This window comes from Leptosomus discolor, chromosome 18 (genome assembly GCF_034619465.1).
Source record: "Leptosomus discolor isolate bLepDis1 chromosome 18, bLepDis1.hap2, whole genome shotgun sequence".
In the NCBI taxonomy this organism is placed as follows: Eukaryota; Metazoa; Chordata; class Aves; order Leptosomiformes; family Leptosomidae; genus Leptosomus; species Leptosomus discolor.
Genome location: NC_141408.1, coordinates 4,788,652 through 4,930,149, shown reverse-complemented (window position 1 = coordinate 4,930,149; position 141,498 = coordinate 4,788,652). Strand labels below are relative to the sequence as shown.

Below are 141,498 nucleotides of genomic sequence, written 5' to 3'. Positions count from 1 at the left end.
AAACAAACTTCAGAGTCCCTTCATGCTTCAGCACAGGCAGGGATGGGGAGATGGGGACTTCACTGCTGGCTCAGAATCTGCAGCAGGGCATTTTGCTACTCTGTGCCATGTTTCTCTACCACTGGGTAAACACCAGCATAATAAAAATAAATCACTGAAAGGAAAGCACGACCTAATTTCAGTGCCAATTCAAGTCAGCATCATATTTTATTCTGTCATACTGACGTAAAAAAATTTAAACCATGACAACAAAATATGACAATGCTCGGTTTTATTTCTTCACACACCTTCCTTTGCTTATGCTGCATCTGAAATAACCATGGCTATTTTATAGACACAGTTTCCCTCCTTTAGAAGGGGATAACAAAAACTGTGCCACTGCATGGGAATGATTTCCAAAGTCTGATGCAGAAATATTCTGGGTTTGAGGTTTGTTCAGTTTTGTTTTTTTTTTTTTTTAAATGGAGTTTCTTTGGGATTTTTTTTTCAGGAATAGCAGTAAGTATCAGTTTAAGGTGCCAGACTCAGAGTCACATGCAATGAAGTCATTTTTCCCACTGGTAGATACAGCAAGAGCTACTGCACAATAACATAAGAGCAAGAAATTAAATCCAACTATGAGGAAAGTGAGTTAGTCTTGTCCTGCTTAGCATCACAGTTCAACAGAGACAAACACAGCACACAGGGTCCTCTCAGCAGAGCGGGGGGAATGCTCTGAGAGACGGCAGTACTGGAGAAAGACTTTGTGCATCGATGCACTCACAGACTTCGGTGTTTCTCTGTCAGTATGAGCCACAGAGACAACAGCTTTCACACAGGACGGGAAGGATGGCCACATGGAGCAGACAGGATTAGAGTAGGACTCAGGAAGACCAAGTCCAATTCCTTTCTCTGATCTGGACTTCTGCAGTGATCTTGAACAGTTTCTCTTCTTTATTCAGCAACTTACCTAATTTGGTTGTTTTAGAAAATTGACCAGTGAAATAAAGCCCCAGCCTTGCTGGGGTCCCACATCACCAGTACTATCAGTCAAGTTGCTCCCCCAGGCAAGCAAGACCTGAAATTCTACCATAAATACCATGAGAACAGCAATAAAAACAAACAAACAAAAAACCCCAAAATCCAACAGACAGAGGTTGTTGGCTGTCTAACTCAGCAACAGAGGAACAGGAAAATAAATAAATAAATAAATAAAATCTTTCTCACCCCATGGCAGCAACTTCCTTGGTTGTTCTTGTGCTCAGATCCCTCAGGAGAAGGAGAGGGAAAGCGGGTCACAAGATACTTATGAAAAATAGTTATCTCTATAAATAAGTCTATACCAGTGTCTTAAGGCAGGTTAGCAACAACTCACATTCAAGTCTAGCTACCTGTACCTGGGCTTTCCCAGAGCTCTGCAAATCCATATATAACCCTTGCCATGCATTCTATATGCTCCACAAAGTGGTAGCAACACCACGTATCTGGAGGATGGAACTTGCTTTATATATATTACCTCTTGTCCTCACCAGAATTATGACACCTCCCAAATTTATTCATTTTGATAAATAAAAACAGCAACCTCCATCAGGAGGTGGAATCCATGCCCTTACCCATTCTAACCATCCAGTCACACAAGGGAAGTAGAACTGGCATGCATACCCTCACATAGCCGCATCCTTTGACACCAGAAAATCCCCCTTCCACATCGTTTCTTCTGCCAGAGCAAAAGCACAAGTGGAGAGAAAGAGGAAACGCACTAGGAACTGCCGCTTGCTGGAGTAAATTACAGCAGCCTCCAAGCTAGAGGCAGCAGGAAGCCAAGCCGAAGAGGAGCACATACCAAGCCTTGGCCGCAGGAGATAATCCTGCCCATGCTTATACCAACAGCATCTCCTGAAACACACAAGTTTTCCCCTAATTGAAGGCAGGCCCCACACATGAGCGCTCCTGAAATGAGACTGGTTCCAGCACAGCTTCTCTTACATGCTTGTGATAGCTGGTGCTAATGTTTAACTTGTGGCTTGTCTCAGAGGTGCACCTTTGAAGTCCTGTACTCTCAGTGATTTCTGGCAGGCACAGTGACACCTTTCCGTGAGAACACAGCTGTTTGATGCAGACTCTCTCCTTCCTAGCCCTGGCAGCCTATAACAGCAGGCAGGTAATTTCTTAAAATGACAAATCCCAGACCCAAGTTTAAGAACAGGCAGCTGCACTGTGCTTAAAGCACCACCTCTCCTGCAACGAAGGGGCAGGACTGACCCGTGCTGACTAAAGGTGCTCTCTTGGAGCACCGCTGGGTAGAGGAACACTGCCTACAGGCAGCAGGACAGAGGCTAAGGCCAACAAGCCTGGCCAGGCACCCCATATAGATCTCTGTCCACACACTGACCAATTCTCAAATTGCAAGTCACCCCCAAGGAAACACTTCTAGCCCACAGTAATGGATGGGCTGGTGAAACTTGACATCCATTCCAGCAGGATGAGTTTCTGAGACAAGGTCTGCAGGCCTACAAGACTGATGCTCAGCAAAGCGGCAAATAACAGTCGGTGCTGACACAGTGCTTTGTCTCCCAGCGCTTCCCAAACGCTGCTGCCGCCCGCCTAGACACCCTGGAGAGAACGCGTGCCTTTGCCTCCATCCCTGGATGCTTCTCCAAACAGATCATTTGCTGGTTTGTACCAGGAGATGTGAGGGGCTGAGACCTGCTCGATCTGCCCTGCCATTCACACCCTGAGCAGGACGCGAATGCCAGCAGCCCGACCCAGCTGGGCCTTCGTCAGAGGCACATCTCCTTGCTACAGACAAAAAACCCATCAAATCCTGCAGCTCCTAGCTAACATCGATATCTGGATCATTAAAGAACAAAAATCCAGAGAGGTGATCGAGTCCAGCAAGCAGTCCAGCTGCCCAGAGACAAAAGAAAATTCTCCTCCCGTTTCAAAACCGAAACTCGGTTGGCACCGAGCAGTGGATGCTGACACCCACTCTTATCTCCATCTTCCCAGCATCAGGCCCCTGCTCCTCCAGCGGCTCCCAGAGCCATTTGCTGTGACCCAGCGGGGGTGTTTACCCCCAAACCAACACCCGGCTGCGGAGGTGCCGGTCCGGCCCGCAGCCCTGCGGGTGGGCGTGCAGGTGGGCGCGCAGCAGCCAAGCGGACCCCACCGCCGCACGCTCCCTCCCCGCCACCCCGTGTGTGCCCCGGTCCTGCCCAGCCTTCGGGGCTGCAAAAGCAGCGGGGACCAGCACGGCAGCGGCCGGAGCACCCTCCCACCTCGCCCCAAACGCAGCCCACAAGGAGGACGGTGCCCCCCCCCCAAAAAAGGACAATGCTTCGCCGCGGCCAAGCCTCCTACGAGGAGACCGAGCGGCGCATCGCGGCGCTGACAGCGCCACAGACCCCGCTCCCTCCGGGCTCTGCCCGCAGCAGCTTCATTCATCCCCTCCTTTGTTGGCGGCGCGGCGCGGGCTCGCCCAGCCGCCCCCCCCCCCCCCCCCCGCCGCACCCCTTACCCTCTCGCAGCGCGGCGGGACCCTCCGTGCCGCCGCGGGCTGCAGCCCCTGGCAGGCGGCCGCCCTGCCACTCCCTGCGCGGCGGCGGCGGCGGAGCCCAGCCGGGAAGGAGGGAGCGCGGCGGCCGGCCCGGATTGGCGGGGGCGGATGTCGGGGCCGGCAGCGCGGCTGCCTCCGTCCGTCCGTCCGTCCCTCCCTCAGCCCTCCCGCCCTCCTCCCGGCCGCCGCCGCCGCCGCCGCCCGCGGGGGCACGGCCGGGCCCTGCGGCCCGCGCGAACAAAGGGGCCGGCCCGGGGCCGCCCCGCCGAAATCCTTCTGGTTGCCGGGCCTCGGCACCGCCGGAAGCTGGGTGGGAGGGTGGAAAGGCAGCGCAGAGGCTTCTCCTGGCTGCTGCCCCTTAGCACTCATTCCTTAAAAGAAAAAAAAAAAAAAAAAAAAAAAAAAAGGAAAAGAAATAACCGTGAAGTTCACCTTTTGCTCGGCTTAGGTGCGGCCTCCCTTCCTCGCGGCTGTGGGTCTGGTCTCTGGGAAGGAGGAGCTCTCTAATCACACCTGAATTTACATGGTAGCGGATTTGATTGATACGAGAAGGGCAGGAGGAGTTGGCGGTGCTTCCTAGGAAAAAAAAAAAAAAAAAGGAGAACGCCCTAATTACCAGGGGTTTTCTGGGGAATGCAGCAAAGAGAAAGCACCTGCAGCCTTGGAAACTCGTTCATTCAAAGCCAGGAAGGGCGGGCTGGGCTGATAGTCATCACTTGTCCCTCATCGCCTCTCTGCTAATGACTCCCGGAGCTGTACCTGGGCTGGCATTAGATGGAGATGTAACGGTGCAGGGGCATATCTAGTGCCTACGCCCTGAAATTGCATCCTTAATTCAGACAGGAGTGGAAGGGCTTGGTAGAAGGGCCACAGCTCTATGCAATGTACTTTAGTATCTCCAGAGCCACCCCACATTACCCGAGGGGCAGCACGTGAGATTTTGCACATCAGACCCTGCGGTGGAAGGCCCCGGGGACGTGCAGTGACAGACGACGGTCCCACCTGGCAACAGCCCCGAAACTTGTTCCTGTGACTCTGCTCCGTGCCCCCTGTGTGCATCTCACAGCAGAGATGCAAGTGAAGGAGGTGGAGGCAGCAAAGCAGAGAAGAACAAAGGTAGGGTCAACCGAACGTCATCCAGAGCATGAGATGGGACAGCCACGGCCTCGGCAAGACAATCCAGCCCCACGAGGCAGCCGCAGGCACCCTCGTTTTGCACCTTGCAGAGGGGAAGCCAAAGCGAAGTGAAATGGCTGGTCCAAGTCAAAAATAGAAGCTGAAGCACCTGACTCCAACGCCTCTGCTTCAACTGCTAGTTTGCTCTCTTTCCCTGATATTTTCCCTACACCCAAGCTCAAGTCATTGCTTTGCGGTTCTGGATACAAGATTTTGTGTCTCCTCTCTAATCTGTAGTTGCCTAGGGAGACGGTATGTCACCAGGAGAAGGGCTAGATGAGAAGGTGCCTATTGAATCAGGCTCTGGCCCCCAACAGGAGGTCTCACTTCTCCGTCCAGCTTCAGCCCCGGCTTGTCAGCTCTGCCGGTTTGTATCCTCAGGTCTGAGCTTCTTTCCTTACCAAAATGGGAGCGATGGTGGTGACCTCCCTTTGCGAGCTCCAGAGAGAGTAACAAGAAGTGCTACATATAGCCATGCATTTTTTTTTAAAGGAGGAGGAGTGTAAATTTAAAGCAGTTTTGAAAAAAAAAAAAAAGTCTTCTTTAATGTTTTCAGGTGCTTCAGGGTAGGATTTCAAATCAGGTATTGCTCAGAAGTGAAACCTTCTCATTTTTGATCAACTGCACAATTTTATGCTCTATCTTATATATGCTAATTTGTTCTCATTACAAAAACTTCCGTGTAAATGTTTCATTTCCAGCCCTGTGACCACATTAGAACAAAGAAGGTCAGCAAGCCTGGGGTTATATTTTGCCTGTGGCAGACGCCGCGGCTCAATGCCGGTTCCCATCTTCAGTCTCGCGTTGTGGCAGGATGGGGGCCCAGCACTGCCACACGACGTTGCAAGCTGGCACGTTTCTCATTGCTTCCCCATTTCAGCGGCAGGAGTCTTGAATTTTACAAGCGCTTTTGTTTACTTCTCTAGAACTCAGTTGTACCAGGGGCTCTGTACGCAAACAGTCATATATTGTAATGATTATTTTATGTTCCAGCAGGAACTCGAGGCATTCTGCGATCCCGGGCCATTGTGCCAGGCGCTGCACGCCCCCTGAAGAAGAGGCAGACCTGCACACCACGGAGTCAGGTTTTCCTCGTGCTCATGCGTTCTGCAACACTGATGCAAAACTAAGAGGAGAATCAAGCCCGTTGGATCTTCAATAAGATGAAGCTAGAAAAATTTCACAGCTCTCAAGTCATTTCCTTGAATCACTTTGACAAATCTGCCTCTCTGACTAAACTTTCTCTGGGGAATTTCCAGGGAGAGAAGGGAAGATCACCCAGGGCCAGAGCATTTGTGGTGATGTGGCTGAAGTACCCGTAGACTTGAATTTGTGTCTTTGCCGTCAAGTGCTCTCCCACGAAGCTATCCCTCAGCTTCTGTTGTACCTGTGCCTGCTTTTCACAAACAGAGCTTCAGGATAAAAATAAATGTTGAAAACCCATCATTCCGCAGAGTGGCACTACTATTTCTCCAATGACCATTTATTTACTCATGGGGGCTGTGTGCAGGCAATGAACCCTGCACTGATGATCCCAGGCACGGAGGAGCACAGGAAACACTTCAGTTTCAGCCTATGAATATATGAGGGCTTGTTAATTTTGCAGAGGTGAGCAGAGCCATGACTTTCAACTAAACCATTACATGTAGAAAGCTGGTATGCAATCTTTGACAGTTCTGGGCTATCACATTTGCCTGATAAACCTCCTGCTATACACTACTCTCCTATTTTACGGAGATATATATATATTTTGTTCTGAAAAGTGGCTTCTCACAGATAGTCAAAACTGTCTCCACTTGACTGATCCATTATTCTGATTTGGTAAGTATTTGCCTTAGCTGTTGGGATCACTGAAAAGCTTCACAGCTGTTTTATTTCAAATTATCCCGACAAACTGAAGCGTTACACAGACAAAGTAATGTAGAAACCAAGGAAAACCTCACACATGCATCTAGACAAACAAAAAGAGCAAACATTTTGTGTTTGGCTGTTGTCTACGTTGTTTGAATATGGACAGCAGAAGAAATGGCCAAAGCGTTCAAGTATCTTTCCGTTTTATTACCCAGCACAGGAGATGAAGCACCTCTCCACAAAGAGCTGATGAGACCCTTGATTTGTCACGTACCAATAGGTTACGCTCCCTAAAGCCCAAATCCTGCACTTGTTCCCCAAAGGCAGCCACACGTGAAGGCTGCCCAGAGCGTATATAGGCCACATGAAGGGGTGACATCAGCATGCCAGAAGCCAACAAAAGCTTCGGAGTTGAATCCTTTCAGCCTCTTCCCTACCACATGCCTAGAAATCCCCGCCAAATGTGTCCCTTTGCCCTGCCAATGTACTGTGGGAACTGGGTGGTGGCTGAAACAACTGTATTTGAAAATATTGTGCAACTTTATTATTGTCAACTTGCAGTTATGTGATTTCCACCATCTCAAAGATGCAGCTGCAACAAGAGTGTAAGTTCTTACTATTCATTCAAGCCGACACTATAAATAGCCTGCTGCATTTGGTGGGAGAGCATAGAATTCCAGCGCTGGTGGGAGAAACAAGATTAAAGACGTGATTTACAGAAAAGCTGGTTTTTTCCTTTGATTACAGACCTGCTGAAAGAACTTCCCATCTTGAGGATCACTGACAGCTTTAGGCCTTACCCATTGTAGGCCAAGACTAAAGTTTAGAAACTTTTTGCAAACAGCTTTTAAACTGTTAAGATCTTGCACAGTTGTAACCATTCAGACAAGTGGCACCATGTTTTCAGGCATTTCTCACCCATCCAGGGTCACTGCAAAGCCTCTAATATCAAGCAGATTTTGTTGTATCATCTCCTTAGGTGAACGAAACCTCTCGATTATCTTGAGACATCTATATCTGAGCCGACTGCCTAGACTTCCTATATAATGACTGCAGAGAAACAGGCACTGGGGTGCAATTCCTCTCGTCCTATGGCAGACATCTAAAATGGATTAATGCTCTCTAACAACATTTGCTTCCACCCATGAATTATAGGGGTAGTCAAGAATTAGCCCAAATGAGATGTTTAAAGTTAAGTGATATGAATTCCACTCATCTTCCTTCCAGAAGTGCTCAGCACAGCTGATGATGCCTGTTTGGGTGCATGTAGATCAGACACATGCGCTAGGCCCGTTCCTGTCCGAGGGCCTGCCTTTGTCCTGTTTCACTGAAAGAAATTAGACTGTTGGCCAGGATTCAACATAGGCGAGATCTGGCTCCAGGACCCTTCAGGGGAGCGCACGTGGCGTGTACAGTGTGACAGAAAGTGCTCTGAAAGAAGGCTTTCTACCAGGCTGACTGCTGTGCATTCCTACACACTTGTTAACATGAAAGAAAGTGTGGGTGGAAATATGTTGAAGGATCATGGCAGTTCTCATTAATTATGAAGATCAAGAGGAGCTCTTACTGCTTTTTTAGTGTATTTCCTATACTGAAATTAGTGCATTAACTGTTACTTAAATTTCAACCATCAGTATAATTTAATCATTAGCACAGTCTGGTTCCTGTTGTTCTACTCTTTTAAAGTAAACTACCTTGCTGCAATAGCAATGATTCTGAGGAATGTGGGACAGCACTCCACACAAATGCAAAACTGTAAAATGGACCATGCTGCAAGATCGAAGCAACAGTGTAATTTTCATCACAAAGACTGTTTCCTACCCACGAGCCCAAAGGCAAGTGGATTTTCAGAGAAATTTAGCATCCATTAAGTGGAGGCTGCCTGAAATTCTGTCCTCTGATGCCATGTTTGTCCAAATGACCTAGACAAGATCCCACTGGCGGTAGAGAACTTGGGGTTGCTCTTTTTTTTAAAAAAAGTCAGCGGATTATCGCAAATCTTTCAGCTGAAGATGAAGCTTCACTTTACAGATGAAGTAAATGAGTCACAGAGAGAGAAAACAACGTACCTGTGATCATCCTGCTGAAACAGAAATATGTTAGTCAACATCTACATTTCAGTGTTGAACATCCACAGCTAAGCATGACCAAAAGAAAGTAATACAGGAGGATCAGAGAGACTCAAGGGAGATTTGGCACTAATGAGTATAACATCTTATTCATGGGCCAGCGGGGCGGGGGGAACACCACAGCAAAAAACCCAGAGGTTAAGTAGTGGATAAGCCGTTCTAAGCAGCCCTTCCATCCCAGCACAGTACCCCATATTTATTTTCATTTTCTTTGTTATTGCCCTAAAGCTTGTTGCTTGTCTGAATTGAGACTAAAGATCAGGCTGTCCTTTGCTTAGTCCATTTTTCAAAGATTTGGGCAACTGACAGTTGCACTTAGCCAGGCTTCCGCAAATAAGGGGACTCTTATGCCTACTGACCTCAAAGGTGAGCAAACATCACCTATATTTTGTAGACTCAGGAATTGAAATTGGGAGGGATTTGTTCATCTTCCCAAGGCCCATTCTAAGGCAGCAGCACAGCTGGTGCAGAACCTGGGTGGTCAGACTCTGGGCATTATCATGTTGTACTTCACTCAGTTGATGCATTTCTTTTTGTACACATTCGAGTCGGAGCAGAAAGCCAGCCTTAGAGCTCCCAGCACAGTGTCCTATGCTCTGTTCATTAGGTGAAGCTGCAGCTTATTTCATAAAGCCTCTGGTAATTCTCTGTATACCTCCGTGTATCCTCAGGAAAATGCAGGTACACAAAGATCACTCACAACGGGGCAACTCTGCGTTTTTCCAGCACCAGTCATTTGCAAATCATCCAAGCTTGGGCTCTGTGCGTTGCAAATCAAAAGTCCTTCTGCCTCGCTTATTTTTCATCGTACGTCAAAAAATTATTCCTCTATTCTACTGCTGCTCCAAGTACATGTCACCAGACCCTCCTCATTGTTGCCAGGGGTGTGAAGATTGGTTGTTTTCTCTGACCTGGCCGAACAGGGTCAGTAACAAATTGGAGCTAGCCTGTATTTACCAAAAAAAGCAGTCTATTTCCCTGTTGTTTGGGCCTTGACACAAATACTATTTCAGACCAAATAGAAGCACACCAAATGTTTTCTGCCAAAGCTACAGAACGGGCAGGACCTGTGAGAGGCAAGAGAGTCCTGTTTCCTTTGTATGAACTGGAGTGTGTTAGATCAAAGATGAGGGATGGGAGCCAGATGAAAAAGCTTCCTATCTGTGCCTAGAACTTGAAAAAAAAGATTTTAGTACCTACAACCAAAGGTGTGTTTATTGGGGAAGGGGAAGGAAACAAGCTCCATGTTTGAGACTCAGAGAAAAGCCAGACTATTAAAATTTCAGCAGGCAATGCGTGGAGGTGGTTTGGACACCTGGCCTGACTGTGGGCACTGACCACTGAAACATCCAGTCCTGCCACTTTGGTTTCTTAGCCTTTAATTCTCCAGAAAAGCAAGGCTATCCCCAAAAATGTAATTTAACATAGGGCATGCTTTCCCAGAAGATCCCAAAGCACACAAGAAACAATCTTTGTAACAATTTGCAGATGAGAAAATCGAAGCATGAAGACATTTACATGACTTACAGTCCCATGGAGGATCACCTACAGACCACTAATTTCCAGTCATTAAAGTAGCCGATCAGCTAGTTGTTCCCAGCCAGCTTTGCACCCTGGGTGAGATGTAAGCCCATGTTAATGAGCGCTGCTAGAGCTGTGCTGGCTCCACACCGAGGTGTGCAAGAGTAGCAATTTACTTGTGTAAGGCAAAGCAGCACAGAAAAGGCAGGAGGCCATCGGCAGTGCAGCTAGCTGCCCTCTACTTCCTGCAAACATGTGTATGTTCTTAATTAAGGAAAAGTTTCAACCACAGACCCTGACTGACCTAACTGAAATACCGCAGTAATGAGCACAGCATAAATACATAGCTCAAAGCCCACAGCACATCTTGTTTCAGTGTTGACGCAGGGGAATGGGCTGCTATCCTGTCTCCAGGAGAGCGCTGGATGGGAATTAAACTGAATTTTGTTCTCTTTCCACAGAAATGCTCATTTGCAACAGAAGCATGCTATTCTGGTACAGAGGAACTATCTACCATATGTTAGGATTCCAGTTTTCCCACCATAGCATGTTTCCACCATCAACCCATTCAACCATCCACTGCTCCCAGCCATCATTTTTCAGTATGGCATTAAAAGGTTTAAAGAATGGGTGTGACATCTTTATAAAAAAGGAGATTATTTCTTTACGCAGAAATAATATATCTTGTGACAGCAGAGATGCCCCAAATGACCTCACTCACCAACTGGATATTGCTGCAGTGATTGCCAGGCAGAAAGGGCAGTCATGACCCCCGAAAAATCCCAACCTTACTAACATGGATATAGAAAGGTTGAGAAAGCCTCATCCTTTCCCAGGTGTTTGTTTTCATTTTAGAATATTTATGACAGAAAATCCTTTATAATGTGGATTTTGTCTGTCAAATGCCATGATAGAACCCAGATCCAGGAACTTGCACACACTTCTTCAGTTTCCTGCCAATTTAGTTTTATTAACTGCACTACATAAATTGTATTAGATGTTCCAATAAGGAAGAATCACCATGAGAATGCTGCCAGTGTGCCTTTCTAGAGAGCACTGTACAGGGACACATGACAGTTGGACTCTAATGTAATTTCTGGTTTTACTGCTGGTGTAAAACCAAAATTCCCTCCATCTCAACAATTGTTTTCACTAACAGTGAAAGAGGAACAACAATACAAACCTGATCTGTAAAGTGCTTTGAGTTGGCCAGACTAAATGTGGAAGGTACATGTTGAAATAGCTTATGCTGCCTGCTCTCAGTCCTAAATATTCCCAGACAAGCTCAGTAAATGCTGCAGATGCTCAGGCCTTCTCAGCCCTGGCAGCACTGACAACTAGCCCCCATCTTCAGCGTGCACTACAGCCTCTAACTCGACAGTCCTCACGCTTACTTCGTTTCATAACGAAAGGCATGCAGACACACACGAACCCTGTTTAGAACGAGGGGACGTGGTAATGGTGCCCACTATTCCTGACAAGACGGCACTGCGTGCCTCTCTGCAAACGCCGGGGCTCAGTGACAGCAGCGCGTGTTGCAGCCCTACCTCCAGACCACGCGAATGCACTGCATGTGCCTCGGGTCTGGCTGGTGGGAAATGCCAGCTTCTTAGCTGTGAAGATATGAAAGAAAGAAAGGAGGTAAATTGTGTGTTCTTTTACCCTCTTTAGAAGGAAAAATACAATTAGTTTATTAACCTGTGGAACTCAGTGCCAGAATATATTAAAGGTAATTAAGATAATTATATTGCAGCGGTAGCTATGTTAACTCTAATTAGAATTTTAAAAAGTGTTAGACAACCCTTAACTCTTGATGAAAACTAAACTTCTCTAAACAGATTCTACAATTGTTTCATACTACATTTAAGGTTTGCCTCTCTTTTCTTTGAGCCTGTGATAACAGTCAGGTTCTCAGAGGGGATGTCTGCTTGAACAGGTTCTGAGCAGGTAATTTGCCTGTACCTTTCATTTTATATTCTCTGCAATACATCTGAGAATGCTTGTGGCAAAAGATCAGAAATAGCAAATGACTATCTGAGATATTTAGAAAGGAAATAAGGAATAATAGAGTCTTTTTTTGGTGAAAACCACACCCATCTAGCATGCAAATTGTACGTATAGCTAAAGAAAACAGACGAAGATATTTGCAAACTGGCCTTAAAATGTCATGGAAACAGCTGACCTCCTGACAGACTGAAAATTCATGTCCTTGTGGTATACAGGCAAGTATGGCAGAGAAACCCACCCACTCGCATCCAGACCTGTGTGTCACATCAAAAGTTACCATATTTAAGCGGACTATAAATACTGACCAAAAAACCTAACAAATTATCAAATCTCACTGCGTATTTTTTTGCAAGTGGATTTGTTTTAAGAGCTTATTAATACTTTGTGACATCAAGGCTGTAAAACAAAGCCATGAGCATATTCCAATTCCAGAGAAAATTGCCTTGAGAATGACATACTGCAGTGACCTTCAGGTCCCAATAGTCAAGTAGCTGAAGTCTGACAATTTCCCTACTTACAACCCCCAGCTCATGCAGATCCCCCCTTCACAGCGCTGACATGACTGATCTGGGGAAGACCTGCATGAGATCTGGGGAAGATCTGCATGAGGCCCTATCCTGCAGTTGTTTCCATAGAAAATAAAGAGGATATTTGATGTTAACCCCCATAAACAGCACTTCAAACTTGCAGGCAGTTTCACTCTCCCTATCCCCACATTGCAAAACCCCATAGCACTATATTTAAAGATCAGTTTGTGTGCCTGGTAGATGTAGAAGTACATAAGCAGGCCAATCTAGGCAGCAGATGAAAAGAGACCAGAACCTCATTAGATTCATTCCATCATTGCTGCCTTGAGACTGTATTGTATTGAGAGGTGTGGAGTGCATAAAAACTATTGTAAGCCTGTAGCACAGCAGCAGACAGAAGGGTGAAATACCACCCCCATACCGGTGTAGGCTTGAAGGAGGCGGGTGTCATTCCCAACACAAAACAAGACCCGTCCCACAACAAACAGTTTTGGCATTTGTTTTCATGGGAACCGTGCCTGCAGACGGCCAAAGCCATGGGCTTAGCTAGGATGTGCTGCCACCCAGCTCTGCTGGAAGCCTGTCTGTGACCTCTGCAACAGAAGATTATTTGCAATCTTTTTCCACCTCCACAACCCTCTGGCCTACAGCAGGCTGTATGACTGTATCAATGAGAAAGATGTTTTTGTCACCCATTGCAATGACATCTCAGGCAAGCAGCTGGTGCTGGGAAGCACATCATGCTCCCAGTCTGCTGATTTCGATCACAGAGGCCCCAGTTTAGCCCATGTCCTAAGTGCAGGTTTAACTTCAGGTGTAGGAGCAACCCCCATGAGATCAGTTACATTAGATGCATCGTGAAAGTCAGCTCCACACCATGTGTGCACTGTTGTACGGTGGCTTGCAGGTGCACAGCCCCTTATCAGGATCAGGCCTTTCCCTGCATTATGCTGTTTGGAAAGGCAGCAGAACACGGGTGCGATGGGATGCCATTAGAGACAGCACTAAGCTTTTCGTTTGTAAAGCCTTCATTCCTTCAAGAAAGATCTACTTTGCTGCAGCTTTTGATTTCCAATTATGTTCCTGTCTTTTACCCTGTTTTCCAGCTGCACAGGGAAGCCAAATGCCTGGCTCAGGGTTACACGGACTGATGTACTGGGGAAATAAAGACTATTTCTGGCAGATGAGAGGGCTTTTCAATCATTCATTTCCATAAATTTCCAGTCCTAATAAACCAATTTATAACCTACACTCCTGCCAGATGAGGTGCGTCTAGTTCATCTGTACTGCTTTTGCTCAGCGTGCATGTGTATGCACACCACACTCTGTAGCACCTTTATCATGAGGTTGTTGTCAATAACTAATAATATTTCCATTCTGAGATGAGATTTAGTAAGCACAGTAGTATATACTACAATGCACGGAAACAAGGGATGTTCATAAAGGGCATTTTGCTGTATTGTGGTTGTACTGTGTCAAACCTTCACATCCACTAGTAGTTAAGCCTAGAAAAGCAGCTGACTGATAAAGGTAATCGAACCCGTTCGTATAGCTGCTATACATTCACTTTACAACAAAGACTGTGTGCACAGCTCTGTCTTTCTCTATTCCACGCCCACACATCTCCTAAGCCCAAGTAACTCAGTGCAGGTGGCATTTGTATTACTGTATCATCTGTCTCCAGGGGCTGAACTCCTGAAAGGCAGAGAAAGCCAACAGCTCAAGCCCAGCTCACATTCACCCTAATGACAGTACGTAAGATTTCCTGGCCTTTCAGCACCTTTATCACCTGAGGTCAGCACGCATTTCGGGAGGTTGTTAACTAGGAAGTCACTAATCAGACAAAGAGGGTTGTCCGTGAAGAACAGTACAGTCACAGAGGACTTATACGGTGCACTCAATGTATATAGCCCTGTCTGCTTGGAAGCCAACTTACCTGATCAAGAATCCTCCTATAGTGCAGCCCTAAACAGTACCTGACATTAATGACAACTGAAATACTGAACAAATAACTTGAACAATTGCTTTTGTTTCATTTTAGCACCCAGAGAAATGGGTGAAATAACCAAATAATCACCAAATAATCATTGTAGAGGTTGGGGAATCTATGTTGCATGTTTAGGGGTTAAAAGTAGTGGTTTTCAACATCTAAGACCTTTTTCTGAGCTACTGGTCAATTTGTATTTAACCAAGTAAACCTATATAGTGTCATGCACAAATGTCCTGCATGTATAAACATGTAAATACTCGCATATAGACATGTTTATTAACATGCATAAAACCTTCACAAAGGTAATCGTGTCAGTAACTAAAGGAAGGAGTCAGTTGTACTCAATATAGTGGACAATGGCCACATTCTAGGCCAAAACTCTCTCTTTCTGGGCAACACATTTCAAACTTTCCTGTTTCAGTTTCATCACCTGTATATTGGCAGTATCCTTTTTCCAGCAAGCGTGCTGCCTGGATGAATGAAGCTTTTAGCCATTCAGTTAAAGATTCTATGAAAATATTACTAGCAAGCATACATGCAGCCCTGGAAAGCTAAATGCCAGAGCAGACTTGGAAACTATTACAGAAATATACCTAGCAAAGTAGCCTGTTCTCAGCTGATACCAGTACTGAATTCAGGAACTATATTAAGAGAATGACAAAGAGATGGAAGCAGTAACAGTGTAGGAATCGGTCTCTGTTCTCAGCTCTGGTACCAGTTTAATAGTCAAAAGCAATACCTGCATGAAAAGCTTCACTTGGCAGCCTGGAAATCTCCAGGACAAATGTTGTTTAGGGAGAGAATTGTTCCCAAAGCCTGGGAAGAACATACTAAATACTTTTTTGGGTAAGACAATGCATTGCTATTTACTTATATGGGTAAGAAAGTGGCATCCAACACCCTTTCACCTCACCCATTAAGTTCTGTCTTCGAAGTATGGGAGCACAAGTACAGTCATCAAGAGGGTAAATGCTATTATTTAATATTATTATTTGCATAACATGTCTATTCAATCTGAACAAGATGCCAAGACAAGAGAAACTGCAGGAAGAGCAGAACAACAAAGCTAATGCAAAATAACCTTGATAACCTGTAGAAACAGATGCAAAAACCAGAACATGATTCAGCTAAGACAAGTGATTGTACAACTCTACATTCATCTGCACAAATAAAAAAAAAATAAATGAGGGGAACACCAGGGAAATATCGGCTGGTTACAACAGACTGAAAACTGAACATTAGCCAGTGATGCACTCTGAACAGAAGATAAATCATGGATAATTTCAGTTCGAACTGAAACATTGCAATTCCTCAGTTACAAACTGCTTGAAACAAGGTATTACAACGTGAACTGTTCCTCAGTATCGGCTCCAGCCCGCACAGTTCACGTTGGAAACAATCACTAGGCTAAACCCTGGAGCTGTTCCCTCTCTTCTCTCTGCCTGCAAGGGCGGAGGCATCAGCAACCACAGCAATAAAAAGCAGTGGCCACACCAGCTGGCAGTGGTTTCCTCCCTTCATGGATCCAGGAGAACAGGTCGTATTTTATTCATGAAAAACGAGGCCTCTGGAGGTCTAAGCAAAAAAATAGGAAGTAAATATTTCTTGGGGGCACTCGGTCGCAAACTGGCAAGTGTCCAGGACATCAAGAAGGAGAGGCGGGGGTGAAGGGTGGAAGCATGAAAGCTCCCTTCCTGCGAAAGTAGGAAGGAGGATCACAGAGGGCAAACTGCCCCGAATGTCCTGTGTGGTGACCCAGTGCAGCCGGGCACAAACTCGGCTGCTGTCCCGCAGCAGGGGTCCTGCAGGGGGTCACTGCATCGCAGAGGGAAGGCGCGCTGCGCAGTCGGTGTGGATGCACACCAGGGTGGGATCCCTCCCAGGTTTGGTTTGGAGAGGCTGATACTTACCCCAGCCATTTGCACAAGCTGTTGCTTGGAGTTCCCCAGGTAATCTCCCTCCCCACTTTGCCACACACCTCTCATGTCCTAAAACCACGTCACCCTAAAGGCTGTTTTGCAGGTGCCTTCAGCATAGGAGCACACCTGAACCCAGAATAAGCACCTTCCTGGTGAAAGAGGTCTTGTCTTCCCACATAGCCAGACAATCTCTTCCATTTCCTTGTGCCCCCAATAATGAAGACCACCCTTAATATCAGCAGAGAAAACAATCTTCTGCAATCCTTCACTTCCCTGAGACTGATGTGGAGCTGCAGATGTCATTTGTCAGCCACTAACTGGGGACACAGAAGTGTCCTGTAAGCTCTAATTGTGTGCAGAGGAGCAACCATCGGTCCCCTCACAGCCCAAACCTAACACACAGCACCGGCTGTTCCTAATTTCATAAGCCTTCCCATCAGGGCTGACTGTTTCTGAACGCTAATTATTTGCACAGGACACTACAAAAGGACTTTTCTGAGAAGCCTGGTCTCAGATTCTCGAAATATGCAGGGGAAGAAGCTACCTATTACTTTCTGGCAGATTCCTAAAAGAGGATACATGCAGGGGAAGCTTTATTTCTTGAAAATTACAAAAGAAATACAGCATTTTATATGAACATCCAACCTTCATTGTTTTAATTACCGTCTAATGAATATTAGCCCTCAGAATAGCTTCCCTGCAGGGCTGAGCAAATGAGAAACAAGTCATAGCAGGGCAGTCAGAATGAAAGGAAAGGAAAAAACCAAGACAATAAACCACCCCGCACATCAGAAGAGGAGAAAAACGTGCCCTAGGATGCAGCAACCAACATTCATTTAATAATGTCAACATTTTACATGCAAAGCTTTCCTGGGTGGCAGTAAAACATATGGATTAATATCGGCATGTGGTGGGATTAGATAAAACATAAATTAATATTTAAGGTGCTCTTTATGGTATTGGGGGGGTGAGGGGAGGAAGAAATAATTCTCCATCAGTGCTAGCATGACCTAAGATTACTGTTGTAGAAAGAAGTTTTTAAAACAACAAAACCCCCTAAAGACCACCCCTAAATGAAATCCTGGTTTTACTCAGGTCCGTGGGAGTTTTCTCCTGCACTGCCACAGGACTAGGACTACACTCATTTCTCACTAGTTAGCTCAGTTTGAAAACCCCACTCAAATGCATCCAGCTGCCTCCAGCAGGCACATGTGCAAAGCCCACTGGAAGCTGAAGTTCAGGCAGGAAAACTCGGAGTTGGTATCAGACACTTCAACCTTCAGAGCCAGGACACTCCTCTGCTCTTCAGTTACTGACGGTTTCTCCCCTACTCATGTATGTACCCCAATCCCCGCCTCAACAAAATGTAGCCAAAAATATCTACAACAGAGGTTACCAAATCAAATCAAACCCTAAACACTCAAAAAACTCTCAGAATAGTAAAATAGTTTAAGTGCTCTAACCAGAAGCCAATTTAAACAGACATTTTTTAAATTCAAAGTTTTTTAAAAGCTTTACTAAAAACCAAGCTATTAAGAAGACAAAGAGTTAAATAAAAGGTGAGGAAAATCCTCACATCACAAATGTTTATGCTAGGTGTACCATACCACAGCATGTCTGGCCTCTGTAAGGCTGAAAACAATCATAGTGGCCTTACAGTTATCCAGAGGGAGCCCAAAAGCATTTTACAAATCTGACACTGAACCTGCAAACATATAAGCATATCTTTAAATATCTGGATATATCCTAAAGACATGCTGTCAATTTACCAAACAAAAATATAAGAAATAATCCACATGTAAGAAGGGGTTTCAGGCTTCTCCGAGCTAATTTTGACAGAAACTTTTTATCCTGTGACTGGCAGTGTGAAAGCTATACAAGCAACCAAGGAAGCTGATTAAGCACAGCTTCTATGCAACCGAAGTGCTCTTAGGTGCTTTGGATGCAGGAAACAAAGGAGACTGATACAAGGACTTTCCCTTCCTGCTATGGATAAAGCTGCTTTGAGGAAGTGCAGGGAAAAATCTGCAAAAGAAGGGATATCTAAGCTAATGTTTAACCTCAGTTGATTAACTCTGTTACTTTAGCACATCATTAAAGCAAGTTTTACTGGATGCTAGACGAGGTAGCCAAACTGTCTTATTTTGTTTAAATTGTCCTATTCTTACACAGTGCTTAGATGCAGCATCAATGAAGCGACAGGTTACTCTGCTGCTTAAATGGAGCTCTCCCGACACCGGAACTTACTGCCCTTTTCCGTGGCGTTTGCGTGTCAGGGGCTGACCACCTTGCAATGGGTCAGGTAAAAAACAAGCAACCTGCCTGCAGGGAAATGAGGTATTTTCAAGGAAGTTACTAAACACCAGGAGATACTCCAACATGACTGTGTTCAGACCCGCAGGTGAGTCCTGCTTATTTGGTAAGGTGCGCTCTGATAGGATTTGTTTACTTGAAGGGAGCAAAACTCAGATGACTAATGCAGGAAAGAGAAACTTTTTCTCTCCTCACCCCCATTTCCCAGACTTCTGTGATAACTTCAGTGCTGTAGCACTGGAAACAATGAACAACAAATGCCTTTAATTGGAGGATATACTGAACCTAATTAACGCAAGGGAAGTTTAGGGAGGCAGCCCTAAATTTAGGGAGTTAGCCCAGGTGTAATGGAGCCTGGATTGCAGGGTTAATATCCAAGGATTTCCCTCCACAGACGTGTCCTGTCACATCTCATTTGAAAGATGCTGCCCGGAGCTCTAGAGCAAACCTGGTGCCACGCTGGACTGCAGCCAGCCCTGACTGTGCAGCACCAGCCAGCGCAGCACGAGCGTTTCACTAGACTTTAACCCCCTAAAACAGAACACACCTTCACCTGGTACTGCAGGACTGTTTCCTCTCATGCTCTCCCAGACTAGGGAATAGTTCACGAGTCATTTTCTCTTGGGACAATTAAAGCCCAAGTGCATATTTTGGTATTATGCTCTACACTCAATATAATATACCAAGTCATCATTTAAATCTCAAATTGGTATGCAGCCACTAAACAAATCTTAAGAGTACGAGTCCTATTTTTCACTGCGTATCTAGGCAGAAGCACACCAAACATTTGGAATAAAATTCACTTGTACATAGAGAAGTATGAAGATTACAACTGCATTTTTATTTTTGTCAGATTTTTCCTCTCTTCCTCTATTATGAGCACTCTACAGTCAAGTCAGACTCAACCCTTACCTTAACCTTTTGCTAAATTCCTCCTTCATGCTTTAGGAACTTCCTGGTTTGGAATACTGCAGCTCTTCCTTCTGATATTTCTAAATCCATGCTCTGCAGGCTTGAATCCAGAGTGCTACAGCCTGGTAAGTCCCGGGCTCCTGTTAAACAACAACATTATTGCATTTTTATTTTTACATACAGAAAATGAGTGCAAATGAATGTTATTTTAAGGTTCATTTTGTTGCACTCAGCCAAACAAGGTCTCTGATCAAGTTTTGCCCAGCATTTAAGTGACTAGATGCAGCTGAAATGGATTGCATCATGTCATGCAGTACCAATTAGGGGCAGTCAGCGGAGCATATTACCAGGCTGCTGATGTAAGGCATGAACACAGGAAGGTACCAGTGCCAGATACACTAAACAGAAGTATCGTGCTGTATCACAGCCGTGCTGTGTCTGACCAAAAGTCAAGCAACACTGTAACTACTAAAAAAAAATAAAATCTGCTTTGTATCAACTTCATTGCAAATTTCCTCTGAAGTTTTTGACAAACACCAATCAAGGCAGTCCACATCCCCGTTATTATGGGGGGGCCATGGAGACCAAGTGCTACATCTGAAAACACAAACTAGGTGGCATGCTGGCAAAAGAATGGGTGAACTCAGACTGCCTGCCTCCATTTCAAACTACTGATGGTACCATTCGTCAGAGCTTCGCTGACACTGCCCTCAAATCACTCTGGTTTTGCACCAGCTCGGGGCCTTGAAGCAGAAGGCTCACAGAGCCATCAGGTCCTTTCTTCCTCATCAAGATCCTTCCCCTTATGCAAGGGAATCCCAGCAAGGCACTCTGTGCTGCAGGATGCTCTTTGCAACATCTACACTTGGCAACAGAAGTTACGCACACGATCACTTTCTCAGCTTCCTCAGTGAAAAGGGGGAGTCCGTGTCCTCCCCAGAGGCAGGTGCTTGTGCAAACAGAACCCTGCTACAGTCACTAACCCTGACTCGAGCTCCTGACATGGGGGAGAAAAGGTACTGCTCCATGCCAGCCCCAAGCTGCAGGTGCAAGCAGCCAAGCGCTCACGGGGTGACTGCCGCGAGGGGAAAAGCATGGCACAAAGGATTGTTCCCCTCTCCTACACTTCCAGCTTTGTCCATAGTGTTAGTAGCCAACAGCTGGATTTCGGCATCCAGGAAAACGTATGCTTAAAGAATTTACCTTTTCTTTGCAGACAAAAGAGGAATTCTAGAAGAAAGTCTTTTCTCTCGGCTGTCACGGGTGACCCTGTGTGGCTTTTAACTCAGGTGTCCATACTCCCTCTGCTGACGACAGCTGTAACCACACGCCTGGTCTTGCACTGGACACTCGTCGTTAGTCTCCAGCATCCAAAGAGCAGGAGAGTAGGACTAGCACGTCACTCCTGAACTGAATCCTTTTCTCATAACCTGGTGTAAAATACTGGATAAGTTATAATTTGTTCCTCAACACATGCATAAAGTTCACAATAAAGCTTCTCTGGCTTAAAATTGCAGTGAACTAAATCCATTCTTTTAAGTATTTTCAGGTGCTTATAGAAAACAATTGTGACTATGTACAACATAAGGGCCTTCTGGTAGCAATAAGCTGAAATTGATTTTTCCAGGTACTCCGTCACCATGGTGTGTGACTTGCCTCACTTCTAACAGTGACTTCCTAACTGCAGATTAAGACAGCATGCCACAGATAATTTCGTGTGACAGAATTAAAAACACATTCAGAGCACTCGCGTACCAGGGCGGACAGATGTGATGCTGCATTTATTTACCCAGACTGTTCTGAGGAGCTGTCATTGCTCTGCAGCTCCCAGAGATGCTAACGAGAGGGGAAGGATGAGCCAGTGGATGGGGAAATAAACTAGGAGATGGCAGTGTGCTGGTGGAGGGTGAACGTGTGACCTCAGCCGTTGTACTCAGGAAGAAATTTTGAACGGCACACATAACACTAGCTCAGATCAGCACAACTGCACCTCCCAGGGACAGTCTATGGATCAATACATGAAGAATGGAGGGTGCTATGCTGCTACAAGAACAAATGAATACCCTGTGTGTCCTCACAACGTCATCCCTGGTTTTGTTCTTGGAGCTCAGGCACAGCAGCTCTACAGGAATCAGGGCCCCTGTCAGTCTGGGTGCAGACATGTCAAGCGCATGAAACCCTCTAAACACAGCGATGCCCTATTTCACAAAGCCCCAGTCCAGCCTCCCTTCTCACCACCCCCTCGTTACTTTCACTCCCGGTACTTGTACCAGCTTCACTTTATGCTTTCAGCCCCAGCGAACACAAGACAAAACGGTTGGAAGCATCAGAATTCACGCCACTGTCTCCAGTCTAACTGTGCGACAGGGAGCGTGAGCAGGGACCAGCCTCCGAGGGGACTGCAGGCTCCGCATTGCCCTGGCAGCACAGACCATCTGTGCCGTGTGACCTACTTGTGGCTGCTGAGCAGCGGCACGCTGCAATAGGAGGTGACAGCTTTATCCCAGACCGCGGGGCTGGTGGGGACGGGGAATGGACAGCCAAGGGAACTTTGCACTTCTCTTAACACTGTAATTTAAGCTCTCAGCCCCTGGCCTTTCAGACCTGCTGGATAACATATATTAGTGTTAGCCCTAACAATAACAGTAAGCTGAACTCACAGATTTAACCCAAAAGCAAAATGACCTTGAATACAAAACCGTTCTCTCCTCCCTCCCAAAACCACTGTATATAAGAATTTTTTCATTACTTATCTGGACTGGGTATGCAGTGCAGACACACTTTCCACTAATGATCAGCTAAAGTTAGTTTCCTCTCTTATGCTTTGTTTCTGTCACCTTCTGGATCTCACACCTTACATCCCCCATCATAATTTCATCACTGTAGCTCTTTGCTGTCTTCAACTACTGCCTCACTTGTAATGTCTTCACTAATTTCAACTTCTTGTTCAAACTCAAAACAAGCTATCCTCAGTTTCACCAACCACAGCATGCAAAACAGCAATTCTTTTGCTGCAACTTCTGCATTTACCCAAGCCTCTGACAAAACCTGTTGCATTGGCCTACAGTTTCCCTGCAGGGGCAAGAGCACAAACCCTTGACTGGAGCGGATCTGAGAAGACCCTGCATGTGGTCTCTAAAAGACCTGTTCCCTACATCAAGCACCTGCAGCTGGGACTTCCTTTCTCCTGGGATGACCACAAGATCGCTATTTATTTCTCTGATGGGGATCTCCATGACTAGTAGTAGATGTCATTTGAATACACTCAAGAGGAACATTCCCCTTGCTAACTAAATCATTACCAAAATGCCTTTATCTGTACTCTACACTGAGTATAAATACTAGTAAGCTTTTTCTGTAGATCTCTTGGGGTGGGAGGGAAACAGGTCAGAAAGAATAACCTTAGATTCAGGGTTATTCTCCTTTCAGGATAACAGAGTACATCTGCATGCGTGTGTGTCTGGGCACTGTTGATGACACATGAAAAGAGTTCTGCCATTTCAGCACTGAATTTGGAATTAATTTTAACCTGGATATATCCTGTGATCTCCACAGACAGATTACAACAAAACCAGTTCACATTTTGGGACAGATGGGTTTTAAAACTCGTTTAGGCTCAGGTCTGCCTATCCACCTGCTACACAGGCCTATCAATATTGTTGTGTCCTCAATAAACCCTTGTTCTGTGTTTGGTAAACTACAGAACCGCTGTGGATAAGTGAGGAGTTACTGCCTACACAGGGGCTGCAGCACTTCAGAAGACAGTGATCCAGAGAAACACACATTGCAATTGGCTCGCAGAAACATATCACAAAATCTGTCATCAGGCTCTCTGCAACAATTCCTATGAACAGCCTTTCTTAGTGTCCTTTGGGTGCTTATCAGCAGCAATCCTGCACATACAACGAGAGAATTAATGCTGGCCAGGAAAGTTATATCTTATCTAGGGGCTGGTACTTCCTACGAGCATAACAACTGTTTAATTCGGCAAGAAACCAAAGCATGTCCTGTGTGCTGTACTGACAGACCAGCAGTGCTGTATGCAGCTGCAGTATTTCACTGTCTCGTGTTGGGTTCTGCTGAGTACTGCAGAAAGTGAAATCCAAAGACAAGAGTAACAGAGTGAGTTTGGGGTATTACAGGAGCAATGTATTGCTCCAGCATGTGTGACACAAACAATCTGAATACTGAAAAAAATGCCAACTGTCTCACCCTCATATGCCACATAATTGTGTGGTTACTTAATTTTCCACTTTAACTCCTTAACCCCTTAAGGGGAGGCAAAGTTAATCCACAGTTAATTCAGACAGCCGTGTAAAGGCTGCAGACCACTTAGAATTTCACCCTTAAGTAACACCTATCCTAAAATCCCCAGGAACCATGTACAGCTATTAATAAATGAATATGCAAAACAAGATTAAAGCAATAGCCACCCTACATAAAAACCCAGATATGAGACTGCACTTTGCATAATGGAAACTTCACCCTCCAGTTTTAGAGTCTTGTAAGAAACTCAGCAAACTCCATTGCTGCCAGGCCACAGGCAGAAGCCGTTCCACAGGCTGAAGGCAATGCTCTCACCTGCGAACATTCACGTGCCAACCTCAAAACACCAAGTAACAGGCACCGACAGTAACATTGGAATAGAAATGTTGAGGCAAGTGACAGGAAGTTACTCCCTTAGAAGAGCATCACTGCTCACACAGGACTTCAAATAGGGACAGTTACGATCAGCTCCAAGTTCCTGCCTCACACCAGTCTTAAATTAGGCACACTTCCCAAGGAGCTGGAGCCCAGACTGAAGGACAGATCCTCAGCTCACTCAGCTAACACAAATGTGCCGATACCTACAGTCTAACGGCAGCACCACAACACATCCCCAGTATAACACAACTACTTACGGTATTTTGTAACACATCTTATATTGTTTTCATTTTATAGGGGGAAATAAAGATAGCTAGAAGAAGAAACAAAGGTTTAGACTCCTGAAATACAAGCACATTACTGTTTTTATTAATTATCTTAACACTTAACCAATTAGCAGTGCAGGAAAAGCAGCCAGACTCCAGAACAGCGGAGCACAAGCCCACCCAGCCGCGCTGTGAGCAGCCCCCACGCCCAACCTCCATCCCGCCCTCAGCAAAGCCCAGCCCTGCCGCCCCCAGGGCCCGGCCTGCCGCCTCCCCACCTCCCCTCAGCGGCCTCCCAGAGCTGCCGACGGCGCCACGGCCGGCTGAAGAGCGCCTCCGCCGCCCTCCCCTGGGGAGAGGCCGCCCCGGGCGGGCCGGGAGCGCGGCGGAGGACCCACCCCGCCGGCCTTCGCCGTCCCGCCCCACGAGGCGGGCCCGGGAGCGCGGCCCTCCCCTCACGAAGGCTGCGGGGAGACAGGACCTGGGCAGGGCCAGCCGCCGCCGGGATGGAGATGGAGGTGGAGGCCGCGGGGGACGAGAAGGCTGGGCCCGCGGCAGGCGAGAAGCGGGGCTCCGCCGACCCCGCGGGGGCCGCTCCGGCCAGCAGCGGCCATTACGAGCTGCCCTGGTGAGCGACAGAGGCGGCCCGGCCTGCGCGGGGGGGACGGCTGCGGGCCAGGCAGCCCGCGCCGCCATTGAGCGCCTGCGCGAAGGAGCCGGGGCGGGAGGAAGGGCAGGGCGCCATTGGTGCAGAGCGCGGCGGGGGGCGGGGCTTGCCGTGGCATAGCCTATGGAGCGAGGGGAGGGCGGGGCGCGTCCTTGGCGGGCAGGCGGGGACTCGCGGGCTTGTGTTTGCACGGCGCTGTCGCGGAGGGGGCCGCGTAGGGCGGCCTCGGCCCGGCTTGGGGCCTCCCCCAGTGCCCGCCAGGCTGCAGGAGCTGGGTCTGACTGGGAAGTGGGGGTCCTGGCAGCGGTGAGGGCCCTGCCTGCACCCAGTAACCTGCCCAGGCAGAGCTGGGGCCTGGGCAGCGCCGGGCGGAAGGCAGGAGGTCTGTGCGGAGGGCAGCCAGCCCTGCCGTGTGTTACCGCGGGAGAGCGCACAGGGCGGCTTCTCCTCTTAGCCCTGTCACATCAGCCCGAGGGGTCAAGCTCGTGTCCGAGTTGAGCATTTTTTTCCTTCCTTTTCCTTTTTTATACTAGTGGAAATAAAAGAGCTTTTCAGGAATTAGTGTTGTGGGATGCTGTGCTTAGCAGTGAGGGGGACCCTGCGGCGTTGGCACTAAAGACACATCAAGTCGTCTTTGTCCCGTGCTGTCTTAACGTAATCCTCCTTTTCTGTCGGTGTAAAGCACTATTAAAGTTTTATTAGGTGTGCTGAAGTGTGTGGGGTTTTACTTTTACAGGGTGGAAAAATACAGACCCATGAAACTATGCGAAATAGTTGGAAATGAAGATACAGTGAGTAGGCTGGAGGTGTGTAACTGTCCCTTCGTCTTTTAGGGGTTAGCTCAAAAGCCCGTTCTGCATAGATCTGGAGACCAGTAAAAGCACTTTTGTATTTCAACATCCATACTTGAGCATGGGGAAAAAAGCCTTCTGATACACTGAAGAAATTACTTATTTTAGGAATGTTTGAATGGTGTTTGAAGGAAATAATGCCTTCTTAAATTGGGATGTTGTTTAAATTGGCCCTGTTTTGATACCACTTAGAAAATTTCTGGCTGTTACAATAATGTTCTTTCAGTGAATAAATATAATTTATACAACAACAGAAAGAAGAAAATTTTTCTGGAAGAAAAGTGTTTTCCTTCACAAATTAGTTTGTGAACACAGTATTTGTTAACAGAAGGCTTATACTAGCAAACATATAAGAGATGTAAAGAGAAGGCAAGAGCACTAAAGACCTGTGGGATTAAGTGCTTTTAAGTTTTTCCATATTATTCTAGGGAGTGACTTCTAATGGTTCAATTAAAAAAAAAAAACAAAAAAAACCCCAACACATGAAAGCAGCAAGGTTCAAAACATTAAAGCAGGAGGGAAGAACAAAAATTGTAGGTCTGTTTCTCATTATTAGAATAGAATTGGAAACTATTTGTTCCTGCTATTTTGTTATATAATTTTTAAAATTTTTATTCTTTCTTAGGTCTTTGCAAAAGAAGGAAACGTACCAAATATTATAATTGCTGTAAGTATTGTTGTGTTGTACCGTATTTCACTGTGTTGGTCGTGGCTTCTGAAATCTAACCAAGGTAGCCTCCCAGTATAGATTTGCATTGTGCCTGAGTGTACTGGTGAGAGAGATGTTGATTGTTTGTTACAGAGCGGTGTTCCTGGCAGAATACACCAATAGTGAACAGCTTTCTGTTAAAAACTGACCTGGCCCTCAGGTTCCCATTGCAGCATGTCTTGTGCTTCTCCCTGCAGTGTTTCGCTCTGTTGGAGGCCGGATCCTGAACTCAGGCAACCTCTAGCCTGATGTTCTCTCTGCAGTTCCTCTGTTGCAGCTGTTTTTCTTGACTGGGGAGTGTTGTAGAGAGTACAGCTTAGAAAATGACATTAAACTCACCAGCAGTTGTTGCATTTTGCATTTTTAGGGTCCCCCAGGAACAGGTAAAACCACCAGTATCCTCTGCTTGGCTCGTGCTCTTCTTGGTCCTGCGTTGAAGGATGCTGTTTTGGAGCTGAATGCCTCAAATGACAGGTGAAAATGAATAAACGTTATGGAACTTTTAATGAAGCAGCAAGTATCCATTTTTATTTTTACTTCAACTCAGGCCAGCTTGCTAGGCTTAATACTATATAGTAAGGCCTCTAGTACTTATTTTAATGCAGTTTTTCCAACTGGGCAAATTTTGATGTCCACCTATCAACATGGATATTACTACTTGGTGTTTTATAAACTTGATTGAGACTTCCGTGTACAAAAATATAAACAGGTGGAGTGCAGAATGGTAACTGATTTCCTGAATTTACTTTAAAGAGTTAAACTTCCTGCATTCGTGAAGATCCTCCTAAGAATGAAAAGCAAACAAGTTGTTTATAATGGAACTCTTCAGTGCTTAAGAAAAAAAGTGAAGTGATTGAAATTAGTGCTGTAAGGGCAGTTGGGGGTTAAATGTAGGCTAAGGGTGTTAGGTATGTAGAGGACACTGACTCTACTCCAAGGATCAGGCACTAAGGGCTGATTGTATTTCCCAAGTTCTGTATCAGACCCATCCTGAAGTATTCTGAGGACATTTCCTAGAGGGTTGTTTATGCGTATGATACATTTTACCTGCCTTTGTTAATATCAGTTATAGAAGAGGTATAGAATCACAAAACAGAACAAAAAAGTAAAATCCTTTGTTTTTAAAAGTAAGTGTTTGTTGGGACTGTCTAGGAAAGCACCTGTATTGTGCTAAAATGATGCGGCCTGTCCAGCTGTTTTTCTTAAATTCTTCTGAGCTGTAGCTGGGTCTGTGGGTGTAGCTGTGTGAAGTGCTGGCGAAGCAGCAAGGCAGTACTAAACGCTTGTGCCCTTGTTCATTTATTACCCCTACCTTTTGCCAAACATAAGTAATCTGGGGCAGTACTGTCAGGTTACTGATAGATAGATAGATATATACTGATGCTGTTAAATTGTTTTTCAAAGCCTCCCCAAATTAGGAGTATTGTTGTTTAAATCTGAACGAGTTAGGCAGTCTGGCTTACAATGTGGTTTCACAACAGTCACACTGGCACAGCTGAAGGGGCAGGGACAAACAGCGGGAGAACAGGGAGCTCAGGAGCGCTGTGGCTGCTGAATAAATTCTGTTACGTAATTTCACCCAACTGATCACGAGTCACTTGAATTATTGTTCCAGAGGCATTGATGTTGTGAGAAACAAAATCAAAATGTTTGCCCAGCAAAAGGTCACGCTTCCAAAAGGTCGGCATAAAATAATCATCCTTGATGAAGCAGACAGGTACGTTGGTTCTTTTCATGACCTCAGCTATGTCAAATGTGTTGCATCTTTCCTGTCTGCGGAGCTGCTGTCTTGGATGGTCTTAGATGTTTCTATCAGGCTATCAAAACTAATTTGTTAGGAAATAAATATGCATTAAACAGTGTTCTTATGAGATTACTCATATCAAGCAGGTCCCATTGCTTCAAAGGAGGTATTGAATATCGGGGTGAAACACTTTGTGATTTCACTGGATATGAAATAGCATCTTCCAGTTTACTGGGTCTTTCCCCTGGAAAAGAATCTGGCTTACGTAGACAGCCTGTCTGGATGAAAATGGGACATTCTCCTCCATTTGCATATAAGCAGTAGTATTCTTAGCAGTATTCCTCGGAGTATTAATGAGTTGGTTTTGTGTGTTAGTTTTATGGAGGTCTCAGTACTATCTGCATTGTGGGGCGATTTGTTCACGTGACTAGAAAAAGCTGCTTAGTTTATCAAGCCCGAATATCAAGTAATTTACAAAGCACTGTTTAGTATCAGTAAATTCTGAAGCTTGTATAAAAATAGTTATTAGGCTGCACCTATAAGTCAGTGCAGGGCAAAATCTGTCCTAACTCTTTTCTCCCCAGCATGACAGATGGAGCACAGCAAGCATTGAGAAGAACAATGGAAATTTATTCCAAAACAACGCGCTTCGCACTTGCGTGCAATGCCTCAGACAAAATCATAGGTAAAGTGCGGCTGGTCCCTGGGAAGTTTTGTCCTGTATTCTCCATGCTGTTGGCTAACTTCTAAGGCAGTTTTCAGAAATACCTTGGACCCACTCAATACTAGAAACCATTGTACTTCTGAAAAATCAAACCACCTGTACGTCCAGCTAAGGAAAGAAGAGTATATTTGTGTAGCAGGTGAACCCTCTGTTTTTGATGGACAGTGCTACACATGACTGCGGGAGCAGAGTTCTCATACTTGGAGCTTAATCTCCATCCAACTCTGCTACAATTTAAAGTATTTGATGTGTTGTTACCTGGATGTTGAACCAGGTTTGGTGTCCTTTCTGAAACATAATCTTTAAGTTTGCCTGTAGGCTAACACATTGTAGACCTTTAGACTTTTCTTGTTTAGCCATTAAAATAGCATGATCAACATATACATTCAGAAAACCTGGAGAACAGAAGAGGCTGAGCTTCATGTATAGTTGCACATACCTGTGAAAACTCAATAGCACCACTGGGTGCAAGAGAGGGACTATAACAATTTTATATGCTTAAGGAGATGTTGGAGCTGACAAACAGAATATGGCATCTCCTTTTTCTTTAAAAGCAGGCCAATGAAGAGTTGGAAACTGAGGTAGCTTCTTCGAAGATGAAACAAATAGTATTTTTTTTGAGAAAAGAGGGAAATGCTAATTATGCATCTCTGTCCTCAGAACCTATTCAATCCCGGTGCGCAGTGCTGCGTTACACCAAGCTGACAGATTCACAGATCCTTGCAAGGCTACTGAAAATTGTTGAGAAAGAGGATGTACCGTATACCGATGATGGACTAGAAGCCATTATCTTCACAGCGCAAGGAGATATGAGACAGGTAAAAGGAGAAAGGCAATGAAACAAAGGCTTCTGTTTAAAGCAAAAAATCCTTTTAATTGTGGCTCTCAAGGATTTCTCTTTGGAGAGGTGAAGCAAAGGGAATGTGACCTGGGGCACCAGAGTAACTTAACTATTTGCTTTTGTGAGGTTTTAAGGTGGATCTGCTCCTTAAAAGTGAATTGGTGGGAACTGGATACCGGGTTTGTGGCAGGAAGTCTGCATCCATTTGCAGTTTACTCTGTTGCTTAATCGAAAACTGCTTATTTGGTATCATTTCCTGAAAAGCATATTTCATCCTGAGGAGGGGAGTGAGAAGTAGAGCATTCCAGAAAATAAATGAAGCCTTATTTTTTCTTTCACAGGCATTAAACAACTTACAGTCCACATATTCTGGATTTGGCTTTATAAACAGTGAAAATGTCTTTAAGGTTAGTAACAGCTAAACCAGTGACGCCCGAAGTTTAGCACTGCAGCTGGGCGAGCCCTTCGGTCGGACAGCGAAGCCTTTGAAGGTGCTTTGCCGGTTTGCAGACAGCACTACGCACCTGAGCAGTTACAGCAGGAGGCCGTGAAGAAGCGCGCGTGCCTTTTGAAAGGGCAAGGGCGAGCGCGCTGGCAGTCCCTCCTGGCGCTCTCAAAGCACACAAATCACGTAACTGCTGGGAAGTTTCACGGTGAAAACTTCTGATTCTATGACTTGGGTGTTCTCCTTTCATGCTATTGAATCGGCTGTGGCAGGACAGCTGAAAAGTCACATTACTTAGAATTAAATCTGTATTACAGAATGTGTCTGATTCAGTACTTCAGCTGTATAGAACCTTGGTGGAAATACCAGGGGTTTAATGCAGAGTCTTTTTCTGAAGTGAAATATTCCTCTTTGATACAGGTATGTGACGAGCCTCACCCTCTGCTTGTGAAAGAAATGATACAACACTGCGTAAATGCAAATATTGATGAAGCGTACAAGGTTGGTTTCCATGTGTGGTGCCTGTGTAGACAGACACTTTTTCTCTACAGAATTTTTGTTTGTTTTGAAGAATTCACAGTGTGTGTTGTTTTTTAAGATAAGGGTGATAATGTGCAGATGAGTTGATGAATTAAACCCTTTTTATGCAGGGGTCTGTTCAGATGAATAAACCAACAAGCAAAAAAGCAAGTTGTATTGAAATTACTTGCTAAACAATTGAGGTTTAATCATCTGATAAATAGTACGTGCAGTTCCAGTAGTTACATACAGCTGTTTCAAAAGTGAATATACTTGACTCACCTGGTAAGTTCTGCAGATAAATGAAGGATTGTTCTTGCCTGCCCAGATTCTTGCCCACCTGTGGCGACTTGGATACTCTCCAGAGGATGTGATTGGCAACATCTTCCGTGTGTGTAAAACCTTTCAGATGCCAGAATATCTGAAACTGGAATTTATCAAGGTTAGTTCTAACCTATAGCTCCTGGTGGGGTCTTCTGGGCCTTTTTAAGAAGAGGATGTGCTCCTTAATACAGGGGCAGCCTCAGGTTTTTCTGTTTGAGATTTGCTATATATTAGCACAAAAAGAGTATTTCTTAACTCATGACTGCTTGCTTTCCCACTCTGCATCATCAGTTTGTCAGTACGAATGGTCACTTCAGTTTAACATCTACTACCCACGGAAGTGCCAAAAGTCACTTGAGTGATCAGCTAGAGTTATTAACAGACTGAATGCTGCATGAAATTATTATTCACATCAAAGCCTCAAATAACTCCCTGAGAAAAGCACGTACTTGATTCTAGTCCGAGTGGTAGTAAAACATTAAATTATATTAACAGCCAGTTAATGGTTGTTACCATTATGTGACCATTACACAAACGGTAAACTGGTGTAATGGAATCACTCTTCAGATTTAAAACCTGTCCTAAAATATACACACCTTGCTCCTTACACAAAGGAAGTGGGGAAAGCCAGGCTTTGATTTAAAAAAATGAAGGAAAAAAGGCATCCTAGTTGGTCTACGTGAGAAAATACGCTTGCTTTCAGTTGGAGTGGCTGAAGTTGGTCTCTTAGCAGTAAGGGCTGTGTTCTGTTTAGTCACACTGTACATAGACTGAGGGAGAAAACAGAAGGTTTTACAATGTCTTTGTCACCAGGAAATCGGGTACACTCATATGAAGATAGCAGAAGGTGTGAACTCCCTTCTACAAATGGCTGGACTGCTGGCCAGGCTGTGTCATAAGACCGTGGTCCCTGCAGCAAGCTAGGTGCTTCGCTGCTCTGCAGCCTGCCTGGCTGCAAGGTCAGCAGCTCCGGGCGCGCCCTGGATGCTGCACGCAAAGAGCCTGTTCCCATGGTTTTGCTAAATCACAGGAAAATAACAAGGTTCTATTGTAAAAATGTTTTGTACTTTTTTATTTAGACCAATAAAGCTTTAAAATTTACTTTGACCCAAGAACTCTTACATGTGGGGGACTGTGACAGTCCAGAGCAACAGGGTCTGTCCAGTGCACTCACGAAACTGCATGTGGCAGTGGTACTGAGATCTAGTGGCAGGAGAAACAAAAACTCAATCCTGTTGGTAGTGGTTACACTTCAAGCCTGGCCCTGAGCGGTGGTCTTAAGACCACCAAGGAAGAACTTTTGCACAAAATAAGGCATTTAGTGAAGTTATAATTGAGGCGTGCTGAGCAGGTGCCACGCCTGGGTGCTGTTTATTTGCTGTGGGTAAGGAAGGTATTTTCACCAAACACATACAGGAGAAATATTATATATTTCTTAATGGTGCCAGCTATTTATTTTGGATGTTCCTTTTGTAATCTTTACAAAGTTTACCAAATTCTGCAATGCTCTGCATTTGAGTTTCCTCTTCTGTTCTTGCTTGTCCAGGTTAGGTAATGTCATTTTACTACATTTTCAGCGTAGCAAAAAGCTACAGCCTCATGCTTTCCTGTTCGTTCAGTTTTGGAAACCACCTTGCCAGTGTGGATGAGCGATAAAGTGTGAAATGCAGAGCGAAGGCAAATATAAATTGAATTTGACTACCTCCCTATCAGATGTGAGATACGTGCAGAGCTATTTTGCTATAATTAAGTATGTTCTGATTACAGCAGTCAAACAAAACATGGTAGAGGTGCAAGTTACTGCTGCCTGCACTGCACCCTGCCCAGTCTGTTGATGGTTTCCACCCCAAGTATTCAGCTGCCCACACCACAGCTGTCTCAGTGCCAAATTGAGCTTCGCAGGGTAAGTTGGCTTCAGTTACACCCTCCCTTTCTCTGACTCGGGCACGGCAGCAATGAGTTTCAGCGGCAAATGCTGGTAGCATCATAAATTGCCGTGTCGAGACTTTCTGCAGAGCCTGAAGACAACGCTTCTTAATTCAAAGGGCAGGAGAGCAAGTTAATTGACAGCTGAAGCACAGACACGTTTGAGCTTGCTCCCAAATGGAATAAAGCAAACAGCTCTTAGAATAGCGGATGGAATACTCAATTTATTGAACTTACCTTTTCATTTCTAGCCAGTGAATTCTCACTACTAGCACAAACACTGTTAAATATACGACTAATAATTTAGTATTAAGGGGCTTAAGCTGCTGCGTTCTGTACAGACACAGCATCACAGTTTTTGACCCCAAAAACTTAAATAAGGCACATTTAAAGAGCACACCACAGCCAGCCTGCTCTGTCTTTGCTTTCTAGTCAAATATGTTCGTTGTTGAATGGGGAAGGAAGAGGTGTAACTGCAGAAGTTTCATAAAACAGCAGACATTGTATTTGGAGGACTCATAAGCTGGTCCTTACCCCCCTGGATGCACCTACCTGCGTGTCGTTGGGTTTGCTGCATTGGTGCCAGCCGAAGGGTGAGAAACGCGGAGGGTTGTGGTTCCTGTTCCTACCTGGTTTAAGTGGTTTTCTGCTCAACTATGTGCAGTAGCTGCTTTTCCCAGCTCCAGTTTGGAGCTGGCTCTTCTGGGCTACTCCTTTACAGCGCTGGGGGGGGACATAATCGTACTCACTGTTCCTGAGAAGAGGAATAGCATCAGTCCAGAGGCCACCAACGCAGCCCGTTCTACCAAGGGTGGTTGCTCACCCTCCCTGAGGGCAGAGCCGACTGCTTTCCGTCAGCCCGCTAAGGCTCCCCGGCTCCGTTCGAGAGCCACACCAGCGGTGCCAAAACTGCTTTTCTAATGCATCTTAAATTGAAAACAGGAAGCGAATTGCTCACTTGGCTGCTACCTAATGTGAGAAGAGAGATGCACGGACCCAGGGGAGATGTCATTTCTCCTTGCGTTATGTTCAGTCAACACAGGATCTGGCAGCTTTGGTTGAGCACCAGCAATCCTTGCACACCTAAAAACAAGTCCTGAAAGGACAGTGCGTCAGTGAACACACTCACACATACGTACTCACCTACTGCAAAGAAAAACCGTGAGGTGTTTCAGAACAAGGCTGTAATAACATCGATGAAAGTTCCTGTAACAGTCCCTGGATATCCTCCAGCGTAATGAGATCACTGGCTGAAAAGTATTCCAAGAGCTTTACAAACCCAAGAACAGATTTACCCCTCGCTACAGCTGGCTGTTCTGGAGAGCTGCAAGGGGGGGGATTTGCTCAGACTCCCCGTAAGATGAGGGAAGATGCTCCGTATCCAGCTCCTGCCCTGCCTGCTTTGGCTCCGCAACTTTCAAACTCAGATTTTGGCAGCAGAGGAACCTTATACCAGGAAAGTGTAACTGGTCTAATCTGCCTCCCTACTTAGCAAGGAGAGCAGTAAATCTTGTATTTTAACGTTTTGGCCTGTAACAGATAGAACCTCCTGGGAGCTCTCTAGCTGGATCTGTTACTGTGTGCCAAGGATCCCTTACCGCTGCTAATCTTCTCCTAATCACTTAATGGCTCCCTCGGTTATGGGATGAATCACCAGTAGGTGCAGCATCACCGCACATCACTGAAAACAGAGTTCGCTCTTCCCTTCCAGCAAAAGATCCAGTCTGCAGTGCTTCACGGAAAGCGGGAGCTCTGCAGGCGCTGAGTGAGTCACTGAGGGTGACAGTGGCACGGCCCTGCAAGAGCCCGGCACCTCAGTAACGAAGCATCTCCTTGTTTCCTTGCCTGTCTGTCAGCCCGTGCAGAGCCAGCCCAGGCTGTGTCCGTCACCGTGTCTGCTCCAAGCCCACTGGGATGCTGGTGTCCCCCACCTGTGCAAACTTTTTGCAGAACATTTAATCATGAGGAACCCAGAGAGTCTGAGTAGAAACTGGGCTGGGAGCAGAAAGCAAGTGTAGCTCCCTGGATGTGCACATCCCTGAAGTGCACTAGATCTTCTTTGTTGTAAAAGCCCTGCGGAAGCAGGAACAAATGCATTTGTAGGAGCTACAAGTAAATCATCTCCTAAGCCAAACCCCAAACCACCCACTGTTTCAGCTCCATGAACAGTGGCCACCCATGGTCTCAGCGATTCTGCTAAAAATACAGCCAAGTCATTTGCAGCAGGAAGCACCTGACATCCCCTTCTCCCGCTCCAGGGCTCGCTCACCCTGAGCTCCACTTCTCTGCTCACTCTTACCCATCCCAGAGCTATGACTGTGATCTGCGTCCCTTCTTAAAGCACAGTTTTCTGAACCAAATTTGAGGAATTTAAGGAGCTCTATTTTCTCCCCAGCAGATCCCACACACCATTCTGTGTCACATCATGTGCTCCCATTGGAGTCTGCCTCGCCCAACCATTGTCTGCACCACAGCAAACCTTAATAAACCACCGCATTTTCTTTGGATGCTTTTCAATTTTAATAAATAAGTGGTACAACCGTGCCAAATCTGTGTATCGGGGCTCAAGAGACAGAGGTTACATTTCAGGGCTGAGGTTCCCTATGGCAATGCCGAAAGGCTGGTGCGGTTTCTGAGGCTGGCAGCTGTGGATCAGACCTTCTCAGTCGTTGCAGCGTGTTTGTATCGTTATAAAACGGATACCGAAACACGAGGAAAACTGCCACAGGCAGATACGGTGACTTACAAGCTGTGGATAAGGCCGGGATTTAATCCTCTTTAGTCTTTAGCTGTTGCGAACAGGTTGGTATCTCATTTCGTTCCAGAGAACTGCTGCTGTTGTAAAAGCAACCTCTGCCTTGCCAGTTCCTTTCTTGTAGGAAACCACTTCTGAGGGAGAGCAGAGGAACTAAATCAGAACGTAATTCCTGCGTCTTAATACCATCGTGCATGAGTCACCCTGGCAAATTAAGTAGCTGGCTGCATTAGGGCTCAGCCGTTTACAGGTTTGTTTCATGCTTGACAGAAGAAAACATTGCACAGACTGGCCGTCCTCCCTGGAGTAGACATGCAGGGAAATGAGTCGGGATAACGAGCTCTGGGCTTGCCCGTGGTCGCGGCCCGACAGAGCTTTCTCCAGCTGCAGGTCTGCAGGTGGATTTCCATGGGACTTCAAGCAGAGCATTTCTTCCTTTTGGCCACACCCTTTCTACGTGATCTTGGGCACAATTTGGAGAAGAGATTTCACTGAGGGATTGAAGTCTCCCCTCTCCCTGGGTGCACGCTTGCTGGGTGTGCTTTTACAGCTCAGCAAAGGACTTTTTCAGACTTTACACAGAATGCTGGAAAGAAGAGGAGAGAAAATAGTGAGTCCACTGACTTTTAATCCCTGCTTTCAACTTCTTAACTCTACTACCTGTTACACTACAAAATGTCCACGTCGGAGCAGAAGCCCCAGCTGTGCTCCCGGACAATGATCCCTGCACAGAGCAGAGGGCAGAGAGGTGCCAGGAGCCCATTTCTGAGTTCACCCTCCCTTGGTGGAGAACTTCTGCTGGCATTTGTCGGTCGGACATGGGGATTTTACAGCGTTACTCTGCTAGCAAAGGCTGTAACAAAGGCATCACTATAATGGCAAAAGGTGCATTGGCAATTTCAATTTACTTACAGACCTGCCAAAAGCTATTTACACATACAGCCACGACAGTGTTTTGCTAGGGCTTACAACTGGAGGTTTTCCCAGAAAATCTGTACCACCAGTGTTTCACAGGACAGCCATTCCTCCCTCTTCTACCTTCCCAGCATCATTTATCACTTTGGGAGGGACTTTATGGTAGCCCCTGTGCTGCTGATTGCTCTCCACCAAATCAGGTGCAGTCACTACAGCAGCTTTGCTAAACATTTTGGGCACCTATCGGCCCTGACTGTTCCTCTCACATCTCTGAACAAGGTGGGCACTCTCCCCATCACAAACAGCATACAGAGCAGTCTGGTGTGCCCAGTGCCATGGAGCCACTATCAGAGCAAAAAGCTGGGCCATGCTGTGACTAATGCAGAAATGTAATCCCGTCCTCCTTGAAATTTCTCTGTGGAAGAGGAATAAATGCAGAATTGCTTATGCAAGTTACCCTTATAGCACTTTTCCTTTTTTTCGAGGATAATCTGCCTTCCTTCCTCCGGATGCTTAGCTAACACAATGCCTGGCTATTCCATGAACACCTTTTGAAAAGGAGAAGTTTCTCTGCAACTCCATCTGAAACAGTCCATTTTTATCATATTCTCTTGGTTTGCTGCAGCTCAAGCAAAGAGGGATGCCTGGCAGCGAGGTACAGCCACGGCAGTTTTCTCAGGCTGGGGCTGCATCCTGGCAGAGGCTGGTGTTGGACCGTGGGGAGCAGCGGGTGTCCACGGGCAGGGGAAGAGGTGTCCGGCAGCCTGAGCTGCATTTGCTGCTGGCCCGACCACGTGCATGTGTTCTTGGGAAGCGACTTGCGTGCCACGGGTGTCACACACCAATTCCTTGACCAAAAAGCACGACTTGCCTTTGGTGGAGCTTCCCCTCCAGCACGGTCTTTGTCAGAGCCAACGCTGCCGGGATGGGCTGCTGACGCTCAGCGCAAACACTGTAATGTGGAGAACGGGGTGACTGTGCTTTGCCTGGCGGGGACAAGTCTTAAATACTTTGCACGGCTTCAGGAAGATGCCGTTTGGGGTCTCTGCCCACCACCAGTACCCACAGTTTGGGGAATATAAAACCCTGTAACTGGAGCTGCCAGAATGTGGCATAAGGACGATCCCACTGGGCCTCTGCAGGTGCTCAGAGAGTAAAAACCCGACAAAGAGTGCGATACTGGTCCCAGTCCCTCTCCCATGTGGAGTCCTAGTCCAGTCTGGAGCAGGGTGACCAGCTCTACATGCTCTAACCAGCATGTAGAGACACCACAGATCTATATGTTAGCACAGTGGTGGTTTGTTTTCCTCATTCCCTTTCCTAGCAATCCACATACACTCATCTGCTGAGAAGGGGCTCCACAAGGCCTCTGAGAGCCCCTTCTGAGACACAACGGCTAATGCAGAACCTGCCCCTGTGTCTGGTATATCTGGGGCCGCTTTTCTTCCAAACGCTGCCGTGCACGGACTGACACTGTGTTACAGCACCGCTCCCTCAGCGCCGTGCAATCTTCCCCCAGCTCTCCTGCAGACGGTTTCTACTTTAACTGCCTGGGGTAATTCTTTACCATCAGCATGAGGTTGCTGCTGATAACAGGGCAGGATATGCGGTCGCAGCAGAGCAGGCACGGCTCAGCTGAGCCCAGGGAATCCCTCATGCTGCTCAGCCTCCAAGCAGCCCAGACCACAGGGGTTTTGGGGGTTCCTGTCTGCAGCACGTAGCAGCGCTGCCCAAAGCTGCTCTGAAGTGGTTTTAAGTTCCTGTTGGAGGAGGGCAGCGCTGGGACACGGACTTTGACAAATTTGTTTCCACAAGCTGCAACAGTCAGCTTGGCATCAGCCAGAGACGTGGCACGGCACGGAGCAGGCTGCTCCTGCTCCCTGCGCGGGCTGCTGGGCACTGGCTGGCCCTGCTGGCAAGGGGCAACGCTCTGGCCAAGCTCTCTTTGGCATAAACACCATCCTCCACCCCTAAATAAACATATCAACCATTTGCTCTCTTTTTACCTTTGCTTTGACGGCGGGGCAGGGCCTGACGCAGGGGCCGTGTTGATGTAGTCTGGTTCATCATCCAGGCTGTCTGCCTGCAGAGCTGTGGGTGAGGGAGGGAAGCGCTGATCAGAAAGCGGGTTGATCTAAAACCACACCCCCCCCATGGACACGCTGTGTGTCCTGCCAGCGTTTAGCCCTTGGCGCCAACACATTTTTTGCGCCTGGGCTGAGAAACCTCAGGCCACCGTGTCACGGTCTCCTTGAAGGAGCTTCAAAATAGTCACAGCAACTTTGCAAATGCTCTGCCAGCAGTGAGCATGGACAGCTTTTCAGAGCCAAGAGAGACAGATTTAATCTAGGGAGTGCGCGAACAGGATAACAAGAATCAGTTTGCTTAGGCAGCTTCCACACCAGAGACAGAAATAAGCTCTTAAATACATACGTGTGCATTCACCACTATCTCCCAGGCCAGACTACGCCCTACACTTCACAGGAAGCCACACGGTAGATTAAACTGCTGCTTAAAGGTTAGCTTAAGAAACACCCACCCCCAGTTACTGCAGGAGAGTCACAGGCTGACCCCCTGGATGCGTGTGCTGTACATTTCTTTGTCGGAGGGGATTACAAGGCTGAGCTTGCACCAGGACAACTTCAAGGCATGAGGATATAAGACATGAAAAGCAACATCCTTCTGGTCAGGGCTGAGGTACAGCCACCTACATGGTGGCCTTTCCAGTGCTAGAAACACCATGTCCCATCACAGCAGCGTTCAGTTACAAGTGTGTGTGGCAATTTGCACATTGCCTTAGACGTTTATCATGGACAATCGGGGAAAAAAATAACTCAAGAAAGGGCCAATGACCGCATTGCCCTGAGCGTGGTCTATACTGGTCCAGTGTGACGGGCACCCTGCCCACGAGCCCCATCCCTAAATAGTAAGTGATTGCTGAGAACGTACCTTCCACTTGCTGGAGTTTCCATATGTCTATCGCTGTGCTGTTCTCATAGTCTACAGCATCATCTGTGACTAAGAAGAGTTTGGACAGGATGATGCTGAACAGCCAAGTGGACTAAAAATGGACCTTTGTGAAACCCCCCTCCTACTGCCGCACCCTGACCGCCCCATGCACATGGCTGAGTTTCCAGCCGGGCGGCTGCCGTCCTGCTGCAGGTCTGCTGATGCTGCCTCATCGCTTTTCCAGCCTTGACCACATGCCTGGACATCTGCAGGCACAGATGGGGATCAGACTGGTCCCCGCTGCTCCTGCCTCCTCTAATTGCCTCATACAAAGCCAGGCAGGAGCAGGGCAGGCTCTAGCAGTGCAGAAAGCACGTTGCTTTGAAGGAAACCAAATTGACTTCCTATTTTGATTGCAACATCCCAAGACAGAAGCTGGAAGCCCTTAAGCAGACACTGTGGTCCAATGCCATACTCCAGCAGCTCACTGGCTGCAGCCTTCTTGGGCTGGATGTGATGAGAAACCTGAGCTGGGGGCTATAACCATGATCAATCTCGGCTGTAACAACACTGAAAGACCTAGAGAAGCAATGCAGAACCCAGCTCCTGAATTGCTGCAGAGATCTAATCAAAGGGGTCAGCTTGGAGGTGAACTCTTGGCTGGTATCACCACGTTCATTTTCCTCCAGAAAAGGGCAACACTCCAGGTCTGCTCTGCGCCTGCAGCAGCTCCTGCACCCCGGCTCTGCCACCATGGAGCCGATAGGAAGAGCTGAGCCTGGGAACGAGGCGGCTTTGCCTCGGCTGAGCAGGTCACTGTCCCTCTCTGTGCTTCCAGCATGCACGAACCATGACAGCAACACGCCTACCTAGATCGGAGCTGAGGGACACTCCAGCGATGAAGTTTTCGTAGGAATGGGAATCCTCCTCTTTCTCTGGCAGAGAGAAAAAAGAGGGTGAAAAGGGGCTTAAGGAAGCGTAGGGGACCTGGGAAGATCCCTCAGCACCACACGAGAGGGCTGTTTGCCACAACAAAACGTACATTAGCTAAAAAGGCATTAGTCGTTGTGACAGCCTGGGTGCTGACTCAGGGACGGGGCATCCCCAGTGCAGTGGAACTGGGCGATCGCTGCCCCATGGGAGCACCATCACCAACACCACGCGGTGCTGGCTGAGCCTCTCCGGCCACGGCACCACCCACGGAGCCACCTGAGGGCGAGTGGCCAAATCTGGTCCTGAGGCACCACGACGCTTCTTACAGACAGGAATACAACCCAGTAAGCGTCAGTACCAGCCCCACAGCAGCCCCTCAGGTGAACAGGGGGAGGGCTGGCTCCGGCGAGGGGTGAACCCCCCAGGCGCCCAGCCCGGGGTAGCAGTCGGGAGGGGGTTTTCCTTCCCAGTGAGCATTAAGCTTGTGACTGCGATGTCTGCTTGGGCTTACTCTCAGTTTCTGAGAAGGAACTGAGTCCCAGTCCAAGCACAACATCTATCTGAGCCCAGTACACAAATCTTTAGCGTCTAGAACCAAAATCTGCTTAAAATAATTAAAAAAACCCCCAACCTCTTTGTTCTGTTGCTGGTTACTTCAGCTCTCTGGATAAGCCCGTGAGCAGCTGAACCACGTGAGTCCCTATGTTGCTAACCTCAAAACCTGCATCCACCGATGCTGAAAACCCCTGCCACCCAACAGTTGGTGTGGTCACGGCTAGAAAAGTTTGCAGGTGGTGTAAGCACCACTGCTGCCCACGCCGCGACCCTCCGTGCTTCTCCAGAGCCGAAGGGGCAAAGCACCAAGCCCAGCAGGTCGACTGCTCCCAGCCAGGACAGGCAGCCCCCGCACCAGGGAGGGCTCTGCTGCCCAAAACCACGCCGGGCAGGAGGGGAAGGCGTTAGCCAAGTGTGCTGCTCAGGGCAGCTCTGCAACACCTACACACCAACTACTTGGTAGTCCTCAGCCACAAAAAAAGCATTAAAACTAAAAAGAGATACAAAACATTCATGTTAATACATCCAGGTTTCTCTTTCACACACACCCCCCCCTTTTTTGTTTTTAACAAGGTAAATTTTGGGGGGAAACAAGATTTCCCCCCCCCTCGGTCTCTTTAAATAAAAAACGGGATTCATGTTTCGAAATTCATTTTACATAAAAACAGATTGATGTCTGAGTCGGCACAGAAAAACGCTGAGTACCCAGGAAGGTGAAAACGTTTCACAGATGCAATAGTTGCCTTGAAAATACGTGTTTGAATGGAGTGGTGTATTTCATTCCACCTTCATTCACTAGCCTATAAACCAAGCACACCAAATATTTGAAGGTGTCCCTTTGGCAAAAAGCTTACGGCCAAGGACATGCCCTTTCCCACGCATTGGGGGGGGGCTGCAACCTGCGCTCACCCAAACCAGACCAGGCTACGAGGAGGAAAACGGCCTCGTTACCCCAAATGCTCCTGCAGCAATGGATAATTCGCTGCTGCCCAGAGATGAGACAGTGTAAGAACAAAACGGTTTGTGCAATTGGAGCCATGGCTGCGTTTGGGCTGTCAAGCCCAGCCCCACGGCTCTGATAATCCCTTAAGGAACGGGTCTGCTGGACCGAACCTTGCTTCAGGCTGCATGGCAATAACGCACAGACCTGGGCAAGAAAAGCCTCACTGGCTCCCTGGAGCCATGGGACACCCGGGCTGGCGGCTGGAGAAGAAACCCTTCTTGCTCATGAGGAGACCTTACCGTTGGGTGGTGTGAAGAACCTGGCACAGTTGTAGTAATCCAGAGAGATGGGCTCCCTGCAAGAAAAGCAGCCGCCGTTAGCTCCTCCTGCCCGAGGCAGCCCGTGGGCTTCCCAGCCTGAGCTACAAGAGAGCCAGGACTGCACTGGGACCAGTATGGCTCCGCTCGATTGTGCTGGCAGGCAGCAGCCATCTACTTACACGTAGGTGGAGTCCCCTTGCAGGCAGTCCTCTGCAAGCACAAAGGGTTTGCCGTCAGCACACCGTACCCTTACGTGAACTCAAACCGCCATCCCAAAGCCCAGGCGCACAAACTCCCCACGCACAGCTACAGCAGATGTCCCCAGCAGCCAGAGAGCCCTGGCACAGCTCCGAAACCCATCCACCAGCAAAGCCGGCAGGCTGGAGCAGGGGGAGGCAGCCTTGATCCATCCCAGGCCCTGAGAAAACCAGGGCTCACCACTTCTCATGGACGGATCCTGCCAGCTGGCAGGGAGATCGGGAGTATCCTCCCTGGTTTGGGAAAGGAGAGCACAGCCCCACACACCAGTAATCCTCTTAGGGCAAGCGCCAGCTCACGCTGCCGCAGGAGGGAGCGGGGGGCTCAAGAGCATCCTGTCCCCCTCCACTCTGACCGTTAATCAGATCAGCGCCCGTCTTCTAAAGCGATCAGTAAATCAACCAAGCCGGAGCTCCGCCGGCTGCAGCGCCAGCTGCCTGCACGCTCCCCGCCACCTCTCACCCCCAGGAACCTCTCACCGCCTCGGCAGCCTTCACCCCCCAAACCCCTGGCCGTGTAGCTGCAGTGTTACCTGTCAGGAAATTCTGATACCTCAGCTCGGCCCTGCTCCCTGGGGAAAGGCAGAGGGACACGTTAGGCTGGGGCTCAGGCTGAGCCGTGCGAGCCGTTAGATGACGGAGCCGCTGGGCGTTTTGGCACCAGCAGCTCTGCCCCTGCTCAGCTCTTTGCTCGGGGACAGGGGACATGGCTGCAAGGTTGGACACCCCAGGGCAGAGGTGGTGGGGTAAACAGGGGTGATAATTTGTCCAGGACTGGTCAGCTGCAGCAGGACAAGCACTGGATTTTAAACCCAGATCCAGGGCAGTTGTTATTTCAGAGTCATTGTACAGACCAGACACAAGTGTGGGCAGGTGCTAATAAACAGGAGTGAATTTTATCACCACCCAGCTTGTTTCCAGGATAAACCCCCACCCCCGTGACCTGCCCAGGGTTCAGCAGCAAGTAACCAGCCCCTCAGAGGCTCCGTCTTCCCAAAACCGGTGAGAGCTCCCAGCCAGCACCTACACAAATGAGCCGAGATTTGCAACATCCCCATTTATGAATTTTGCGGTAGGTGCTTCCCCTGTGGCTGCATGGCTGGGGAGAGCATTGAACCAGTGGCCATCCCAGGGGAGATGCTTACTGTATCCAGCATGGCAGGAGGTGCTGAGCGCCTTGGTGGTTTTCCTGAAAGAGAGAAAAGGGAGATAAAATCCCAGGTCCGAGCAAACGATACCAGAGGTTACAAACCACAGCAATGACTAAGCCAGAAGGACCATCCATGAAACGTCCCTGCGGGGTTATAACAGGACACACAGCGAGCTGTCCTGGGTTACAGTGTAAAATGTGCCAAAAGGAAAAAAAAATATTCTATTACCATCTTCAGGAGCTGTTGAGACCAGGTGGGGCGGCGCTCCCTGCCTCCCCCCTCTGGACTATCTCCTGTTACTGGGCACAACAACGCCTTATCGCCTGACCCATTGATAACTCGCTCCTGGGCTATCTCCTGTTCATGGCCCAGCAAGGAACTGCCTCACGACTCCCCATTCCATTGTGAGATGCTCCGCCCGGGGAGGGGGGGGAAGGAGCCAAGCAGTCCATGCCAAATAAAAACGGAGATTTTGAACACCCTAGCAGCCTTTCTTCCACTGGATTCCCAGAGAAGCTTTTCCCCCCACTGGAGTTCCAGAGGACAAGAGCTACCTACCGACCACTGGACCTTCGGAGGAAGACCAGACTCTTTTACCTGATCGCTGCTTCAACAGAACTACATCCATCGCTTCAGGAGGACTGCAGCCAGCATCTTATCGGACTGCTACTGCCGCCCTAACAGGGTGGCAGGTTGTATTCCTGACTCTGCCAGTGTAAACCAGTGGGTTGTTTGTTTTTCCCTGCCTTGTGTTATATATATATATATATATTAGTAAAGAACTGTTATTCCTATTCCCCATATCTTTGCCTGAAGGCCCGTTAATTTCAAAATTATAATAGTTTGGAGGGAAGGGGGTTGCACTCTCCATTTCAAGGGAGGCTCCTGCCTTCCTCCACAGACACCTGTCTTTTCAAACCAAGACACGAGCAATAGGAGATGAAAGAGTGGTTAGACATTGGAACAGGCTGCCCAGGGAGGTGGTGGAGTCACCATCCCTGGAGGTGTTCAAAAGACATGTTTAGGGTCATGGTTTAGTGGTGGGCTTGGTAGTGTTAGGATAGTGGTTGGACCTGGTGATCTTAAAGGTCTTTTCCAACCAAAATGATTCTATGAAGAGTTGGGGGTCAAATGCTCAGAGGGGAATAACTACGCCTGAGTATTGCAGCAGAGTTATTGTGGCTGTATAGTTCCTGGGGGCTTTGGTGATGGGGAGAAGGGGATTTCTTGTGTCAAACTGCTTATATGCAAAGAATGGCCATTTTTTTTCACAATGTACCTATTATGGACAGCGACAGCTCATTTCCCTGGGTTCGGTTTAAATGGTTGCCAGCAGAATGCAGTCAGACTGAAGAAAATCCAGAAAAAGTCTAAACCCACTAGTGACCATCAATAAATTAAGTATAGCCCAAGCCACATTTATAGGGTACAGAACCCAGTCTCAGATCTTGAATAGTTGCATGTGTGGGGTGAACTTCATCCAACCTTGGCTCTCCAGCTGGGGTTTGGGTTGGTTTTTTACCTACCTTGCTATCGAAAAGTTTTCAGGTTCCTTAATCTGTTCCAGTCTTCGGGCTGTAGCTAGCACCAACAACAAAACAGGGTGTTAATTATTATTGCAGGAGCAGATATTTCAATGAGCACAGAGCGTCCCCCAGAGAGGATTCCCCAGTACTGGTGAGCATTTGTCTAATGCATCCCCAAATAGCTTACAAATTGGTCTGTGAAAATTCATAAATGGCCCAAATGGGAAACAAATAGAGGAAAAGCTGGTGTCTGTGCAGACCACAGAGCTAGCAAACACACACCGGAGGAAGCTACCATCCCAACTGCTGCCTTATTGCCTGTTGCCCCCCAAACCCTCTTGATTCAGGGGCCTTTCCCACACCCAGCACCCCTCCCTTCACGCTGCGAGATGCATCGGTAGGTCGTGAGCTTTGGCCGGGCTGGGCTGAAGCAAAGGCTCGTAGATGGGGCTTGGGCCCAGCAAGGTCCCAGGGAAAGAGGCCCCACATAGCCTGTCTGCGGGCAGTGACATTTAATACAGACCCTGTCAGCAGCTCGTTTCAGGATAAAAATCAAAAGGTCAGCGCCTAACCCAGCTTGCCGCAGGAAGCAGTAAGGGGGTGATGACAAATGAGTCACTCCTATCGATTTGGGTTCACCCACACTGCTGTTTCCACAGGGCGAACAGAGAGGTTTGAAGAGCCCAAGCCAACGAGCTGTTGCATTTCAGTGATGCTGCTTTAGTGATTTATTGTCCACACAAGGGGAGATTTTTTTCCTAGAGCTCAGAATTCACATCCCTAGAAGCATCTAAAGTGGCTTTGACAATCTCAGTCTCGTAGCATTTCACCGCCTGGCTTCAAGGTGACCCTTTTATTTTTACTTTCCCTCCATTCTGTGCACACAGGACCCCCCACCCTGCGATGCAGGAGCCCCGCGTGACGTTCATACTCACCGGAATGGGATCGAATCACCTCAAACCTCTGCTGTCTTTCGAGCCTGGAAAAAAACGAGGTACAACCTCAGCTGAATTTGGGGTCTGTGACAAGCAAAATGGATGCAAGAGACCTCCCTGTTTGGTGAGCAGAGGGAAGAGAGCACAGTGTCCGTGCTGGGCTTGGTGAAATGCCGAGGTGCATTGCTCGGGCATTGTGCAGGACCCGTGTGAGCTGGGAGCAGCTTCCCAGGCTCATCTTTATCCTTTAAAGTCAAGATGTGCTGAGGGACCACTGACAGAGCAGCCAACATCAGCTGAGGGAAGGACCCAGGGATGTGGAAAACATTTAGGATAATTCCTACTCTGATACTTTATGCACCAGTTAAGGCCAGAAGAGCATTTTCACCCACAAAAAATGGGTGTTCACGCATGAAATGGCTTCAAACCCCACTGCTTCACCCCCACTGCTGTCCCCACCTCTCCCAACATCCCTTAACGTCAGTCCCCAAAAAATAACATACGTGATCAGCAATAAAAATAACATACATGCCCAGAAACCTCTTTACTTTTTAGTCAACAGGAGAGCTGCCTTTCAGAGCACAAGAGGATTCAACGGCTCTTGTACTGCTGCTGCATACAGGCACTTACTAACTCTGATTTTGGGACCCTAACAGTGTCCCTTTCCCCCCCACTTTCATTTGGGTAACCACCCCATTCCAAGCCGGTATTCACGGCACAGGGCTGGCGGGGAGAGGAGGTGTTAAAGGACTCATTGCAAAGTCTGCAAATGCACAGAGTTAAACTGCTTCGCTTGCAAAAAGCCCTAACTGACCCAAAGCAGATCTCTAGAAAGAGCACGCAACACACGAGCCTGAAGTCAAACCACTTAATCCAGGTATAAATTTCTAGAAGCCGGGACGATTCAGTACGAGCCAGTGGGGGATGAAGCCTGCGCTGGCTTTTCCATCGGTCTGCGAGGGACCACGCCAAAGCCTTTCCCCCTGTCCCGGGCAAGAGGGGCAGAAGCAAACACCCTGACCCCGCAGAGGCCTTCACAGAGACCCTTTGCACCACATTTTCTCCTATATCAAAGGTTACAAGCCAGCTTTTTTTTTTTTTTTATATCATTTAGCTGTGGTTTTTCTGTTGCTGAAGGAAATAAGGGGGTGTGCATGTGTGTACAATCGCATTTCCTTCGCTGCTTGTGCTGCAGGTCCGTGGTTGCTCTGGCACAGGGACCCACCAGCACCAGCCAAGGGCAGGGTCTTGTTTATGAAGTTACCAACCTCTCTACCTCAACTCGGGGCGTGATGGGACAGGATAAGGACTTGCTCTTCCAATTCTCCGAGACCTCTTTCCAACTAGTTAATGACTCGCAGGCATCACAGTCAGAGCTTCAGCTTCATTTTGGATTATTCTTTGTAAAGGCATTACCCCTCCAGCAGCTCCCTGGGCTGGGGCTCGCTGCCCCACTTGCCCCGGTCTGGGATTACTTTGTACAACTCCAGATTTCAGCTGTGAGGAACGGGGTGGGTCTGGCTCTGGCCAGGGTCTCACCTCGGGTGAGCTGTCTGGGGGAGAAGCGCAATTGTGAAAGGCAACTTACTGGCTCCTCCGCTCGCTCGGCTGCTTCTCTCTCTTGGTAGCTGGAAAGGGAGGAAAAAAAAAAGTCTCTTAGCAAAGGATGATTTGGGAATTAAAGATCAGAAAGACCAATAAAACACGTTTACAAAACTCCAACCAGGAGCACGAGAGGACAGCAGAGGTAGCGAGCAGCAGTTGCGATAGGGTTTTGGTTTATTTTTTTTTTAAACAGTGTCTAAAGTGAAGTATTTGCCTCAGACACTGCAAAGCAAGCCAGCCATCCCTGTCCCCAAAACCCCAAACTGCAGCCTCCCTTGCCCGGTAAAACCCACCCAGCTCTCAGAGGTGGGCTCAAACCCTCACTGGGGTGGATGCTCGCCCTGCTCTCTTTGTATCTAATGTATATATGAGTTTATCCCCCAGACTCACCTTCCACACCTGCCCTCCTCCTGCCTGTCTGCCCCAGAGGCCCCACAGGATTTGTGCATTTGGATGGTGCGGGGTGTCCCAAAGCCACCCACCGTGGTGCCCACAGAGAGGGGTCTGCAGCCCATGGCATCGTACCCCCCCAGGGAAGGGGTGCTGCAGGGTCAGGGGGTCCTTCCCCCCCACCAGTTGCTCCCTGGCCACCAGCAGAGACCCATCCCAGCTCAAGCTCCCCAAGCCGGCAGATGGCTGAGCAGAACCAAACCCACATGGAGGAGACACCCCAAGAGGAAAGGTTCTGCCCAGTGTGACCGCCCAGCCCGGGCAGGCCCCCAAAGCGGGCGGGCAGGCCCCCAAAGCGGGCGGGCAGGCCCCCAAAGCGGGCGGGCAGGCCCCCAAAGCGGGCGGGCAGGACCTTACCGGAGAGCTGGCACTTGACGCAGAGGCTGACGGCGGCCCCGAGCAGCATCAACGCGGCGGCCGCCCACAGCAGCTCCAGCTGCGCCATGGCCCGGCCGCATCCAGCCTGAAAGACAGCGGCAAGGGGAGCCCCGTCAGCACCGGGGGGCACACGGGGCCGCTCGGGAAGCTTCCACCCCCTGCAGAGCCACGGGCTCTCTGCCTTCACCGCCCCAGAGCGCCGGGCGTTCGCTGAGGATGCAGAAGAGACTTTGGGGGCACGCGGGGCGGTGGGGCAATGCGCTCTGCTCGCACCGCTCCGGTCCGAGGGGCTGCCCACGCGCTTTCCACCTCAGGAAGACCTGAGAACACCTCGGTGCCCACCCCAGAGCCCAACCTCCTTTTCACTGCAGGGAAAGAGAAGAGGTTCAGGGGGTTCCCCTGTGCCCAACGCACGGGACTCTGGCACAAAGAGGAAAAACCCGCTTGGACTTACTCATTCCCAACCCCATAACCCACACTTCCATCATCAAGCGTTGGCAGCAGATACTCTTTTTTAATACCCAGGAGAAAGGACAGAAAGGAAGGCACATGGAAACATTCAAAGTTGCCAAGATCTCTGTATGAGGCACTCCAGCTATTTCCCCGCAGCGCAGAATTACTTTAAATGTTAAATTCCCCACAGTTTTTTTTCTGCATTGAGCTGGCTCAGACACTGGCTCTTCCCCTCCTTTCCATGACAGGCTCTTCCTCAAACAGCAGCTAACATTTTGTAATAATCAGCATGATTTGGCTTCAATTTCTTCCTTTAAAACACAAAACATCCTATAAATATTACAGAAAACAGACTGCTGGGTCTGGGACAGATCATTTAGCCCATTCCCATTCCCTGGGGCCAGATTTTCTTTACTTACAGATTATTTCAATTTATTTTTTGTTTTTAATAAACTTCTTTGGCCCCTAGGGATGGAGACGCTTTAACTTGCCAAAGGCCAGTACGTCATTGCTCTGGCTGGTAGGAAGCTTTGATGCTGCCCAACATGAACCGCCCTTATTACAATTGAAGCCTGTATTGTATTGGTATAGCCACTGTGGATGAGGGACTATATGCATGCAGAAATAATTAACAAATTAAAAAATGAAAAACAATTAAACATTGGTAACAGACGATGGAAAACAGCAGCTTGATTCTGCCCTGCTCAGCACCTTCTGCCTCCACTTGTGTAAAATGGAATAAATAACATTTCCCTGCCCAAACTGCAAGCCACACTGACACCCCGTTCACACGGGAGAGAACCCGAAGGTCTCCTCGCAGCAGCTGAGCCTCAGGGTGCCGAGCAAGCACCCTCCTGCCCTGCCAGCCGCGTGGCGCTGCAGCCGAGGGTGCCGGTGGGAGGTTTGTGGTCCAGTCTGGCACTGGAGCCCCAGCCCTATGCCAGTGTCCGAATTACCAGGGCACGGTGTGAATGACTGTGGGGCAGGGGAAGGTGAGGAAAGACATAGCCCCTCGAGCACGGCGCGGCTCTGTCCCAGCCAGGAGCGGTCGCCGACGGGCAGGACGGGCTGCCCGGGGTTTGGTGCCAGCATCCCCTCAGCGTGCCCAGACACGACCCGGCTGCCCCAAAGCGACCCTACGCCCAGCAGGATGACAGCTTGGCTTTGAGACCATCCCCGCTGCCTGCGAGCGAGCTGGGTTTATTTCTACTCCCCTCGAGTCTGCCTGGGCTCACAGGGACGTGGCAGCTCCCAGCACTCGCTCCATCGTGGCTTTGCTCTTTATAGACCCCTTGGGGGCCCTTTCCCTACAAAGTGACTCGCAGCACTTTCTGAAGAAGCTTGGGATGAGTCATTTTAGATGCCCAGACCCCCACGGACCCACCCCAGAGGTGCAGGACCAGCACCCCCAGCTGCAGCTGGGACATCAGGGATGGAGCCTGGTCAAAACCATGTGGTTTCTCACATCGTTTTTCCTTGGCTCAACACCCCCATGGAAATCATGAGCTGTGGATCATCTCTAAAGCATCTGCAAGAGGCAGCTAAGGGAAGCTGGCCAAATGCTGGTGACCAAAATTCATTATACACAGGGCTGTAACATTGCTGGTTAGGTTGGGGGGGTGGTTATTTTTTTTCTTTTTCTTTCCCCCCTCTTTTTTTTTTTTTTTTTTTTTTTTTTAAAGGCCAGGCAGAGCTGGAGGCGCCTGACAACACTGACCTAGTTTGTACCTTTGTAGGGCAGGCTGCTCTCTCTGTTCTACAGCTGGTTTTATTTCTGCAGCGGGGCAGCACCACAGCAAACCCAGGCTGCCTCCAAGCCCCTCGCTCAACGGGGACACCAAAGGTGGTTATTTGCGGGGGCTGCCGAGCAGGGCACCGCACGTCCCATCCCATCCCCCACAGCAAAAGCTCCCACGGGCACCAACTCACAAGCCCGACACCAGCCCAGAGGTCATTATTTGTGTTCACCAAACACCCAAGTCCATGGAAATCCTTTCGGTATAAAGCCTCCTCTCGTAAGGAGCTGATGGAAGGAGGTGATGAACAGATTTATGACAAGCAGAAGGCTGGAGGCACTTACTCACGGCTGGCAGGATATAAATAAAATATTTGGAAGGCTGAATGTGCTCTCCCTGCTCTCTGCCTTGGGGAGATGGGAGAGGAGAATAAACAGCCTCGAGCCACCGAGGGCTGTGATGAGGCCTGAGTGTGTCAGAAGGACGTACGGAGTTACCGCCTTGCTGCTCAGCCTTGCTTTCAAGATGATAAAAACTCAAACACAGGCAGAAAACAGGTTCCTATCTAGTTTTGGGAGTGAAATTCAGACAGTGCCTAATGCCCTGTTCTGTTTATACCATTATCTGCTCTCCTCTTGCATGTTTTTTCCCCTTTTTGCGCTGGCAGAAGTTTCTCCTCGCATGAGGAAGCCAGCGCGGCCACGGTATGTGCCTCCGGCAGCGAGCACTGCCCCAGCACCCCAAACCCCAGGAGCAGCCGCTCCGAATAAGCGATTCCAGGGAGAGCAACGCACTGGCGGCTGGATAAAGTCGTGATCCCTGCAGCACAGCCCCTCTCTTGCGAGGGGGAAGCACGCCTTCCCCAACAGGGGCTGCTCTCCTCATGGCTTCAGGTATTTTTAGCCATCGGAGACAAACTACTTTTTTTTTTTTTTTTTTTTTTTTTAAATGGGGAGAATTAACAAACTTGCAAGAAGATCATGCACTCTGTACGTGCCAGGTCTTGTCAGCCCAGCTGCTGGTACAGGTTTCTAGTCCTAAATCAAGGATTAAACCAGGTAACAGGGCTCACTATAAACAGCCAAGGGAAGGAGAGGTTGTTTCATCAGGGCAGACTGAAGGGTCTCTTGCTTTTAAGTCTAATAAAGTGGAGAGTGAGAGTACATGGACGTTCATGCTGTCCAAGAGAGAAACACTGAAGTGAGAAAAGCTGTTTAAATTTACATAATACAACACTGGCTTATAAAATGAGTGGGTACGAGGTGGATACACACAAGCTAGAAATAAAATTCCTGATAGATGAAAAGTCTGGAAGAGCTTCCCAGCAGCAGCAGAAGAGGCAAATAGCTCACTTAAAACCCCTTTAAGAGTACTTAAAACATACTTAAACTTTTTACTGAAAAAGCAGGAGACCGAGGAATGCATCGATGTAGCATTGGAAAAACCAGCTGGTTTGCTGTAAGACCATTTCTGATGAAGATATTTTAGCCCTTTGCAGCCATCAAGCCCACCCCCCAAGTTCACATTGCAAGATGAAGACCAAAATTGCAGGTTTGTGTCATGTATTCAACCTATTTGGAAAAGAAAAGCCCAAAAGGCAAATATAAAAGTAATCTTTTCTCCCCTCCAGAAAGTTTTGTGGTCTGCCCCAGTTTGCAATAAATTAAGGCTAATTCAGACTGATTGGTTGAGTCACCAGCATGAAATACAAAGCGGAGAGTTTATTTAAAACCTCGCCATATGAAATTTAGCGCACAGACTTGTTGAACAGATGCAATATTCAGCTTGACTCAATGTCTCTAACATTTCTAAGAAAAGAAACGTTACTTTCTGTTCGTCTCTGGCACAGATTGCCACAGAAAGTCCCATCAATTTAGAAAAGTCTCAGACCAAGGAAGCTCCTGTAGTTGGAACCACTTTAATGACAGCATTGAGCCTGCAGAAAAGCTCCTTTCCAGAGGTCTGCACATCCTTTTTCCCACCAGATTTTATGTCAGTGCCAGTTTTCTTAGGAAAGCTGCTGCCATACAGATAAAGTCTGGGTTTGTACAGCTATTCAAGCAGACCACGCTTTATTTTATACCAGGGGAGCAGCAGATGCATTTTGGTAGAACATAGGACAAGAGGGAAAACTGGAATTGATAAATCAACTTTCGCATAGATTATCACTTTGTAAAATGCTTTAAAAAAACCTCAGGTGGAAAATACAGCGCAAAATCCTAATCACAACAAGCACACTAGCATAAGGAGGTAATTCACAGAAATATCTTGTATTTGTCCTTAACTTCCCCTGTCAGGCAGCATCAAAGCCATGCAGCATCCTTCACCGCTGCTGCAGAGCCCAGCGGGACGCCACATTAGGAACTGCAGATACAGGCAACCCGTGTGTACGTAACTAAGTACCCCTCTGTACTCCAGAGCAATGAAAAAGAGCCAATATCACACAAGATTACCCCCAAATTATCCCAATTTGCTGCCTCACGACCCATAATACACTGAACATTGAGCACAAGAGAAGGCTGATGCAAAGACAAAGCTCTTCCCATCGATGATTAGCAATTTCAAGCACTTGTATGCAGTAAAATAAATGCGTTCATGTACATGATGCCAGTCAGCCCCCAAAATGATGGCAAACACAGAAAGGGTAGTTCAAGTCAGCTATTTCATAGGGTTGGGCTTTGGAAAGGGAAACAGCGTGGGCTGCAGTGGTCCCAGAAGCTACAGGCAGGAGTCAGAAGCAGAACCAGAAACAGACTTGGGATGGAGGCAGCTAATCTCAGCCCGAATCTTCCAGAATAGTTTAATAGAGGTGAGCGCAGAAATAACGTAATTAAAAAAATAGCCCTGCTGCCATCAGCAGATGGATGTAAAGAACAGTGCCATGAAACGGGCAACCCAGACAGGCTCCCACCTTGTGTCCAGAGGGGTACAGGTGCTGCCGAGAAGAGATGTTTGGTAACTTTCCTGCCTTGGAGCTTGCCAGGCAACAGCCACGAGCAGCAGCGAGGAGTAACAGGGATGACCTTGAACCCTTTTTAAAAGGGTCGCCGAGGTCTAGCCTAAGATCTCCAGTTCACCGAAATCGGTGGGACACCCCTCCTGCCCCAACGCCTTCACACGAACCCCACACACCCCCAGGCGCCCTCCTCTCCCACCTTACCCGCAGCCTCAGCCGCTCTCCCCCGGCTGTCCCATCTCCTCCCGCACCTCACGGCCGCAGGCGCCGGTGCTGGAGCCGGTTCCTCCTGGGCTCGTCAGCCAGTTTCTGGTTTCCTGTCACCATCTGAATCACTAACCCCAACATCCGCCGCTCGGCCGGCCGGCCCCTCACCGGCTCGTGAGAGGGACCCGCGGGTGGTGCTCGCAGGAGCATTTCGGTTTATCCGCCGTGGGGAGAGGAAGAGGCTCGGATGGCGAGGAACCACGCACGCCGCCGAGGTCCCTTCCCAAGAAGCCCTTGAGTTTCAGATGGGGCTGGTGCCTTCAAAAAGTTCAAGTTTCCTTTTAGCAAAGAGCCTGCGCAGGATTTAACTCCGCACACTGCAAACGGCAGATACGGCCTGGAAAAACTCGCAGTAGCGAAAGAAAACAGCTAGTCCTCGCTTAGTTTTTACAGAAAAGATGGTATCAAGTCTCAAAGGCAGCCTGAGGTCACCATTGCTAACAGCCAAACCCGGAGCTCCTGTCCAGAGCTGTAAGAATAAAACTCTCTTATGCTTCAGTGTTGGCAGTTTGCAGACATCAGACCCCATTTCACTTTTCACTGTACTCTTAAAAAATCCCAACAAATTAGCTCATGAACATTTTTTTGTGCTTGAAGAGACTAAGGGGGGGTGTATGAATAATGGGGAATTTATCTACTGGCTTAGAGCCCCGTTACAGCACATGAAATAGGTATCCTGCTCCAGGAATAGGAAAGTCCACACGTGCACGTAACAGCCCTGGAGAGCTGTAGCTACTGGAGTGTGACAGCCAGCCGAGCAAATGCTTTACAACCGCGAACAACAACTCACGCTGCCTCTCACTAAGGCTCTATAATACCCCTTCTATGTACAGGCATGTAAATTATCTAGTAAAGGGAAATTTTATTATATTTAAATTAGGGGACTCTCAAGCTGCCACGACCAGTCATCTACATCCATCTCTCGCTATGATAGAAGGTGACTCTTCTATCCTAAAAATGATAAAGTAGCCAAACGTTTACAGCTTTTGCAACTCTAGGATGGGAAGGTTGCTATCAAGCTTTCAGAGGAAATGTCGCTTTGATAAGGCAGTTAACCACTGTATGTGCAAACACATTCAGACTTTCTCTCTTCCGATTCTAACCTGAGGTACAAAAATAATTGCTTTGATACACTTTCCAGAGCCGTTCCCACACAAAAGCCAAGTGCAGAAGCCTGTCTTCAATTCAGTACGTATAATCTGAGCCAAAGATCAGAAAAGCAAGACCCAGCTTTGAATTGCTCACATGGCTTCTGGCTGGCCTCTGTGTAAGGGATACTAGAGAACGCAAAACGCCTTTCTGACCGCTGAAACAGTCGCGACAAAATTGGCATTTCTGGCAAAGGTCTTCGCTATGAAGTAGTTTATTAGGGGCTTTCTAACAGGTTTTTTTATGTCTTTAAATATAAGCTGGTAACACAAGTTTTCCAGAAGTGCTCTTTACAGCAGAACCAATGCTCTGAATATGCTGGAGACAATTACAGTTTGTCTTTCATATCACAAATCTATCTCGTCAGGAACAGTCACTGCTAAAAAGGTACCATGTATTTGCTTACAGGTTCCCTGATGGGTCCCAGAGCTCCAGAGATGACTCACTGCCGCGGTACGGACGTTACCGCAGTTGGCAGGGGCTGCAGCAAAGGTACCTCCTGTTAGTACCCTCATGGTCTGAGCACAGGACTGCTCAGCCTCTCTGGAGCAGGCAGAAGCTGCTGCTGTGCCCGAGGGGCAAAGCAGCAGGGTCACCCCCAGGGCGTTACAACGGGCCTTGGGTAGAGTGATGCCCTTCAAAGACATCACTCCTCTTGAGAGGCCAACCACCTTGGTGCCCAACTTTAATTAGAAGGCAATCACTGCAGTAACACACACTGCTGTGTAGATACTATCTCCCGCCTTCGTATTTCTCATGAGAAGGGCTCGATGTTGGGGTTATGGATGAGAGTCCTCAGTCCCAGCACCTACCGTGAGTTCTGTTCTTCACGAGGCCAGACTGAGCCCCTTCTCTGACACCCCCCCCCCCCAGACTCCAAAACCAGCTTGGGATACCAGGCCCTGCCCTGTGTCTGTCCTCTCCCTCCTGCAACCCCTGTGCCTCACCTAGACCTGCTGCTAGAAACAATTTCTGGTCTGACAAAAGGTCAAAGACACAGAAGCATCGTGCTTTTATCTGCTGCAATCAATCACATAAAATGCCACATTACAATCTCACATTTCCATGTCCTTTTCAAAGGTTCCCCATTTCAGCTTGGTTTTGCTTTCCCCCATAACAAACACACAATGCCTACGTGTGTGGCAGCCCTGCTCCCCCCCCCACACCTCAGGTCCTTCGGTCAGTGTTACCAACAAACCAAACCCTCTTTTTCTTCTTTTGATACCTTGCTACCCAGCTGCAGAGAGCTCTTCAGGCCCAGCGAGGCTGGAGAACCCATCTTCCACCCTGCCCAGCTTACCTGCTGGGGCTGGGAGAGCAAACGCCCCGGGGGCCAGTCTACATCCTTTCAGACAAAGGTGGGGTCTGCTCGAAGAGCAGCTGGTTTTGCTTGAACCAGGTGTTATGACTGACGCTGATCAGAAATGAGCAGCGAAACAAGGATTAGAAATCGATGCATCACCTGAGCCTGACCTTTCTGCAGAAGCACACGCAATGCTGAAAGTTTTGAGCGCAGCTCCAACAAGCGCTCTCTCCCAAAGCTCATCACCTTTGCGAGCCAAGCGTTGCCCGCCTTGCAGGAGACCTGCGTTCAAACCCCCCTTGCTTTGGGACCAGAACAAACACCCGTCTCATCCCAACCACTATTTGTTTTGCTGAATTTCCACGGCAGCTTTGATGAAAGGCATGTCTTGGAGGAAATTTTCTGAGAGGCCGAAGCAGTGCACGCACAGTCTTGTGTAGAGCAAGACACGGCTTTCCTCTTTGCTGTAGCTGCCCGATTATTTCCCCAGCTAAAGGGGAAGTGCCACCTCCTCCCCTGCCCCAGCTGCACGCCCCACTGCAAATCCGACCTCCCTGAGCTGAAACCGAAAGCAGCTCCGTTAGAGCTGAAGGTACCTGCTGCTACCACCCAGTGGAAAGACAGCTCACAGCCAGCGAGCGCTTCACGAAGGTTTGGCCAAGGAAAGGTTGCAAAAACTAATCCCGTACGTCCCTATGGCACTATAAAGCTGCTTGCCCATTCTTATCCTGCTTAGTTCATCCTCGCAGACACCGTAAGTCTTAAATTTGGACACAAAAACCTAGAAGGTTTGAATGCTTTTATTTGATTTTTTTTTTATACAGCAATACAAATTATACAGATTCATTACAGTACAGATTTTGCAGGGGTTTATAGAGGTACTCAGTGATTTTTTGGTTTATTTAAAAGAAAGAGGCAGATCTTGGGAGCACAGTGACATGAACAAAATGATCTCACAGTAGGAAGCAAATCCCTACCATGGGGAACACTAACCTGTCTGAAACCTACTGGGCAGGAAGGTGGTGGCAGCGTTCCTGGCAGTAACATACCCAAAACGTCAACCCTGGGATCCTCTAGAGCTTTACACGACAGTTTGTGAGCTTACAGGTAAGCAGGTTGATCCTGTAACAGTGCTGAGAGCGCTTAAAGCCCTTGGATGCACTTTGCTGGCAAAGGGGGTGGAAATGAGGGAAGCCAACGTTAACATTAACCTCCCGCTGGGCAGGCGACGTCGTGTAACAGCGTCGTGGCAGATATGGAAAAGGAAACTATAAAATGCTTCGGATTTAGTCACCCAAACAGCTACAGTAAAATGTGGAACATGAGCTTAGACCTAGTAACAGCGACACCGTACGCACACCGTGACAGCGCCTGCGCAACCAGAACCCGAGCCCCTGTTCCTTGGGCCCGTCTAAGCTTCGGGTTGAAGTGAGCAGGCGCGGGGGGAGCCAGCGAAGCTCCTGTGCAAGCTGCACACCTACAGCTGTGGTAGTACGTTCCTCCAGTTCGTCCAGAAAACACACTGTCATCAAGATACTGCTACTACTAATGTGCACCAGGCTTGAGAGCCAAGTGTCTGGCACTGAAGGATTAAATCCTTTCAGAAAGCGGGGTCAAAGAACATGATGATACCATTTTAAAAGCTTCTAAATCAGTTTGGTTTGATACTGCTATAGTGAGTGGTACCACAAGTAACAGAATAAATTGCAGATTATATAGAGAAAACATATGCACCCAGTAAAAGACGGCCCTCTGCCACTTCAGATGTACTGGATTCCTTCAAATCCTGCAGTGGGCTAAGTGGCATTTGAGAGGAGGGATTCAGCTACCAGATTAGAAAATTCTGGTCTCAGCTGGAAATCAAATTCCTCTTCAGCCACAGAAATTCCCCTTTCCGTAAAAACAAGACAAGCATCACCTACAAAATTTCATCCCAAGAATCCAGTCCAGAGTAGTGCCCTTGAGAACCACAAGGGTGACCGATCCTACGCTGGAACAGCCCCATTCCTTCAGAGCCTTTGCTCTTATCTGGTAGGGAAACACAGAGACCACCAGGATGTAAAACAGAAACTTCACACCAATTTAAGACGCTCGCAGTTAAGAGCTTATTGCCCGTGTTCTTGCTGAAAGCCAGGGTGAACAACCACGAGACGTACTTCTACCCACGGAGAAGGAACAAGGTTGGCGGAGAAAACCAGTGATCTGTGCCTGATCTGCTGCACTGGTTGGAGCAAACGTGGCACACGCAGCCTTTGTCCAAAACACACTGCAGGTGAGCAGGGGGATTCCTGGCCAACAGGCACTCCGAATGAAGCAGGCAGCGGGACAAGGGCTGCTCTGCAAGGTGCTACACGCGAGCGCTCTGACATAAGGGGTCGCACATGCACTTCCGAGTTTGCTGGCTTTATTACTGAATCTTTTCTACAAAAAGGAAGGGCTGCAATATCACAGGACTTGCTCTAAAATTCTCACAAATTTACTACCTTTTCTGAAGACAAGTCGGCAGCTAGCGCTACGGGTAACAAATGCTCCTTACGATATGCTACGTGCTAAAGTCAGGACTGAAACAGTAATAGAATTCATATGACAAGTATCGGCATCACCCAAAACTGCCCTGGGACGGCGAGTCTTGGCCACAATCGCTCTCTGTCACAACTAGCTCGGGGACACCCAGCAGAGCTTCAGCGATTCACGGTCAGCACTGGAGACTTTCAGTAGTGCCAGCGCAGCTCAGCGGTGGGCTAACATCTTGTTGCTACTCCAAGCAAGCCACCCTCGAGGGCATAAATTCAACCTGCCTCTACCACCAGCCCACCATTTGAGTATGGGAACACTCCTCCACCTCTTCCTTCAGCCCTCAGAAACACACGAGCACAAGCACAAGGAGCCCCTCGGATGCTGTTACTGACTTGCCCAGCCCAGCGAGTTGGCAACACATCCGTGCCAGCGCTGGGCTGCTGCCGTGACAGGACTGGGATCAGCTCTCCCAGGACCGCTCCTGGGTTTGGTGGCTCCGTGGGGTTTATCTGCTGGTGATTAACAGCACGTGAGATGTGTGCTGCTTACTCCTGCCTGTCCCACTGCTCCTCCACAGACCACACCAGCCTTCCCCACCTGCAACCCGAGTGGAGAAACACAACAAAGCGCTTTCTACAGTAGCAAAGCAAATTCAGTTTCAGTTCCAAACACTGGCTGCTGCATTCCTGTCTTCAGTTCTGCTTATTTTTTTTTTTTTAAGTTCAAGCTTGAAGGAAGCTTTGCACAGCTACTAGAAATAACTTGGTGAGAATATGAACAGCCACAAAGGGAATCATCCATTTGTTACCACCGCTGGTAAGCTCCTCAGTCTAGGCTTTGCCATGCTAGGCTGAGCTTTAAGCTGCAGGTAAAATCAAGCATTACAGCTTAAACCTTGACTGCTTTTTGCTGGTGGGCCGGGGAAAAAATAACCTTGCTTCCTCCTATGAAACTGAAATGCCACATCCATCTATTAAATGTAGTTTTGTCAACTGTTGACACAAGCTAAGTTTGACACGCGTCTGTACAGGAAAATGTTCATCAATTACATTTTTGAAGTGGGGGAAGAAAAAGGGTTGGAGGAGTCTGACCCCAAGCCGTACAGGAAGCATAACGCAGAATGCTCCAAAGAAACCTGGCAACGCATTAATCCCTGCACACAAAAACTACTAAAAATAAAAAAAAAAAGATATGAACTGATCCTGGGATCAGGCTGCATTCACTAGCAGGAAACCCTTGACCAAATAAGTCTCTGCAGAGGGAGGACTACGATGAGCCCTTTTCCACCTCTCTGCCTTCCCCGCAGAGCAGCGGTACTTTCCCCCGTGCAGAGCGGTGGAAGGACTGCCTCCACTGTCAGGGGCTCCGAAAGACCGGCTAGAGCAAGCCTTGGGCAGCCGCTGGAGGCGGCTGGCTGCACCCAGCCAGCCCTGCTCCCCCCCCCCCACCTCAGGCAGGGCAGCAGGTGCTTCAGCCAGCGGCTCCAGAGCAGGATCTGGATTCTCAGCTGAAGGTTTTGTACGAGCAGGCCTGGAGAGCGGACCAAGCAGCCGGAAGGCAGGAGCACTCTCCATCCTTTCAAGCTCTGGAAAGCAGCAACACCAGCACAAAGGTCAGAGCTCATTTCCTCAATAAACCCACGGCTCTCCCTTCAACCTTACCCCACGGTACACGTACACTTCACAGACACAGGGCAACAGCCTCATTAACACCACGTCTAGTGGGAAACAGGGCAGCTGGGAAAGCCGGGAGAAAGCGGGCAAGACAGCAGCAAGCAGCTCTATTGACCCGTCCTACCACAAAGGCCCCACACCAAACTACACAGGCTGCCCTGTGCCGGTCAGGGGATGCCGGTCAGGGGGCAGCAGCCACCAGCTGGTGGGAAGCAGCAGGATGAGCTGTAGGCCCCGCGAGCCACCACGTGCTGCCTGGTGGCCCCAGCAACACCCCTGAAGTGCTGCTGAAGCCCTGGGACAAAGAACTTGGGCTCGCTTCCACTCGCGCACAATTTTTACCTCCTGTCCTGCACGTTCCAGCACTTGTTCAGATTAGATTCCTCCCCTTCATCTTTTCACACCCCCCGCTTACTGGCACAAGAATGGGTCTAGTACTGCTTCCCCGTAAAATTTAAGGAAGCAAATTTCCAAATTAAACACAATGTTTGAAAACTGAGGGGAGGGAAACATGCTGTAGCAGACTCAAATAAAGACCAATGTTAAATATTACTTAATGTTTTCTTTTATTTAAAAGATCATTCACAAAATACCATATCCATAAATTTATTTTGTTATGAAGCAGAATGTGTTAAGTGTTTGAATTCTTTTCTTTTCCTTTTTTTTTTTTCATTTTTACATTTAAAAGTCAACTGTTTTGACTAGAGGTGAGATTTTATATGGGAATTTGTTCTTAAAAATCTTTTCCACATTGAAGATGTAAATAGGTCAATTATTGGTTTGGAATACAACCACACAAATGCATGTCTGTCTTAAATTAAGTATTAGTGTTAGACAAATGGTTCTTATCTCAGAAGCAGATTAAGTGACAGGCAGCAGAAGGAAGGAAAGAGTAGTTCTGTAAATTGCTGGGACTCTGACATTAGAAGTAACTTTGGGGAAGAAATTCACTACTAGCAGGGATGCTGGCAGTGAAGCAGCCATGCTTCCACACTCCTCTGGCAAGTACTCTGGGGTGCTGGCTGGCTGATCCGAGGGGCCCGAGTTCCTCAGGCACTGGACACAGCCAGACTTCACGCTGCAGATCCAGGTTTTGTTTTCAAACATCAATGATCTCTTTCCTTTTGCTCCAGCTTCCCCTCCCTCCTCCCACACAACACTGGCAAGAAGCACTTCAAGTAGAGAGAGATGCAGCAATTAGAGATCCTTTTTACCCAGACTTCTACACGAAGAGAATCTACAGCGGAACGATTTCTAATCTGCCCATTTTCAGGGTATTCTGAAAGCTGAGGTCTTAAAACTGTACACCACCGGGCAAAGAAATACAGGGGATCATGGCGATTACATACTGCATGGCAAAGTATACACTCCTTAAACAAAAATAAAAAAGTCAATTTTATTTGTAGAAATTTCGCTTAAAAATTTAGCAAACATGTAAAACCCAAAAAAGTAAGCAGAAAGAGCCAGTGAGCAGTTGTGCTCAAACAGGCACATTTTTGCAGCACTAACCTTGAGCTCAGAGCCGTAGCATCACACCATTTTGAAATCAACAGACAGCCACCAGCGAGAGTCTGCTGGCAGATGCTTTATCCACACAGATTCCACCATCTCTTCACCAGGCTTCTTGGCAGCCCGTTTTATTTGCATCTATTAAATTCATACTTCCTGGTAACCTGTGTGAGGGCAGCTGTCCCCCTTAGTTTCGCAAGGGGCCCTGCTGCATACAGGAACTCTATCACCAATTGTCAGAAATGGTATTTCACTACTTGGTTAGAACTGCAAATTCACTGCTCAACTCATCTGGACTCTCCAGTTTTCCTCTTCAGAGCCACAGCAATACAGAACGAGACATGCAGGTCAGAAGAGGAGCACTGAGGAAGTAAAACGAAACAATACAGGGAAATAACTAAGTCTAACCTGTGCTTCTAAAGGAAAACAAACCCAGAAAAGAAGAAGTGAAGCAGCACCTTTGTCCAGAGACCTCCACCCTCGTGGAAGCAGCTACACTGCCTTATCCACTGGCAACTGTGCTGCTTGGAAGGAAACAGAAGAGGGAAACTCAGCACGAAGCAGGCACTAGATACAGCAAAGCCAAGAACGTACTAAAAACCACTTGTTAACAGCTGACATGCATTCACAAGCTCTGTATTTTCGGTTTCAAAGAGGACAAATACCAGATGGCAGGAATGGTAAACTGCAGGGTTGACATTCCAGCAGAGCTAGTCACTCTGTACTGTCTTGCTTTTTTCCCGCCTCCCCATTCCCTCTCAACCCCAAACTCAGTCGTGCTCTTTTACTACTTCCTCTCGGGGCTTGGCTCCACCGAAGATAGCAGAGTTTGGGTTGGCTACTTGATTGAGGGGAGTAGCAACTGTTCGAGGTTTGAGCTGAAGCCGGGGTCGCTGTGCTCTTTCCTCTGAAAGAAAAAACATCAAGGTTTTAAGATCTGTCTGTCAAGGGTCGTGGCTTTAACCTGACAAAGAAAGCACGAGTCTCCTTCATGAAGGAAGGCTGAATTACAGAAGACAAAGAGTTTACCTTCTGTTGGCTCTCTGAAGTCCATGGAAGATCCACGAAGGGGAGGCCCATCTCTGAAGCGACCAGTGCCACCACTTCCCATTGAGGCACCTGGTGGTCGCCGGTCTCCAGGGCGGGTTCCTCTACCCCGGCCTCCCAAGAAGTCATCATCTTTGAATCCTGAAGACGGAAGACAGTGAATTTAAAGAGCTCATTTTGCAATGCTTTTAATCTAGATTTTTATCTGGATGGCTGGAAACCCTTGCAAGTCACTGCTGTCAGTCCAAGATGATGCACTGAAAGCCTTTGTCTGAGGACAGATTGCTTCACAGATCTCTAACATGTTCTAGAAGAGTCACGCAGATTCCATCTGAAACAAGGATCCTATGCCAAGTTCAGAAACTGCTTTATCCACCTAGAGGCTTATTGGACTGTTGGAAAGCGGGTCATCAAGTGAGCTTAAAATATGAGCTTCAGCTGCAACTTCAGATTGTTAACACCATCAGCTGAATTCAGAGACAACACCAGAAGTACTCAGAGTACTTCTGCAGCCAGATCACACTGGCTCCAGCCTTAGCATGAAATCTGCAGGAGCAGAGCAAACGGGAAAACAGCTAGGGAGTAGTGAAATATACAGTCCTTGTAAAACAGAGGCTTTGAAAAACAGAAGCAAAACCCCAAGGCTTTTAGTTTTACTATAAACTGACCAGGCATTTACTAGACTAATTGAAGAGCTGGGAAAAAACCCCAAACAATTCAGACTAAGTATGAAACTGGCTGCATTTCTTCAGTTTATGTATCAAAAAAATCAAGAACTGCCTGTCACTGACCAGAGCTCCAGACTGAACCAATGACTATCCTAGAGTATGTCACCAAGCCCCCAGCATCTGCATTCAATGGAGAGGATACTTCAGGCTAACTGCACACCTAAGGGGAATATCCTCCATTTTTCAGAGCTGCCTGGAAGAGAAAGTTGTTTTGACCCCATCTGAGATTTTCCTTTGCACTTCAGTATTTGGCAGAGTTGCAGAACTGCCCCTTACTTACTTCCGTGCCAAACAACCATCTTTAAAGGCTTGATCCAGAGCAGGGCTGTACAGCCTGAGAAGGAAAGCTCCTGTAGCAACTAAGACTTAAACGCTAAACTTTTGGCTCACAGATCGCTCATCCAGCACAAGCTGAAACGCATCCACACTTGCAGAAGCTGCCAAAGGAGGGGTAAAGCAGCAGCACCAGAACGCTTAGCTACGCTTAGGCAGGTTGAGCACAGCGCTGTAGCAAGCTTCCTCTCCAGCACCATGCTTCAGTTCCACGCTGGTGGCAAGGGCACACTTTGTAATCGCTCCTTCTGCTTTGTCCATGCCACTCACAGAGACCAGACGTTGCAAAGTTGCACTTGCCAACAACTCCCCATCAGAAAATGGACCAAACCCATGGTTTCAGAGGACAAAAGCGATTGTGTTAATGTCACCCTGGATTCCAATAGCTAGAAACTGACTGGAAGTCAAGAGCAAACCCGGTGGCTCCATCACTACCTTCCACTCAGCAAGCTCAGTCATCTGCTGCAACTTGTATTACTGTAACAGGTCTAAAGGTTTAGGAACTTTTTGCATTTTAGAAGTGCTTTGGAACACGAACATCTTTGGAGAAGTCAGTTGCTTCAGGGATACCCATATAATGTCAGATCTCCTTAAGAAGGTGAAAGCCTCTGCTCTGAAAGAATACAGTATCAGCTTTTCCACATGATCTGTCTGTTTCTGCTACTATTCAGAAATGTACTTGGCCGCATGTTTGAGAAATGATTAAAACCTGGACACCGTAGGCTACATTTGAACAAGTATTCTGTCATTTAGGATTGCCTCATAAAATTTACAATCAAGACTCTTTCTTCTGTCATAAGGCAACAGAAGAGTCCCCCTGAAGAACCTCACTGCAGCTGTAGGATGTCCAAAGTTGGCAGATGGTAGACTCGGTCAAAACAGTAATGGGGACAAGTGTAGCTGATATGAAAATGAGAACAGTTCCGTGCCTTTTAGGCTGCCTATCTGTATAAGTGTTAATACTGATACCAGAATTGAAGTCATCTCTGGGATCCCATCCACCTCCTCTGGATTCTCGGGAACCTCCTCCCATTCCTAGGAAAAAAGCCACAATTGTGTTCAGGTCTGAAGCTGTGGGAAAGACTGATCAAGGGGATACCAAATCAAAGTTTCAGCCCTTCAACATCCAAAGTCATGCTGCTGGAAAATCCTTTTGTTTCGGTACTACCAAGTTCCATTGCACAGGAACAAGGTCAGTTTAAGTTAACCAAGAATAAGGGGTCAGAAAAGTTTCTCCAATACACATTCAATGGAAACCTTCAGTGAGTCTAGTTCCATTAAGCTTCAACCACAGCCAAGCCTGCTTTTACACTGGAACAGGAGATAGTACAAAGTACATACTTGTCCATTTGTGCTTGCTTACTTCTCTTACATCATTATAAAATAGTAGCAGATCAGACTGTTGGGCTTATGATTGTCCTCTGCAAGACACTGCACAGCACTTGGGGTATTGGTCTCACTTCCTGGGCTAGGAGTGACAACACATTCAGCTTCTGGACACAAAGCACATCTATATTCCAGACGCTTCAGGAGCAGCAGCAGCTAGGTTAAAAATGGGTATATACGCATCAAACTACTTCTTATACCATTTTCATGTTTACTTGCACGGCTTGTCTCAGCATTAGTTAGCACCAGAAGTCATAACCACAACCATTATATTTAAGAAGCTATTTAGAAAAATGGAAGTCACCTCTGTCATCAGGCCCGCAACCTTTTCTGAAGCCAAAGCCACCTTTATCCTGTTTTCTGCCTTCTGCTATGTCCACTCGGAGTGATCGGTCACCCAAAAGCTGTTAAATAAAAGGGAGAATCTCTTCAGAGTGTATCATGAGGGCTGCCAAGGAGTTTAAGACTTGTGCTTAGCTTTTTATTTCACAAGTTAATTACAAGTATACTTACTGCACCATCATATGTAAGAGCTTCCTTGAGTGACTCCACCTCATCGAACTCCACGTAACAAAATCCTGTAAGAAGAACCTCACAAGTTAATACCAGCACTTTAAAAAGGCCTTTGTAAGCAGCTACTCTTCCTGCATAGCTCTAATAGCCTCCCTTCTCTTTCAAACATGAATATATGATGTAAGTACAAGATGACCACACCTCGGGAACCAAACCTCATTAATGAGCACATTTACCTATGCCTGTTAACGATGGGGACAAATCCTGAAACAGAACTCTGTATGGGCACTACACAAATGCCAAGAGCCTGATTAGTTCCCTTTACACAGGATTCCCATTACAGAGCAGATTTGATCTATGCCTTTAGACAGTTACTTAGCTGAATATTGACAACCAGTTACCAGTACTTTTAAGCAAGCAGCAGAAGGATCTGCTTGGCCAGCAGTCTGATTTTGTGTCATCACATCATCTAGTGAATTTATTCCTTGTTTAAGACCCTCTTATCAGAGTTAAGCCTCCCCCCCCCCCCAAGAAGTAACTTACTTACAAATACATTTCCTTTTCACTGGCCAATTCAATGGAAATCAGATCTGCATCCTCCAAAACAACCATCTGAATGGCTTATCTAACTGCTTTTTCTCCCCATCTACTAAAAAAAGATGGAGCTGAAGCAATGGGAGTCTTCTGAACTAAAGAAAGATTGTGCAAGTACTCAACACTTAAGATCATAGTCAGATACTTCAGCTTTGTTAGAATTCATACAAGACCAACAAGGTTTGAGAAAGTCCTTTTATGGCAGGGCAAATACTGACTCTTGTCACTCGGGTCAGTCCGTATCTTAAGATGATGGCAGTAACAGTGAATCTCATTCAAACGAGATGTTTATTTGTTAGTGGATGAGAAACCTGCATAAGCCGACATGAAGAATGCACAGAGATCAACAAGCTAACTGCGCTTCAGAGGAGACAAATTCCCTACCTCATTTTCTCCTCCCAGTCAGCCTTCTACAACTAAAAAACTCTGAACACGCACCTTTAAATTTGTCTGTTTCCTTGTCTCTGACTAGTCGTACACTCCTTACACTGAGATCCTTGAAGATGGCATCTATGTCTCCTTGAACAGTGTTGAAGGGTAGATTGCCCACATACGCTGTGAAAGGGGGTTCTGTCGGCAGCTCTTTCTGTTTGCGGGAACCAAGGCCACCACCACGAGACCTGTGGGAAAAAACAGCACAGCATCTCCGGAACCTGTCCCCCAGTAACACAGCACGTAGCGCTGCTCAGGTGCTCTCTGACTTTTTGGAAGTGGATTTTTTCCACAACTTCCGTTAGTTTTTCTATCCCTTTGCCTGCACCTGGCCCCTGCCAACCCCCCCCCTTGGCCAATTCCTTTCTAGATTACCTGACACAGTACTTCAGCAGGAAAACAAACCAACAACCTGTTTAAACACATTACAGGCAAACTCAGTAACAAAGCGATGAAGGAACTTCTCATCCTGCAATCCGTTACAGAAAGCAATGTAAGGTTATCTCTACTGTCCCCTACTCAAAAACGTTGCTGCTTAAAAAACACACCCTAGAACAGATTTTAAGATTAATTTGTAGCAGCATGGCACAGGCTCGTCAGCTTATCCTGAAATTAAGATGGATCCAATGCTTTTAAATAAATAGTATACTATCAACATTCACTCCACAGTGATCTAAATTATTTCAGCAGCGTTTAGCCTAATAGAAACAGCTTCCCCTCACTCTGAAGTTACTGCTGTAACTGTGAGGTATCTGGACTGGAATGCTTTGACTTGAACACATAATAAAAAACTTGGTTGAGCAAGGTGTGCTAAGGCAGAGAAACCAATTTCAGTGCTATTTGGATGTTTACTTCTTCCTTTGTGTCTCACAAATTACAGACTGAGGTAAACTAAGCTGTCTTTTCCTATCTTTTCCCTCAGCTTCACTTAAGGCTATTGGCATTGGTTGCTGAAAAACTAAATTCTTTACTGTATTAAAGTAACACGTCTGTGTGTTAGTCTCTTGTAGAGCCTAACCTTCTAAAGCTAACTTTGATCTCCTCTACAGGGAGAAGATTTGTACTGTGGGCACCAGGCAGCCCTAAGTCACAGCTCCTGGACTTCTGGACTACAGGATGCCACTGTCACTGGTTCCAGTGCCGTTTGCTCCACCTAAGAAGTCTCTGGCTTTTACCTGAGGTGCCTACCTACTACCCTGCCCACCTTCTCTTCAACACCTTACCTTCACTGGGCTCGGTTCAAAAGAACCCTTTCCCAGAGGCTCACTGTGCACTCAAAAGCACAGTGCAACGCAAACTGTACCAAACCAGGGTTTGCAAGCACGACACGGACTAATCAGATTCCTGCAGAGTCTTACCTAAAATACAGAAGGTCAAATAATTTTATTATTTCCTTTTATTCTGGCTGGTTGCATGCAGCCAGAAAATCCATTAGGTGAGCAACGTACTTGTCTGCCTTTTTTTTTCCATTCCAGAATAAATATTTTATCACTAATGAATCAGGTAATGCAGAAATTTTAAATAAGATTCCTTAACTCTTTCTAGGTAAGCCTGTCATCTGTGCCTTTTTATGGTAGCTCCATGCAGGAGTCATTTGTCATCAGCGTGCCGCTAGATGTACTTGATTCACAACCTACACATCTTTAATTAGTGTCCACCCAGGTTTGTATTTTAGCATTTTTGACAATATCCCTCACATGCCTTTGTCTCATTAACAAGTCAGAGTCAAAAACACACTGGAGAACTAAAGCTGCTATAGTTGGGTGCTGGGTATGTACAGCGGAATTGACTTTAGTCATAAGACTTAAGTTTTAAGGAGGAAGTCCAAGAAAGCAGAGTTGCTTTTCTAAAGAAGTTCATAATATGTAGAATCAGTTCCATGCCTTTGTCCTTAATTCTTATCTATGACATTATAAACAGCTATTAAAATAACACAATTTAATTTGCATCCCCCCCCCCCAATCTTAACTTTCACATTCTATAGGAACATCAGAATTGCTTGGGCTGAGTTTAAAAGGAGCATTCCCTCCTTCTGCACATTCTCACCATGTTCCCTGGACTACCAGTCACCTGATTCAGTGAGCTGATCCACCTAAAAACTCGTCCTGAAGTCAAATTCTCAGCCAGATCAACAAGGTGATCTGGACAGCTGCAAAGAGCCCTCGTGCCAACACGGGAAAGAGAACAAAAGCAAGGGCTCAAACTACAGCTTTCAACAGCAACCTCCATCAGATCGATTTGAGCTGCTTCTGAAACCACACCCTCAAGTTTGCAATCCCCAAAAGAATTTTTTGTGCTACGGACAAATCTTGCTTCTACCATAGCACAGCAGGACTTCACGTGTGGAAATCCATGCCCTACTGTGCAACCCCTACTGATACTGAATCAGAAAAATGAAGTATCCTTTTTTGAATTTGATCCACTACGGCCTCAAATATGTAACTATGTATTTGGTATTTTAGTCTCCATTTGAAGAACAGGAATGGCCAATAACTAGGTTCCAAACTCAGTTTCCTACAAAATCCAGGTATAGCAACAGGAAAAGAAACTGTTTCTACACTTCCTCACATTTTTTCAACACTGAAGTAATAATAATAAAGAAAAGACAAGGCTGACTTCAGTAGCCAAACAATGAGATTGAAAGAAGATGCTTTCATTTGTAACAAAATAGAATAAAAGTCAACTATAATTAAAAACATATCTGAACTAAGTGAACTGGGTCACACCAGTCTTAGATGAATATCTGCATTTCCCACTCAGTGTAGCTTTTGCTCAGACACAATTAGGTAATAATTATGTCACCTTAATGTGGGAATTGGAAACAACCATCCATCTGATTTCTCTTCCAGAAAACCAAAGCAGAATGCTAAAGAGGAAAGCTGGGTTCTAGCTAACGTAGATGCAAACATCCCTGTAAATAGACTCATTTTTTGGAGGACTAAGTTAATTGTAAGGCCATATTGGTGTGAAAGAATTAAGTTAAACTATCATTTTGAACCTACTCTTTTTGAAAGTTTAGTTATTCTTTCCAGAAAACAAGACCTGTCCAAAGTTCAAAACAAGGAATATTCTGAAAGCTAGTGTCTCAGTGTAACAGCCTCTCACCAAGGACCAAACCAACTGCTCAGTATTTCTCCTTTGCACAGCACAGAGACCACGGCCTAACCGGATCCCAACGTTAGTGCTGTACTGGAGGCAGCACGAGGCTCAGTGGGATGCAAGTCTTGCTGAGGGTCTTACAGGACCACACCTCTAAATGCACACCCGGTTTGTTCAAGCAACCCAGTACCTCTCCACAGTCAGCACTGGACATCTTCCACAAAACACCCAAGCCTAAAAATTAGGAGACATTTATTAACGCTGAATGGGTCAGACACAGGGCCCAAAATGCCAGGAGGAGACAGACAAGCTGCCTGTTGTCACTCACTGGCACAGCACTGCAGCAGATGAATCTTAACCTGGAGTACGGTGCCCAGCATGAGCCCAGCGCTAAAAGCCACACCTAAACAAACACCCTGCCAGCAGGTCAGCAGCAATACTCTGTCTCCTTCAACTCTGAGAAGTTCTACAGATGTTCAGTTTTAACGAGGCCTCAGCATGCATAATTACAGGTTCTGGCTCCAAAACACTTACCCAAAAGCTTTTACAGTAGGCCTTCTGTTGTTAATGTCAGCAGCACGTTCTTCATCTGGAATAAAGTGACTTTTCCATATCATAGTATTATGCTTCTTAATTGATGCACTGCCAGACATCTCGGGTGTAGCAAAACCCCCTGTCTCACCACACCACAGTCATGTTCTGCTGCTCTTCCACCACAGTTTTGAAGAGTATGAGAAAGAGGTAGATATCTCACACGTTGGAACTAGCTGGGGACTATTGTTTTCTCTGTCACACTTAAATCCTATGCCCAGCCTCCATACAGACCAAAGGTTACGCAAAATGCAGCTTCCACAACAACTATTATAACTCAACTGAGTTTACACTATTCTTACAGTCCTAGAGCACCTAAAGAATGAGCAGGAGTCACTTTAAGTTAACAGGGGATTCTTTAATCAGAATCTTCAAGAAGAGTCATGTTTTCACTCCTCTACACATATTACAGGCCTTTATGCAAAGCACGGAGACCTGTTAAGGTCTGAAATTGCAAATTAGCTGTTAGTAACTTACTAGTAATAAATCAGATGCAAGTACAAGTGGCACTCTGGTATTAATAGCATCTGAGGCTTGAAACTGCAGCTAATTCAGAGTAAGAACATTTTCTCGTCTGCAAAGGCATCAGCGGGATGTTCACCAAAACAAGTATCCATATCTTGCCTGAGAGAAAGTTTAAGTACTTTGTTAAAGAAATCAGAATATGAAAGTAACATTTTAACTCGCACTTCATTACTTCATAAAATGGGCCTCCATTGACTAGTACACAGCACAGTAACATCTGAATTCATTACCAGTGTCAGGTGCCACTTCAGGCTGCTGTCAGGCTGATTTGTTACAGAATTTCAAAAAAGTAACAGAATTGCAAGTGGCTACATCATCCCTTTGCTCTGGGACATCTCTTCTTTAGACACAAAGGATACCTATGCACGAAAATGAGCTTACAAAGCTGAAGGGTCAGAGTGTTTCCAAAGACAAGAAAACTTACTCCGGTTGTAACAACCTTAGCAGTAGCTCCTCCCTGCTGCCTAAACAGTCTGAAACGAAACTGATTCATTCCTCTAAGAATAGGAAAGGACAAAACCACTGTTGATCAGGAAACTTATCTTGGAAGATTAGATTACAATATAGCACACTTGGTAAGATTTGTTCACAAAGTCAGTTTATTTCATAGTTCTACACCTACTGTTCTATTTTAGTGCACACAGAAACTTATATGGCACCAACCTTCGAAAAAACCCAATTGTTAATTGCATCTTCCTAACCTGATTTAGGACAAACCTCGTAACTGCTGGTTACTGTTTCTGTAGTTCCTTTCCTATACGCACTCTCCAGCAAAGAAACGGAGACCAGACAAGCCCCGTCCCCGAGGATCAGAGATTTGGAGCCAGCACCCGAAGCCCCGGGTAACGCAGGACGGCGGCTCGCAGCCCTCCCCGACCGGCGGCACCACAAAGCCCTCCCATTTCCTCCCCGCTGCAGGCACCACCACGCTGCCCGCTCCCGGGGACGCCGCAGTAGCTTCCCCCGCCGCCAGGCACCTCGCCGTGTGGAGCTCGTCCCGCCACAACAGGAACCTTCTGCCCCTCCAAAGACCTTCACGGGAAGCTCCCTCCTTCCAGCTCCCGGTCTGTCCCCGCAGGAGCTCCTCACGGCCTACCTTGGCTCTGGCCCAGCACCTCCCTAAATCCCCCCCCTCCACTTGCCTCCGGGCCGGCGGGAACACAGCGACACCCTCCGCCGCCCGTCCCTTCCCGGCGCTCCCAAGCCGCCAGGCCCTAAACCTTGCGGCACTCACCTCGCAGAGCTAGGGGACGGCCGCTCCCCCCTCCCGGGACACCGCAGCCTCCTCCTCGCCTCACAAAGCGGGCCCGCCAAGGCCGGAGGAAAATGCGCCCCGCCGGGCTCCCCCCCCATCCCCGCAGAAGGGAAGGCGGCGGGGCAAGACGGGCCCGAAATGTTCCTAGAGGCCGCGTCCTCCCGTCCCTCTCTCCACCCGCCCCCCCGCCGTGCCCGCCCGCCATCTCCACAGCCAAAGGGGCAGGCTAGGCCCTGCCCGGCCGCGCCCCCTCCTCGCCCGGCCGGGGGGGAGCGCGGAGCGCCGCTCCCTCCTCCCCTTCCCGCTCCGGGGGGAGCCCTCGGCGCTCCCCAGCGGCCCCGGCCCTAGCGCCGCCCGCAGCACCGCGCTCACCCCCGGCCGCCGCCGAAGCTGCTGTAGGCCCGATCGTCGTAAGGATCAAAATCCGCCATCGCCACCTCAGCCTCCTCCCCGTGCGAGCGTGACAGGACCGCGCCCGCAGGACCCCGCGCCGCTTATATACGGGGGAGCCCGAGCCAGGGCTGCCCCTCGCGGTGCCTGTCTCCAGGTCCCCGCCCCGCCGGGGCCGTCCGCGCTACTGCCTGTCGGGAAGTCCCGCTGCCTGGGCGCTGCCCAGCCGGTGAGGTTACCGTGGCGCGGCCCGGCCCGGCCCGGCCTGGCCTGCGGTGCCTCGGCCGGGGGCTCACGGGATAAAACCTCCGGAACGGGCTGTGGGGGTCAGGGCTGGGCGTTTATTGGTGACACGAGCCCGGCCGGCGGCTCCGCGGCGGGCTTTGGCCGGCCCGGCGCGCCAGTCGCTGGCCTCGTATGTCGGCGAATCGTCCGACTGTCGCCGCGGATGAGATCAGGGGCAGGGACGGCCGGTGCTCGGGGTGTTACACTTGCTCGCTGCGCTCCTGCGACCAGCATGGGGTGAGGGAGTCGGGGAGGAAGACGGCAACCGTGCGCGATTTCTGCGTGGCAGCCGGAGAGCAGTGCTGGGTTTTACTGGGAAGAAAGATAACGGGCCGCACCCGGGAGTTTCTCGGTGTCTTTGAAAGCGTGCCCTTTGCGTGAGCTGACTTGTTTCCTTTTCCCAGGCCGCTATTTCAGGTTTTATAATAAAACTGCAAGACACGCATATTCTCCCACGACACCCAACGGTGCCGGTACCTCAAGTGCCCGCTTGTCCCCGCACGGCCGGGCCGCCGCGCTGCGCCGCGCCGCGCTGCGTGCCCCGCTCCCCCCGCGGGGGGCCAGCCCTCTCCCCCCACTTCCCCGCGGGGAGAGCACTCAAGCCCCCCCTCCAAAGCCGCTAACCGCGGCACCGGGGGGGGGGGGGGGGCAAGGGAGGCTCTTGGCGGAGAGAGGGAGGGGAGGGACGAACGGGGCCTGCGGGGGTGCCGGGCTGCGAGACGGGGAGGGGAACATGGCGCTGAGGGGCGGCCCCGAGGGGAGCGCGGGGCGCTGAGGGGCTGAGGGAGCCGCAGCTCGGCGGGGCTGACAGGCCCGGCCCCGCTCGGGCCCCGCCGCCCCGGAAGAGGTGGAGCGGGCGGAGGACGGCGGCGGCCCCACGTGCAGCAGCGGCGGCATGGCGGAGCCGGAGGGGCAGGGGCAGGGCGGCGGGGTGGTCGCCGACCCCCGCGGGGTGCTGCGGCAGGGTCGCGCCTTCCTCGATTTCTTCTGGGACATCGCCAAGCCGGAGCAGGAGGTGCGGCTGGCGGCCACCGAGAACCTCCTGCGGCACCTGCGGGAGGGCAGGAAGGTGAGGCGGGGGCCGGGGCCGGGGCCGGGGCCGGGGCCGGGCCGGGCCGGGCCGGGCCGGGCGGAGGGGCTGCGGGTGCGGGCAGGCACCAGGTCGGCGCGGCTCTTCCCTCCGCTCTCGCTTGGGAATGCGCCTGTCGGGGCAGAGGCCGGGCGGGCCGCGGGGGGCCCGGCAGCCCCGCTGGGCTCGGAGGAGCGCGGGCACCGCCGGAGCTGGGTCTCTCTTTCAGGACGATGAGCTGAAGTACACCCTCAGGCGCCTGGTGGAAGGACTGGGAGCCACCCGTGAGGAAGCCCGCCCAGGCTTTAGCTTGGCCCTGGCGCAGGTCAGTGTTTGCGGGCGCGGAGCAGAGCGCTCTGCGGCCCCTCGCCAGCCCCAACCCGCTCCTGGGGTCCGGCCTTGCTGGCTGTGAGGAGGCTGGAGGGGCTCCCCTCTGGCGCCTTCTGCATGCGGATGACAGGGAAGGCTCTTGCAGCGAGCACAGAAAAACTGTGAGGTTTTAAGTGGAGCTAGGCTGGTTTAGAAGCACCTATAAAAGTGTAAGCTCTACCAATATCCTGCTCATGCTACAGAATATGCTTCAAGAACCATCCGTAATTTGCAGACTTTGACCAGGTTTTCAAATATGCTGCACTTAGAATTATTGTGATTTCTTAAAATTGACTTGCCCCTGGTGTTGGGCTGCTTATGTGGGAGACATTAGGAAAAAGTTCTTCACTGAGAGGGTGGTCGGTTGCCACAGGAAAGTGGTCATGGCACCGAGCCTGTCAGAGCTCGAGGAGCATCTGGATGATGCTCTTAATCATATGGTTTATTTTTAGGTTGTCCTGTGAGGAGCAGGGAGTTGGACTTGATGATCCTTATCGATCCCTTCTAATTCGAGATATTCTGTGATCTGAAAAGGCAACCCCACACACTTCAGAGGTTTTTTTGTCTGTGCTGTTTGAGTCTGTAACACAGCAAAGAGTTCCAGCAATTGGGATCACCAGTGGGATCTGACCTTATCTCACCTAACAAGTCGATGATGCAGAAGGGCCTGTGTTCTTCTCAGTTAGATCGGGGCTTGCCAGTGCTGAAAAGTTTCGCTGCTTGTGTTACAGGGTCATGTGGCTGCAGCAAAATGTTCTCATTATTAATCGTGCTATGTCATGTACAGGGGAAAAAAAAAAGAGGAATATCAGCAGGTATATTTATGTCTACACTAGTTCCTATTCTGACACATCTTTTAGTGATCTAGTTTTGCCTATTCTGGCCTAATAAAGCAGCAAATCTGCTGCTATGCTGAACAACTGTTCAGCTCTAATTTGTTTGAACCCGATAAAACTTCATAAAATGGAAGAATGGCAGACTGAGCTGTTGCATCCATCTCGTCAGGTTTTGCAGGCTTTTGAGGAAATTCCAACATGCAGTGTCCTGGAACAGATAAAAGAAAAACACAATCTGGAAAAAGTGAAAAAGGTGAGTCGGCTCATAGCAGCATTGGGCTTGGTGCGTGGATGCTGTAGTTCTGGGGTTCTTGCTAAAGCAAATTACTCTAATGAAATGATGGAAATGTTTATAAAAGCTGGAAGTTGGTGACGTCATCATCTGGCCCTGTTTTAGCTGAGATTTGGTAAGATCATCTAAGACAGGTTTTAAACATCGTGCAGGGGGGTGCTTTTTGGTGTGTTATCTTCATATGGCAGGGTGTTCAAGGCTAGATCTTCCAGCCATCCTGCTCCGCTGCTCAGAGCTGTAGTTGAACTTGGAATCTAACCGCTCAAGTGGATTTTTAACACCCCCCTTTTTTTTTTCACTTTTCAGAAACTTGTGAGAAATGCTGCTTTTGGAAACTTTTTTGGAGTTATGGCTCTGTTTCAATCTGGCCGGCTTGTTAAGGTGACATTACTGTTGTTACGTTGCTTGTCAGTACTGGTTCTAGGGCTGGCTGAAGTGGAAAGAGGATCTAGAGAGAAAGGCTGGGTCGTTGGCTAGTCAGTGAGATGGGACTTGAAGCATCAAGTTCAGTTGGTTTCTTTTGCATTATCGATGGACTTTTTGTGCCTTTTGAATGTCTGTTCCTGACTGGAATGTAGGAGCTCTGTCAGATAGTACAGGAGGTCCCTACCTCTCCTGGAAGGAAGGGATCTGTTATCAGACACAACCAGAAAAAAAAACATTTTGGGGAAAACTGGGTAGCCTACCAGGAAGCAATTGTGTACGTTTCTTATTCCAAGTAGGTGTAAGAGTCTCAAGAGCAGATTATTACCTGAGCCTTCAGCTTAATCTTTGATATATGTCCTCTGTTTTTGGCTTGTCTTTCCTTTCTAGGACCGGAAAGCTCTGCTGGAGAGCATCCAGCTTCTCCAGCAGCTGGCAAATCACCAAGCACACCTCAGAGATCTTCCTCGCAAAACTCTTATTGACATCATGTCTGAGGTACAGCCACGGCATGTGGTGGGTGGGAGGAGGGAGGACTTTGCTTCGGGGACTGCTTTTCCCTTACTTTGTTGATAGTCGAAAGGGGAGCGTGGAAGAGTTAGTTTAAGCTGTGGGAGCTGTTTCCTGTATTGTCTGTGGGCAGATGCTTTTATTCTGGGAAGGGTGCTCTGGCTAGGCTTAGTCTGGTTTCATCATCAACAAACCCCTAGTCTGTTTTTTCCCAGTTGACTTGGTTGGGTGGTACATTAGATCCTCTGTTGTTTTGAACAGAAGTATCCTGAAAACTGGACAGCAAACTTCCCTTTTTATGCACCAAGCCTGGGCCTAAGGTTGAGTTTTGGGCTGTTGGGAGTGAAAGGATGTAGGGACATGGAGTAAAGGAACTCTGAGTATGTAGTAAAATAAGAGATTTTGTTCATTTTCTTATTTTATGTGAATATTGTAGATGTGAAGGCCAACAGTGTTACATCAAAATTAAATGTTTTGGATGGAAGTGTTCTTTAGTCTTGATGTTAGGTTTAAATGTATTTTGAATCCAGTCTTTAAAAAATACGAATGAAAACGTTTTTTGTGCATTTCTTATTTTATTGATGAAGATGTCGGATCCAGTTTTCTCTAAAACGGTTGAACACAGTTGTTCACCAGTAAATCTTACTGAAACAAGTAACTTATTTTTGGGAAATGAAATTAAAAGCTAAGAGTGTATCCTCCTCCCTGGGCTGCACGGCTGTACAGACAGGAGCAGTCAGACAGCAAGAGAACAATTGCAGCTGGAGTCAGTTGACCAGAATTGCTATCTGATGACAACATATTGTCCTGCTCCACATGGTTAAGCACCTGGGGACTGGATGGCAGTACTGGATGCATCCATTATTTATTTTTGGTTGTGTCACCATAAAGACTATTTCTAAAGTTTCCAGAACACTGCAAGCTTTTAGTAAAATGCCCTACAGTGCAGATAGTTCAATATACTGCACAGCAAGTTAGTAAAATGCCCTCAGCTGTTTCTCATATGATCTCACCCTCATTCCTGTCTAGGTTCCTGAAACCGTATTTGAGGAGGTCCTGTTTGGCATCTTGCAAAGTGACCTTGCTTCAGCTTTCACATGTCCAGAGAACCTGCACCTTTTGCTTGTGGGCATACAGAAATTCCCTGGTGTTCTGAAGCCTAAAAATCTGAAGAAGCTGTTTGGCTCACCTACTGTTGTAAATGAGGAAAATATTCCCAGGCAAGTTCTCAAATAAGGAGCGTTAAACACAGTGTTTTTGGTCTCTTGGTTAGCAGTGAGAGAAATGTGGCTTTCCTTCTGATATTTGCCACTGCAGGTGCTGCTGAGGTTTGAGTGCTAACCGTTATGCAGGTTCTTAAATTATAGCTCTGTCATTTCTTCCAAGAGACAGCCTGCGGTGCTCAGGAAATGTGTCCTTCAGCAGGATGAATTTGGCCTTCAGCCATCCCATCCAGGCTGGATCTCTCACATTATATTCTTTCTTCCTCTAGACTTGTAGAGCTTCTGCAAAGTGCTGCCAAGTCTGAGAAGAAGGACAAGAAATTGCCCGGTGTAGTGTTTGATTTGCTACAAGTTTCTCTGAAGGAAGATGCCTTTGAACTGTTCTGGAAGGAAGGTGTGGAGAATGGGCTGTTGAAGGAGAAATCGGGACCTGTGAGGTTTGTTTTAACATACCTTATTTGTTGTTTTCCATAATAGCCTTCTGTTTCTTGCCCCAGTCTTTCTGCTGCCCTGTGGTAGGGTGGAGCATACGGTTTCTCCTGAACGATGTGAGAACGCTTGCTTTTGGTTACTTAGGTATTCCTGAGAAACTTTATAGGGAGCCTAAATCCAGGGGTTAGTGAAATTTCTCTTAGAATGGTGACGTACAACAAATTTGAGGTTAAACTTAGCTAGGACAGCACATAAAGGTGATGTACCTTGTTAGATTTAAGACACCTTTATGCCCATACCTTGCTCCTACAAGACTTGTCAGAGGAGCTGTACTGTCCCTTTCTCTCTAAGTGGTTGGGAGGGAGAGTCGTTTGGGTTTGCTTGCGTGGTTTAAGGACAGCTCCTGTGTAGACAAACCCCAGTTCTGAACTTTGTGTCTAATACTGCTGGACTTGTGCTTTGTGGGATGGACTGAATTAAAATGCCTGGATATGCTCGGATTCTGGCATGGTCTGTGTTTTTAAGCAGGATGTGGCTATGGCTGACATCATAACAGTAGCTACTTCAGCCTCTTTTCCAAGTCTGATACTAGATCTTTGTAGGACTATTTAAGTTGTCTGTTGAGACTCATGCTGTATAAAAATGATGCAAAATTGGGAATACAGATCTGTGAGCATTTTGGGGGAGCATAATTTAATTTGGACCATAGCAAGGCAGTCAGTGGCCAGGTTTAAATCTTTCTTAGGTCAAGAGTTTAAAAGTTGTAGAGGTGCACCTACAAAAAAAATTTGTAACGAATTACATGAGTGAAAGGAAACCATTTTCCAAGCTTGAGCGTTTCAAGTCTTGTTTTACTTCTTGGATAAGTCTGAAAATACCCTTTCTGTCCTCAGGAGTGTTGTTTTAGCCTGCTTTCCTGCAGAAATGGGGCGAGTACTGTCTATCTAATAACTCCTGAGCCCGTTGAGCAATTTTGATCAGATTTGACAGTAACTTGTCAAAACTAAGTAAATTTGTGTAGTCCAAAACTAAGTAAGTTTTTATGAGGCCTATGGAAATAAAATACCTGGGGAGAAGAGCTCCAGAAAGTGGACTGAGGAAGGAGCGGTTGGTGAGGACTCCTCTATTTCTAGGCAGTGGAGGACCTGCTGTGGGGAGAGATCTTAGCAGCTGTGCTAGTCAGCTTTGGGCAAGTAGGGTTTTTGAACACAGGATGCATAAATTTTTGCCCTCTGCCTTCCTGCGTGCTCCATGTAGCCTGCCCCACCACTTCTCTGTCTCACCCTTGTGTGCGGCTTCACTGCCACGCTTCTACCTGAGGGAATCTTCTTTGTTTCCAGTTACATGTGCTACCGTTTGCTGGGCAGTGCTCTCCCCTTGTTGTCTCTGGATCAGCTACAGATGGTTCTCAAAGGGAAGGTGATGCAGCACTATGGACAACACGTGGTAACGACTCAGGTAGGTCTTCTGAAAGTGCTTGTGCTCGGGGCTAAACACCCTGTCCTGAGCAGAAGTCCTCTCCACCCCCTTTCTAGTTTCATGTCATCCTGTGTAAAAAAAGTTTATGTAATTTTGGACCTTGGCTCTTACTAAAAGCAAGGTTATTGTATGACCACTGGTTGTAGTGGGCTGAGTATAGACTGTGTTTACTCGTCATTGCCGGTTTGTTTGTTTTTCATTCAGACTTCAAGGGGTTTGAAATTGTTAAGCACTGACCCACTTGCTTGCACTGATGTCGCTGCGAAAGCTCTTAACGATGGGTGAAGCAGAGGAAGGGCAGCCATCAGCATATTGACGATGTCATATGTCATCCTTTAACAGTCCTTTTGATTTTGCATGTCCAGAAGCTCCTTTTTGTCTGTCATTTTGCTGGGTGTTGCATGAACATTTGAAGGCAAAGACAAAAAGAGGCAACTCATGCTTTTGTTTATGTTAGTACTTGTTTCAGTAAGCACATCTGAGGTTTAAGCACAAATTTTGTTTGGGAATTGGATTTTGGAACTCCTCTTCCTCCTTCCCTCTTGGCAAGCCAGCAAACAGCACAGCCCTGCAATAAAGGCAGGAAGAATAAAAGGGGAATACTGATAAAAACAGGCTTTGGCTTTGGCTTTTTGTGGTAACATTATCCTAAGCCTCCTTAGGATCATTGTCCTCGCTTGGGAGAAGTAGGACTTTGCAGTCTTTCTGTTACTGGTATCAAAGCAGCAATAGATGTGTGGGTTTGCTCTGAAAATAGTGCTTACCATGGTGCCTCCCTGCATGGAGCAACTTCCTCCAGGTTTCATCCACTGACTTAGTTGTTTTCTGGTTTCTTGCTTCTTATGCTTGTTGCGCAGCGAATTGGGCTGTGTTCTTCCACGTGCATCAAAAAATTTGTTAATTTAAGTCCTGTCTGAGACATACAAATCCACTGAAGACAGTGATTGACTAAATGGAACAAGGAGCCCCTGATATTGTTGATGATGAGGAAGTAGAGAAGATCTTAGTTTGAATTTGTTGTTGTTTCTGTAGGTTTGGTTTGTTTTGTTCCTTGACATGGGTTGTTTGTTTTGGAAAGCAAATACTGTTGATCTTGTACCTTCTTACGGATTCTGCTTGTTGTTGGAGATGGAACTAGATGAAGCTTGAGTCTCATATTTACTGACAGTTATCTTCCTGAATCCACTTTTTTTTCAACAGGGGTGCAAATGTACTTGATTTGCTTTTGTTGAGAGGTGATTGATGAAACCCCTGTTTTGAGATATTAGCCTGTTTACCGCAGTCTCTCCTGGAGTTTTTCTCCCAGAAGTACTGTTGCACGAGTATCGAGTTCTCCAACAGTGGAAGCGGCAGCTTGCTAAGATGTATTTTGTGTGAGATTTCTTGCAGGGGTATTTATGTTATAATTGGATGGATTTGTAGTTAGTTAGGAATTTATAGCCCCTTTATTTAAAAGAACAGTGTTCCCTAGATTTTCATTACTGCTTCTGCTCCCCCAGGTCGCTGTATTGATCTGACACTGTAGCAAACAAGTCGTTTTATTGATTTATGAAAGTTGCATTGCATTTTTGGAACGAAGTCACAGCTTGCCCTCTTCGAGGTTTCTCCCATTATGCTTTTGGATTTTTTTCCAGGACAAATAAGTGGGATTGAACACTGTGGGCTGTGAAAGAGCATAAGTAAATGGGATGTGTCGTGAGATGGGACATGTCCTGGTGGTCTGCATGCTGCTGCACAGTGTTTCAAGGCCAGCAGCCTGCCAGCTCTATGTCTTGTGGATCAGTGGCAGGACTGAAGATCGAACTTAGCACAAAACAGCAACACCTCAGGATATGTTTTTTAGGTTGAACATGTCAACTCCCCCTCCTTTCAGAATGCCTCAACACTTCTGAGACACTAGGGAGAGAAGGTGGGGTTTGTTGTAGCCGCTGTAGGTCAGCAGGGTCCAGGGATGCTAGAAGAGAGTAGAATCGACATGGGGGAATTTCCAAATGGAGGGAAGGTCTAAGGCAGATGATGTGAGAAACACCCTGGACTTTCACCCAAAATAAGAGCTGATCAGCCAAGGAGCTTAGCTGCACTGGCCAGCCTGTGGTCCGGCCTGCTGAAGCCTGACTGTTTGGGAAGATGCATATTAAAGGGCTGAAGTTGGTACATGACAGGATTCTGTGATTGCTTATAGTGGTTGCTCCTACGTGAGGAAGAACATGAGGTGAAATTGGTGACCTGCTGTATGCCTTATGACAAATGTCAGGCACGTGACTTTAATGTACTTGCTGCAGTCGAATCCGTACAGCGATTTGTACTTACAGAGACGCTCAGGCTCAGTGTGAGGTTCCTAACCTGCTTGTTTGACTGTGTTTTTCAGCTTCCAGACCGATTTAAGTTTGCTCCAGAGATGGAAGGATATATAGATGAATTTCTGAACAGCTGTGATGACCTGGAGAGGCAGCTGGCAGTGATGATTGGCTTCTCTACCCTCACCAACCAAGGCTACCCAGTGTTGTCCAGCTCTTCCAGGGTAGTCAGACACCTGCAGCCAATGGCATTGCAAAAATACGTTGACTGGCTCAAAGACATGTTTCTCAGGCCAGACTTTGACTGTTGTTTGGACTTCTCAAGTAACCGGCAGAAACAAAATCGGGAAAATGTAAACATGTGAGTGTATAGATGGTGCACCTTCCTCTTTCTGTTTTGTAGAGTAGCTACCTGTGTGAAGTCCAGTTTCGACAGCCAACGTTTGCTGGTTCCCTTGCTGTGAGTTGACAGTTGTTGCCTGTCCTGTTCCTCTGTCCCAGAAGGTTTAGCCTCAGCATCTGGCTCTTTTGCTGGGGCACAATTCAATTCTGCAGATAGGAGCAAACATGGTGAGAACCAGCCAGCCTGACCGAAGCAGACTGATTCACCAAAGAAGCCTCTTCTCTTGCTTTTCTAGCCCTGGAAACTGCTTTGGCAAAAATGTCCAGTGGCTTCCTTTTTCACTGCAGACTCTCAGGTCTTTGTAGGATTTGTGCATCCCTTTTATCTGACTGTTAAACTGGCCTGAGTGCTCTCATCTCCTTGGCCCACAGCAAAGCACCCACTTCCGTGTCTCAAGAGCAGCCTGTAAATACTTATATCCTTGACAGGCATGTGTAGCAATTTCCAGCTAGGAGAACTTCCCAAGAGAAAGCTCTATCCTTGACGCTGCTGCTCGCTGAGTACCCACAACTTGGTGCTGTGGGTACTGGGTTGCTTGTGGGGGCCTCTTAGGAAGAAGATGTAAGCTATTAAAACAGTATGTCTATGTGTTATTTGTGCACCTATGACCTCACTCTACTGACTACTGGAATTCATGAAGTGCTTTTTGCTAAACTGCAGTACCTCAGTGGGGTGAGAGACTGTCTTTTGCATAGTAAAAAGCAAACTTGGGAAGCTTAATATCTCTTCTTAGGTACCTGTTGCTTTCTTGCTATATAATTTTGCCATCTTTAGTGTAAAGCCTCTAAATATCTGGAAATCACCTCTTGCTGCAGTGGATTGTGTGGTTTATGTTTATTTTGGGGTAGTGTTCAAACTACTGATTGTGTCCACTTCCTTGTTGAAAGAGCACAGCATAAGATTGCTCGATTAAGAAAATGGATCATCCACCGACTGGTTAACATCATTGAAAGTCCAGTGAAAAAAGAAGAGAGCCTTGTGATGGACGTTTCCAGGTGAGAACGATTTAAAGCCTTAATGCCACACATGCTTGGAATACTTCTGTTTAGCTCTATAGCAATATTCCAGCTAAGCTGTCCCCGTGACACGAGGTAGATTCAATAGTGGAAATATTCCATAACATAGATTGTTGAGGAGACTAGGGTCTGTTTTCAAAATACTTTCTGGAAACTTGGTCGGGCTCTTCTCATTGGTAGTTCAGGCACTTAAAATCATCCTAGTCCCATTTGTTTTTAGTAAATTTTAGGTTCCTGGTTACCTACGCTGCTTGAAGATATTACTTGTGATCTTTTTGCATCAGATCTTAATAAGTATTTATCTGTCAGTTTAAAAGTATTGGAGAATATGACCCAAATCTGACAATCTGAGTATTGTATTGTGTGGCCTCAAGTGTTGGCACTTCACTTTTTGTGAAGTCCTGAGCATCCTTCTCTCTTCTTTACCCTGTGTACCTTGAGGAGGGGGTCTTACTGTAAATAATGACTTTTTTCAGTGCTTGAATAAAAACGTGGTGCTATTTGCACGCATGGGCTGGTTTTGCTCTGTTACGACCAAGCTAGCTCTTAATTTTCTTCTTTTTTCTGTCTGTTCTAGGTTTTGCTTCTTCCACGCTTTCTTTGAGACTAAGAAAAAGACTTCCCAAATACGTGAGGCAAACATCCTTCCATCAGAGCCCCTAGATGAACAGGCTCATTCAGTGGCAGAAAACTACTTATTTGGGTAAGGATTTTGCTTGCATGCTTTAAGCTTGGAAATTTTTTTTTTTTTTTTTTTTTCTTGAGGATAATCTCAGCCTACAAGTGGCAGAGCAAGAGGTTTGGGATGGTGAGCTGCTATTGGGGCATTTGTTTGACTCCAGGACCAGCGAATGCTTTTTTTTCGAGGAAATCCTAGATGAGTTTCCCAAAGATCCTTTAGTTTTATCCAATAAAAACATAATTTTGCATGGCAAACCTGCTGAATACGGGTGTGATGATCAGGCAGATGTAGAGTTGAGCTGACTGCTTTTTATCATAAGATTTCTGTTGCCTCTGATGCAAGCTAGAAGTGGAAGGACCCCAGAGAGATGTGGGGTTGTGTGGGTTGCTGTTGGCTTTCAGTCCGCTCTGCATGAGAGCCTCTGATGGCTCCGCAGTCCTCCCCGTACTAAGGGAGGTGGAGTTAATCACAGTAGATGCTGTGTGATCACCAAAGCGGATGCTCCAACGTTGGAGGGAAAGCAGAGGACGTAGTGGGACACAGAATGGGAAACAGCTGAGAATAATAGTCAGTGTCCTTGGGGGTACCAGGTGTGCTTGGGGACACCAAGACAATGAGCTTTACATTACTGGGCTTGGGTACATGCATGGGTTGGAACTCAGGCCCTGTGAATCGGGGTTGCAGTGAATGACCGGAGCTCTGGGATGGGAGTGCTCTAACGGCGGGCGTTGTTTTGGACAGTGTGAGCAGGACATCTGGTTCCTCTGACAGTAACACGCTGGCTGCTTTTCTTTGCAGGTTACTTCATACTTTAAATACCTTGACTGTTTTGGGGGATACCGCAAAAGCTGCGGCCTTGAGGGAGAAGCACATCCATGGTGTGACTGCAGATGGGAAGCTGTGGATCTTTCTCCTTGTTGAGTATGCCAACAAGCTGCTCTCCAGTGAGCATGTCAAAGCTGTGAAGCCTTTTACCAAGGGACAGAGGGATGCCTGGGAGAGGTGAGATGCTTGGGAAGCTGGGTGCTGGGTTGGTGAGATGAGGAAGGTGGAAAAGCCCTAGTCTTAGCCTCTCTTTGGGCCTTATTCTCTCATCCTTCTGCTGTTATTCTGGCTGCTGTAGCAGAGCCATTTCACAGGCAGTGGCAGTTCTGTTTCTTCCCTTTGAGTATCCTGCACCTGTGGCTGGGTGTCAGGATGATGCCTTTCTGTTTCTTATCACCCCATTCCTTTCTTCCTGTTCCTTCTATGTGTTAACTATGTGTAGGTGGCCATGGACTTTTCTATTTTTGCTCATAGTCCCCCTCCCAAATGTGATTATAGCTCTGCTAATCTTATAATGCCTGTACTAACTTCTCAGTGACTCTTCTCTGGTGCTCTTTTCTGAGCTTGGTTTTCCATAAAGGTCTGTGCCTTATCTGTAGTATTAGGAATCTAGCCTGTGCCCAAGTGCAGAGTTTTTTATAAGCCACACACAGTGAAATACTATCGTTGGGTTAAGATTGTTTACTGTATGTATATACAATTTTAGTAAATTAAATGTTAAGTACAGAAGTATAGATTTGGTCCTGTTTTAAGTCTGAGCACGAGAGAGGATTTGCTATTGTAATCGTGAAAGACTCAAAAAGGCTTGTTTCTTCAGAACACTTCAGTCTGTGAAGAATCTGCAGAAGAAGGAAAATAAATCAGACAGTGCCAAAGTCGTTGCTTTCCAGCAACTTCTGCTTTTAATGGCCATTCATATTTTCAAGGTAAGACCTCTGAAGCATATTTGAGTGGTGTGAAACGGGCTGATAGCTGGGATTTCTGAACTCTGAGCTAGAGAGTTTCTTTGTGTTCAGAGATCCGATATTTCACAGCATCTGGCTTCTAAAAATGGGCAATTGGCAGCTAATAGACTGTGATTCCTGCACTGACTGTAGACATCAACTTGCAGGGGCAAAGCTTGGCCTGAGCATTGGTTTTGCCCTTGATTTGCTACTAAGTGGAGTAATTTTTACTTAGTTTGATGGTTTCTTCTGCAAAGGTAGTAGCTGATTTTAGTATCTATACCTATTTAGAGAGGTCCTTAAATTCAGGGTATATTCCTTCTGTGGCTTTTGGTAGTGGGGAGTTCAGAGAGGGTGTTTACTGTCTGCTTGTGATCAAACAGAATCAGTCTGAAACAATGGATGTTCTGAGTGACCTTCTGAACTGCACAGAGAGGGCATTCAGCAAAGAACCAAAGAAGAAAAAGACTGGTAAGTCCTTCCTACAGAGTGGGATTGTTAATGGTCTGTCAAAAGTGAAGCGTTCACTTCTGCATTAGTGAAGTACTCTGACTGCATCAGTTCTGGCTTGATGCACTTATCCCCGGGAGAATCCCCTCTCCTTCATCCTTTTTCCTTGTCTTTCTAACTCTGTCTCTTGCTCCAGCTCTCTTATCTGCATCATCAGTGGGCTGCGTTCCTGTGTGCCTCTTAAAGGATGAGTGGGCTTCAGAGCTGGCTGTTGTTCAGGCGAGCAGTGTCCAAGGGTGCTCACTGGTTTTGAGTCCTTGCTCTTTGTAGGCCAAGAGCTTGACTGAAGTGGTGGTATCTGCCTGGCCAAAGCTGTGGGCTCTCCTAACAGCCAGCAGGCCTGAAACTTGGGCCTTTTGGAGCTCAAGCTCTGGGTAAACTAAATGTTTCCTCTGTGTAGATACAGCCTGTATGCTGATTTAGGCTAGTCCTCGTTTAAGGCTTGTGGAGCTAGGTTGAGACTTCACCAGGAAAGAGCCTGGCTTGGTCTTTTGTCTTCTTCTCTAACTATGCACTTGTTGTTCTCCTTAAATCTCTGTGTAAATTTGAGGGTACTGTGAAAATGGAAGCTGTAATTCTATGGTGGCTTGGTTGTACGCAGATCAGGATTCCCAAGCTTTTGGACTAATGGACCAGTTTCAAATGTCAGCAGTTCTCATGGGCTGCTGTGACTCCTGATTTCATTGGAAACACTATAAAATGTATATACTTTTGCTGACTAGCTTCTGATTGCTTTAATGTGGCCGAGTAGGTGTTGCATGATTTGCAGAACTGCTGATCTAAGTAATGACTCAATGAATAGTAGGTTTGGTTACCTGGTAAGGCTTTGCAGTGGCCTAAAGACAATTTCAAGCGTGTTTTTCCCTATGGTTAGTAGCCTTCCAATACAGCTACAATCTTGAGCTTCATACTTTATTATTTCAGGTCTGTGTTGCTGAATGACTGCTTCTAATAGTCAGCTAGAAGGACTATCTTTTTTCCTTGGTGAATTTTTCTGTACTCTGTTACTGATGTGCCAGTGCACTGTTTTTGCCCCTTCCTGTCATTGGTTGTTTGTTCCTGTGCAGACAACGCAGAGCCAGGATGGGTTGAGGTGATGGTGGAAATCCTTCTCTCCCTCCTTGCCCAGCCCAGCCTACTCATACGTCGGATTTCCAAGAGCGTGTTTGTACGGATATGCCCTAACCTGACCAAAAGGGGCTTGCAGCTGATCCTGGATGTAAGTGAGGCCTGTTTGCCTGTCTTGTCCCTAACAGATACACAAGCATGTCTCTGTTTTGGGATTAAATAAAATCCTCCTTGATTTAGAAACTGTCTGACAATAATGCATGCTACTGAATTTTAAATGAAGCTTATAGGGAGCTGTTTTTTGGGGGGTTTTGTTTGTTTGATTTTTTTTTTTTTTAGTGGGAGCCTGAGATCTGCTAACTTTGAGCTGTATTCTTTGGTAGTTTTAGGCTGGAGAAATTCCTGGGTCAGTTTATATAGCTGGTAATTTATTTTTTTTTTGAGTATAAATGGTAAGAACGTCTTTTTTCTCGAAAGGCTAAGTGTAGATGTGCTAAAAATAAATGACACTGAAAATCTGAATTGGTTGTACCACTGAGTAAGGTTGCGTCTTCTGAGAGAGTAATACGTGGATTGCAAAGATGAGCTGTCAGGTACTTTATGTGGTGAAGCTAATACTTCATTTGTAACACATCAGAATGTGTGATGTCACCAACCTTTTCAGTTTTCTCCACCTTTTTTTTCCTTATAGAAAGCGTATTAACAAACAAGATATTGTAAGCCAGAAAGTTGAATGCCCTTGCTTACTGTTTCATTGTTCAACTGGCTTACTGTGCTGAAATTCCTGTCTGTTGTACAAAAGAAATGCATCAAAACAAAACGCTGAAAACCCACAAGTCCCTCTTTTTTGCAGGTTCTTGACCCATACCAAGAGCAAAATGAAGAAAGTGCTGTTGTTGTGATGGAAGAATCAGACAAAAAGATCAAATCTGCACAGGACACGGTAACTGATGTGCCATTGCCAGTGACAAATACTCTTCAGACATTCACTTATATTTAAAAATAATGTTGCTTCTGATCTGTGGTAATAGATGTAATTGCATTTCTCTGTCTTGAGTAAAATGGCTGTTGACAAATCTATTAAGATTTATTTTAAAATTGAAACAATGGCTTGTTGGAAGTGCATGTTTATTAGTGTCCTGGCCTTGAAGGAAAATGCCGCTGTAGGTGTGGCTGTTTGAGTAGATGAGTTCCTGAGAACAAATGACCACATCCTGAAATTAGCACAGGCCTCTTTTTTGCAGCCATAGACTCAACTGTCACTGTGATGCACAGCCATCTGAATTCAAGAGATTCAACTGCAGAGATTCAAGTCACAAAGCAGTACAAGCATTAGCAGAAAGGAGAGTCAGATGGGGGATGTGACTTCAGATGTTCCTTGGAAGCTTCTTTTTGATACTCATTTAGTATGACAGAGCAGCCTGTATTATGTTCAGCTTTTAGCTCTTGTGAAGACCTGGTATCTTGTTAACTGAGGTGTCTGTACTTGAATCTGAGGACTGGAAGCAAGGCAGTGGGATGGGGGGAGGCTTGATTTTTATTTCTGAACAGCAATACACCTGAGAATTGAGTAGGGCTTGAAGAACGGTGGGGTCAGGAGGTGAACTTTTCTTCCTCAGGATGAGGAAGGAAGCGAGGACTCCTCGAATGAAGGCGACACTGAGGAAGAGAATGACAGTGGAGATGAGGAAGAGAATGAAGAAGTTGATGATGATTTTCGCAGTCAGCTGATGAACGTTCTCCAAGCAGGGAATGCCTTGGTATGTTTTCACTGCCTACCTTGATACAGATACCAGAAGGTTTGGGGTGGTGAAAGATTATCTAATGGCCACATCCTATCTGAGCCCATGCAGTGATAACCCTGGCAGTCATCTTTGTGTGGCATGAGAAGCAGGAGCTCAGGATCTTCAAGCTGTGGGAATAAGTAACGCGTTCATTTATTTATTGTTAGTGTGCCTTGAGTGCTTTTGCTTGTCCAGTCTAGCCTGATACAGCTTGTGTTCCTGCCTGTAATAAACGAGGCTGACGTGAACTCAAGTGTTGAGATGCTGTTACATGGTGCCTGTATTGGCTGGTCTGTGTGGAGGAGTGGAATCCCTGTAGGCTGCTCTGGAGACTCCTTGTAGCAGCCCTGTAGGGTGGTTTAACGATTCCTGTAAAGGCTACAGACGCAGTAACGTGTTAACGTCTTTACTGAAGGACGAACAGCACAGAGGGAGTCAGTGTCAAAACCTCAGCCTCTTTCCTCTCGTGATCCTCTCGCTCTACGTGTTAGTTCTATGCAGCCAGGATTGCCTGATAGGAAACGCAAGCTAGATTTCTCATTGATCTGAGCACCTGTTTTCCCTCCCCATGTTAGTCTGGTTCTAGAGGAAGCTACATCCCTACTGTGACTGTGAGTCTGCTCTTGGCTGTGGTTCTCTCCCCGCTGTCTATTTGAAACACGTGAAATGACATGTTGTTTTTGTGTCCTAAAAACAAAAGGGAGGAGATGAGAGTGATGAAGAGCTGGATGATGAGGCTATGATGGCTCTTGACAAGAACATCTCAGCCCTTTTTGCGGAGCAGCAAAAACGGATCCAGGCAAAGAAGGATGAGAAAGACAGGATGCGGAAAGAGAAGATCCTACGGAGGGATTTCAAGATTAAGGTGGGAGATGAGTGTTTAGTGTGAAGATCTTTGGCTTACTAGCACATTAGTTGTAGCCTACTGCATGCCATGAGCTACTTGCCACTGAACAGCTTGGACATTCGTGTGTGTCATAAGCTCCTGGAGGCTGGGACTGGATTGTTCTGACTTTGTACAGCACCTGGCACAGCAAGATCCTGGTCAGTGGTTGGGGGCTTCACATGCCTGCTTCAAAACAAAGAACAGGGCTGAGCTATCAAAAAGTGAACTGTGGTTTCCGTTTGCTGATTTAAAAAGATTCAGTTTATTAGATCCTTCCACACGCCTACCCAAAGGTCGCTGCCTGTCAGTTTTTGTAAAGTGGACAAGCTTGATGTGCCGTGGTGTAACATGCATAAAATCCCTCTGGTAATTTTGCTATGTAAGCTTTTTTTTTTTTTGGCTTGTTATGCTAATAAAATCAGGAGGATTACAGCTAACGCCCCCTGGTTATTCGTGACTGTAATACTGACTTCAGGCCACCTGGTGTCAGCATGGACTGTCCAGGGTATGCGAGCATCCAGGGACAGCTCCAGCTGCTTACATATAGGAATGTCTGCTGTCAGATTAGCCAAGATGAAAGCTGAATGGTGTAGTGAGCCATTGGCTTTACTGTGTTTTCACTCTAATGCTGTGCTGTAAGAGGCTGATTTTATGTTAATGAAGTCTGAAGGTCAGGGGGGTCTTGCAGGGGTGAGAGCTATCAGTCAATGGTGCTGACAGAGATATGTGCCAAGTTATAGTGACTGCAGGTCTGGCCAGGTGGCAGTGATTCTCATAACTGCTGTTTCTAAATGGTGTCACTGCACAAAATAGGCCAAAGTCAACAGACAGCCTTTAATCTTCAGTTTCAAATTTTTAATTTTCAGTTTCTCATGCCCTAGCAGTACAAATTATAGCAGAAGGTGTATAGATCTCAGCTGCAAATCGTTTTCTTCAGCCTCTTCCAGCTGCTATGTAGCCCAATCCAGTCTGAAGGAGCTGCTCTGGGTAAATCTATCATGTTTTCCTGTCTACATTAGTTCTCACATCAGTAACTGTGTTTGCAGGTGCTGGATCTGGTGGAAGCGTTCCTGACGAAGCAATCAGAGAACCCCTTGGTGTTTGACGTCATTGAGCCCCTGCTTCGGGTGATTGAACAATGCATGAGCTCAGACTCTGACAAGCAGGAGGTTGACTTCCTTCAGAAAACAGCCAATATCTTCCAGTAAGTGTCCTTAGTCCTTCAGATAATAGGCAATGGCTTTTGATGCTCACCAGTGGTGTTGGCTGAATCCCAGAAGTTGGTCTTTCTAAGGTTGAAGACCATGGCTATGCCTATAGATTATGTAGAATAGGTTACCAGCACCACACATGCATGCAATGCTTAGTCATAACCTGTAGGAAAGGGCTTAGGATCTGGGTTTTCTAGTCTAAGGTGCTTTGTGTTCAAATGTGTCTGCAGGTGGAAACCTTAAGAACAAACATTGGTATTGCAGGCGCAGTGCCATGTCACTGAATATCTCCACAGGCCTCTGACCTCCGGGTCAGACCATGCAACAGCTCCCTGGGATTACAGAGTTGCTGCTGTGGCTGGAGTGAAACTCCCAACAAGTTACTATTGAGACAGGCAGACTGCAAATTCTCTCTGTTCGTGGCCAGAAGTGAGGCATGATAGAAGCTAGATACAGGCATAATGCATGGTGTGTGTCATGATGTGTCCTCTGTGCTCCTTGACATCCTCAGCGCTGCTCTAAAGCATTTTCAGCCCTGCTCTCTGTCCCTTGTTGTTCTGCAGTGACAGGGTTTGAGGCAGTCAGCCCCCCTTGTGGGAGCTCTGGAGGAAAGTTGACTCTGATGCCTAAATAGGTGCTCAAAGGCAGAGCGGTAAGTCTCCTCATCCTTTTTGCCACAGCAGTGACTGCCTCTTTTGCTGCCCACCGCTAGCACCATTTTTGTGGTGTGTCACCCTGAGCCCAGGGATAAGGGTTCGCAGCAATCTGTTTCCCAGAGCTCTTTCTGTAGGTAATGGCTTTGGGTTTGTTTTTAATGCTCTTTCAGGAACTCTTTGTGCCGAACCAAGCAGTACTGCAAGAGAGCGGATGCCCTGCGAGAAGATTTGCACGCTTTTGTGGAGAGGCTTGTGAAGAAAGCCTGCAGGCACACTGACTCTTCAGTGGCACTCTATTATTTCAGGTGAATGTTAAAAAGGAGTGTCTCTACACGGTGCTGTGGGCTGGTCTGTAAGCAGGCTTAATCATAGAGCATTAGGTTGGAATAGACCTGAGATCACCAAGTCCGACCGTTGACCGAACACCACCGTGTCCACCAAACCGTGTCCCGAAGTGCCACATCTGCACGTTTTTTGAACACCTCCAGGGACGGTGACTCCACCACATCCCTGGGCAGCCTGTTCCAATACTTGACTACACTTTCAGTAAAGAAATTTTTCCTCATGTCCAGTCTAAATGGCAGAGAAGCGAGAGACTCGATGAAGGCTGGGTGCTAGTGTCTGTGTCTTACAGGAGAACTAGTCAGTCATCCTGGCAGTTTGAAACATTTTAAAACAGATGGCCATGGTTTTGGTGATCGTTCTCTATGGGCTTGGTGATACAGAAATGGTTTGGTACAGCTTTGCTGATAGTGGTGGGAAGCGCTTCCTTGAGGCTTCATTGGGGAGTAATGAACTGTGTGTGATTCAGTGTGGGGATGAGCGCAATTTATAGTCAATCTGCAGTGATCGTTCTGTAAGTACCGTGGTTTACTGTCTCTGTGATAGCACAATGAGGACAGTAATGATTATGAGTCCTGACTGTACTTACCACTAATCACTCCTTTGCTACCGCATACAGGTGAATTAGGATAAGCCATATGTATATTTGTTAGGAAACACGAGCAATCTTGCTGTTCCCTGGTGTAAATGGGAGTGCCATTTACCAGTAGGCTCTCTTGTGACTTGCAGGTAGTTTCAGGAGGACTGTCATACTCCGTCTGGTGTTTCTCAGCACAGCTGTGTATGCAGGAGCTGCCGTGTTCTGTGATCAACCCAGTGCCGTCAGGCAGTGTTGGCTCTGCAGCACGCTTGGTTGTGGCTGTGCAGGAACCACGGTGCTTCCTGGCAACACAGGGCCGGCTGTGTGTGCCGCGCGGCTCCCTGGCAGCTTCCTGGCAGTGGCAGTCCTGAGTGGAGCCGTGCCTGCTTAAAACAAGGTTTCTCAAAAGCAGCAGGCTGGCTGCAGCGCTGGCTGAGCTGTGTACGCTTGGAAATCCTGGGCAAATGCAGAAGTCCTCGAGCAGTGCTAGCCAAAAGCGTGAGCTTGAGGAAACTAGGCTGATAGTGGGGATGTCTGACTGCAGTGACAGATAAGGAAACGATGCTGCCTCCTAGGATTTGTTTGCCTTTAGATCTGGCAAGAGTGGGTTCGACTTGAAAGAGGGGACCCTCTTGGGCTCTTTAACCTCCCTTGGTACAGAATAAGCTGCGTCACTTGGCCTCTGCCCTCAGGTGGCTTTGCAGTGGCACTGTGACACTGTGGTAACTGCTGTGTTCTCTCCCCTTTTCTGTTTTTAGTGCCTCATTATACCTGCTCAAAGTGTTGAAAGGAAACACGCCCGAGAAGTCACCAACCCCTCCTACCCCTCTGCCAGAGAAGCAGAGCAGCACCATCCCGCAGGCTTGTCAGGTAAGACAGCAGGCTGCTCTCGAGGCAGTTTTTTTGCCAGTAAAGTTGCATTACCCCATTTTGCTGAGTGGGCCTTGCTTACTCAGTCTCACTGTTCCTGCTGCCTGCAGATCCCTGTCTACACGATTTGTTTTCCATAAAGCTGTCACATTCCCCATCCCCTTCTGGCCCTCACCCTCCTGCCTCTGCAGCGCCTGCTTGCCCGTAGCCACCAGGGGCTGCTGATGTACAGTGGATCCAGGTTAATTGCCAAGGAAGCCCGATGTATATTTATCCTGCTCTCCTGGCTGATTTGCTATTTTTTCCATTAATCTCTTGGCAATCCCTCTTGACTTCTTTTCTGGGAGGGTGCTGAGGAGCAGGGGGCAGAGGATAGTGATGGATGAGAGTGAACTACTATCTCTCTGAGATTTGGACTGAGTTATCTCAGGGTGAAGAGAGTGTGGAGCAGCCCTGATTTCAGTGGCAGTTGTTTGCAGGGAGACCTCATCTGGTCGTGCTGTGGCTGTCTTATTACTTTGGAAGCTTTACTGTCTGGTTCCCTTTCACCTACTGTCTCTGCTGAATTTCACAAGTTTCTGAATTTGGTGGCCCTATATATTGGGCAGCCCAGTCCAGTCACCTCCCCTAGAAACCTGGCAAGTAGTGTTTCACCAGCTAGCCTGTTACTTGCCTCTGAGCCTCTCAAATTGTGTGCTGGGATCAGTGCCTTAATCCTGTTGACATTTTGTGGTGGAGGAAAATAAACAGGGCTACCTCATGACAAGGGAGGGCCTGGAAATTACAAACACTGAGATATTATTAGTGGCTGAAAAGATAGCCAATATTTCTAAGGCTTAGTGAGAGACCATGAGTATTAATCTAAGCGGCTCTTGTTCTGTGCTGGGCCTTTCTGGAAAGAAAAACAGAAATCTATGGGAAATATAAACAATGTACTTGACGTTGAAGCTAGAGTGAGACATGCTTCACAGCATCCTTGTGCTTCCTTGTCCTTCATGGGGAAGGCTGTTATTCCTGCAGGAAAAGAGCTGTGGTCTTAATCGGCCAAGGACACAGCCAGTGGCTAAAGTGAGTTGCTGGTTTGAGGGAAGTGACACAGTTCACTTTCTGTGATGCTGCTGGTGCTGACATCGTGTTGAGGCCAGGAAGGTTTCGCAGTGGGGAACCAGAGACAAGGGTGTGGTGTGTTTCCAGTGAGCAATGCTTTGTGGGCATAATCTGGAGCTTTTCAGTAAGCAGCAAAGTAGAACTAGAGCAGACCCTATGATGGCCAGATTTATGGAAAAGCCCGTTACTATGGAAGAATTTTTTTACAGTAAACATCTGCATGGGAGGAGGGATCCACTTGTTCCCCGCAGATGTGTGTATCAAGTGAGGGTTGAGTGTAGGCGCTTGACTAGGGAATTGGGGTCATGTATTTCAAGGTCCATCTCGCCTCTTCCACTCTAGCCTGTGTTCAGCTGCAGTAGCACTGGGAGTTTGACCTGCGAACAGAACACAACATTAGCATGGCTTTAACTTGCTATGAGGCCGTGGAAAAATTGCTCGGGCAGAGGTTTGCAAAAGGCCCATCCACTATTGTGAATATCACAGCTTTGACCACCTGGGCCTTAATTTTTCTTTCTTCCCAGAGAGCTGTGCTTCCCTGGCAATATGAGAATGATCAGGAATGTTGGGATGTGATGCTTCCCACTTTGCTCTTCATTCACCCTTGTGTTGTTAGTTTAGATCCGTATGGCCTGTGCAGGTCTCAGCTGGTTGCTGCATGTCTGGGTTTCTTGTTCCCCGCAGAGGGGCATATTACAGCATTTACACAGTTCTGGGGTTGCTGGGTATCTGAGCAGAGCTAGGGCTTGTCTGTCGGGTGCCTAGAAATCCTGGACATAACTGCTAAGTGTATGAAAGTCTAGATATTTACATACACTAATATCTACAGATTCAGATAGCTCTACAGCTGAGAACACCACGTGCACAGCGCAGCTGCTGCAGGATGGTCTTTGAGTGCTTTGTGAACCTCATGTGTGTTGGACATGCCCACCACAAACCTACAAGTACAGCCCCCACACTACACCACAGCACGTGCAGCATATGTAGTCTTACTAGGAACCTGTGCTGCCCTTCACTGACCTGGGCATATGGCTATTGGTGCTTGGGAGAGCGTGTTTGGGGACCACTTTGTTGTTTCTTCATGGTTCTGTGTTGTATCTCCTAGGCTTGTATCATATAAGCTACCCAAGAATATGTAGTTGTTGGAAAAAATCAGTGTGCAGTGGTAGTAGAAATTAATTACTTAGTTGCTAGTGATTCATCCTCGTGTTTCACTAGAAATTTTTTTGTTCTGCTTTTTCCTTTCAGCTTTTGAGCAGAGGTTGTTTGGATCTGGAGAGGGTGACTGTGATATATCAGCAAGCACTGACACAGTTCTTGACTAAACGGAACAGTGCCCTTACAAGCTCCATGTTCCATGACCTCTTCAGACGCTTCCCGGTAAGTGTTGCTGACTATTGTGTGGTATGTTGTCTTCTGGTGGCTCCAAAGTACAGCTGTAATTCTGGGGAAAGTAGGGAGAGAAACTTCTCTGCTTTATTGCAGGCTTTTAAAACTGCTGTAAAGTTTCCTAGGATCTTCACCTGCTCAGACTCTTAATGCTGCATGTTTTGATGCCGTAGAAGGTCAGGGTCTCATTTGTGGTTTGGATTGGGATACTGTATGGAGAATGAAGATGAACAGAAGGCTGCTCTTTGAAGCATAGCCTAAGAAGCTCTAATTTTTCTACCGGTATTAAAGACAACACGGATGAGCAAGGTTTAAACAGCTAATGTAGCTGCTGTCCAGCTTTGCACTCGCTGCATGCTCAGTTTATCAGTTTTCTTCCAAGAAGGCTGTAGAGCATAGACTCTAATTGGAATCTGATCTGCAAGCTGGATGTTTAAACAGTGACAGTGTCTGAAATGTTTGAGGTATTTCCTGCAAACTTGACCTATGCCTGGAGCTGGTCTCCACTATGAGAACAGAAGAAACAGGCCTTGGGTCTGAATGTCATACAGTTCTTCGGGGATTTTTAGGTCAGTGAGGTAGAGACAGATGGCAGAAGCCCTTTCTCAAGGGCTTCAAGCTTTTAGAATTGATGTCTGACTGGAGGGTGGGAGGAGACACAGGCTTGTGTAACTAGGGGAGGATGCTTTCAGACTCTGAGGGAATCCATCCAAGAAAGAGTTCTTTTGCATACCAGGTTTCTTAGGACACCAGCCCACAATGCCACCTACATACGTTAGTGAAATAGGGGGAAGAGAAGGGTTGTGTGCTGCCCACAGGGATGGCAAGCTTAAGATCCCATCTGCAGGTTTCTAGAGCCTGTGGATTCCACGTGACTGTTCCTTGCAGAAATGTCTTTTAAAATCTTTAAGCTCATCCCTTTTATAAAACAAAGGTAATGATATACACAGATACCGGCCTGTTTAAAGCTGGGCTTTGCCCACTTGCTAGAGCTATCAGTTCTTTTAATCGTCATCTTAACCCCCAAAAGAAGCCATTTCAGGTGGTGTGGTCTGCACAATACATCAGTGAACTGTGCAGCAAACTGCTGCCATGCTTTGTTAGGGCCAGACCTTCCAGTGCCTGATGGACAACATTAGCAGTGTGCCAGTAAAGTATTTGCAATCCAGATGCTTTGTCATTTCTTGTGTCTGGATACTTTGTGCCTCTCAATTTGGAAATATTTTGCCTATAATAGAAATTGGCGGATTAGGCCAGAACAGAGGTTCATCAAGCTTTACTGACAGTGAACACTCCTCTAGAAAGGTTGTTTTGATCAAGACTTGTCACAGAGGACAACTTTAAGATGACCAGAAACAACTGTGGAGACAGGTTCCTTTAGCGTGTGCATTCAGATCTTTCCCCAAGCTCTGACATTCTCCAGTCTAACTTGGCTTGTTCTCCTTTGCCTCTGAGACTGTTCCTCTGCCTGAAGTGAACTGCCTATGTAAAATATCAGACAGCTGCAGACTTAAATCGAGAACCAGGCAGAACACAAGAGGTGAAATTTTTGCCCGATTTTTCCAATTTAAGAGTTTTGCTGCTGATTGTCTTGTGATCAAGATTTCACTCAGGGCTGGTGTGAGCAAAGCTGTTAATTTTCAAGTAAGCTGTTGCTGATTTGTGGCACTTTTCTTTCTTGTGGCATTTTCTTCTCAAGAAGCTGTGTAAAATACATACTGTTTTGCTTGAAATCCAAACCTGTCTGTCAGCAAACCGCTAATAAGAGACTGTGTCTTTCTTTGTTACAGATCATGTGTAAGCCATTAGTAGATACTCTTGTCAAGTCTATCACAGTGGGAGCCAGGCAACATCAGCAGGTAAGAAGTAAAGCAAACAAGCAAAGCTTTATTAAACAGTCAATTGAAGAAGTCACTTAGTCACGGCAGCTCAGATGATGCTTAATATGCTTATTGCTGCCTTTAGGGCTGCCCAATTTTGAGAAGTGGGCTTCCTGGGGGGAGAGCTTTTGCAAATACTGCCTTGCTGCTTCAGGTGTGTGACTGAAGTTGTGGAAGTAGCGTATATATTCACAGTTACGGGGGTATTTTGGTAGCAAAAAAAAAAAAACCTGTTTAAAAACTGCCTGCAGCTTTCAGAGTTGAGGCCTGATTGTGGTAGGGGTTGCCTTTGGTCACTTACGCCTTGATTACCTTCTTATTGGTAAGATGTTCCTTGGTATTAATGCAATGTGGAGTAATCCTTGCCACCTAATGCTACCTTGAGGTTAGCTTCTTGAGTCTGTCTGCGCCTTGCCAGCTGTCCTGCATTTTCTAGGCCATGTGCTTCAGTGTCTAGTTTAAAACCACCTGTACTATAGATCTGATTTTTGATGGTTGATTGCTTGTGCCTGACTAACACAAAATTAGTGGAGCCTTATCAATAAAACATTGCAGGGTGAGTGCACAGCTCACTCTTGCATGAGCAGGGAACGAGGCCTGTCTGGATTTTCACTGCAGCGGGGCTGCCTTCCACGCAGTTAATAAACAAAACCCCTTTAGGCCAGTAGCACTGTGTCTCAAACTTTCCCACCCCCTAGCTGTAACATGCATCTGTGCCCTGCAGAAGTGCACTCTAGATTGACCTTTCTGTTTCATAAATAGCTGGTTTATTGTTTCTGATCATTGGAGGGAATGTGAAGGGTTAGGCAGGTGTTTGCAGTGAGGCTGCTTTACATTGTCACTGTGAATTGCATTTCAGGCTCTTTTACCCAACAGGAATGGCTCTGATATAAAGAACAAAAAAAAGAGAGTGAATCAAACTATTAGTAATTTCAGTGGATAGAAATAAGGATGTGTTACACAAATAACAAACAAATTAATTGTAAGGCACATACTTGATGCTATCCTCAAGAGACCAGAACAGCATCCCAAGCAGAGAGCTTCATTATGTGGGTGTCTTTGCTTCCCCACAGGCAATAGCATTGTCTTTCTTTCAGGGCTTCCACAGTTATCTGCTCAAGCTTTGTTTCTAGAGCCTGCTTATCTGTGGGTAGGAGGAGTAGGGGAGGATGTGCAGTACTCTGTGTATGGGAGACTGGGTAGAGAATGTGGTTATACTACTGTTTAAACAAAGGCAACATGGAGAGTAAGCTGTGTGAAGCCTGTGGAGTTTGGAGTTGCAGCCATACCTTTTTTTGCACACTGCTTCCTTTCCAGGATTTCTGGCTTCCCCTCACCAAATGTCCAATTTGCCAGGTTTTCAATCAGATTTTCCCACTGATTCTCAATGCAAATGTGCTTTATTTTTTAGGGGGTAGGCGTCAAGCCAGGTGGGTGTATGTGGCAAAGTGATGTCGTGAGTATAGCAGGGGGATGACTTCTCTGGCGTCTGTGCAGCTCCTGGCACCCTCTGGGGGAGTGAGGTGGAGGGCTTCTACCAAAAGGGCTGTCCTAACTCAGAGTCCTGAAGACACCAAAGGTCTCCTGGTACTCTGACTTCATCCAGCCCTGATGGTTGAGAGCTAAATGGGGTGGTCTCCCATTTTCAGCCCCTGAACATTGCCTTCTAATCACTAAACTAGCTTAGTCCAAGAGACATGAGACTTAATTCTCCTTCTGACACTCCTGTTACTAATGCTGATCCTTCTGGCTATGCCTGTTGTGTCTGTGTGAACAGCTAATCCCACTGTGCTTTTGACTTCTTGGCTCTGCATGTCCCTTTGGCAGGGAGTCCTCAAGGCTGTGCTGGGTGGGGAGAGCTGTGCTCTGCAGGGGAAGGTGGAGGCTTGCAGCTCTGGCTAGGTGTCTCGTGTTGGCCTGAAATGAACCCTGGGGCTCTGGCCCAGCAGGGGTGCTGGCCACTATCCCAGCTGGCCTGGGGGAGGCCTTTTCCTAGGGGTAGGAGAAGCAGATGTGCCTTCAGGTTGGACTTTTAGGTAGTTTTGAACAAAAGGAAAAGTGGTTCATGAGAAGGATTCAAGGGAAGGGTCTTCCTCCTCACCTCAAATACTTGGAAATTTGTGAGAGCAGCATGGAGGTAGGGGGTCTGTTCCATCTCTCCTCTCAGCCAGACTGGTCCCTGAGGCTTTTAAGGCAAGATCTTGGGGCCACTGGTGTACATGCCCAGCTCTTACTCGAGGGGTCTGTGTTCTTGCTGGGGCCTGTAGTGAAAAGTCAAACTTGATCGCTGAGCGATGGCCCTGGACTAGCCTGGTTGAAGTGATCTGCAGCAGGTTCCCCTGTGTGCTCAGTAAGCCACACGGTGTACAGCAAGGCCTGGACCTGCCCGGGCTGTTGTCAAAAAACAGCAAACCCGAACTGTGTGTGAAATGTTGTTCCTGTGCCGCCTTCTGTAGGCTGCTGCAGGTCTGTCGAACTCCATTTCTGGGCAGTTGTGACTGAGACAGGAGCCTCTAGGAAATGCAGGAGCCATTCGAATGCTGCTCAGCTGGCATTGGCTTGGAGAGGAGCAGTCTGGCCACTCCAACCTCAGCCATTTGTCTTGACCCTGGGGACCTTGCTGTCTGTCTGGTGCCCAAGTGTTCATGCAGTTATGTCGCAAAATGGACAGGAGGATGATTTGGCTGAAAACTTACCTTCCCCTTGCACGCATACTTTATTTCTTTCCCCTTTTGCTGTGTTAAAATTAACTTTGATCAATTTGCTGGCCTTATTCAGGGCACAGGGATGGTCTCTTCAGGGACAGGAGGGGCTGGGTGAAAGCTGTGATTTATTTCATCAAACGGCAGTGTCTGTTAACATGAAATTATGGCTTCTGTGAAGTGAGTGTGAGGATATTGGAAAACAGCGGTTGTCTGTGTGGACTGTTGGCTGTAGCTGATGACTTGGGCAACTGGGTCTTGCACTGCTGCAGCCTTTCTATGCATCCTGTCTGCCTCAGCTGCTCACCTCTAAGACTCAGTGTCAAACCCTCAGCAGCAGTGTTGTGTCTGTAAAGACAGAGGTGTTTGTAGCTCTCGGATGGGTGTTACGTGCCTTTCTGGGAGATGCGTTTCTTTGGCCTGTGTGAATGCTGTAGGGAAGAGTCTTTTGGAGATATCCAAAGGCAGCTGTATCAGAGGGTGCATCTTGATGCAAAGCTTAGGAGAAAAAAAAGGAAGCTTTAGAACAAAAACTTCATCTGGCACGACTGACATCAAGTCAGCCGTTTTCCTCTGACACTGTTCCCGCGTGCCCAAAGCAGCAGTAAGGTTGTTCACCTCTATATTGAAGTAATTTGTGAGATAAAATGAACAGCACTTTGGGAGATGACAGCTCAAGGCACTTTTAAACCTGGCTTGCAGTCCTTGGGTTGGTAGGTTTTCCTAGCAGTAGGCTCAACCTGTATGACAAGTTTTAAACTGGAAAGGTGAATTTGCAATAGTCTTATAGAGACTGAACGTGAAACTGGAGCTTGTGCATGTGGCCAAGTTCTGTTCCTCTGATCTTACTCCTGGTCTGCAGGTGCCTGCAGGAGACAGTAATACAGAAGTTTCTCTGGAAAAGGAAAGGGCTGGAGAGATTGGTGTCATTTGTGAGCAGGGGAACAAAGGGCAAGGGGTGCTTGGCCAGGGAAGGGGGGTTGTCATCCCACCCTGAGTTCACTTAGTACCTGTTTAAGCCTATACATCAGAGAGATACAAGGTGGAAGATCTGTGTGACAGTGGATCTGCAAAATCACCTTGTTTCAGGCAGTTCATGCGTCTGAGCCGGACTTCTCACCTTTTGTGAGACCACACTGACTGCAGGACACTATGAATCACATTCTGCCAGTTCAAATGCACTTGAGTCCAGCAGCTGGTGCTTTGAATGCTCAGTGTGACCTGTTGGCTGGCCTATTTTTCAAACTGCTTTTCTTGGAGTGTGGAGCTAAAGAAGACTGCTATCCCAAAGGTGCTTGTGTGCAAGTTAAAAATGCTTCAGGCTTTAAAGAAATGAGCACAATATGTCTTTCATTTATTGAACTGAGCAATCTGGTGGGTTTTGCTGTGGTTTGTTTGTTTTTTGTTTTTTTTTTATTTCACTACAGTAGCAGTTGGGATCTTTTTCCTAAACTCATATTGATCCTTGCTTTCCCATATGTATAAGTTAAACCAACATATAACTTAAAGCTGCACTGACTTCTTAGAATATGGCCTGCCTCATGCCCATGATGTGTTCTTGCACTGTTGGCTACTGTAGAAAGAAATGAATAGAAACTGTATGAAATCACTAGATTGTAAGCAGCTACTGTGAAGCTTTCCAAGAGGACCTTTAGTGTGTGAGAAGTGCTACAAGGTAAAGTAAAAAAGAAAGAAGTTGGTAAAGAATGAAATTTTTGGGTAGTCTAATCCAGATTGTTGGATGCAGTTCTGAGGACTGAGGTCCTGAAAATCAGTACGAGTATGACCTTGTGCTTGCCGTGATGGCCAGTAGAAACATCTTCAGTGGTAGGGAAATGGGACCAGTGCACACATCACAATCTTTTTCTACATATAGGCACATTTGGTGGCTTTCTGTTGCTGACAGAATGCTTACACCTCAGTAAAGTGTAGGTAACACTTCTAGAATCCAGTACCTACACACATACCTGCATACATACATGTGCTCTGAGTAGCTTAGGTACAAATGACAGTTAGGGATACAGTCCTCAATGATGGGACTGGTATGGCAAAATGACGAGTCATCAAAACCAGAGCTTGTGTTACGCCTTTGAGTTGACCTAGTGCTAATGAATTGTGTTAAGCTCCTGGCACAGATGATCCCATTGGCAGTGCAAAGCCTTGCAGGTAGCCAAGCAGAATGTGTGCGGTGCTAACAGGTGGGGGATGCTCGTGCTGTTTTGTTGACTGAGGATGTTGCTGTCAGTCTGATGTCTTCACAAGCACTAAACGCATTCTCTCAAATTCTGTTTAGAAAAAAAATGTGTACGAGCTTGTTCTCACTTCCTCCTTTCTTCCTGCAATTTGATCTTACCAGTGCAATTGCTTTCCAGGAGACCTTGACCTTCAAATTACTTCCTTGTGCCTTGTTTCAGTGGGTGCAGTGTTGTTTTTTCAATATGCACAAAAGGCTTGGTTATTTGGCTCGTACTGATGGAGCGTAAACCAGGGATCAAGATGTGTTTAATTCAATGATTGTTGCATGACTCAGCTACATACTAGAACCCTCCCGAGCCTTAGGTGAGGAATGTCTTCCTGGTTTATTTTTAGCAGCATCAGTATGACGAGCATAGCTACAGTAACATCTAGTTCTGTAATTGTGCATTTTGGGTTGTCCTTCTGATGCTGTTACAGCACAAACCCCTCGGTGGCGCATTGTTAATTGTGGTGAGGTTCTTACTGCAGTGCCCCTCCGTCCCGTTCTCATCCATGCTACCAGAGGACTGGACGAGTCCTACCCTAAAAACTTACTCTGTTAGTCTGAAGATCAGGGGAAGAAGGAAAATGTGTGGCTGGTTGCATTGCGGTACCCAGGCTTACTGCTGATGCAGGCTTCTGCAGGCAAGTGCGTGTTCCAAGTGCCACCTCTGAACGGGAAACAGGCTGAAGCAGAGCCTCTCTGGAAGGCTGGACTGGAACAACCATGCTTTTCCCTGAGAAATCCAGCTTGTTGACCAGTGGTATTGGAACCAGTTTGAAAAGGAAGATTAGTAAATAAACATCCACTGCTACAAGGAATAGTGTTGTCCCCATCTTGCTTGTATTGCCAGCCACTTAGACCACTTCCAGTCTGTAACTTTTTCCTAGGGTTTATGCAAATGATTTGATACCTGTCCCTTGTTCTTTTCCTTTGGGAAAGGCAGTAGGAGTGCCCATTTCAACATAATTACTGAGAGCCTTTGCAACTATTTTTGCACTGTAGTCACACATCAATTTGAATAAATTCCTGTCTTCTTATTTACACTTAAAGTTATATTGATTGGGAATGTTGCAGTAGCTGGGACCATAATGATGCTACGTTCGTCCATCACGTGGGTTTATTTTCTGTGGGTTGGCTAGAACTCTGCAAAGCTGATGTAAGTGCAGAGCTCTAATGAAACTAGTAAAAGTCATTTTACTTAGTGTGGAGATGAGAATGGGCACTGAGACAGAGTTCAAAATGTCATCTTATGTCATAATGGATTAATTAATACTTCAAAATGTGTTTTTATAAGGCAGTCTGTGACAAGGAACCCTTAAAGATCTATCTAATAGCAAGTGTATTTTAGGTAAGTTGCTAATTAATCTTGGTGCTTTGGCAGTCTCCCCAAAGGGATCAAACATATGTAGACATAATTTTACAGAACTGAAGCAGTTCTGTGCCCGAGCTGCCATCACCAGAAGAGTGAAATACGATCCCAAAGTCCGGCCAAAGAGGTCTTGGCTGGTTGACAGTTATCCTTCCGAGCGGTTTGTGTTCTCTGCAAATATCTAAGTTAAAAAGTAATTAAACTTAATACAGCAAAACTGGTGAAAGCATCAGAAGCCAGCACCCCTCTGTGTGTGTATGTGGGAGTATTCCTCCTCGTGCTGAGATGGATGAATGGATCGCTACGTTAACGCACCGTGCCTTGCCTGCATTCTCACAGATAGTTTCCAGCAGGTGGTATAGGAAGAGCTTGTTATGGAATATTTTGCATAAGCTGTTACTAATAATGAAGCAAAATAAACCTCCCCAGATAAGTAGCAGCACCAGTTCAGCTCTACCTCCTTTGCATCAGCAATGAGAACCGGGCTGCTGGTGCTGGCTGAGCGTGACTGAAAGGTACCGTTCCTTCAAAGCATCTCGGTCCCGTCGGCAGAGGTAGGACATGCTGTGCCTGTGTCCTCCGCAGAGGTGTCACTGGGGGGAGGGCTTGTCCCAGGGTCCGGTTGAGGTGAGCAGATTCAGAGGGCGAGTTACCCACAGGCGGGGATAGCTTCTGGTGTGATGCGGTGTTACAGCGGCTGTTGCCTGCACGCTTCTTCCTTTTTGTCTTCCTCTCTTCAGTATGCACCCTCTCTTCAACAAAGAGAAATCGGTTGCAGCTGCAAAATGTGTGTCAAACTGACACGGTTTGGCTCCAGTCGGTGTCCTGCTCCTGTTCCTGTTTTTGTTTTGTGTAAGGAGATGGTCAAGGAGAGCCTCTGTTTTGCAAGGTAAAGCTGAACTGTGGGTGGGCTCTTGCACGTTTTTGAGTGTCTGATCATGAGCCAGCAGAGCCCTGGGACATCTACTCTAGCTCTAGGTATGTAAGCTGTCCCTCTGAAGTCAAAGGGGAAACAGTTGAATGCCAAAGTGCTTTGCTGGGTCAGGGCCAGGGTGCTCTACATTTTTGTTAGAGATTTTTAATTCCTGGACCTTTAGGATGGTTGTGGATGTGGATTATTGCATCCCAGCCTTTCATTTTTGAGAGTGTCTCTTGCATTGAGAGAGCTCAAAGAAACTACCTTCCTTTGGCAAGTTGGAGGACATTGACAGCATCTATTAATAGTCTCTGATGTTCTTTGGAAAGGTGTCTGATGCCACAGTAAAACGTAGCGCGCTCTGATGAACTGCTTTACAAGCCATGTTTCTGTCTCCCTTTCCTCTCACTTACGCGAGATGGCTGAAAATTTAAAAAAGATCTGTTCAAATTTTTCAGGTCCTCCTGACTGCGTTTAAGCTGAGTGCTTGAAATCCTGTGGCATGAATTTTTACTTGTGTTTGCATTGAGAACTTTGTGTGCTCATGGTGTATTTCAGTTGAACAAGGGACCCCTGTAGCTGAGTCTACGGGGTCTCTGGAGCATCATGCATGTCGTTAACTGTTGATGTTTGTTTATTTTTTCCCTCATACCAGGTTTTTTGTTGTATTTCTTGGTGCCTTTTAATGGCCCCTGTGTCTTCTGCAAAAAGTGCCTAGCAGATAGATGCCTGCATTGCCCACATACAAATCCATAACGACACCGGGCATTAATTGACTGGCACAGAGGGGCTGCCCTGTTTGTGGTTGCAATCTTTATGTTCCACCATACTCAGTGCAGCACAAACAGAACATGAAAAAGCTCCTACTTGCATCTTTAGTCACATTCTGGAGCTATAGACTATGTTTATTCTGCGCACTATTGTTCAGCTGATTGTGTTGATGATCCTCAGTAGTGGAGGAAACAATCTAGTCTGTTGCTGGGAAGAAAGAAGAAAATTAAAAGGTCACATATGCTTTAGTTGTTCCTGTAGACACAGCTGCTGGCAGAGCTACCCAGGGATGGGGCTGATCAGTAGCACTAACAGCCCTGTGTATCGGGTGGGCTTGCTGAGTTAGATATAAACCATATTGCAGTGATTTTCCAGCACTGACTAATTTGCTAGCCTACTAAATTAAATTTGCCATCTGACACATGGGGAGTTGATAGTTTTTAAAAAGAGGGTGAACCAAGTGTGTTCTGCTCAGCCTGACAAACATAGCCCCTGCGACAATTTCATGAGTAGATATTTGTGTAGAGCAAATAGGAAAAGTTTCCTTGGAGGCAGGGTCATTGCCATGCATTTAATAGCATAACAAAACCAGGAGGGGAAGAAATGTCTGTGGTTGTGATGAAATTGGTGACTATCTGAGTCATATGGGCTCAAGTTATATTAATGCTACAAAATTGACAAAACCATCAGGATAGAATCCTGTTTTCTTGAAGTTCTGGGTAATGATTTCTGCTGTGTTTACAGTGGGCTATTGGATCTTGGTTTGGAAACACTAGGAAGTGTGTTGGGAGGGTGTTTTGCTGGCAAGTGAAGAAAGATTAGGGCTTCTGCAGCACACAATGGAGTGCCAGCCTGGGCTCTATTCACTGACCAGGATGTTCTAAGAGTGCGTGTTGGAAGTGGTAGGTCCCTTTTTGTTGTTTGGGTTGCGGGAGGGATGGAGTTTGGCTGCTTCTGTTGCTGCTTTCCCTTGGCATGTATTAAAATGCCTCTGCAAAAGTTAAAGCACAAGAAAGGAGTTTGGATTTTTCTACAGGATTTCTCAGCAACCTCCTAGCAGAACAGGGTCTCAGGCCACGTCCCTCTCCCCAAGGGCGATGTACAGTCTGTCATGTCTTGGTGCTTCTCCCAGTGGCATTCTGCAAAATTAAAAGGTCTGCTGGCGAGCGTCCGAATTGATGAATCTTCAAAGTTCAACCCAGTACAATTTCCAAGGCTTTTTTTTTGTCTAGCAATGCTGTTTATTTCAGTGTTCCAAGCTAACAATTTTACTGACGTGCGAGTACTTTTTTTTTTAATACTGCTTAAAAGCCAGGCTTCAATAGTTGACGTTTGAGTGAATTGGAATTCTAATTTCTCATTATCTGCTGATAAGTGTTCTCAAAAGATGAAAACCTTTGTCCTTGCAACATCAAGACTGGTCTAGTGAATCTGGGGCAGCAGCTAAGAGGCACACAGTGCCTAGGCAACATGGGGGTTTTTTTTGGATGCGTACTGCTCTTAAATCTCCTAAATTATTAAATTTGACTTCAGCAAATTCTCTTTAAATAGGCTGCATTATGCAGTAGCTGCCTTCTGAATAGCCTAAAGAAAATCCTATTGCATGTCTTTCCTGAATTGAGGAAAATTGGCTTTGTTGTTCAGAGGAGACATCTGGCTTAGAAAGTGTTGGGAGGAGCAGCCAGGTGAGGGAACTGAGGGGACAGTTTTGGTCTTAACCAAGGTGTGCAAGTAACTTGAGGTGTCAGTGGACCTTCTTGACGTTTGATAATACAATGTGTTATGTGTGTAAAATAAAAATGGACAAAATGAAAGCTTTGGGGATAGGTTGGTTTTGGTTTTTTTTTCTGAGAGGAAAGCCATGGTCGAGAGAAAGGATGGTGCTCCAGGTGATTTCACAAGAGGTTTCTTGATATTTGGTAATGTTTCTTTGAGCTTCATCTGCTGGGATGTTCTGTGAAAATCTTTGCTTTGATTTCTTAACAAATGAGCATTTCTTGCTCTGGTGTTTAGAGTGAGGAGCTTGTGAAATAAACAGGGCCATATTAAGAAAGCAAATTGTCTTAGATTTTTTTTTCTTTTAAATTGTGACTTTGTTCTTAACTTTGAAGAGAAGCGTATTTGGGAGTGGAGAGGGAAATGGACATATTTACTGATGATGATGATGATGGTTGGTTTTTAATGTGTGAAGGAGATGCTTGGATGCCTGGCACAGAATCTGTTGCTGTTCTTTCCTCCTCTGGTCTCGGTATGCCCTGTGGTACTGATATTCCCCACTGATGTTTCAGTCCTGTAACTGGACATTGTGGAAAGACCAAGAAAACATCAGTGCTCGTGGGTGCTAATCTGTGTTCTGCTACTGATTTATCTTGCTCAATTATGGCATCTTTTTGTTTTTCAAGAGTTTAGGATAATAAGATACTGACTTTTTTTTTTGGAGGAAAACATTAAGACTGATTAGCCTTTGATATGGTAAGTGGTTATCCCAGGGGGAAATGAATCTCTGTGTTCACCAAAGCAGCAGACCAATATATGGATTGCTGTGTCCCGAGGGTCTGCCTGTTGGCTTCTGCTAAAAGAAGAGCACAAGGTAAATAATGTCTTCCCCAGCCCTGGATGCTCACTAGCTGTGTCTGTTGCATGCAAATGAAATACTGAAAGCTAGTGTCTAATGCCATCAGCCAGGCCTGGCCCAGGAGCCCAGTGTGTTATTCTATATGTTAATTGTTTTGACTGCCCAAACGTCCTGCAGACCCTTCATCTCAGGCAGAAAGCCTGCCAATGAAACCCGGTATTTAGCGTGCAGATATCCTCTGAAAAATTGTGGTGTCAAATCTTCTCCCTGTGTGTACTGACTTGTCTCTACTGCCTTTAAAATCTAGCAACATCTTATTTCTGTCACTAGTTCTTGTTAGATTGTGGTGACTGTAGGAAGTAGCTTTGATTTTTTTTTTAAAAAAATGTTTTTATTTAATTGTTTTTAAAATGATTTTTCCCCCTCTCCTTTCCCAGCTGCCAACAGACCAGTGCTGAAGGAAGCAGCTGTACGTGTGCCCTCTTGTATTGGGCATCAGTGTCCTGTTGCAGTGAGCTGGCTCTCACAAATGGGCTCCTCTGGTTAGGCGAGTGCAAAATGAGGCTTTTGCCTCTGATGAGAACATCCTCCAGAGCACTGTTTGCAGAGGAACCAAGCATGGAAAAAATCCACTCCTCAGCAGCAGTGGAGAGAATGTGATTTGCAGAGTCCCTGATTAAACTAATTAAGTAATGATGTTTTAGGGCATGAAGAAACCTGTATGTAAGTGAATACTGTATATATGCCCTGGTCTGCAGGTAGGCTGCCTCAGTGTCTTGACTGCTAGTCCTGGGTTTTTGGCTGGCTTGAGTACATTTAAAAAACCATACTGGTGTGACTTTGTCAGTGAAGGCAATGACTATTTTTACCTCTAGGGCTAAGGCTGACATAACTCGTATAGGTGCAGCTGCATTCTGTAAAGGTGGTTTCTGTGGGGTGTAGCTCATTCCACATTTTCAGCCAGATTGAGCGGTGCTGGTTTAAGTGCTTGTGTCTTACAATAGCTGTTTTCATGTTTTGGAGGAGGGGGATGTGCCAGCATAGCTAATGTGATAAAACTTTCTGTAGTACAGACAGGTACTCAGTAGCAGCAGAGTGAAGCTAGCAGCCCGTCTGATTGATGTGACAGCTGCTGTTCAGAGCCCTGGGAAAGTAGTAGAATTGTATAGATTTCTTAACTTCTCATTGCTGCTTTGTAAAGCAGGACATCTGAGCCGCGGGTGAAGAGGTTCATGTAGGGTAATAAAAATAGAGAGGAGAGGGCAGTCAGCAGGTGGGGTAGAAAGATGGGGATTTCCTCACAGTCAGGTTTGTCTCAGTTGCTGTCTTGCACGGAGCTTTGTTCTTTTCAGTAACCAAGGTGGTAAAACCTTAAATCCAAAAGCAGAGCTTCCAAAGTGGGGACCAAGGTCTGGGTGTAGCACCACATCTTGAGTGTTTGGTTTTCCCCTACTTGCAGGCGCTTTAGTAATAAATTTCCACCAGCCCCGAGTCATTGGTCTTGAGACTCTCTCATGGAGGTGAGAAACCCAATTTGCCTGTTGCCTACCAGGTGATGAGCGGATCATTGCTTTTCCATTTTTTCCGTTGCTGAGATAGTGACTAGGAAGTTGGTCCACACTAGGAATTACTGGGGTCATGTGTTCCACTAGCTTGAGAGGACACACAAACCCTTGTGTTTGCAAACTACTGTTTAGCTTGTTTAGAAACTAGCTACAGAGAGGGATGTTGGCTGTTTCAGATGTTTAGAAATAAAAGTTAATGGTAAAAAAACCACAAACCAAACAGTTCATTGATAATTTTTTGCACTCAAGAAGGCCTAAACAGACCATTTACATGATGATGATCAAATGAGCAAAACGTGTGTCATATGTGACAATTATTTTCAATGTGCTAATGTGCAAGCTGTTGCGAGTTGTTTAAAGGTTCCTGGATGGAAAGCATCCTGCCGTATCAGTGGAAAACTGCTTTTTTACTAGGAAGGAAGAACAGGTACAATCTGCTTTGCATGAAGCTGGATCGCAGTGCAGGTTGGCTTATTCTAAAATGCTGAAAATTGCAAGAGCTTTATGACTTAGGATGTTTGGTGGGAGTACACTCAGTAAGATTGCCTTTCTCGTCCAAGGTTGTAAAATGTGATTTAGGTGTCACTTAAATGCTTTACATGTTGTAATTAACTAGCCTTGCAAAATTTTTCTCATCCATTTGTTGCAGAAACTTAATTTAAGCTGTAAAATATAATTAGTTTTGATCACTTTTTGGCAAGGAGAATTTGGTTCTTGGGCTTGTAAATCTCCTATTCCATGGGGTTTTTTTTGGCAAGGCCAGGCTGAGGGAGGGCTCAGAGGAAACTCCTTTCTGGCCCAGAGCGTGCTGTTTGGTCCACAGGGAAGGTGTCTGAGCAGGGGGTAGTGGTTGATGGGTGGGGGTTTCTGGTCAGTATTTGCTTCTGCTGTGTCGTCGTGCCTTGTCTGTTGCTGGAGGCAGGAGGGCAGGTTCGCAGACTTGGAAACTGGCATCTGGTAGGACAACTTCTGCGGTGGCCAAATTGTACCCTGCTCATGTTCTGCCTGCCTCAGACGACAATATCGGGCCTTGTCAAGGCTGGCTGAGGGAACGTCTTGAAAGAGCCGATTGATGAGTCCGAAGACACCGGATCGTAACAGGAAATACTGAATTCGGCTCCTGAGCCAGATGATCACGCCGAAGAGGTTTTTGTGGTCTTTCCTGGGCCAGCCGGAGCTCTCCCTGACACTGCTTCCGCGCACCAGGAAGGAGCCTGTCTGTGATGGATAGCATGGCTACCCCGCTGAGAGCCAGCTGCCGGCCTGGGTCACGCAGGCCTGTGTGTCCCCTGTGTGCGAGAGGCCCTGCGGGCAGGAGCGCTGCACAGGAGGCGTGCTCGTACCGGCCGCTGCGGCGGGGCGCACGGCAGGACGGAGGCGTGAGCTCCACTTGGGGCTGGCAATGGCGCTGGGCCGGGCAGGACGGAGGAGGCCGCCCGAACAGGGTGCAGGAAAGCCGCTCCCTCGGTCCCTTAATCAGCGGGGACAACGGGGTGAATCTGGGGTAAAAGCAGATGTCTTAATTTATGATGCTGCCTTGGAGCATTGGCAGCGCATTTTTAAACCAAGGAGTAGTTACGGAGATGCTCAGGTGTGCTGGCGTGGGCAGGTCTGCACCCCCGAACAGGCTGGGCTGTCCTGACAGCCCTGCTCATCCCAGAGGGGGCTCGCGCTTTCTGCTCTGAAACCTTCGAGGTAGCTGCTGAGGGAGAAACTTGGCTCCGCCGCTTGTATGTGCCTTGTTTCAGCAGTGGTGAGGAAGTTAATTTTTATTCTCAAAAGTAGTTTTCTTAAGCCACAGCTAGGGCTTTGTCTTATCCTCCCTTCCCCTTGGATTTGAAACATGTATGGAACGTGTGTGTGTGCGTGCACCATGTGTAAAATGCTGCAGTTATGGCTTGATTGAGGAAAATGGATCTGGCAAATGTTTCTTAATCACCTCTTGTTTCCACTTTTTACACCTAAAGCCTTCAAATAAGTTTTATGTTTTAAGTAAATAATTGACGTTTGATGCTTGTTCAGTGAGGATTATTTGTTAAGGATCTTGAAGGATAATTTTTTGTTTGTCCTTGACTTTGGAAAGAATCCTTTTTTTCCCTCTTCTCACCTCCCCCGGGGATTTGCAGCTTGGTCCTGTTGAGGTTAACAGGCTGTGTGAATCTCCAGCGTTTTACGTTAGTCACAAGTTTAAGTCCTCTGTTAAATACTGTCATGACAGTTCTTGGCCAAGAAGACTGTCTTGCCTGAAGTGTTGGAGTGCTCAGTCTTTTATAATTCTGGTTCTAATGTGTCAAGGAAGGTTAGGAAACTTGCATATATATAGCCTGCACTGAACTGCCGTTGCTTCTGAACAGCCTGCTGTGAATTTGCTGTATGGAACAGGGAACGCCATTATTGTGGGCCTTATTCTCTTTTCCCTCTTATAATTTGCCCTTTTGAATAAGCTTCTGTCTAGGCTGTTCCTAACTTGGACTCTGCCTGCCAAACGTAGCAAACAGACTTGTAGCTTATCGGCTCAGAAATGCTCAAATGCATGAAACAAATGTAAGGAAATGAAAAGCAAGCCCTAAAACTCAAGACTGCTCTGTTGGAGCCTTTCTCTCCTTCCCACACCCAATGTAAATGTAAAAATAGAGTAGTTTAACTGTGTGTGGGAGGAGAAATGGGGATAGATTGGCACTTGCTTCATGGCTTTGCATGCTATTTGTTTTCTTTTTACAAAAGCTTTGACAGTAATTGGAAGAGACTTTTGCTGAGGTGCTCTGGAAGTCCTGCCCTGTAGTAATAGATGACAAGTTATTCTATAACCAATAGTCCTGTAAGCTGGAGCTTGCTGTGGGTTTGGCTTTTTACATGGAAGAGGTTGTTGGTGGTGGTTTTCTTTTAAACATATAACAAATTGCAGATAGCTGAGGAATTTATTTCATGGTTTGACTATTTCTTAAAATTCAAAGAAAGCTTATTTAGAATTTCCTATATTCTTGGCATATGTTATTTTACCCCAGCTTTCTTGGTAGCGTTTGTCACGAATGCAGTATGTGATTCATGTGATTGCAGTCTCAAAGGGCTTGGTAGGTGAGAATTTCTAGAAGTGCAATTATTTTTTGCCGTATCCCTGTGGCTGTAGAATAGTCTTAGTGCTGAGAATTACATATTGAGAGCTGCTGTTTTGTAATGTGTGCTGGCACTGAATCAGATGTGCTGGCAGGTCAGCTTATGCTGTGGCTTTGCTGCTGTAGCGTGTACGCCAGAAGGGAGACATCAATGCTCTGAAATACCGGTAGCCTGTGTGGTGTGATACCACTTGTATATTTTTGTCTCCTGGACTTCCAAGAGCAATGAAATGATGATAGCACTGAAGCTCCTGATGTTTCTTCAGTTCTAAAAATATATTTGAATTGCACAAACTTGTAATTTTCCAGGTAATGTTTTCTTTTTTTTAATATATATTATATATATAAAGGGAAAAAGAAGCTTTTGCCGTGCTGGTGGCATGGAGCTTGTAAACATGCTTCATGTTTATAAAATGGTGTCCACGATGCAAAAATGATAGGCGTAAGGTGGGGAAAATCCATCTTGTGTCTTTGTTCAGCATTTAAACTCTCCATTGCTTCTGGTAGAATGTGCAGGGAGGTCTGATGTAGCTCAAATACTATCCCGGGTCAGACCTAATGAGATGTTTCTGTCCTGCCATGTGCTTCAGATAAGCCAGTTAAACTTACCACCTCTCTCCTGTAAGCTGGAAATGCCGTGAGGGAATTTGGAAGGGTTAATCAGCTGTAGTCTGCAGGCTGCTTTGAGATCATCTGACAAAATGGCTGTGTGAAAAGTCAGACTTGGTGTTTGGTGCGTTGCAGTGTGGGCACATCTTCAGTTTCTTGTTCCTCTGATGATGGCAGTGGGTGACTGCTGATTTCAGTGTCTTTTCTCATGGGAGTGTGTCTGTGTGTGGTATCTTTTTTTCACTTGCTTGCAAAGCCACCTCCGGCCAGCCTCCTAAAACACTTGGGACTGAGAAAAGCATTTCTTTTTGCATGAGAAACAAGTGTCTTCCTATTAACAGTGCACTCTTCTTTGAAAAGCAACCCCAAATTTAGGTTGTGCCTTCATCCCTTCAACAGTGCAATCAATCTCTACATCATTGCAAAGGCTTTTTCACAACTGCAGTGATCGAAAGGTGTCTTGATCCCTTTGTCCAGCTCACCGGGACGGTGACTGGGGAGAGCTGCTGTCCTGACCTACACGGCTACTACGCCTGTGCCAGGTACTTGCTTCCAGTAAGAAAACAGTGGCTGAATTGGGAGGGGTTAATCCATTGCTTGCCATTTGAAATAGTCAGGCTGCATGTCTTGTCCTTTGCTGCGAAGGGTAAAGGGAGGTTGTATAACCCAGCAACCCACCAGCTTGTGCTCCTTTTTAGCATCTAGATAAGGTAGGTGAGCACATCTGGGAATTACCAGCACATCTCGGTTACTGCAGTGAGCACGTTCACTATTTCAGAAAGAAATCTTGACTGTTTGTACTGAATGGCATTTTGTGTAATCATTGTAGATAAGAAAGAAATAAACAAAGCTGGCAGAAAAATCACAGGGTCAGCACTGCAGTTATTGTTTGTTCTCTTCTCCCACATGGACTGATAACGAGCGTTTCTGCCTCATTTAGTCATATGGTTGATAGATGTATGTGGGAGCGTATATGTGTATCTACTATCCCTGCTTGAATAGACTTCACTTTTATTTATTTTTTGCCATTTGATGATCTTTCTTTTTAAAAACTGACATTAACAGAAAATATTTTGATTAGGCGACTGGGGCACTCCTAGGGCACAGGATGGGCTGCAGCATTCTCCTCTGCCCTTAATAAAAAGCTCTAATGCGGCTGTCAACTGCTTGTAACTATTCTCACACATTCTCATTTCAGAGACTGTGCATATGTGGGAACCACAACTTTCTCTTCTGAACTGGACTGGAGTTTGGTAGCTGGGGCTCTTGGGTGTTCGGCTATTTTTGTCCATTTGTGAAGCGTTGCTGATACTTGGCTGTCTCGTAGGGCTGTCATGAACACAGCAGGCTTGATTTGGCACTGAGAAAATGCAGAGAACCCTCTATGATGTCCTTGGGAACAGTATTGTTCTGGCAGCTTCCAAAATTGCCAAATACTTGTAAGATATTCCGAAATATCAGTGATGCTGGGAAGGCCAGGAGGGAGGAGGACAGAACTGGGTACTTGCTGAGCTCCACATCTGTGCTGGATTTTGTGGGAGTATGTTCCAAACTTCGAATTGCTGCCGGTCTGTGATGTGATGGTAAAACATGTATCGTGTATCCCTGTATTGTGTGTAAAAGACACATCACGAGCGTGTTAAGGGTAAATGATGGATTGTGAGAAATTAAGGGGATTGATAGTGTTCTGATGCAAAAGATTTGAACTAGCTCGGGTGGCTTGGCTCCTCCTAAGGTGTTCCCTGTGTGCCCTTGCACTTCAGAAGTCCTGCTGAGGAGGTAGGAATTGGTTGTTTGTGTAAGGTCAGTGCCTCCTCTAGTGAATGGGTTCCAAATGCTTGAGGAAGCTGTAAGAAAGTAGACAGGAATCAGACTTGCGATGTGTGTGTTGGGAAAGTTTCTTTTTGCTACTGTCTTTCTGCTGCTCAGCAAGGAGAGGACTCGTGTCTTCGAGCATAAGCTTGTAAAATGCTGCTTTTTGTATGTGTCAATGAAAACATCTTGCATGCTTGCATTCATGTAATTTTTTTCACCCATGTGTTTTCTTGCATGCATGTGCACACACACTAGAACCTCTGTTTCACAGAACCGAAAATAGGGAGATTTTGTGACTATTTTTAATTTCCAAAGGAACTTTTTGGATTACTAGTATTGTCATAGGAGCACCACCAAAGGGTAGTGGCATGTGTTTTCAGAAGTGGCTAGCAGTGGGAAGAGCCTCATTCCAGGAGATGGCTTGAAAAATCCTCTGAGCAGCCTCATTTTTTTTGAGGCTGTTTTTATGAAAAACTTGGAGTGTCTGGGCTGCCAAAACTGAAGTTAGTGTGATGTGTCAAGATGGGCAAGTCATATGGTATCTGGAAACCGTGACTGGCCCTCTAAAGGAGGTGCAAGGGGGGACGAGCATTCACGTCCAAATGCATAGATGTTCATACCTCCAAGGTGTCTACTTTCAGCTGTATTATGTCCATTTATTTGAGGAGATAAAACAAGGAAAGTGAACTGCAAAGAGAGCGCTGTGTCTTTGTGATCTCAAGGAAATGGTTCCTAGAGGTCTGACTCACTTTGGAACTTTCCTTACTTCTGTGAAGTGCTCATACCCTTAGCCCTTCTTACATTAGGTGATAAAGCTTACATTACCTGGTGAAGCTCCTGGAGGTCATGAAAGTGATTCCTCTTTGAGTGTTTAAAATCCTTTTTGGGAATCATGACAGGGACTGTTCTTGGGGAGCTCTTTCATGCCCTTCCAGTCAGTGGTTTGACTTCTCTCAGCCCTGTCAGATGAGCTTGTAGCTGAAAAGCCATTGTTGAGGACTGTTACTTTCCAAGGTGATGTGGCAACTCTGTGGTGCTGGTTGCTAGATCGTTTTCTCTGAGCACATTTACCTGTTAAGCAATCTTCTGATGATGTCCAGGATCCTTTTTCACATGCTGATAGATGCTGTGAGTAAGGTGTGATGGTTGTACCTCTTGCTAAAGAAGAAACTTGGTGCCCCTCCTGCTTTGGTTGAACTTGCTGAGATGGGAGGAGTAGGAAGTGCTGTTTCTTACTGGGTTTACCCTTGGACTGGGATTGAAGAACTGGGGTTTAGATTTTGTTCTGCTTCTGATTCTTCTGGCTGGCTCCACTGACATCAGTTCCTCTCCCTGTGGTTTAACTTTCACTATTTAACTGTGCAGTTTGCTCTGGTAAAATAGGCTACGTGTGAGCTATGTGTTAGTAACTGGCTCTAGGAATAGAAGAGCCACTGACTGTGTGATGAATATGATAACCTTAAAGTACAGCATAGCATGGTGCTGGGCACTGAGGACCTTCTAATTATTAGAGTCAGGTTTTCTCTCTGAGATGTTCTTAAGCCAAGTTTGATTTCAACCAGCAAGTAAACCTTTTTTTCTTTTTTTTTTATTATTCTTTCAAATGAGAAAAGTTGTTCTTGCTTAGTACTAAATTATCATTGGGTTAAAACACAATCAGGAAACACGGAATTGCATTGAGTACAGCAATAACAACGTTTTAATTACGTGAAACTCAAAACATATTTTCTCTCTGCTTGAATCTAATATACGGGCTGGAGGCGTGAAAGCTGAGTGTGACAAAAATTACTAAAGAGTGGTGGCACCAGCCAGGATTCTCAGATGACTGGGTGTTCTGACTTCCTCATATATGACACACAGAAGGGAATGTTCAGTGAGGTTTTTTTTTCCTTTCATTTGAAATAATTTTCAAGCTTTGTGCTTAGCGAGGGTCTGGTTTTTAGTCTCAGGACTCCAGAGTTCCCTGTTCCTTTAGATGGCTTTGATTTCTTTCCAGCTCTTTTCCTCATTGACTTGCAGTGCTCCCACCCACTGCTGACTGATTCCTGAACAGGCCCTTGTCAGCGTTGCCTCTGGTCCTCTGTTCGCCTCTTGAGCAAATCTGCAGTCCCGTGGTACTATCAGGATGGCTTAATGCAGGACCCTTCTCTGTGCTTTGCACCCGCTTGCAGAATGAATGCTTTTGTAATTGTCAAAGAATAGACCGTGCCCTGAGGTTTATGACCCTGCCTGGGCCTTTCAGAATGAATTATGGCCTTTCATCTACTCCGAGGGTCACGTTCGCTTTGTAATTGCACTGGAGTGACTTTCCACTACACTTGGTACATGCATGCAGCCGTGCCATAATTTGTCCTGTAAGACATGGCCTCCCCATAATTACAAGGAAGATGTAAGCTTGCCTGCCTCGAATATGGCATTAGGGTGCTCTCTCTCATTAAATCAACATAAATCTTTTGACATAGTCTTGTTGCTTCCCTGCTGCATTTTCTCCCTCAAGTAAAGAACAGAACTTCTGTTTGTGAGTGAAAGCTCACTCTATTTGGGTAATTCTCTTTGGCCATACTAGAGCAAACTGGAGGTGAGCTTACATACATGTGTGACATTGCTCTGTGGTAACACAAATACGAGTGCTGGAATTGTTTTGCTGGGGGCTTGTGTTTAGTGTCCTGTCCCTCCCAGAAGCCTGGAGTATGTTGTATCGGAAACACAGACCTCCTTGAGCTCATGAGGTGTTCTGTTCGACTGCCTGCAGCTTTGGATGGTCTTACTGCTCTCAGGAGATCCAGGGATTTCTCCTCTTCCCTCCCTTTGAATTCTTCAGTAAATAGTTCCCTAAAAATGCTCCAGCAGAACTGTGGGTCCCATATGGCCAGTTTTTAGCCTCCTGGTACGTGTTTTCTGGATTATTTCCTTTGGACCCAAGGGGTGTCTGGAGGCCACCTTGGGTTTTACTAGGCTGCGTTTTTTCTGGAGGCCTCTTAGGCTTTTGATCTCAATGGTGTCTTTGATAGAGTTTTACAAACTGCTTGGTTGTTTTTTGTAGGGTGGGTTCGGTTACAAAGTGTGGCTAAAAAAATGGCAGCCTTTGCTTTCTTTGGATGAGATTAACTCTTGATGTAATTCCTAATGATTTTTGGTATTTATACCTGCATTCAATTTCAGTCTGTGTGATGCAGCTAGAGGCAACATTTTTTCTTTATATGTGGTAGAATTTGCTCACTAACTCAATGCTGCCACAAAATTTTTCTCTTTAAAAAATCATCTAAACTATTTGCACTAATGCTTATTGGTGTATTCTGTGCATGTCTGTCGTTTGCTTTTGTCCATTGCTGTGTTTTTCTTGTACCTCACAAAGCCTTAAAATAGGAAGTCTGGAATAGAAGAGGACTTGAAAGAAGTTTGCAGGTTACTGTTGGTTTTCTAGTGGCTACTCTTTTCATTGCTGTGTTAACCTAGAGACTTAATGAGCAAGTGTGACTCCAGGGCAAGGCTGAGTGCTGCTCTGAACAGCCATTTCCATCTCGGGTTCCTTTGAAATGAAGCATTTGCTAACCTGCCAGCTTTTATTTTTTTGTTTATTTGTGCCTACTGCATTCATCAGGGCACGGTAAAGGGTGCAGTCACACAAAGGGCTGCCTGAAGACTTTTGGAGACTGAAAGTGATGCACTCAGAGCAGCTACTAAAGCATATTTTGGGTGTTAATGCCTATATCTAGAAGTGGCATGATTCCTCCCCTCTCTATTGACCTTCTCTTTTAAGTATGTGCATTCAGCCAAAACCTACCACCCTGTCTCCTGCGGATTGACTCTGTTAGGGTCTAGAGAGTATTTTCTAACAGAGTGACATACATGTTGGTGAGGATGTGCAGCACCTGTAGCGTGGCGTTCCCTGGATGCGCTGCTTAGCTGTTTGCTTCGGTGGGGTATTTGCATTGCTAACACCTTCCCTAGAGAGTGCGGAGCTTCACGTCTCCTCTCCCCTTTCTCTTTCAGGCCCAGGCCTGTTTGCTTCTCCAGAAGGTTCTGCTACTTCGTGAGATGAAGCTCTTCGTGACAGAGGAGGAGTGGGAGGAACTGATCAGAGAAAGCATCAGCCAAGTGACAGAGGTAACAAGCTTCAACATGTAAAATGTATAGATAGCACCTAATGGTGCTGCTTGTACTAGTGTGGTGCTTGTTCTCGGAGCTGGAGTCTGCGGCTATGCTCGGCTTAACTGATCTTAGAGGGGCTGTGCCTGCTTGCACCAGGCCTGAGTAGTGCCCACCAGGATTACAGCGTTCTTGTAACACCACTGGTGAGATGTGTTTCAGCAGAGCGCAGGAGATGTGCCTGGTACAGCTGAGCAGTGCCTGTGTGTGGATCCAAGAGATGGAGCTTGAGTTTTAGGGCATACGCTCATACAGATCAATTTAAGGTGGTTTTAAAAAATAAGTTTTGAATTGAAAGATACTGTGAACATTTATTTAATTTCAGAAAATGTTATGGAGGTTCTGTATTTGAATGAACTTCAGGGACAAAGAGATAGAGCCGAGGTGTGCTAGACTTCTGACTCCTGGTGCCTTGCAGGCCTTCTGGACCAGACTCCCTTGCTAATCCTGTTTATCAGGGAAACCTTAAAATACATTGGAAAATAATTTGTACAGAAAAAAACAGGGATAGGAATTGCAGGGCTCCTGATTCAATGGCAAGTGCAGATTGTAGCTGAAGACAGTTTTTGGGTGCAGCTATTATGTAGGAGGTGATCTGTGGGACAGGCGACTGAAGAGGCAGATGCCGTACAATTATATTCTTGTGGATTGACATGGGGGGACCCAAGCAGCCAAGTTAATGTTATGATGTGGTGACTAAGCTTGATGACATGGGAGATTCCAGTCTTGGTGTTCCTACATAACTGTAGTATTGACCTCTTTCTAAGTGTAGCTTTCATTCTTACTTTTTAAAATGCTGGTTACATGGTAATTTAGGCCATTCTGTAATTTACTTATTGGAACAGAACGATTAGCTCTGTTTTCTTTTGTCAAGGAGGGACAAAATCTAAGCAAGTTGAAATCAAGGAACTCAGAGGTGCTGTTTATAATTCTTGAGGCAGGAGGTAATCCTGGGTTTCATGAAATAGCTTGTATTTAATGATTACATCAGGAATCCAATGGGTGGAGTTAGGTATGATTTTTATTTTCCAGCTACATAGAATATGCCACTCCTCCCAACCTGGTCGTCTCCATGTTTCGCTCTAGCAGCTGAATACCTGCAGGACTTGGTGATTCACTGGGAAGCCACAGACATTTACTATGCCTTTATGTTGTTCTTGTCATGGAAAGTTTAGCAACTTGCAACTCATCCAGTACTTTAATGAGCTTGCTACCAAAGCTTCCTCGGTACCTCTCATTTCTGTGGTCATCTGTGTTTAAAGAAAAATTCCTGGGAAATACTGTCAGTTTGTTTGGGCTGTCCAAGGTGTACCCTGTGGGTGGGAGGCCTCCCATACTATTAACTGGCAGTTGCGTATAGGTGCTAGTTCTCTTTTTAGCTTGAATAAGCCCTGACATAACATTTTTACAGAGTGCTCTGTTGGTGGAGATATGTATATATATTGGGTTTTGTCTCCCTTCCTCCTGCTCGCCCCTTGCACTAACACAATGCTGGTGTGGCTCCTTGGAGCTGGGGCAGCTACATGTCTTTAAATGCTCTTGTAGTTGGGAGGGATCAAGGACTTAATATTCTGTGTAACAGTTTTGATTCATAGCGAAAGGCTGACACGTGCTGTAAAACTGCAAAAGGTGTTTTGTGTCTTTTTGGTGGTGCTGAAATGCTCACTTAACTGAGTAATAGCTATAAAAACATGCAGTGGCTTTATGGTGTAGAAGACCAATGCTCATGTCATGATTGATCTCTTCTGGAGATAGTAAAAAATCCCTTGTAGCAGAAGGCAGAGGCTGGAAACTGAGCAAATTTAGAATCTGTAGAAGTATTTATTTGTCAAAGAGAGTAGTCCACCATTAAAATAACTTGCTGAAGAGTTTATTAGCTCTGAATTGCCAGGTGGAGATGGTGTGCTTGACTGAAGGAGAAGCTGCAGGCTGGGTGGAAGTTAGGGGCTTGATGTTGAAATTATGGGGTGGGTTTGCTTGGACTGTGTCAGGCAAGAGCTTGGGCTGGATGATAGAGGGTAGGGAGGGCATTTGCAGAACCGAGAGTTTCTCCTGCATCTCAGTCTTCTCCCTTTTCATCTGAAACTTGTTTCAGTGGGCCATTTCAGGTCAGCCGTGCTTTCGGAGTTGGGCATTTAAGTAGGTGGATGTTGGCATGTGAGTGCTTACCCATGAGAACCTCAGCTGAGAGCTGTAGTTCGTGATGCTGTGGAAAACAAAGTTTTATTGCGCTGCCTCTAGCTGAAAGGTCTGCATGTGCTGTCCTTGGCCATGCCTGGCACCGTCCCTCACAAATAGCTCTTTTAAAGGGGAAAAAATGATAATGCAGAATTTTTTACCTTTCTTTGACCCAGGGAGGAGTCTGAAATAACCTGAGAGGGCCAACTCTTTGGCTGACTACACTGATGTGCACTTGTAATTCAAGCTGTGGTGTTGTTCGCAAGGAAGCTGGCACCTGAAGGCTTTGCTACGCGCTCTGTGTTCTTGCTCAGATTTGCAGCTGTGAGGCTGGTAGCTCTTGAAGTGCAGGATTGCTGTTGCAGGTGTAAGGCTGTGAGAGAGGATAGGGTGCTCTCTCCTGGTGCCTCCTTTCGATCCTATTTTGTCTTAGTGATGGCATTGCATACCTGCAGATCACTTGGTGAGAAGCAGGGAGCCTGGGATGGTTTTAGGCAGTGGTATGGATTCTGCAGTCTTGGATATCATTGAGTTATGTGTGTAAAACTAAGAGGCAGATGAGGGAGAATCAACGGTCAGGAACTTTAAATGAAGAGACAGCTTCCTGAAATAGCAGCTCTGGCTGCTGCAAGGCAATGGCTCTTGTGCTTACATAAGCGAACTTGACCTTATTTATTCCCAAAATGTTTAAGCATGTGTATAAAACACACATCACAGTCACGAGGGATTCGTGCTTGCCGTCTCCTTGCTGTCAGCGAGGGAAGCCTTGATATCCTAGTGGGTACTTTGGAGTTGACTTGCTCTTACGAGAGCCCTGCTTGCTGGTGGTGCTCTTGGCTTGTTCTGCTGGGTCACCTTGGCAGAAAGCCTTGTCCACAAGCCCTGGGATTACAAAGACGAGGTAGCAGAGAAACAGCTCTGGCACACTTCTGGCCTCCCAAGTCCTAAATAGTTACTTTACACAAAGCAGAACCTTGCTACAGTTGTTCAAGTTTATTCTAATGTTGGGAGTCTAGACAGCTGTGTTTACAGTATGAAGAAATAGAGTTGCTTCATGTTGTGAATGACAGAGCTCACCTGAGATGCTGGAGCGTCTCACAGAGACTTCTTCCTCTTCAAGAGCTTTGTTCTTTTATCAGTAGGTTTCAAAGTGCTTTACAAAGGAAATTCAAAGCGGTGAGTTGTTGATGTAATGAAGAAAGTATTTTGCAGAAACCCAAGAGCTGGTGTATTTAGTTTACTGAAGTCGTGCACCCTGTTTGCAGACGACACGCTTGGCTGGGAGCTGAGCCAAGAATCAAACTTGGGTCTCCTGAGACATCCCAGAGACCCGCCTTCTGTGTGGACAGTCTGTTTCTTAACTTGGCTTCAGAACAGCCCAGTGTGTTGGAAGCATCTCTCTCCCCGTGTTATCTAAGGAGGATGCTGGTTGCTGTGAGTTCAGACTGCCCGGGGTCATGCAGTGAGGCCAATGGCAGAACCCAGGAGGCCCGAGTTCCCCACTTGATGCAGGGAACTGTCACACGGTTTTGGGGAGGGATCTTGGAGGGGTTGCTGCAGGGCTCGCTCCCTGTGTGTTTGACTCTGTCAAGCGCCTCTCAATTTGGTCTTTCAGCTTTCCCAGTTGTCGTAGCAGGCACATTTTGGTGTTTGTTCCCCTTGTTAGAAATATTTCTCTTTTCTTTCTGATATGTTACAAAATTGCTGTCTTGGCATTAGAGTGATCTTGAAGCCGTGCCAATTTTTCAGTAACTCACTGACAGATTTGGGGCAGGAAGCTCCAGGATCTGAATACATACTTTCATTATCTTTTTATGTCATCCCTTTCCCAGGGACTGGCTTGCCCTCCTGAACTGAGGTGCTTTGTGTAACTCCCACCTTATGCTGAAACTCCCAGTTACACTGTGAAAGTCAGCGGGAAGTGGGAAAGCATTTTGAGGAATATTCCAGAAAATGTGTGTTTTCGCTGCTGAGCAACTTCAAAACGAAACAGCCCTCAGAAAACTGTTGGTAAAACTTCTTTCTCTGACTTGTACACAGCAGTTTCCTGAGGGTTTCCTTTGTCCGTCTTCTGCAGTAAGTACATCACAGGAACGGCCCAACTTTGCTACTATTTTTTCCTTTGCTTGTTTTGTCATTGTCATAAGGGACGGGCAGAGTAGATAGTGTTCAACTTGGCTGTTTGAAACCAGAATGGCATCAAGGCATCCTGGAATGTAAAAATCCTCACAGAATCTGATACCTCAGCTCCGTGCAAGACCAAAGCACTCCAAGTCACCAGTATTGGAGACTTTCGGATAAATATGCACATAACCCTCATGAGATGCATGTGATGCCTCCTTCCACTTAGGCTGTTAGACTTGGACTGGGCAGGCAACTGTGTTTCTGTAGAACGGCGTGAATGTAGACAGACGGGGGCTTACACAGCCTGTGCAAGGGATGGTGGAGATAACCCAAGACCTCCTTTCCAAGACTCGTATCATTAAGTTACTGCGTGCTCTCTGAAGACTTTTATTGTACGGTATTAGAGGGTTTTGTTGCTATTGTGTTGTTCAGCTGGGGATTTAAAGTAAGTAGCTGGAGCTACACAGAATGTGGGGGAGAGACAAGGATATACTATATAGACTTCCAGTGTAGACATGCCCTTCATTTCTGAAGGGCATCACATTTGATTATCAGTGTCTTAATTTGTAGGGAGATAAATTATTAACAGTGACTTCATCAAAACTCTAAAAAAGCCATTCTTCAATTTTTTTTCTTGAAGATTGCTTGAACTTTTATCTGTCCGTCTTTATAAATTCTTAATTCATTGCCCTTTCTCAGCCTCTTAGCTTGTAAAATGAGGCCAGTAGTGATTTAACTGATATCTTTGACGTGCTTTCAGAATACTGGATGTCTCTGTGGAGAATTCATTCTCCTTTGTTCCCTCAGCCGTCCTGTATGGTTTTTCCCTGCTACATTTTCATATGGTCTATGGGGAAAAAAAAAAAACCCAGATCTTTAAACTTGGGAAAGCATTGACATTTTCTGTGAGAATGGCTTTTGGATTTTGGGCTCCTCCCTCTAATAACAGCCAAAACAAACATTGCAAAAAATGCTCTTTAGTTATACCCTTCAGCATGTGGGTCTGCTTAGTCACCTACCTTCCCTCTCTCTCTCAGTCAGGGACAAGCAGAAACTTGGTGGTTCCCTTCCCTTTGTGAGCATTTCTTGACAACTTGTTTCTGTTAGAGATACAAGGAGAAAAAGTTTTAAACATTTACACTTTCAGTCTTCAGAAACTTAGTGAGAGAGATCGGAGGGAGGAGGGACTGTCAGTGCTTCTTTTCCTCCTTTAAGTGCTCTCGGCAGCAGCTGCTGTGCTGTTCAGGTGGGTGGCGTGAGAATCTCTCCATGTGGGCTTGTGTACACGGAGTTGGAAATGGATCTGGCTCTGTGGAGAGATGGAAACTGGGGTGAAGAGGCATACTCTTGCCTCCTCCTTTCTTTGTCTTCCATGATTTAGCCCTAAGTTCTAGCTTGGGCTCTTCTATTGTATAGTGAATGTTGTTATGAAAGGAAGGATTTGGGGGTGGCTTGTCTGGGTTTTGGGAAGCTCAGAGCTGATTCCTGGCTGTCACGGTCTGCGTGTCTCTGTCATGTTATTTGGCCTCTCTGAGCCTCTGTGAAATGGAGGGAATGATGCTGGCTTGCCTCTTGCCTCCCAGGAGAAATGTGAGCGTAATTACAGGTGAGGCGAAGGTGCTTACATCGGATAATAATAGGAGCCATAAGCATTCGGAATACTAAAATACTTCATTTGGTTGTCAGTTGGTTATTAGCCTCTACATAGCAGAGGAAGGCTGTACCCCTCCCAAACCTCTCAGTTTACCTGTATGTGGACATGGGAAACCTTGTGCTTTGGCTCAGGTAGTAGGCACGTGCTTGTAGGGCCCCAGACCGACTTGCTGGGGCCCCTCTGGGTGTGACCCCACCATAAGGACCTGAGCCACAACAGCAGCAGAATGCCAGGTTGTGTAGTTGGTCTGGGACCCTGCGTGCAGCGTGGAGCTAGGGCAGAGCTTTACCTTTCACCGTCGGTGTGGAAGCAGCCAGCGTACTGAGATCAGACCTCCTCAGTGCTTTCTCGTGACTGTGGACGTTCAGTAGGGTGGAAATTCTGCTGAACTGTTTGCTGCTGGAGAAGAGAGTTTACCTTAGCAATCTTGGGCTTTGCCAGGGGGTGTAAGGTCGTGCAGGGTGGGTGGAGGTATGTGTTTTGCAGAAGGCACTTGGCACTGTATTCAGCCATGAATCTGCACATTTATCCATCAGCATCAGGTCTGTTATGGGGGAGGAGGGGGAAGGATGGAGATAGCGCAGCATGCGGAAAGAATGCAGGTTGGCCGGGCTTCTCCAGCTCACGGAGCAGTGATGGATCTGTCAGGCTGATCCCACGGAGGGGAAGGGCTGTTTGTTTTGAACAATGAAACAGGCTGAAGGACGTGCTGTGAATGCATGAATGTTAAATGGTGTTCAAGCTTCCAGTTAGGAAACGTGCTCGTCTCTTGCTAGCAGAATACTCCTCTGCACTCTTGAGGTGCTGCAGTGTCTCCTAAGTTGAAGGGGCAGAGGTGCAGGCAGGCCGAGATTGCAGGCGGGTGTGAATGTGGAGACTTCCAGAAACATTGCCTGGCTCCATGTGACAGCATATTGCCATCTCCCCTGCAGGGAAAGTCAGGCAGTGGCTGGGATGCTGAATTTGGCTCTAGATGCACATGCACTACTTTTTGCTGTATGGCACATTTCAGGGGGGTCTTGGTCTTAGACTAAAATCCTGCCTGGGAAACTGAGGCATGGAGCTGTGTGGTTAACTAGCTGCCAGCCCTCTGTCCTACTTGTATGACTGAATTTCTGCAGGTATTCACCTTCTGTGCTCTTAACAAACTTGTTCTGTACTTTGTGAAGATGAAGGAATGCTGTGAAGTGCAATGAGAGATGGAATGAAGGTTGGATCCTGCAGTAGTTGGGATACGTCCATGTGTGATACAGGAATTAGGAATATAAGGAAAAACACTGATTGATAAGATGCTAGGGGTGTGTTGTTCTCCTTGTAGAAATCCTAGAAGCAGAGAACTTTGGATCCAGGAGGGCCCTCCACCAGAAACAGACAGAGGCTTTTGGAAGCAGTGTGTTTGACATAACAAGACAAACCACCTCTGCCGGCTGAAACCATGTAGGGTGAGGCAGGAACGGTATTGCTGTATTGGCTTGAGATGAGATGGGAGTTGCAGCTGTGAAAACTGCCTCCCTATTTTTTCCTTTTGGAAAATGACCTGCCCAGATCTGCTGACAGCTCAGATGTACAGGCACGATTAACTGTCACAGGTATTACTGAGCTGTAGCTGGAACTGAGATTCCCTGTAAGGTGGGACTCTGCTGTTGCTGAAGGAGCAGAGTAAGAAAAGCAGAAAATGGGAGAAAACCAACGTACTCAGCAAGTGATGCAAGTGTAGCTGTTGAGTGTGTCGCATTGCCTCTCTGCATTTAGTATTGAGTGGTTGAATTATGTGATTCTTAGGTGGGTAATGCTCTCAGAGGGTAGGGGAAGGGAGAGTTGGATACCTTTGTGAACAGCACATGGCAGAGAATCACAGAACAGGTGGTTAGACAAGTTCTTCTGGGTTTTCCCTTAACCCTCCACCACTGACCTGTAGCATAGCTGGAAGCAAAACCCCTGCTTTGTGCCTCGTTCTTGCTATGTAAAATGGAGATACTTGCCAACCTTGTGCAAGTCTTTTGTGATCTAATCGGTTTCTGCGTCTCCCCTAAGGATGCTGCAGACGACTCTAAGGATGCTGCAGACGACTGAAATACTACTTTGCTTTTTAAGGCATTTGACATGTGTTGCAGTTTGCCATCTGTTATATAATAGCTTTTGCTTTAATTTTATGATTGTATTTTATACATTCCCCAAATGAAATCATGGCAGGCCTGTAAAATGATTGACCTACGCCATTGGAGCGGCAGTGCTAATTTCATCTTTCAGGTAGCTGAGCGAGGGAGCAGACCAGAGCAATCTGCTGTGCGAACCCACAACATACAGACAATGGTCGGTACCTTATGTAGCAAGAAGTTGTGACAAAATACTTGGAAAAGCTGCTTTTGAGGCTTGGACCCAGTTCCCGTTGAAGAGACTTGGGATTTCAGCCGTTCCCCGAGGCTTGCCAGCAGCCCCACTCCAAAGTCAGCTTCTTTTACATAACTGGAGCGCAGGGTGTTTGTGTTGGTGTCGTGTGCGAACACAAATCCCATCGAAGCTCCACTGGGTGCGCTCCCTGCTATGGGGGGACAAGAGCGAAGCAGTGCGTGACAGAAGATAACCGTCTCGTGTGACGCGTATTGGGGAAGCGCTGTGAGACAGCGGGGATGAGATCAGGGCAGTAAGGGACGCTGAGCTGAGCCGGAATTGGACTCAAGTCTTTAAGGAGGCTTGACAGTCTCAACCGTACCACATAGAGAGGTCCTGGCATTTGTGCGCTCTTTGGAGTAAAGTTCTTTTACAGCCTTTGCAGGGAAGAAATAGTGAGACTTGTGTTTGCATCCAGCTTCCTTAAAGCAAATCCTTCCTGCTTCTGGACTAGAGAAAATTGTGCATTCTGTAGGAATGAATTATCTGCTGCTTCTTTGCTGCTCCTTTGGCTTCTCCACCCACCCCCAGCCTCTTCCTTGTTCCTTCCTGGTCTTTGAGAGCTGTTTCAAAGTGATCCATTTCAGTAGGGAGCTATTTGTTTGCAGAGCACCTAAATTGTACAGGATTGCTTCTGGCTATTTATGCTGGTGGAACTGTGCTTATGTTTCCAGACTCATGCAAAACACTGCTTTTAATATAGATGCTTAGTCTTACACTACTAATGTTGCTAGACCAGCGACACCTTCCATCTCCAGCTGGGCAAGCCACGCTTTTCGTTCTACAGGTCTGCAGGATTTTGGCTGAGCACCTCAAACTAGACGCACGTCCCAATTTCCCGAGCACCTGAAAACTGCTTGCAGACTTCTGAAAGTCAGCCCCTCAGGTGTTGTTCAGAGCTATAAGACTTTTCTGTCGACTTCAGCAGGTTTTGTTTCAAACCCTTCAAAGCACCAGGGCAATTCTGGGAAGTAGGGATGGCAGCCAGGACAGACAGAGCCAAGCCAGCGCAATTTAAATGCAGTCGTCAACATCACTCATCTACAGTGAAGAGAAAATGCAATTTGTTTTTAACACCTTCTTAATTCTAAAATGTTTGTATATTAGGATGAATTGACAGTTGACTTCACTGTGGCTCTTTCTCACAGTACTGCCCTGATTCCTCTTGTCCTGAAGAGCTGACAAGCCATACTGATTTTCTCTCACTGGGAACTTGCACACAACTTTGCAAAAAAGGGATCTCAACTTAATAGTTTCTCTGAGAGCTACTTTAACCACAAGTAATGACCGTTAGCCTGGCAATACCTTGTTCTTCAAACTGCAAAGAAAATTTTTATGCGAATCAGGCTGTTTTGTTTTCATTATTGATTTGATGATGATCCATTGTGGTCAGCCTAGTAAATGGAGTGTGCATGGTCCGTGGGGTGTTATAGCCTACATGTGAAGATCTATCTATTTATTTATTTATTTAACCACACATCCTATATTTGTTTCTCATCCTACCTGAGAGACTTTAGAGCTGCTGAGGTGTATGACCTTGTAGGTTAATGACAGCTCTGGAATAGAGTTGCAGCACATCTATCTATATCAGGAGAGAGTAATTAGCAAGTTACTGATAGTCAGATGAAGTTGCAGCATGAATTCCAGCAAGCAGAACATGGTGGCTTTCCAGTACAGGGCTTGAGTGGACCATCCAGGTCAGGAAATAACTGTGTCTTTATTATTTAAAAAAGATACTCCCAGGGTGTGGACTCCTGTACAGGTAGTAGATAATTCTACTTGAAGGCTGCTGTTCCTGCAGATATGTTATCTGATCTCCCAACTTTTTCTGCTAAAAGTGTTCCTTACGTTCTTGCTGGCCATCGCTGTTCTTCTGTTGTGGGCGTCACTACTGAAAGAGCTTGCTTTGGGGAATAAATCTCTTGCTTCTCTCAGTGTTTGCAAGGATTTTTACTTCGTTTGCCGTCTTTATGCTGATATAGATAGAGAATAGTTTGCTCAGAATCCTTAAAATTACTTCCAGTCTGAATGGAGCAAAAGCAGCAGATGGTCTCCTGGGAGAGATAGCATCTCCTGGAGAAGTACAACCTTCCACCGCCGGGGGCAGGTTTGGTGCAGTGACTTATCAGCGATGCGTGTTGCCTGAGGGACCGAGGATGCTGAGCCTGGGGTGGGCCTTGCCCCTTGGCTGGGTTGGTGTGTTCAAATTCCAAGCAAAGGCAGGCTTGGCCACGGGTGCAGCCTCCTCCAGAGAAATAGGCTGGGATGGGGCACACCCCTGTCTACAATAAGCGGGTCCCTGCAAATCCTATCTCGTGTTAGTGTAGTCTGTGCCAGCTGGGGGCTTGCTGTGGTGTGTGCATCCGCACAGATACCGAGTGGGGAAGCCGTGCAAGCGGGGCTGCGAGGACGAGCTGCAGGCAGGGGATCAGTGCCCCTGAGCCGTGGGGCCGCCTCTTTGATCCAGCTGCTTTTTTATGGCTATTTTCTGCCCTTCTCCACTTGTAAATAACTCTGGCTTTTATTTGACCTATCTTTGGAGTGATTTTCCTCTAAGCCAGACCTTTCAGTGTCTCAGAAACCCTGCAGCACATAAAAGGAACACAAAGAGATGAGATTTTTCTCTTCGTCATTTCAGTGAATTTAAGCTTGATTGACAAGCCCTGTTCTAGTGCTGGCAACTGGGATTTCCTAGGCGTAAGTGTTAATGGATTTTTGCATTAGCACTTTACATGTAAATCCCAGCTTCTGCACCTGAGTAGCTGTTGTCCCTCAGGTGAGTCTGTTGTCTGGCAGCCTCCTGGCCTTTCCAGGGCAGGGGCAGATATTGCCTTTCCTCTTTTTCTCCAGGAGGCAGCAATATGTCTCTAGTTGTGCTTTAGCTTAGAAACTAGGGAGAGCAGCAGCAGCGTTGTGCCTTTGTGGTATGCTCGCTCTTACCTTGTCCAGTGGTTTCTTATTAACCTGGGCATCAGCAGCTTCCACCATGTACCCTCCTGAGCATTTCCAGAGTTTGGTGGGTTTTGTGTTCCAGAGTTATTTTGGCAACAGGTTAATCCTGCCGACTGCTACTCATTTTCTGCATTCTCCTGAAAGGAGTGATTTGTTTCCCCATTTAATGCATGCTTCTTCTCTATCTCCCCATTTAATTTGCAGAGTTTGAAAACGGTTGGCAAGTGTATCCTGAAGGCTGAGAAAGAGAAAGTTGCCAAGAGCTTGGAGCTGTTGAACTTCCTCCTCAAAACTGTGACAGAGCAGGTGAGTATGTGACCTGATCTGTGGCAAATGGCTGTTCTTCTGAATACCAGCAAGGCCTCTACATCCCACCTCATTTTTTACCGAAGGTACCCCTGGAGGGAATTCCCAGCTGGATTTGAGGACAGAAAAGCTCTCAAGTCTGAAGGAGTGATCCATAGATCTTGTGAGCTGGTCCCTGAGCGCTTGTTGAAGGATTTGTGCAGTGTACCACCAACACATGTGGCATCTTCTTTCTTATCAGCAGAAAAACGGCCTGGGAGGCTGTGAGGGTGAGCTGGGTTTTGTCCCAGATGATTGCTCTGGCCTCTCCACTGAACCCCAGCGATTTTGATTCCCCAAACCTGAGACTTACTCAGAAGCTTTGTGAGCGGGAGTGGAGCTTTGTTCTGGGGCTTTGTTTTCCCTAATGAAAAACAGCTTTTTTGAACGTGAGAGGATTTTCTATAGGTGACAAAATAAGTCTCCAACATGGTCTTATTCACTGCGGCAAAACACCACAAGCAGCAGAATTGCTGAAGCCCAGTTTCCTACTGATAAGCACTGAGCTCACACCACAGCCTGTTTCTTTGTGAAGATCTAATAGGAAAGTGGGTGGAGGAGAGAGATTATTTCCAAGGCTCTTGTAGGAACTGAATAGCTTTTCAGACGCCCCTTTCTGTCTGGTTTTACTGAAATTATCCAGTGGGTTACGGAAGCTTTAGAGGCAGCCAGAGGCAGCATGATTGTGTCCTTTAGAAACCAGACTGAAAATGCTGCTGCTTTTTCTTTTAGATAGGTACATAGTCATGTGTCATCTTCCCCCTGCTCCCAGCCATGGACTGAAAAGAAAAGGGGACCAAGGGACCTTTCAGTCCCTTTTATGTCAGTGCACTTCTAGCTGTTAGACTCACGCCTCTCATGCTGGAGACCAAGTTTTCAAGCAAACTCTGTACCTGATGGCATGGTGCGACTCACCAATTTTTGCCCCCAAATTAAAGTGGTGTTGCAGGTGGGCTTAGGGCAAGCTGGGCAGGATTGGTTATTCCTGCTATAGTCTTATCCCGAGGATGGCCTGTGCGCTGCTGCTCTTAGCGCCCCTTCTGCGTTCACTCTGCAGATGATCCGTTTGTACTTGCCTCTTGCAGAAGCTGCCAGTGAAGTTGACGGAGTTGGACAAAGTGCTGGTAGCTCTGAACCAGCCAGGAGGCATCGGGAATTCGGCACGTCTTGACTCTCTCTACTGGAATGTCATGCGCTGGCTGAATTACACGTATGTACACTTGGCACTCTGGCTTCTTGGCTTGCCTGGGGCGCTGCCTGCCTGTCCTGCTTGCCTTCACTGGTGTGGGGAAGAAGGAAGAGAAAAGAAGTCAAGGCACTGAGCTTAGGCTGGAGTTTGAGTTAAATGGAGCTCCGGGGTTGGTGAGGTTGAAACGCTTGTTGTTGTGCTTGTTTGGAACAATGCTAGGCTCATTGTTCCGGTGCTTACAGGCTTAGGAGTGGTCCTTGATGGGAAAGGATTGTAAGGCATGTCTTGCCAGTAGAGGTGAGACAGCTGATCAGCCAAGGGTACAGTGCCTGCTTTCAGTGGTCCCAAGTGGTGGCCTGGTTTAAGAGCCATTGCCAAAGCTGCAGAGGAATTTCTAGGCTAGCATGAGTCTTTAAGCTCCTACCACATCCCTATGGATTGACTCTGCAAATGTGAGGCTGGAGGGAATGACTACTTGTCCTGGGAAGTGACTGGATACCAGACAGTATGTGCCAGGACCTTCAGTCCTCTCCAGTGATTTTTGGGCTCCTTAGCGATTGGATCCCCAGCCTGATGCTTGGAGTGGTTGCCTTGCAGCTCTGTAAGCTGGGGAGCAGTCAGTGTTTATGCTTTAGTGCTCCTGCGTTAGATGGCAGCTGGATTTGACTTTTGCTCCAGGGCAAAAAAAAGTGTAGGATCTTTTCCTCCTTTCTATCAATAGCTTGCAATCAGAACTTTTGTTTCCCCTTCCTGCTGGCAGCATTTAGTGAGACAGAGAGGGAATGCTGGGTGCTCTGCTTGGGACTGGGAGCTGAGGTCCCAGTGTGTGGGTGGCCTGGTCTGTGGTATCTCAGCTCATCAAGAGGCTCTGGGGGAAACGCTTGCATGTGGCTCACTGTGAGAGGGCTCGCAGGCAGGGAGGAGTCATGCAAGGCAGCTGAAGCTGTTGTGGCCCCTTCTAATGCTTTGAACGGGCTTGCAGGGCACAGTGGCCTCTCCCAGCCCGATGACACAGCGCCAGGCCCTTTTCCAGTCTCACATAGGTCCCTTGGTATCGTGCTGCCAGGGCTGGCACAACCATATGGCCTAGTTCAGGAGCTAGCAGAGACCGTGGCTAGGAGGGGGATTGCTAAGATGGGAAACGCTGAGCTTGTGCATGCTGTCTGAGGAAGGGATTGGGGTTCAGGGGTGCAGCCTGCTGTCACCGTTGGTGCTGTCTCGCTGTGACAGGCAGAGACCTTTGCGCAGGTGGGTTGGAACAAGCCTACGGCAGGTGGGTTTGTGCACAGGATCCTGGTGGAAGCGCCGAGAGGCAAGCGCTAACGTCACGTTGTCAGGGTGGCATTTTTCCACCTTGAAGAGACGCCGCTTGAAACACTCTCCAGAAAGCTTCATGTTGAAAACCAGGCCATGGAACTGAAGCCTGGTTCCTTTTCAGGCCTCCTCTCTGGGGGCTGAGCTGGTGCCGAGCAGCATAGACTGGGCAGTGGTGAAGCTGCTGACGGACTCCGTCAGGGAACAGCACACAAAGGCTGCCTAGATGAGACTGGAATGGTCTGCAAGGCTTCTTGCTGGAGGACCTCTTGGGATTGTTAGCACAGCGAAGGCCTTGCTGGGACTGTCACCTTGGACAGACAGACAGTGTCTCGGTAGCCTTGCGCAGGGCCGCAGGCGAATGTGTTTGAGGTGGTGGTACGTACAGCGTTATCTGGTCTGCGGAACGGGGATTCTTCCTCAAGTCTCCAGGTGCCTTCATGAGTCCTGGTCCTGCTCCTGTTGTTCATTTAACCAATCCCTGTGCAGACTGACGGCCGCCTCCAGGGATACCGCTCATCCTTGCAGCATGCCTGTGCTTCCTGCACCTTTCCTGTGCTTTTGCCTGTTCGTGGACTGCCTATAGCGTGGATCACATTGCTCCCTGGCTGTAAACTAAGTTGCTCTTGATTTTTGGTGTTCTCTCTGCAGGAAGCCCAAGAAAGAGAAGACAGCCACCAAGGCTGCGCAGGAAGCAGAGCCAGTTAAGCGAAAGAAGAAAGGCTTCCTGCCGGAGACCAAGAAACGCAAGAATCGCAAGAAAGGCATCCAGGAGAACGGGGTAGCACCAGTAGCTAGTGAAGATGGAGAACCAGCTACTGCAGAGGAGCAGCCTCTGGGAACAGAAACCCCCAAGCAGAAGAAAGGCCTCGTGCCCGGTAGCAGCAAACACAAGAATCAGAACAGAGGGGTCAGGGAGAATGAAGTGGCAGTGATGGGCAGCGGGGAGGAAGCTGTTAATGGAGGAGATGCTGTGGCTGACAAGAAGAAGAAGAAAAAGAAGAAAAAGATGAACAGAAAAAGAAAAGGTGATGCAGGCAGTGAAGCTGAGCAGGTCCCAGCTGCAAAGAAAACCAAGGGGAGTGTTGGCCAGGAGACCCAGCAGAAGCAGGGCAAAGCCAAGAAGAAAAGAAAACAGAAAAAAACTCCAGTGCTGCAGGAGTAAACTCCATGAACTTGCCCAGGCCTGGCATGGCTAGTATGGCTCAGAGGACTCTTTTAATATCTTTTATAACTATAGTACTCCATGACTTTTAAATAAACGTTCCATGATGCTGAGCTCTGAAGTTGCAGGTCTGACTTGTGTGGAGGGTTCAGCCTAGAGCATAGGGAGCTATAGGAGGTCACATACCTTCCAGACTCTGGTAGATGCCCGCTCTCTCTTCTCTGGCAGTGCCAAACTCCTGTCTCCACAATTTCCCGAGGCAGAAGTGAGAGGCTTGTTTGGATTTCTTGGGCATTTGCGGTAGGCGTGCTGGCACTGCTGAGTCGTGTGGTCAAGCCCTGTGGGAGGTTCAGAAGTAACCCCTAAAGGCACATTTCTGCCCGGCCCAGCAGTACTCAGAGCTTTTCCTGTCTGGGAGATGCTGCCTCTTAAATGCCTGGGCTTAAATGGGCTTGCACATGCATATTCTAGGGTCAAACATATCCAATTTGGCCACTCAGGTGTCATCAGTAACTACTATGATCCGGCTTTCTTGCCTTTTCGCTGCTGGGTGCAAGGAGGGGTGATGGCCCCTGTGATAGCACAGGGACATCAATAAAACAGTGAAACAATTGAAATGGTTGATCGATTTGCTAGTCTGCCAGGGCAGCAGGCTCTGTGCAGCCATGCAAGGCACCTCTTACCCCCAGGCTTACAACAGTCTATGAAGGTGACTGCTTGGAATTGCATCTGCTTATGTATCCCCAGGCTCCTGAGTGCCAGAATGCCAGCACCCCTTTGGAGAGCGCCAGCACCATTCTCCGATGTGCTGGGTACCTGATTCTTGTTGAGAGCTGACTCTCGAAGTGTTTGAAACCCAACTCATGTTGGGGTTGCCTGTAAAGCCTCCTCCCTCCTCTCCTCACCCCTGCCTGCTGACCGCCTTGCTCCTGGAGGCTGGAAGGTGTGCGCTGGTGGCTGGCCCTGCCTCCTCTCCCAGCATCCGAGGGAGCAGCCCCCATGAAGACCCAGGTGCTCTCCTTCCTCCTGCAGAGGAGTTTGGTGCTGGCTCCTGTCAGAAACAGGCGGCTGCTGGCAGCGTGCAGGGCCCTGGAGCAGGGCTGGTCCTGCTGTGCCTGTGCCTCTCGTCCCGCAGGTGGGTCTGTACCACCAGCCATAGATAAGGGCATTGGAAATGTCATGTTGCTTTTGGAGGGAGTGAGAGAAGAGCTGCAAAGGGCTGTGTTTGCCCATGGCTATCTGCCTTTGCAATGGTTCTTTTCTCAAATGGCATAAAGCTCCCTGGGAGACAGCTGCTGGCAGCAACGCAAACGCGTTCAGTTGCAGACCCCTGGGTAGGTGCAGCCTTCCTCTCCTCTCGGAGTCAGCAGTGATCCTGCCAGGTCTGCCGCCCGTCCGAAGGAGGGCGCTGGCTCCGGTTAGCAGCAGGTGAGGGCGGGAGACGCCGTGCCCGCCTGCTGGCAGGGTTCAGCAAAGAATGCCCTTCCTTTCGTGCCTTCTGCTTTCTGCCTCCACAGCTGGCTTCCTCTGGCATGCAAGGGAGGCAGGACTGAGGAGCCCTTGGTTGTTGCTTTGGAGGCCACAGCCCTTGGGTGTCCTGGAGGAGAGGAGCAGGCAGATGGGAGCTGGACTCTGCAAGTCAAGTGCCCTTCAGGTAGTGGCACAAACTGGGGCAGGAGGTGAAGGGAGCTCTGCAAGGTTGCCGAGGGCCCTTAGCGTGTGAAGGGAGGCTCTCCTTTTGCCCCCACTTGCTCACTGTTGGCCTCCAGCCTCAGCAGGGTTTGCAGAAGCCGCTGGTCCCCAAGCAGGCTGGAGGCTTAGGCTGCAGGTGTGTGGCCAGGACAAAACAGATCAGACCTTCTGTGAAGTGGCTGGTGCCTGCATCTCTGCGTGGTGCTCCCGCTCTTGTTTGAGCAATTTAGGGCTGGACTTGTCCTGCTGGACCTTTTCTCCTGAGCCACTTAGGAATCTGAAGGTTGTTGTAGGGTCTTGACTGGAACAGCTGCTGTTGCAGCCTGCAGAAGAGCTGCAAGTCTTTGTCTCCAGTCAGAAGGTATTGGCAATTATTACAGCCAGCCTTGTCTCCAAGAAAAAGGGCGCCTCTGCTTCAAAGGGGAGTGTTGGCACTGGGGATGCTGCCCTGCCTCTGCCATTTAATGCTGAAAGCTGGTTCATTGCCTTGTTAAAACCTCGATCCGAGCTAAGCCTCTCCAGATGTCTCCTGAGTGATGACTTTTCATACATTATGCAAATGCAGCATACAGGAGGCCAGCAGGTCAGGGCCATCTGTGTTTAATGATCCGGAGATGCTCTGGAGGGGAGCAGGGGTTTCACATCTGAACACTGTCTTGGCTAACGATTTCTTTCCTTCTTTCTGTGTCTGTAAGTAGAACATCCCGGGACTTTGTATCGCTGCCCCTGCAGAAGTAGAGGAGAAACAGCCTGTGGGTGTGGTGGGTGGGAAGCAAGGCAAGCACACAGGTATGTGGGTGTGTTAGGGGTGGGAAGACAGCATTAGAGCCCACGGGGCTGTCTTTTTGGGATGTGCGACAGGGGTTGTGTTGTGGGAGTTGAACCTGATGCTCAAGTCAACACGGCCTTGAGCAGCCCGGGGTGGTGCCAAGGCCATGCCACACCAGGCTCCCCAGTTTGGATGGTGCCACCTCACTCTTCTGTGGGAATGTGAGCCTGCTCCTGGGCCTGACAGGTGCTGGGCAGAGCAGGTAGTGGCCTCAGAACAGGAGCTTCTGCCGCTGTGAGCCTTTTGGGGTGAAGCCTTGCCTAGTGTTTTTCCCCCTCAGCTGCTGTGGTTGCTGCTCCATAGAGCACGCTGTGTTATTTGAGGGGCTGCTTGAGCTCTTCACCACTTGCAGGCTGAGCGATGCAATTGCAGCCACGCTGCGGGACAGCAGCAGGTCCTGGTGAAAGTCACAGTGCTACAGAAAGAGCCTCTCACAGTGCTCTCGGCAGCGCTGCCGCAGCAGGCTGCAGCCCAATTCCCCCGCACGTGGCACGGCCAGGGCTTTTACCAGGGATAGGCATTTTCTGTACCTACTCTTTCGTGCTTGCTGCTGCCAATATATGACTGATTTAAACAGCAGGCTTTGACTTAACAGCGAGCTGGATGAGAGAGCTCTATCCAGGCAGCAAAGGGTGGGGAGGAACCTGGACCTCTCTGCAGAGAGCACGTGGGCACCCTTGAGCTGCCATGCTCCTGGCGGGGCCACTGCTGCCAGGTGAGTGCTTGCCCACATGAGTGTGAGCTGGGGGGCCATGGAGGCTAGCTGAGCCGCTCCAGGGTGTCTGCCAGGGTCGCAGAGGTGAAGAGTTCAGGCAGATCAGTTTGTCACTGTCCTTTTGGGAAGAGACCAGGGGAGGTCAAAGGACGAGGCCGAAGCCATGCCAGCCGGTGTTGGTGGGTCCTGCCGGCCGTCAGCTGCCAAGCTGGAGAGGTTGACTTGGCCTCCGCCTTGCCAGCATGGAGGCTGCCATGCTCACATGCGTGTTTAGTCCCCAGCTTCCAAAGCAGTCATGGGGAAGAGGGACGGGAAAGCTGCGAGGCATTGTGTGACTTGTGCTTTGCTAACAACTTGTTTGCCAATTAAATTACCTGACTTTAGGCTGGCTTTGATGCAGTTTATAGAAAGCAGTCACTAATCCACCGAGTCAAATTGTGTTTCACCAGCACTTATTTGTGCCTTTTAACAATTGCAAAGGTTTAATTTTACTTGATTTCATGTCCTGTCTGTCGCTGGACCTTTAGGGCTTTAGGGGATAGAGCATGCTTTGATTTTAATGAAGCCTTTTCTTTTCAGCTGTCCCGGGCTCAGACGCTCTTTGGCAGTGATAAGAGCTCAAGGGTTCTTCTGAAGGCAAGAAAATAGCCACAGGCTCTGTGGCACTGAGCTCAAGGGAGCTCCTCTGCGGGGACACTGCTGGAGCCTGGCCTTTGTCCCAGGCAGGGGGAGTCCTGGGAGGGGCAGGGCCATGAACTGCCTTTCCCAGGCCAGTGTCTGCTTCTTGGCTGAAGGCTGGAGACTGAAGTCATGATTGTTTGGTCCCAAGGTGTGTTAAGACTCTCTCCACTGCCTATGACTGGCAGAAGAGTCAGTGCTGAATTGCTAGTGGAGGGTTTGGACAGGGCATAAAGGCTGGGACAAGGCTGGCCTGTCTGGGATGTCAGGCTGCACATGGCAGTCAGGTGAGGCTGGGCAGTAAAATGGGCTCCCTGCAAAGGGGATTAGAAATCTACCTGTCCCAAGGCAAGCCTTTGCTGGAACAGCCATGCTCAAGTCGCTGCCCTCCCCTCTGGCTCGCATCCTTGCAGAGGAGAGCAGTCTGGAGCAGTCTGTGGCTGTCTAACCTCTGCCGTGGCGGGAGTAAAGGTGAAGGGGAGGTCAGCCACCCGGCTAACACGGCTGGTGAGGGATTAGCCGCCCTGTAGCGGTGGGATCTTGGTGACGTAGGAGAAGCCCTGTTGTGCCAGCAACGTGATCGTGTGGGGTGGGCAGTGTCACACAGCAGTGCAATGCACTGGCACTCATGTCACAGCCAACATGCTTCGGAGCAGCGATGCTAAGTGGCAGATCCACGGCTGTGATCAGCTCAGCAGCAGCCAGGCCTTTTCGAGAGAAAAGCAGCTGCAACAGCTTTTACTTTTGAAGTGTGGGACAACACAACCAGAGATTTATTTTTTTTTTTCCCAGCATTGCTTTTGCTGCCAAGATGAGGGCCAAGCTTATCCCTAGCTGTTCCACATGTGTAAGATAGGGTCTGGGACAAGCTCAAGACATACCTGGGAGACCCCTAAAAGACAGGAAAGACACATGCCTGGCCTTGCTGTCTCCAGAAATACTTCACTGCAAGTCCAGCATGCAGAATGGTGAGTTGTATTTTTATTTATTTCCCTTTCTCAGGCAAAGGAGGACCTGTCTCCCGAAAGCAGGGTGTAATGGCGCATTTCTCTGCTGTCAGCTAAAGATGTGCCTCATAATCAGAAGCCCTGAGGTTACAGGAATTGGCTCAAACTGGGGTGTTAACACAGTTTGTAGTGTTTGGCTTTGTGGGAAACCAGCTGGTTCACTGTTTAGCAGACCAGCAGCATGCGCTGGGGGTGGTAGGACACTCCTAGTTGCTTGGATTGGGACAGTGACTCTCCCAACAGACTGGCAGTGCTGTGAGGGGTGTCCCAGTCTGGCCAGCCCCATGGCACCTCTGCCCTTGGCCACCAGCAAACAGGTTCACTTTATGGCTCTTCTTGGCAGTGGAAAGCCTGGCCACAGGGATTTCCTCCTGACCTGCATCTGTTGGTCAGCGCATATAACCAC

General features: G+C 47.2%; 3 protein-coding genes across 5 annotated transcripts; 2 read left to right on the top strand and 1 right to left on the bottom strand.

Moving 5' to 3' along the window:
- The first annotated feature begins 25,296 nt into the window (after positions 1 to 25,296).
- On the top strand, positions 25,297 to 32,560 carry RFC2 (replication factor C subunit 2). Its single transcript, XM_086475276.1, has 11 exons — positions 25,297 to 25,418; positions 26,194 to 26,263; positions 26,934 to 26,975; positions 27,385 to 27,491; positions 28,633 to 28,734; positions 29,346 to 29,446; positions 30,146 to 30,303; positions 30,668 to 30,733; positions 31,192 to 31,272; positions 31,619 to 31,732; positions 32,428 to 32,560. The coding sequence occupies exons 1-11, from the start codon at positions 25,297 to 25,299 to the stop codon at positions 32,536 to 32,538; spliced, it is 1,074 nt and encodes a 357-aa protein (XP_086331402.1). The 3' UTR covers positions 32,539 to 32,560.
- A 29,253-nt stretch (positions 32,561 to 61,813) lies between these two features.
- EIF4H (eukaryotic translation initiation factor 4H) lies at positions 61,814 to 73,735 on the bottom strand. 3 transcript variants are annotated; one of them, XM_086475139.1, is made up of 7 exons: positions 73,651 to 73,735; positions 67,815 to 67,996; positions 66,783 to 66,847; positions 66,574 to 66,673; positions 65,847 to 65,918; positions 63,805 to 63,954; positions 61,814 to 63,682 (listed from the first exon to the last, which is right to left on the bottom strand). In XM_086475139.1, the coding sequence occupies exons 1-7, from the start codon at positions 73,707 to 73,709 to the stop codon at positions 63,546 to 63,548; spliced, it is 765 nt and encodes a 254-aa protein (XP_086331265.1). In that variant the 5' UTR covers positions 73,710 to 73,735; the 3' UTR covers positions 61,814 to 63,545. The 3 variants fall into 3 exon arrangements, with proteins under 3 accessions (XP_086331265.1, XP_086331264.1, XP_086331266.1); XM_086475138.1 differs by having other exon boundaries at positions 63,805 to 63,963; positions 65,853 to 65,918; XM_086475140.1 differs by lacking the exon at positions 65,847 to 65,918 and having other exon boundaries at positions 63,805 to 63,963.
- A 1,113-nt stretch (positions 73,736 to 74,848) lies between these two features.
- MYBBP1A (MYB binding protein 1a) lies at positions 74,849 to 136,292 on the top strand. The gene is made up of 27 exons (XM_086475050.1): positions 74,849 to 75,022; positions 75,252 to 75,347; positions 76,397 to 76,480; positions 76,826 to 76,900; positions 77,333 to 77,440; positions 78,482 to 78,672; positions 78,945 to 79,112; positions 80,448 to 80,565; positions 82,955 to 83,244; positions 84,174 to 84,281; positions 84,880 to 85,005; positions 85,783 to 85,986; positions 86,627 to 86,735; positions 87,137 to 87,224; positions 88,331 to 88,482; positions 89,185 to 89,274; positions 89,951 to 90,091; positions 90,816 to 90,980; positions 92,048 to 92,205; positions 93,039 to 93,173; positions 94,549 to 94,660; positions 97,016 to 97,147; positions 98,947 to 99,015; positions 120,704 to 120,817; positions 132,363 to 132,464; positions 133,589 to 133,713; positions 135,658 to 136,292. Exons 1-27 carry the CDS (start codon positions 74,849 to 74,851, stop codon positions 136,169 to 136,171), a joined length of 3,948 nt encoding a protein of 1,315 aa, XP_086331176.1. The 3' UTR covers positions 136,172 to 136,292.
- The last annotated feature ends 5,206 nt before the right edge of the window (positions 136,293 to 141,498 follow it).

Bases quoted from the DNA above. Each gene is read 5' to 3' on its own strand.
- EIF4H (XM_086475138.1), bottom strand. From the start codon at position 73,709: ATGGCGGATTTTGATCCTTACGACGATCGGGCCTACAGCAGCTTCGGC. The intron at 67,997-73,650 runs GTGAGCGCGGTG...TTTTTCCCACAG, and splicing joins AGCTTCGGCGGCGGCCGGGG to GTCTCGTGGTGGTGGCCTTG. The intron at 65,919-66,573 runs GTGACTTCCATT...CTTTTTTCCTAG, and splicing joins TTGCGGGCCTGATGACAGAG to GAATGGGAGGAGGTTCCCGA.
- RFC2 (XM_086475276.1), top strand. From the start codon at position 25,297: ATGGAGATGGAGGTGGAGGCCGCGGGGGACGAGAAGGCTGGGCCCGCG. The intron at 25,419-26,193 runs GTGAGCGACAGA...TTACTTTTACAG, and splicing joins GGCCATTACGAGCTGCCCTG to GGTGGAAAAATACAGACCCA. The intron at 30,734-31,191 runs GTTAGTAACAGC...TCTTTGATACAG, and splicing joins ACAGTGAAAATGTCTTTAAG to GTATGTGACGAGCCTCACCC.
- MYBBP1A (XM_086475050.1), top strand. From the start codon at position 74,849: ATGGCGGAGCCGGAGGGGCAGGGGCAGGGCGGCGGGGTGGTCGCCGAC. The intron at 85,987-86,626 runs GTGAGATGCTTG...TTGTTTCTTCAG, and splicing joins CAGAGGGATGCCTGGGAGAG to AACACTTCAGTCTGTGAAGA. The intron at 133,714-135,657 runs GTATGTACACTT...TTCTCTCTGCAG, and splicing joins ATGCGCTGGCTGAATTACAC to GAAGCCCAAGAAAGAGAAGA.